At 32.1% G+C, this 144,179-nt stretch overlaps 2 protein-coding genes across 5 annotated transcripts; one reads left to right on the top strand and one right to left on the bottom strand.

Moving 5' to 3' along the window:
- Window positions 1-63,714: 63,714 nt before the first annotated feature.
- On the top strand, window positions 63,715-99,952 carry LOC132742651 (uncharacterized). Of its 4 annotated transcripts, none has more exons than XM_060731120.1 (14): window positions 63,725-63,845; window positions 72,055-72,235; window positions 73,551-74,380; window positions 75,218-75,610; window positions 76,205-76,323; window positions 76,996-77,100; window positions 80,350-80,564; window positions 82,924-83,059; window positions 84,039-84,329; window positions 85,121-85,349; window positions 87,350-87,511; window positions 91,675-91,888; window positions 92,441-92,564; window positions 98,745-99,952. In XM_060731120.1, exons 3-14 carry the CDS (start codon window positions 73,558-73,560, stop codon window positions 99,546-99,548), a joined length of 3,615 nt encoding a protein of 1,204 aa, XP_060587103.1. In that variant the 5' UTR covers window positions 63,725-63,845; window positions 72,055-72,235; window positions 73,551-73,557; the 3' UTR covers window positions 99,549-99,952. The 4 variants fall into 4 exon arrangements, with proteins under 4 accessions (XP_060587101.1, XP_060587103.1, XP_060587100.1 ...); XM_060731117.1 differs by lacking the exon at window positions 72,055-72,235 and adding an exon at window positions 70,661-70,702; XM_060731118.1 differs by lacking the exon at window positions 72,055-72,235 and having other exon boundaries at window positions 63,715-63,845.
- A 1,615-nt stretch (window positions 99,953-101,567) lies between these two features.
- On the bottom strand, window positions 101,568-129,588 carry LOC132742654 (carbohydrate sulfotransferase 15-like). The gene is made up of 9 exons (XM_060731123.1): window positions 129,483-129,588; window positions 111,211-111,353; window positions 110,625-110,745; window positions 109,526-109,651; window positions 108,433-108,558; window positions 107,651-107,825; window positions 104,958-105,135; window positions 104,414-104,582; window positions 101,568-102,623 (listed from the first exon to the last, which is right to left on the bottom strand). The coding sequence occupies exons 1-9, from the start codon at window positions 129,586-129,588 to the stop codon at window positions 102,439-102,441; spliced, it is 1,329 nt and encodes a 442-aa protein (XP_060587106.1). The 3' UTR covers window positions 101,568-102,438.
- Window positions 129,589-144,179: the final 14,591 nt, after the last annotated feature.

Genomic DNA, 144,179 nt, shown 5'->3' with positions numbered 1-144,179 from the left:
AGCTATTTTGACCTAAATTTCGATTCCGTGAAAGTGATATAACTTCGTTCTATTTTATAGTTTATTTTTTTTAAATATGTTTTTCTTACTCGCATCATAAATATGTCAACCCAAATAATAAATTATGATAATAAAAAAAATTTTACTTCTTGGTAAAATAAACGGAACTTTCTTCAAATTTAAAAATTTCCAAAAACCATAAATTTTTAGTGACTCTTTTATATGATAAACTAGTGGGGAAAATATCAAGCTTATATATGAAGTCTCATTTCTTTTAAAATTCTAACGTCGCTTTTTAATGGATTAAAAAAAACCGAACCGGACAAGAAAGCAGCACATTATAATAAAAATTAACCCCTTATACGGGGGAAAAAAAGATCATTGATAACCCCGCATATTTTTTAAAAATTCTATTTTGTTTATTAATGCAAAAATATATATTATTGCAAAGGAAAAGAAGAGCATATTTAAATTAATTTTAAAAAAAAAAATATTTTTTTCTTGTGGTTTTTTTAGTTTCAACTTTTTTGGGATTTTTTAGTTGGGTGTTCCAAAATTCCTACTTGAAAAATGTTTTAATCACCCTTAGGATAGTTTTCTGCTTTTTAAATTTGTCTTTACCTTATCTGTGATACCACTTTTAAATCCAAACCCTATCAAAATTCCATTTTTTTAGTTTTTTGCCTATTGTTTTCTTTTTAGGGCACACGCTTTTTTTTATTTGGGGCCCCATACGCGTTTTCAGGGAAATGGCAGGGAAGTGTACTTGAAGGTTCCATGAAAACCGCCGATAAACACATCTGCGGATTTTTAAATTAAAATTTTTTACTTTTTCATGTTTAAATGTTAAATTCTCCTTAAGCCGGTGCTGGGGGGCCGGGGAGGTAAATTTGCACTTTCCATAGTCCATAAACAGGTAAATAAAACCCAAAACCCTGAAACTTTTAAAATTTTTGGGCCGTTTTGGGGGGCTTTTTTTTAGGGTTTCCCTGTATTTATCTTTTTTAATTAAACTGAAACCCAAAGAATAAAACACAGAACAGTTTACAATATTTTTCAATCAAAAAAATAAATGAACTTTTTAAAGGGAAAAACACGGGCAAAGGATACATGAAACATACGCTGAATGAAACAATATCGGGAAAAAAAATAAAAATTTATATCTAAAATGGGGATTATAAGCTGTTTTTTTTTAATGCGGGGTTTTTTTAAAAACCAACAAAAAAAAATATTCTGGAAAACAGGGGCATACCATAAATTAAATTTCCCTAAAAAAAATTTTTTTTAATTTTTTAAAAAACCTTTAGTTATTAAGATTATTTTTTACAGTTTAAAAAAGGTTTATCGAAATCAAACCTGCACCATTTGTTTTGTGCTTTTTTACAATAAAAATAATAAATTTATTCTGGAAAAAAACAGATAAAATCCCAATAAAGGTGCATTTTTTCCAAAAGGGTTTTTTTTCTTACATTTTCCTTTTTTTTTCTTTAGAGGGTTTTTGCAAATAGGTTTAAAAAAAAAAGAATTATGGGCAATTTACCTTAACATATTTTTTTGTGTTGCTTTTTAGCAATAAGTAAAAGTTTTATATTGATTAAGTTTTTGTATAAAAGTAAAAAATACTGTTTTTTTTAAAATTTTTCTTTTTTTCGGGGGAAAAAATTTTTTAAATATTTCCCGGCTCCCTTTTTTAGAAGAGAATAATCAAATTTGCTCCAAAACCGTTATTATTCTTAATAATTGAAACAAAAAGTTTTTTAACCCATTTTAAAATAAAAAAAACCCCAAACCTAAACCCTTTGATAAATGACATAGATTTGGGCTCATCCAAAAAAAAACCCAATCAAAGTACAGAGAAAAAATGAATTTGATGGAGTTTAAAAATTTAAAATGAAAAAGTTGAAGGAAAAAAACAGAAAAACAATTTCAGTTAAAAATAAAATAATCTATTTAAAAACAAGGGTAGAAAAAAAAATAGTTTGAAGAAAGATGAAACAACACAAAAAAAAAAAGGAAATGAAACAAAGGGCTAAAATATTGAAAAAAAAATGAAACTGTAAAAAAAAATGGGAATCTAGGCAAATTATTGTAAAATTTTGTTTAAAGGATGAAAAGAGTTTTATTTTAAAGGAATAAAAAAACTTTTAAAAGGGACCCAAAATATTTTGTGAGTGAAGACCTTACACTTTAAATATGCATTAGGTAATGGTAAAAAAAAAAAAGAAACCCCAATGGGGGTCCAATAAAGTTTGGACAAAAAGGGAAAAAATATTCTTAAAAATAGATAGGGAAAAATTGTTTTATTTTCCCTTATCAAGATTAAAAAGGGTTTCAACTTTCATGGAAAAAAATATTGATAAAATATGTATATGAAAACTAAACCCCAAAAATATAAAACAGAAAAAACCCTAAACAAACAGAAAGTTCAAGAACCTGTGGGAATTTTGAAATTTTAAAAACGATTATAACAGTTAAGGGGATTTGATGGTGAAATTTTTAAAAAACTGTCAATACAGTTAAGATACACAGCTTCATTTTTGATTACAAAATAGTTTATAATTAATAAAAATTTTTATGTATGCATGAAAATCTTTTGTTTTTTTAAAAAAAAAAACAAAAAAAAATGTAAAAATACCCTAAATCTCAAATATTTTTAAAAGTTAAAAATATTTTGGAAAAAAAAAATGAAAAAAGTTTTTAAAAGATATGTTTGTATGCCTTTATCAACCCTTAAACATTATGTTTTTTTAATAAATAAGCTGTCGGGTAACAAAAATGGTTAATTTGAAATTTAAATACGTTTCAGAAAACAACGTTATTTTTTTGTTCATGTTTTGGTGTTTTAAATTTATAAGGTTAAATACATGCTTTTATTATGTTTGTTTTAGTTTATCAAAATGAAACAAATAATTTAAAACACGTTTAAAAATGGTCATACTATATGTAACTTTGGAAGATTCTTTATTGTTTTTTTTTATCATATTTAACTTTGGTGAAAAATTTTGATTTTAAATAATTTAACCTTTTTCAGATTTTTTTTTTTTTATGAAAAAAAAGGAAACATAGAAAAAAATATCCCAAACTGTTTACAACCCATGTTTGTATTTTTCTTTTATATTTTTTTCATTTTTTAAAATTTTTTTTTAAAAGGCAAAAAAGGGCAAGTGAATTGGGTGTTTTTACTAATAAAGGTTAGTTTTTTACTCTAACTTTCTCAAAAGGGTTTAAATTGTTACTTTATTCGTATTTAATATTGATGATAAATAAATTTGATACTTTTTTTAATCTTTTTCAGATTTTTTTATGGGAAGAAATAAGTGAATAGATAGTAAATTCAAATGCCATTTAGTTTTTTTAAACAATCCATGTTGTATGTTTTTTATATTCTTTTCGACTTTTCATTTTTTCTTTCAAAGGCATAAATAAGCAAGAAGTTTGGGTTTTTTTGTGTTTTTTTTTTGTTGTTTGTTTTTTTTATATATTTTTTTTTTTCTATTTATTGATAGAACACATTCAAAAGGTTATTTTTTCTTCAAACTTATAGTTGTTTCTTCAATTACAACTTTCGAAAATTTTTGCGGTACAAATTTAAACCCCAAGAGCAAAAAAAAAAAGTTCATACTTTAACCTAATATACATGGAAAATTGTATGTATACTTTAAAGTATAAGAAAAACTTTAATAATTTTGGGATAACTTATAAAATAGATAACAATTAGCATGAGTTTTTACATTTAAATGTAATCCCAATTAAGAATATTTTGTTTTTAATTTGTGGAAGCATTATTTACTGAAGTTTATTCTATTGAAGTAACTAAAAAACATACTATATAAAGTTAAAAAAAATAAGAGTAAGCAAAAGAGCACATATATTGATTGCTTTTAATAAAATTGCATTTATAAATTCTGTTCAACTTTTTAAAAGTCTACTTTGTATATTTTTTTAGGTTAGCATATATGGATCACATTACATGTAAATGAAAAACAAACCAACAGTTTGTTTTCGTAATTGTTTTTTTTTTTCAGTTTAATAGGTGAGCTGGTTTTTTTTTTTGTGTATTATGGTTTTATACCCTTTTAAGTATGAGGTTGGTTTGTGCTTTTTCATGGAAACTTACAATAAATTACTTTAAATGGGTTAGAGGTTTTAGGAAATAGTCAAAAACGAAAACAAATTAATTTAATTGGGCTGGATTCACAACCATATTCTATTTATATGTTCAAGAAACCACTTAAAAATCAATATGAAACCTTTTGAAAAATGAATTTGGAATGGCACAACCTTTTTTTTCAGTGGAAATAAATCTAAAAAAGCAGGCGTTGCAATTTTTGATTAAAAACGATTGTAATAAATTAAAAATTTTAAATTAAAAAGAATTGATTATAGAAAAATTAAATAATGATTGAAGTAAAAAATAAAGACAAGGATTTCAAACAATGATTAATATTTATGGGACCAAATTGATGATAACATATCATATTTTTGCGATGATAACTTGAAAAGTTTATTCTTTAAAATGACGACAAAAAACATTTTTAATCGGTGGCGATTTCAATACAGTAATTAAATACATCTTTGGATAAAAAAGAATGGAAAATCTTCATACAAGTAGAAATGTAGAGATAAGATAAAAAACAATAATTGAAACATGTAAATCTAATTGACATTTGGCGTTTTTAAAAATGGCACCCTGAAAAGAGAGCAAATATACCATGGCACTCTAATGGAAAACCCAGTCATATACTGCTTTAGAGAACTTGATTACTTTTCTTATATCCGATTCGCTTAGAAACATCATTTCAAAAAGTAATATTTCACATGGCTCTTAAAAAAGATATCATTCTCTAAGTTACTTTTGACATTTAATGATAATGCAATGCAAAAAAGGGCCTGGAACTTATAAAATGAAACTCCAGTGCTTTATTATTAGATGAACGTTTATCAAAGTCAATATTAAAAGAAATTATTCAAACAATAGCAGAAATAAAATAAAACATCAAATCCAAATTACTTTGTGGGGGAAATAATAAAAAGGTGCAATAAGAAATGAAACAATACGTTATGCAAGTTTTTAAGAAAAAGAAAAAGAAAAAGAACAAGAGTTACCAATTTGATCGATGAACTAATAAACAATTAGAAGAAAAAATACTAACCAATTGATTCCTATAAAGAAAGTGAAGATGGAAATAAAGTTAAAAAATAAATTTTAATTAAAAAAACAAAAACTTGATGAAATTTATGAAATATCGTTGTAAATGGCTCAATTTTAAAGAGCAAGAGCTATTCATGTAAGAAACATAACCGAAAAAAAATAGTAAAATATTTTGCAAACTTAGAAAAAAGACAAGCTGAGAAAAAAGTAATACATAAATTAAAAGTAGAAAATAAAAGAAATAAAAAATAATAAGAAATATTAAAGAAGAAAAAACCTTTTATGAATGTTTGTATAGATATAGAACTTCTTCAAAACTCAAATATTAATTTTTTTTGATAACAGATATAAAATTATTAAATGAAGAAGAAAAAGATCACAACTGTGAAGGGAAAAATTAATGAATATGAATGTAAAATAGCTTTTATCAGAAATGAAAAATAAGAAAAGTCCAGGATTTTGATGGTTTTTTGGGGGAAACAGTTTGAATTTTATTTAAATTATTTTTGGGAATAGCATAAAAGACTATTATCTAGCTTCCCATTAATTACTCTTTTGGATACTTCAAAATTAACAACACTTCAAAAGACAAGGAATAATAATCCCTTATTCCTAAACCGGATAAAGATCTTACAGATATTTAAAATTGGAAGACCAATAAGCTTGCCTCAATTGTTGATTTATAAACTTGCAACAAAACAATTTCAAATAGAATAAAAAAAGTTCTGCCGTCTATAATAAGTTTTAATCAAACTGGTTTTATGAAAAATAGATATATTTGGTGAAAATGTAAGGCTGATTTTTGAAATTATTTGAAGCATCTGCAAAGAAAGAAAATAAACCGGCGGTTTATTATTCTTTGCTGATTATGAAAAAGCATTCGGACAGTCTAAGCCATCAATTTATTTTGATACACTGAATAAATTTAATTTTTGGCAAAGATCTTATAAAATGGGTTAAAATCTTTTATACTGATATATCAAGTATAGTTTATCAATAATGGACATTTTTTCAGAGTCTTTTTTAATATAGAAAGGGGGAGTACGTCAGGGATGTCCATTATCATCCCTTCATTATTTATTTTATGTATAGAAATATTTATCAAATTTCATAGAAAAAGATAGTGAAATTAAAGAAATAGAAATCGCGAACAAAACAATTAAAGCAATCCTTTTTTTTTTTTTTTTTTGGGGGGGCAGATGATCGCAACCATTTTGTTAATGATGCGATCAGTGAAGTCTTTTGAAAAACTTTGTATATGTCATACGGATCTCTGGTTTTAAAACTGTAATACAAAAAAATCCACAGTTCTACGAGTGGGATCGCTCAACAAAAAAGTTGATATAGAACATTGTAATATAAAAAATTTCAATTGGGACATCTTGATTCAGCAAAAACTCTAGGTAATTCTTTTTCTCGTCTTAATTACAAAAATAAAATACAGATATAAATTTAGAACCCAAAACTAAGAAACTTTTTTTTTGCTCTTAAAACCCAATGGCAACACAGAAAACTGCACCCTTATGGGTAAAGTGATGGGTAATTAAAAACATTTGCCTTACCTAAACTGTTGTATCCATTTTCAGTTTTAGAAAACCCATCAAGTAATAAGATAAAAGAAAATAATTAAAGCAATGTTTTTGTTTCTTTGGGATGGCAAGCCAGAAAAAATCAAAACGTAAAAACAATTAAACACTTAATGTTAAAAATAGGTGGTTTAAAAATGATCGATATTAATTAATTTTTTTTAAATGCAGTAAAGGCAAATTGGGTCAAACGATTATATAAATGAGGACAATAGAGGATTATGGAAACTTTTTTATAAATCAAAAGAAATAAAACATTAAATGGAAATGACCCTTTGATATTTGACTGTTTAATCTTTTCGAAATTCAGATATCAACTAAGCTTTTTTCCTCATAATTCATTTGTAAACAATGTGCCCTTTTCGTCATGGTTTCATATTCAACAAGAACACAATAATAAAAAAGATAACCTTAAAACATATAATATGGAACCATTCGAATATTAAAATTGATAATAAATTGGTTGTACTATAAAACATGGCAATCAAAAAGGTATTCTATATTTAGAAACATCTATATGATTATAGGAAAAATGAACTCTACAAATTTGAAGACCTTAAAAAATATCTATGGTATGGAAAATGCTGAGTTTTTAAAAATATTACACGCTTGTGAATAATATACCAAAAGGACATCTTAATAGTCTGAAATCTACAAGAAATTATAACGAAGTACAAGATACACTCCTAAATAAAGTTAAAAAATCAAAATCTACAAATAAGCTTTTATATAATATTTGCAACTTGAAAATGATGAAAGGTTCAAAAATACAAATGATAGAAATGGGAAAAAAGAAATAGAAACTGAGTTGGATTGGCAAAAAAATATATATGGTTCATTTAAAAGTACTACAGACGTGTCATTGAGAAATTTTCAATACAAATTTATTCATAGACTTATTCCAACTAATACAATGTTATTTAAGTATAGCCTTTGTAATTCAAATCTATGTGATTTTTGTGGTAGCAATTTAGAAACGCTTTACCATCTTTTTTGGGAATGTACTATTGTACAAAATTTATGGTCAAAATTACATTCTTTTCTTTTATCAATCAATATTGTTTTCTCATATAATTTAGAAACAGTGTTTTTTGGAGAACTGAAAAACAATATTAATAGTATTTTAGTAAATTATATCATCATACTTATGAAATATTTTATCCTTAAAATGAAATACCAAAAGCATGAACCAACTTTTGATATTTTCAAAAACTTTTTGCTATTGAGAATACAAATTGAAGAGGAAATTGCTTTTCTAAATGATAACGTTGAATCACACAAACAAAAATGGGGTAACTTGTTTAACGCTCTAACATACAAACCAACAGTAAGAGAAAGTTAAAAATATTTTCAAAACCATAAAACGTAAGAAAATTAATTGAAATTAGCTCGCTTGTTCCTTTTTTTTTGTCTCTTTTTTTTTGCGATTGTATGTATGTTTTGTATGTATGTAGGAAAAAAGTATCTTTTTGAATGTCTGTGTGTATGTTTGTGTATGTATATTTTCTCTGACATTTTCTTTGTTGTTATTTTTCTCTCTCTTTCCTTATTTTTACACCAAATAATGTTAAATATTTTTGAATATACTTCAAAAATCCTTCTTTTTTTCATTCTCCCTTTCTCCAAATAATATTAAAAAGGTCTTTGAATATACATGTACTTTAAATTTTCAGTCCCTTTATCTGAAAAACTCTTTCTATTATTCGAAATGAATAAATATATAGTAGAAATATGGAGTAAATGGATGTTTTTCATACTTATGTAGTTTTTTTTATTTTTGAAATTATAGGTATGAGTCTATGAATTGTATGTTAATATGTATGTTTGTATTGTTATACTTCAAATATCAAATAAATGAAAAAAAAAATAATTGCATGTTCGCCTTTTCTAAATTAAGTCCCGAGGCAAAATTTGCAAGATTGTGTTTGTCATTTAATTTGACCCAACCAAAAGTGAATACACTCCATTTAAATAAAGTTAGAAATCAAAACAGTAAAATAATTGACCAAGTGCAACATATTTCCGAAAAAAGTTGTGCTTGAATTGTTCTATTAAACATGTAGTGTATGCGATTTGTTTTTGTTTAAATTTATTTTACAATAAATTCAACTTTCTATTATATTGATAAGAATAAAACTTAAAGAGATTGCACTTCTTTTGGCATTTTAAGCCTTGTTGGTTACAGAGTAAATTGTTTAAGTTCATGATGTTGTCATTGCGACATTAACCAGGATTATTTGTTATACAACGCATAGACCAGCATCTGGTATTATTATCTGTTTTGATCATGCGTTTTTGGTAAATTACATTTTCCTGTTACTGTTCCTTTTGTATTCTACAATGTATAGAATACACACAGAAAAAAGACAGCAAGCAAACAATATAAACAGAAACGTTTCTGAGAAATTAATTGTGTTACCTTATAATGCTGTATTTATGTAACAGAAAGAGTATCGAAACACAAGGAATGTTTGAATTGTGTTGTGCAGTGTTTTTTCTCTTTTGCATCACAGGAAAAAGTAAAAGCATGACAAGCCAAAGGATTAGGTGTCTTTAGGACAGTTTTATATGTTAATTTATATCTACGGTTTTATTATAATTCTAATGTCAACGATAGCAGTAGGGGAGAAATGAGAGTTTTCAGGTTCAGCGGCAACGGCGTAGAGACGTTGACGTAATCAATTAGTGTATTGCGTCATGTGTATTGCATCAGCCGTGTATTATTACATCCTTGGGCAGAGAACGCGCGAAAGTAGATGCTTATCTTACACGATTAATTAGTGTCATTTATGAATAATATTTATATTTAGAAAATGTGTATTGGTCAAAGAAAAAGATGCTTATCAGTGTCAATAAATCGGAAAAGATATTTATTTTTGCGCTTATGGATCATTAGTATCATTTAACTGATAGATAAAGATTGTAGGCAAGTTTTTACTGGCAATTTTTATGAAAGATACGGAGTGATTTTACCGAATTCATTTAAATCAAGTGTGCAATAGACTGAAAGAAATGAATACTGTAGATTACGAATGTGTGGTACAAGCGGGATTTTTTTGATAATTAAATTGAACAACAATGAGATTTTTTAAGAAGAAAAACACCAATCGAGCATTGCAAAATGAAAATTATAGACAGTAGTAGCGTCAGTATTTCACTAGTGATTAATGAAAGATACTGGGCGATTTTATCAATTTCTTTTAAAAAGGCACATTATGCCTTAGATATCCATATCAAATTTTATTAAACCCTTTAGAAATGTGAAACATACTTTTAATTATGTTTTAAATATGGTTTAAGAGCATGTTAGATGTTTAACAGCTGTATAAATGTAGCAAATAGATCTGAATGTACAGCAATGTTTCGTAAAGGTAACATAATGCAATTAAGTGGTATTTTCACTTCAATACAAAATACGAATTAACTATAATAATTAAACCAATTACTAACAAAGCAAAATACGTTTAAATCAACATATACATCTTAATGGCAAACTAGTATTCTTTGGAAACTGAAGCAATATGTCAATTTTTTTTCTAAATAAAATGAAGCATTCCTGAGACATACTGGGCCTAAGAATCAGGCGCGCAATTGATTGAAAGAAATCAATGCTGTAGAAATATAAATGATTATCAGTATCAAAGGTATAAAGCTACATCTGATGATATATTTGAATAGCCGATTCTCGAAAGAGCTTTTTTTAATTAGAACATCTCTGTTGTTTAGCACTCGCATACAAAGAGAACAAAACATTATGTCGTTTTTACAAATAGGGATTCAACCATTAATCAAGTGCCATTCGCCATTAAGGACATTATGACTTTCATATAAGCTTTTTCGAACTAATCTTTTTCAAAATTCATTCCAACATTCAACACAGATATATAGTTTTACAAACTTAATTGGAAAGGAAAGATCATTCATATCATTAAATAATTAGTTTTTTTTAGTCGAAGAATTGTGAATAATTATTTCTCATTAATGTACAAGATTATGTGTGTTTCATACAAAATTACCCTCCTACTTACATATACACTGCTGAATGTTCAGCGCACCATTGAATCAAGACATCATTTTAAATAAATGAGTAGCAACACAAATTTAGCGATGAATAAAATAGAAGAAAATTTGGGCGCTTGTTGTAATTACTAGCTATCTATGCAAATTATGTTACAGATAAATTTGAGGAGAAGCCTTGGTCGGCATGTTACGGATGGAACATGGAAATGTATCGCGGTCTGCGTAATGCTAAATCAGGGAGAAAATTTAAATTATCACTTCGATAGAATACTACTCAACATCAACGAAAATCATATTTCTTACAATCGGACAACAAAATGCGACTCATCACAGAGCCGACACTTTCGCAAACATGAACTTTTTTAATTTTCTATGTCGTAACTACAGATAAACTGTAACGAAAAAAAAGGTATTGGATTCATTTTTTTCTTGCTTAGTAGCGCATACTCGAATTGTTATAATCATAAGTTGTATTGTCTATCATGTAGTCACTCAAATGTGAACAAACCGGAATCCAAACAATATAAGAAAAGATAGTCTATGTACAAAACTTCTGAAACTGATTTTTGTCCTGCGACTGGTGAGTTAAAAGCCCATTATGCCCCACAATTGCTTTTCGATTTTTTTTCCCAAACCCTTAAAGGGCTTTTTTGTATCCTCTATATTTTTAAAAGTTACAAATTAAACTTTTGGGCCGACTACCTGAACCATTTTTTTGTTTCTTTTCCCCTTTTTCCCAAACAAAACACTATACTAATGGGATTAATTTTTTGTAGAAGAAACCCCCAAATACAACTTTTTACATTGACCCCTTATGTAACAAACGTATTAGAAAAAATTTTATTTTTCCTTAGGAAAGAAATCAACTCCCAAAAAAACCATAAAAAAACTTAAAAAAACTCGTGTTTCCTTTATTTTTCCCAATTTTTAAAAAAATTTATTATTTTCCCTTGGGGCAAAAAATGTGCCCCCTTTTTAAAATTTAAATCATGGGGTTATTTTTTGTCAAACCTTATCGGTCACGGTTAAGGGGTACAACATATTATAATTTCAAAAATACACAAAAACAATGACCAAGGCAAAAACCACTGTCTACCAGTAAACGATTGTCATGCAGGGCTGAACAATTCAGCCCTTATCATTGATTTAAGATAACAAGGTAAGATGAAACGTGTTATCTATTTTACCAGCTCCTATATAGTCCAGTCAAATTAGCCCGAAAATCAAGCTAACCTAGAACTAATTGCAAAAGTTTTTGTTTTGATATTTTATGATGGTACCATATCTGCTTAATATAAGGAAAAAAGTTGCACTCTTTTGCTGAAGGGGAAGTGTGATATTTTTAGCTTTCAAAGTTTGACACCTATAAATTTCAGTTATGGGAAATCCGGGTTTAAAACTTATTATTTTCCGATGATATTAAAAAAAAACTCTTCCATATATAAGTTAAACATATTTATTACATGCAAACTTCATACAAACAAATTTCTGTCCATGTTAATTCAAAAATATACATATAATTTACATTAAAAACATTTTTCATAGGGGCAATTTTATGATTTAAAGTGGGTCAAATTACCCCACCCACTTTTATGTTAAAAATTTCAAACCATTCAAATTTCGATATATAAGCAGCAAAATCCATCCATTTCATGCATATATAAAGTAAAAACAATACATAATAACATATTTATGCATGAAGAAATACTTGTAAATTATGTCAACTGTATTCATATGAAATTAAAAAGGGGGACATACATACATTTATGTATTGTAAGTTTTGTTTTAGATAAACGTTGAATAATTCAGTAAACTTTTTTAGCTAACATTCTGAACATCTAACGCAATTTGAATTTTGATTTGTTTGTTTTTCAAGTAAAAAATAGAACAAACAAACAAGTAGGTATTAATTTAGAGCGAGTAACAATTACCAAAAACACCATGGAGAAATTGTAAGTATATACATTTTAAGTGTCAATTTGTTTGAAATTTGTACATTACACACGGGAATAAAACTATATTTCTAATGTCTCGAAGAGCTACCTATTTGGGCAAGCAACAATGCATTTAATATTAAAGAACATGTATATACAGGCTAGCTCATTCACAAGAACTACGTGTTTGTCACCATCCCGATAAGTACTCTTAATCACTTTGAGTATAGGTAGGGTTATTGTCATTGCTTGTAACCAAACATTCAAATGTACTATATTCTATAAATTTTGAAATTATCGTTCTATTTCAGAACAATATAGTTATACATTTTTTTTACAGTTAGATAAACTTTGACATTGGGACCAATTAGAGGAAAATACATTTTGAAGCAACACAAGCTAAGATAAGAAAACCCATTGATAAACGTGCATTGTACATTTTAGAGTTTACTACATTTAGGTTATTAGCGCATAATTTTTTCCGGTGAATAGCACAAGTGATAAACACCAATGTAAAGTATTTGTGTTACAAATTTTTAGTATAAACTTGACACTGGATAAAAGAGTATAATTACCATACAAATAACTTACTTCATATGGCAACAAACAGTGTATTATAATAAATCCTTTTGTTTTATTTACAAGTTACATTATTTACTTCACTTAGGAATATGAGACTTTTCAATATACAAGGAACATATTTGTCTGCAAAGTTTTATATGAATAATTTAAAGTTAGGAACCCCTATTGCTTAGTACAAACAAGATGCCAGATGCATAAATGTACAATACTAATAAAACACAAACTATGAATTTAACAAAGGTACAATGATAACTATTTTCAAAATTTTGTGTCGAAACCAAAATCAAACCCTTCCAGTCTGCAAAATCAATATCTGAAAGGGGCCCGACAGTTTAAACAACAATAAAGACTTTCTCCACACCCAAACAAAAATTTTTCAGATCATTTTTGGACGGGTACATCTTTTAGAGTCGCAATTTTTTTTGAAATTTGCACGGGAAAATTTAAAAAAAACGGGAAACAGGGGGTTTGGAATTTTTGGTAACCCAAGACGTTTTTCAAGGAATTTCCCACCCCCATTCATTTGGATAAAAATTTTCTTTTTCCAACCATGTTTTTTTTGGAAATGGGAAACCGCATAGAGTGTTGCCCCGCACATCAGATGTAGGTGGAAAAGGTTTTGGGAATTGAATAACAGATGAACTTAAATTTGGTTTTTACTTAAAAAATTTTGAAAAATTTCTCATTTCTGTTAAAATTTTTATCCCCTACCCCCAACCCAATAAAAAACTTCAGGGCTTTTTAAACCCAGCTTAAAAATTTTTTCTTTTTTGTTGAAGAAAAAATTTATTGCAGCATTGCCGGAAAAACCCCTTTTTCCCACTTTAATTAAAAAACCCATCCTTTGCAAATTTTGAAATTTTTCGTGAAAACGCAAAACCAAGAAAGCGTGCAGGAAGGGTAGGGAGTTTTAAAAAAATCTTATTCCAACAAAATTTTGTTTTTTGAATACCCCACCCCTTTTTACAGTTTTTGGTGCAAAATTTTGGCCGGAATTGTTCGAAATTATTTAAAAATTCCCTTCAAAAATCGCGGAAAGGGTTTATACTGTTGTTTCCCTTTCTCTCTGAGAGGAAAAATTTTGGGCCCCTTTCGGGATACCTTTTGCCCCAAAATTACACACGCCTATACTGAAAGAAAATTTTTAAATCAAACATATCGCAAATTTTATTTTTTGGGTAAAAGGCATTTTTTTAGCTGTTACAATAAAAGTATCAAAAAAATAACGGATAAAATTTATAAAAAATTTTTTTTATATGTTTTGCATTTTTTTTCTTAGTATTCAGCCCATTTTTTTGCAATTTTTCGGAAAAATAAAAAAATTTAAAGGGTAAAAAACCACATTTGAAAAAAAATATCCTTTTGGATTTTGCCATGTTGATATCTAATTAAGATGCCGGAAATTTCAAAGAAAGCACAACGGGTTTTTTCTGAAAAAACGAAATATCAGTATAAAATTTGTATTTTTTAAATTTACCTTAAAAAAACCCCTATTCTTTTTCCCGGGGGTTTAAAAAAACATTGAATTTTTGCCCAAAAACAAAGGGCCACCATGTGAAATATTAAATCTTTTACAGAAGAAAATGTCATTTATTTTTTAAATTTAATAAACCGTAGCCCGATAAAAAACCCGAAAATAACGCCCTTCATATCATTTTTTCGCCGGCATTTTTTGGAAGGGCTTGTATCATCTATAAAAAAAAAGACATATTTTGCGAGAAACCCATGAAAATTTTACCCAATATTTTTTATATCAAAATTTTTAACCCTTGAAATTTTTAAAAGAAACAAAGTATATTTTTTGGGGCATGAACTGATACTAAAAATGACCGTAATTGCTTTTCTTTTTTTCGATTTTGATTGCTAAAGCGTGACGCCTTTTGGGCCAATGGTAAAAACGTTTCGAATTTTTGGCTTTATTTTCCAAAATTCCAAAGGTGTTAAATAAGGGCAAAAAAAAAAAACCCGTGCTAAGTTAATTTTGCTTTTTTAAAAAATTTTAAAAATCAATAAGAAAAACACAACAGAAAAAAGGTTAACAAAAAAGGAATGAAATTATAGTGTTCCGGGCAATTTCACGTAGTATGAAAGCTCGGGGGACATTTGGCAAAATTTCCTAAGAAGAGCTTGCTGGTGTTCAGGTTCATTTCACATAAAGACAATATTTAAAAAAAGAACAAGTTAAAAAGAAAAACATTGTACATATAATTAAAGATAGAAATTGTGCATAGATAATACTTAAAGAAGGAACTCACCTTGATAAAAAGTTTTATGTACATTTACATGTTAAGTTATTGCAAAATATATATCTAAATATAAATTTATATATAAATCTGAATTTTGTTTTATATACAATAAAAATACCCTTGTATAATAAAAAAAATGCATAATTCACGACGTAAATTATGTCCCGTTTTGTCTTCCCCGTAAGATTTTAAAAAAATCGTGAAAATCTGTTCATTTCAAAGTAACAATTATAATGTCCGAAAAATACAAGTTTTCATATTAAATATGTCTTATTAAAACATCGTCTTCTTAAAAATATATATTTTTCGTTTTTTTGGGAAAGAAAAAATTTCAATTCCAAAAATTTAACGGTGATTTTGGGTTTTGCTTTTTAATTCCCAAAAAATATTAGCAAAAACGAAAGGTTATATTTAATAGGCCTTTTTGTGAAAGAAAAAAGGCAAAAAAATGAAAAAGAAAAATTAAAATTCAAAAAACAAACTTCCCTTTTGCCACCCAAAGCTATTTTTAAAGGAAAAATGATATTTTTTTTTCGAGGGAATTTTCACGAAACATATGAAAAATTTTTTCAATGACCCGTCCCTAGTAATATTGTTACGTAAAGGGAAAAAACGCGTAAATGGGTAAAAATTGGGGAAAAAAAAATTTTAAATTTAAAATTTTGTGAATTTTGAAGGGCTTGTAAAAAAAATTTGCCAGAGTTATATTGGAAAATTTTTTTTTGACATATACATATACCAAACCTATTCGGATAACAAAGATTCAAAACTTTTGACACTAAAAATAATAGAGTGGTAAATATAAAAAAATCTTTCTGATAGATAAAAAAAAACCAGCAAGCTTTAAACATTACCGTACTTTACTTCTAAGGGGGGTAAAAGATATAACATTTTTAGAAGTGTATTATTTTTCCAGTGACAAGAGCTTTTTAAAATGTCACATTTTTTTTTTTTTTTTTTTTTTTCAAAAGTAATTTTTTATAAAGGGGAAATTTACAACAAAATTACAAATACAGAAAAAAATAAAAAAAAAATATTGACAACAGCGTTTTCATTTTCTCGAACTTTTTTGTACCATCAACGGGCCCCCTAAAAACCACGGCATTTTTATGTAAAACAAACTTTAAAAAACCAAAAATTTCATAACCTTTAACAAACTGCAAAAAAGTTTTAATTACAAAACCCAGTAAAAGCACGAAAAGGATTTTTTAAAGAACACTTTTATAAAAGGGCGCTTTCATTTTTCCCTTACCCCGGGGAACAACAAAAAAAACACGGGGTTTTTTAACCCATTGATAAGGGAAAAAGGGGAAACCAGTTTTTCAGAAAAAAAGAGAGAAATGAAAAATGTAATGTATTTTTAAAAAAGAAAAAGTAGCAAAAACCCTGGTGGAATAAAATGAAAAATGATAATTTGAAAAAATTTGGATTTCATGCAATAAATTTACAATTTTAAAGTAGTTTAAAAAAACAGAAACCACGACCCCCCCAAACGCCCCTTGCCCATCAGTGTACAGTGTCCCGGCAAAAGACTTTTCAAGTTTCCCCGAAGAACAGGGGTCAAAAACTAAACTTCGTTTAAAATTTTTTTCTGTACAAATTGCGAACACAGAAAGAATTTTTTCTATCTAAATTTTCCTGTTACGGAAGGTTTTTTTTAAATTTTTTTGGCAAGTCTTTTTTTGAAAACTAAGAATAGGGTTTTAAAAATGTGTTTGGGAACTACTTTAAAGTGGGCCGCATCGCTGGAAAACTTATAATTAGGGACGCTTTACTATTTTAGTTGAGTCTATTGATTTGTTTGTTGGATGGTTTTTGTCTTGTAGAATGTTTTATTTGACGCTATTTTTATTATAGTGGTTATTTTCAAAGTGGTTATTCTTATCATCCAAAGTCCGTGAAAGCAAGCTAACATGTCTTCCATTAAATGTAAGAAAATAATGTGCATGTTTAATATGTATATATATATCACGTGACGGTTTAAACAAATAAGAAAATAATTGTCCTATTTCAATTTAAAATTCATAGATCCCTTCATGGCAATACTCTTTTATAGTAGATTGCAATAAGAAATTTACCACTAAATATTTCATAAAAATTGAACACGTGTCACTGTTTTGAGATCAAATGTATTGTAATTCAAATAAAAGGCCGCAGTAGGGATCTATCAAATTGATATGCTGCCACCAACTTTTACAATTTTGATAATTCCATATCGTGAAATATCTCTATTTACATGTTTGTTTCTTTTATATATCACCTCTGCTACATAACCACAAAATAGTTTTACCACAAAATTGACTTCATTTATTACAAAAACTTGTATGCAATCTCAGCATCATTGCAGCCGAACGTTTTTGATATTTTTCTTGTTATATGTAAAATATTTAACACAGCAACGTGTCATCTCTTAAACATTATTTTTGAAACATGAGCCTGAGTAAAAAATAAAGCTCGTGTCGTAGTTCTTTCGAGAAGCCTTGAAACCATATACCGTTTTCACTGAATAGCATTTCGGACATAAAGACACAATTAACAACTTTCATCTCTATGTTATCCCTTTTCTTTGGACCATTCTATGTCTGTGGCCTACCGCTATTTGTGAGAAATCGCATTAGTGTACCGCTCTGAAAGACTATTTCGCTTAAATGAATATACTTTCAGTTTAAACAATTCTAAGAAAAAGACTGTCCCAGAATCTTGATTCTTTTGCTTAATTAATATACTTTCTGTTTTAACAGTTCTAAGGTTATCGAATACAAGGCCATGTACCTGTACCGAGGTCAGATACTTATTGGATACACTGATACATAGAGACGTATCTATTAACCCTAACGGCACTGGAAGAAGCCTTTTCCTGACGGAGAGACTTAAATTATTCATTTTTAAAATTAAATAATATTTCTCTCTTACATTTCTTAAAGCTTTTAAATAAATTCAAGTACATTTCGCTTTGTTTTTTGTTATTTTTCTTTCCAAATTCTTATTTATTTTGCTGAAATTAGCACACATACCAGATAGGGATTGCTTATGTCCTATGTTTTTCCAAAGCTTTGTGTGTGTGTGTGTGTGTTTTGGTGTGTGGGAGGGGGTGACGTGAAGATTTTATTAAGAGCAGCGCTTCATAAAACAGGCTAAGGCCATGTTAAATGTACAACTGTAAGGGTTTGTAGTGTAAAGTGTATTTTTTTCCTTTTAAATCCTCACCACAAGACTTTGTAATTGCTCAGGTATTCTTTTGAGACATAAACGTATTTCAGTGCTATGAGAATATCTATTGCGGAAAATTCCAATTCTTTTTTATTTTGCTGAAATTAGGCACACCATACCAGGATAGGGATTGCTATGTCCTATAGTTTTTCCCAAAGCTTTGTGTGTGTGTGTGTGTGTGTGTTTTGGTGTGTGGGAGGGGGTGACGTGAAGATTTTGTTAAGAGCAGCGCTTCATAAAACAGGCTAAGGCCATGTTAAATGTACAACTGTAAGGGTTTGTAGTGTAAAGTGTATTTTTTTCCTTTTAAATCCTCACCACAAGACTTTGTAATTGCTCAGGTATCCGGTGAATGTTCTTCTTTTGAGACATAAACGTATTTCAGTGCTAGGAGAATATCTATTGGAAAAAATGATGAACATTTTTAGTTAAATTCGATAAACTTTTTAAGCAAAAATACAAACAAACAAAACTCGATGGGCAAAATAAAAACGTTGCTACTTTACATGCCTTTATATCATATTCAATATTGCTAAGTAACTTCGATGTTTTAAAGCCAGCCATTTCAGTTTATATCCGGTAACACGAAATGATTGTTCTTAGACATATTTACAGTAATAACTTAGCAAGCGTATTCGTTGGAAAGCATTGTATAATATGGTAACATTTTGACATTTCAGTTATGAGGAAGCACGTGGAATTTTGACGAACTTTTTTGATGTTGTTTGAATTTCATTGATCACTTAACATCATGAAGTTCGTGAAGTCCTTTGACGTAGGTCAAATCTACTTCAATCATTAATCCTTTGTCTACGTCTTTCGGTAAAGACTAGACAGAAAGCGAAACAAATATGTTAGGACACGGAAGTCAATTTTGCTTTCTTCTCACTCGTCAGTTTTCATGCTCTCACGTTATCATTACTTCTTGTTAAATGAAAACTGCATTATAGTTTGAAATCATTAATTCAACAGTAACGGGCGAAGAACTATTGATCTCTTATGGAAAGTTTCATAAAGATTGGTATAGTTTGTCACATGTTTATCACAGTGTAATTGCAAATTTTCGCTGTTAACTATTCGGTCGTGCTTGTAAAGTCATTATTACACACGGAAAAAAGAACATTGTAGCTTATAAAGTTCCACAATAAAAATGTTTTACTGTTTAATTATAATAAGTAAAAAATACGTAGTCAACTGCAAACTCTGAAATTCCCTCTAATATACCAACGTTTTGGTTTGGATATCATAAGTTTAAATTCGTTTTAGGAGTCAGGGCGTGACGGTAATTCATTATATCAAATAAGCAAACTTTCACAAGGAGTTCCTCAAAAGCCTTTGGTTTAGGTCGAAGAATAGACTCATAAAATTATGTCAGAATCAATCTAAATCAAATTCATCGTAGATATAACATATACATAGAATACATATAATAGATCGTCCGAATCGTCCTTAGTATTGTTTTTTCAAAACAACAACAAAACACTGTTTTATGTTTAAAGTCTTTAATTGTTTGTGAGAGAAACTTACTGTTTAAATACATATGCACGTGCATATATGACACAAATGTTTTACATTTGATACATTCAACATTTAAACATTCTTCCAAAGAAATAAAACGTAATTCAATTTTGAATGCATTCCGTAGGATAAAGACATCTTGGAATATATTCGAACATGCTAATCTGTACATAACAATATGACCAAAGTTAACACTACAAAATATTCTTTGAATTTGATATCGCTACCAAGAAAATTTTGCGAGAACTGCTTTTATTGATAAATACCAGGCAAATTTAAACTCATACGATATATTACACATTTGTTTTGTTATATGACCTTAAAAATTGGATTTCTCAACTACTCAAAATGACATAACTATACGATTTAGATATGATTGAAACCTATAATGCAAATATAAAATCACTATACGATGTAAAAATCAAATAACTATACGATGCAAAGATGTCTTAACTTTATGATATAGAGATGAAAAAATACATTTATTTTAAAAACCACATTAAATTACATTATGTATATTGAAGAACAAGATCAACATATAATCAAAGTACCCAACAACAAAACCTTGTATCATAGGGCCACGGGTAAGGAGTCTAGCAGACTTCTAGACAGGGCAGAATACACGACATACATAATTATATAAAGATCAAATGACTGAAGGAATACAAGACAATTAAAGTTGAAGTAAACAAAATGGTAACCAACCAAAGGACTGAAAATCATATAAATGTTTGCATGACAATTTTACAGCTACTTTTCAAACAGATAAATTTTAAATTATTCAGCTGATTATTGCAGATAGAAATAACGGTCTCAAATTAGATTATAGACCGTTCTTGATTGGTATTTATAATTGCTCTATATGCATCTCATATTTCACGATGATATTTACAAATAGTTTATGTTTAATTTGGTGTATTTCCAGAATGACGTCGTTTGTCGATAAATATTCTGAACAAGTAATCTATCTTTTTCAACAGATCGATCATGTTTTAAAGAAACATTATTTTCTGAAATATTTATCCTTGATCAACAAGTTAAAAGATCTTTAAAGAACATCAAGTTGTTAGAATTTTCATATTTGTTCTTGTATTTAATTTTCGCTCGTTTGTTTAACAGCTATATTAAATAAGATAGTATAATATACCAAGTTACCGAACATTGGTTTTAATTGTAGCTTTTGAATAGCGGTTTCCAAGACCGTTCAATTCGAAAGACCAGTGTTCTAATCGTCCTAAGAGCTTTCTAAAGAAACAACTAGCAAAAAACACAAAAAAATAAGAGAGAAAAGAAAAAAAAACAAATAAACAACGACACTGACCGGAAATTGTATAGAGAGAAATTACATACCTTCCTTGTTTTATATTAAAAGCTTGTTCCGAACAAATTTATGAAAACAAACTCCATTATTTTAACAAAATCGATCTTAAATTCGTTCTAGGAATGAGAGCTTCTAACGAACAGCCTAACCTACACAGCATGGAACATGTTTCCATAACATGCGTGTTGAAATAAACCCAAATGTAACTTTGAATTCATCCCTCAGGATAAAATATTCGAGGAGTATATCCGAACATGCTTAAATGTACATCACAATATGACTAAAATTGATACACATCTTATGAATGGTATTTCATAATACAAAACGAGAAACAATATCACATAATTATAGTCATGAGTGAAACAACAACATATAAAAATACAAAATTAAAAAAATAATCATGACAATAAATAAACCTTAAGACTAGTGATAAAAGACAGTAAGGTAAACACAGTAAAATGATAATCATTTTTTAAAACTTTATTTAAAAGATTTCAAATACCTCAAAGTTATAAATAAGATGAAAAGATGTACAAAGACATGTATCCATGTCCCCAGCCTGACACAAAATAGTGTGTTTCCATTGTCGTCTGGATGTATAATGACATGTCCTAGCAAGGCAAAAGAACTTCGTATTACATTTTGATTCACAAAGGAGACAAGATTTAAGTTTATATATGCAACCTAAAACATAACCAAGATATCACAGCATAAAATAAAATCTACACTCTAGTTAACAGATTATTTTTAAAGAAACCTTGAACTGTTTGTTCAAATTCTTTGTATCGTGTTGTAGTTTATTCGACAAGGAGCAACCATGTTAGAATAAACTTTTTACCTAACCCTTCAACTGAATCAAGACTTTACGTATCTTTGTATTATGATAATGTCCAGAGCTAGCTGGAATTAGAAGTTTTTTCATGGAAAAGGGACAGAATATGTATGTATTTAATAACAGCCAGACAGTGTCTTAAAAACAAAGTTTGCAAGAACTGATTTTAATAATAAATATCCGACAAAATAAACTTGTACGAACCATTACAATTTGGTTTTTAACAAAATGAATTGAGAACATTCATTTTAACTAAAGAATTAAAACATGACTCGCAAATGACATAACTATACGATATTAAGATGACTTAATACGATGTAAAGATGGCTAACCAAACGATATAAAGATGACTTTACTATACGATGTAAATATGACTTAATTTTGCATAGTGCACATCACTATGCGATTTGAAGAAACTTAACTATACGATGCAAAGATGACTTAATTTCACATCACTATGCGATGTGAAGAAACTGTACGATATAAAATGAGTTCCGAAATTTCTTTTAGCAATTTTCAAAGAAGTACGAAGAACTTGTAAGATAATTATTCTCTGATAAACATCATGTACATGCCAGATTCCAAGAGAATGTTTAAATAAATTGGTTTTATGTATGTGTCTTTGTCTGAATTTATCTAAAGACTTGGTACATGCTTATTAGAATTAGCGATCACAGAACTGAAACTTTATGGGCGTTTTTTGAAGAAGAATGTTCTATTGGAATGCTGTCAATTTTGAAAATTTCAATAGTGCCATGCATTGTACACAGCGTTTTAAACACTACATTAGATATAAATGCATGTGTTAGACAGGAGCGCATTAAACATATTGTCCAGCCAGGGTAGATAATGATGAAACTGACAAATGTCTTAGTAACAAACTTTGAGATGAAAAAAAATTCTTGATTGATTTACTCAGGATATTATTTCAACAATTCCATTCAGGAAAATAAAAGAATCAAACTTCTTCGGAAAACATTTAAACACCTCGCTTCTGAAACGACAACTAGTTACTCGATTCCCAAAACAAATGTTCTTTAATGGTATGCTCACAGATTGCATCATATCAATACTTAATGATAAAAGACTTTGTTACAAGTATAACAAGCAAAATGATTACTCAAAATAATATTGAACAATATAATCTTATTTATTGAAAAATTTCAAATTGATAATACTAGTATATTCAGTGTTTCACCTTATGAAGATATTTTAAGGACGGCTTAATATTACCACATCAACAGGTCTATGTGACAGTGCCTCGAATTCTTAAAGCAGCACGCCTCCAGATTCAAGTTAATTTTCATGAAAATTTTGGAAATGTATTTGAAAGTAAAATATTTTGAGGTGAAAAAAGTAATTTACATAATGCAATCGGCACCTACAAACTACGAAAATTAAAAAAGTGGTCAAGATGTGCAAAACATCGCTTACTGCGTTTGTGACGCAGTAGAAATATAATAGTATAATACTGCAAAATCAGTCTTAAACCGCACATATCATGAAAAATATAACTTGGATATTGAATGATTTTATCTTTATTAAAAGTTTAGTGCATATTTCTCAATATTGATTTTCTTAAAATATATTGGCTCATCTGGAGGTGGATTTAAAGCCTGTTATATGTTATGGTGATTCAAATAATGTTATGGTATACGGTATAGTATACGGACTTGCATATTTCCGTATGAGTTAAAACTTACGCGTGTTACACTTATTTTCAAATACGTTCAAAATGCAATCATAATATTGTTTTACTACTACTTTATCCGAGGTAATTGAGAACAAAATATTTTGTCCAGCAAATAGATACAATAAACCAAAGTCAGGTTTACGTAAACAATACTCTTGTCGAACAGTGATTGTTCGTTTAATTAATTGATTACTGGTGTTCAGGACTTCAATCTTGACAATAGTCTGCATTAGATATGGTCGATCATCAAATACTAATTTGTAACCGAAAACAGTATCATTTTTCTGACATAATGACATTACTTGTAAATGATTTGAAGCATGTCTTTCTATTAGACAAAATATAATAATAGTTGAACATAAAGCCATTATTTTGGTGTCTCTCAAGGGTCTACACTTTTTGTTTTTGCTTTATATGAATCACTTACAGCTTGAAATTAACAATTGTAACACCGATTTTTATGCAGACAAAACTATATGCAAACTACTTATATGCGAGTGACTTTCCGTCAACAATAAACAGCAAATGCTTCTGCCTGCTTTAGGAAGAAGTGGGTAGAAGTGTCAACTTAATGATGGGGCATTAAGTCTTAAGAAATCAAATTGTAAGCTCACTGGCTCTCGCTATTTAAGCACAAATAAGCAAACAGTGCGTAACAATAATTTGATTAACGCCAAATTGATCGTGTCAAATATCATTTACATCAAGCATTTTCATTGACCAATATCCTTAATTGACATAGTAAATTAGTAGTAAACTAAGTACATTCGGATTGCTTTTGTAATTTATTTCGGCAGTATGTCCTTTTGAGTGCTTGATTTATAATTTTAATGTATATTAAATTATGGATTTAATGTTATGATCAAAATGTTTCAAACAGTTTGAAAATTATATATGCAATCTAAAAAATATATTAAGGTATAGTATGTCATAAATCATATCATTTTCCATCTTGGGTTATTAATTTGATTTTAATTCATTTTTTTCTAATCGGTTGAATAGTTATAATTTTGAATATACACATGAAAGGTTCAAAAACAACAAATATTGATCAATAGAGAGAAATAAGAATCCCTAAAGAAAGCCCAACACTACAAAATTGAAAATGTTGCAATGAGCCTGTTCATGAACGGTACTGTCAAGTGCAAACTACCGTCGACGCCCCCTGGCACCGGCTTAAGCAGAATTCAACATTTAACATGAACTGGTAAAATTTAGAATTTTAAAACATCCGCAGATGTGTTCACTGTAGTAATTAAGCTAGTGTGCTATGTGTTTATTTCTTTGTGCATTGCTTTTCAGGCATGTCCGTTATTATATCATTAATTACTGATTTGATTTCATCTGTTACTATATGTTAAATAAAGTACATTTTATGGGTATAAAGGTTATAAAGGTACTAGTTGTTTTTTAAAGCGAGATGTTTAAATACATTTCAAAGAAATTTAATGTTTTATGTTTTCAAATTGATTTATTTAATTATCATGAGTAAATCCATCCAACTTTTAACTCATGTAAAGTTTTTACTCAGACAATTATCGCTCGTTTTATTCAGTTATTTACCCTAGGTAGACAATATGTTAAATGAGCTTCTGTTTAATACATTCATTAAATGTATGTAGTGTTAAAGCATTGTAAAACAAAGCTCATGGCACTATTGGCTTTTTTTAATTGACTGCATTTCAATTACGGTTCCTAATAGACCAATCGTAGGCTTATGCTCACCAAATTTCGCTTCATGTAGATGGATTTGTGATAGCTAATTCTTATATAACAACTTTTGAGATAAATTCAAGAAAAAAGACAAATACATAATAATGAATTAAAATACACATAGGATTGGATATTCTAGTAGGCTTAGCGATTTAGAAGTGACTGCTGCATTGTCTGAAAGTATAAATGTCATCATAATCATCATCTGATTTATATGTGTCTGTACATAATATTTGTCATAGTTATCCATCTATGAATGAGGGGATTTCAATGGACTGCATACAAATCGGCTTGAACATATTATTTTAACTTATTAATTTATGAGTAGCATGCTATCTCTGGTGAAGCCTTCATAACCATCTCCGCAAATTGATCGCCTGACATTTGTGTTCAAAATTACGAGCTATTTAAACCGTTTTTTATTCCTATTTGCCAAATAGGAATCTTTCAACAAAATCCTCATGGAAGCGAATATTGCTGTTAGAGAGTTTCAAATGTACTGATACCTTTCAAGGACTATGACATAAGCTTAATGCAAACTGGCTTTGTGTAGGATATATATAAGAAAATTATTATTTAACATGAGAAAAATGACAAATTACTAGTAAGATACACATAGAACAATTAAAAATACCAATCAAGTACGGTCTATTATCTTATTTGAGACCGTAATTAATATCTTCAATAATCAGCTCAATTATTAAAAAATCATCTGTTTCAGAAGTAGCTGTAAATTTGACATGCAAACATTTATATGATTTACATTTCTTTGGTCGGTTACCAGTTTGTTTACTTTCACATTAGATATACTGTATTCTTTCAGTCACTTTATCTTTATATAAAAATTTATATTGCCATCTCACTTGTTGATATGTCATTTATCCTGTCCTACCTGTTATTCTTCTAGACTCCTTACCCGTAGCCCTGTGATGCAAGGTTTTGTTGTGGGGTACATAAATTATAGGCCGCTCTTTCTTGTTAATCTTGTTCTTCACTATGCGATTTGTAATTTAATGTATTTTCTTTTGTAATTTTTTTCATATTTGAGTTATAGAGCTCAATCATATTTTAATCGTATAGTTATGTCATTTGGAATCGTATACATGTAGTTTAGAAATCCAATGCTTAAGGTCATATAACAAAAACAAATGTACACACACATAGTTCGTAGGAATTTTTATTTGACTGGTATTTATCATTTAAAGCAGTTCTCGCAAAATTTCCTACGTAGCGATATCAACTTCAAAGAATGTTTTTAAAGTGTTAACTTTGGTCATATTGTTATGTACAAATGAGCATGTTCGAATATATTCTATGATTTCTTTATCCTAAGGAATGCATTCAAAATTACATTACGTTAACATGCATACTGTGGAAACATGTTTCCTCCGCTGAATGTATAAAATGTAAAACATTTGTGTAATATATGCACGTGCATATATGTATTCAAACAGTAAGTTTCTCGCACAATCACTAAAAGACTTTTCTGTCAAACATAAAAGAGTGATTCTGTTGTTGCTTTACAAGAACGATATTAAGGACGATTCGGACGATCTATTATATATATTCCTATGTATATGTTATACCTACGATGAATTTAATTTAGGTCGATTCAAACATATTTTTATGAGTCTATGTTTCGACCTAAACCAAAGGCTGTTAAGGAACTCACTTGTGAAAGTTTGCCTCATGATATTCGTGCAAGATTGGATGATATTATATCTAAGCAATATAGTAACAAACTGGTCCTGTTAATGACAATTACGCCAAACTCGTTGTTAAGTTTTGAGGTCGTCGCTATTGACGTCATGTGACGCTGACACAATTTCCGGTTTTTAGTTAATTACTTATTTATGTACCCCGAAAAAGATTGTTCGGCCAAATAACTTGGTATATTAGACGGAATTTCAAACTTTGAGTTGACTACACATTTTCTACTTATTATAATTAAACAGTATAAAGACATTTTTATTGTGGAACTTTATAAGTTAAAATGTTCTTTTTTTCCGTGGGTAATAATGATTTTTTACACACCCGAATTGTTAACAGCAAAAATGTGCAATTATATTGTGATAAACCCGTGACAAAGTATACCAATTGTATGAATCTTTGCATATAAGATCAATATTCCTTCGCCCGTTACAATTGAAATGCTGATTTTAAACTTTAATACAGTTTTCATTTTACTAAGGAGTAACGATAACGTGAGGACATGAGAACCAACGAGTGAGAAGAAAGCAAATGAACTTCCTTGTCCTAATATATGGGTTTCGCTTTTTGTCTAGTCTGCACCGGAAGACGTACACGAAGGAGTAATAATTGAAATAGATTTGACCTACGTGAAAGGACTTCACGAACTTCATGATGTTAAGTTATTAATGAAAAACAAACAACAACAACAAGACAGTTCGTCAAAATTTCACTTGCTCCCTCTTAACTGAAATGTCAAAATGTTACTATATTATACAATGCTTTCAAACGATTACACCTGCTACGTTATTACTGTAAATATGTCACAGAAAATATTATTCCGTATTACCGGATTTTAAGTGAAATGGCTGGTTTTAAGACATCGAAGTTACTTAGCATTATTGTATATGATACGCAGGCATATAAAGTAGGAACGTTTTTGTTTAGCCCATCCAGTTTTGTTTGCTTGTATTTTTGCTAAAAAAAGTTTATCGATTTTTACTAAAAATGTTTATCGATTTTAATTGTTTTCAATAGATATTCTCCCAGCACTAAAATACACTTATGTCTCGAAAGAAGATCATTCACCGGATACGTGAGCAACTACAAAGTCATGTGGTGGGGATTTTGAAGAAGAAAAAAAAAGACAAACAAAAGTACACTTTACACTACAAACCCTTACAGTTGTACATTAAACATGGCACTAACTTGACGAAAATTTGTGTTTACCTGGATACTTTTATGAAGCGCTGCTCGTAACAAAATCTGCACGTCACCCCCTCCCACTCCCAAAATACACATACAAAGCTGTGTAATAAAATAGGACTTACACAGTCCCTATCTGGTATATGTGCCTAATTAGTTACAGTTAAACAAATAAGAAGTTGGTAAATAGATATGGGGGAAAATAACAAAATAGATAAATACAGAATCCATAAAGAAAGCCCAACACGGCAAAATTGAAAATGTTGCAGGCTCGGTTTGATTGAGCCTGTTCATGGACGGTACACAACGAAACACAAAGAAATGTACTTACATGTATTAAAAAGCATCAAGTTATCTAAAGAAAGAAACATAATAAAATATAAAAATGAATAATTTAAGTCTTTCCGTCAGGAAAAGTCTTCTTCCAGTGCCGTAAGCGTTAAGAGATACGTCGGATCCAATAAGTATATGACCTCGGTATAGGTACTTGGCCTTGTGTTCGATTACCTTAGAACTGTTAATTAATTAATCGAAAGAATCTTTGAGATTCTGGAACAGTCTTTTTCTTAGAAATGTTAAAAGTGAAAGTATATGCATTTAAGCCAAATAGTCTTTGAGAGCTGTACACTAATACACTAATGCGATTTCTCTAATTTACCGGAAGGCCAAACCTTAAAATGACAGAAATAGAATGGTTAAAATAAAAGGGATAACATAGACATGTAAGTTGTTAATTTGTGTCTTTAAGTCCGAAATGCTATTCAATGAAAACGGCCAAGGATTTAAAGGCTTTTCGAAAGAACTACGTTACGAGTTAAATTTTTTACTCAGGCTCATGTTGCAAATATATTGTTTTAGAGATGAGACATTGCGGTGTTTAAAGCTTGCTGGCTTTTATCTGTCGGACAGATTTTTTATTTTACCACAGTGACTCTAATATTTTTAGCAACATGTTTTACAAAAAAAGTAATAATACGAAAAATACAACAACAAAAAACAGACACGCACCAAAAACGCACGCGCGAGACCAATTATGCACGCATACACACAATTTATTTGATTTAAGACGCTCAACATAAAATCAAAAAGTACATATAGGTGAGATATTTAGAATAAAATGTTCATCCTATATCATCTCGTTTTCCTACTGTTCACTGATTTGAATTACATTTGTGTGTGTAAAACCATACTTCTGTATCGGTAGTATACATGTTTTTTCAAATTCAAACAAAACTGTTTGCATCAGATATATAGGTTTATACACTTTAAGTGTATGAGTCATTTAGCATTCTCAAGTGTTCTTGATACATGGAATACATGGAAAATCTGCTGGTTACATTTCCATACTGTCGGTATAATAACGTAATAACTTTCTTCAATTAATGTACCGTGTATTAAACACCTGCTCATTCGGTCGGTAACGAAACATGATAATTTGTACCTTAAAGAGGTAAAGAACCAGTCCCTTAGCCCGTTAGCTTGTTGTAAAAATTTATGCGCGTGCAGTGTCTTAATCGTCTGATTGATGTAAATGAGCATTCAAGTTTCACACGTTACTGCAGTATATTTACTTACGGTGCACGAGGCAAAACTATTCGAGCTGGTAAAAATATATTGTTGTGATAGGTAGCACGTTTGATCTATCCTTGTAATCTTAGATCAATGATAAGGGCTGAACTGTTAAGCCTCCATGACAGAATCGTTTACTGGAAGACAGTGTTTTGCTTGGTCATTGTATTTGTGTTTTTAGAATTCAAACATATGTTGTGACCGCTTATAACCAGTGAACACGATAAGGTTGTGACATAAAATAACTCTTGATAATTTAAAAAGAGACACATTATGCCTCAGAATATAATATTTCTTTACTTGTTTAGATAAGGCAAACACGAGTTTTATAACGTTTAAACTACGGTTCTACAGTACGTTAGAGGCTTATCACCTAAAGAAAGTAAATTATGTGTCATAAAATTTGTTACATATGTAGTAAAATGTATACAAAGTTGTATTTGTGCTTGCTTTCATACAAAATACTTAATCAACATTAAGTACTAGTATACTGTTGGTAAAAGGCAACAGAAGCAAAAGATGGTTCAGGTAGTCGGCCAATGAGTAGCTGAATAACTAATTAAAATCTATAGCAGGACTACAAAAGAGCTTTGAGAAATTGGACCTTTAAATCGGTTTCATAAATTGTGTATTGAGATCCCTTTTTCTTATATTGTTTGGATTTCGTTTTGTTCATTTAATGTACATGCATTTGAGTGAATACTTGATAGACAAAATAACTTATGATTATAACAATTAGAGTATGCGCTACTAAGCAAACAGAAAAAAAACTTTGCAATTTCCAATACATTTCTATACAGTTTAAAGCCTTTCATCACAGTTTCCCTGTAGTCACAACAAAGAAATTTAAAATAGTTCATGTTTGCGAAAGTGTCGGCTCTGTGATGAGTCGCATTTCGTGCCCGATCACAGGCAATATGGTCTTCGTTGATGTTATGCAATATTCTATCGAAGTGATAATTTAATTTTACTACCTGATCTAGCATTACGCAGACGGTCGGTCCGTTATACATTTCCATGTTCGCATCCGTAACATGCCGACCAAGGCGTCTCCCCAATATTATTTTCAATATCATTGCATACCTATCTTGTAATGACAACAAGCACGCAAAATTTCTTGTACTTTATTTTCGCTATATTTATGTTGCTACTCATATTTATTTAAATTGATGTCTTGATTGAATGGTGAGCTAAACATTCAGCAGCTTATATGTAGGTAGGAGGAAAGTTTTGTTTGAAACACACATGATTTTAACGCCCAGTATGTCTCAGGAATGCTTCATTTTAATTAGAAAAAAAAATATTTGATATAATGCCTCACTTTCTGAAGAATACTAGTTTGCCATTTAGATGTATATGTAGATTTATACGTATTTTGCTTTGTTAGTAATTGGTATTATTATTATAGTTAATTCGTATTTTGTATTGAAGTAAAAATACCACTTCGTTTTCAACTTGTTACCCATACGAGACATTGCTATACATTCAGGTCTATTTGCTACATTCATACAGCTGTTCAACATCTAACATGCTCTTAACCCATTATTAAAACATAATTAAACGTATGTTGAGTTTAATAAAATTTGATATGGATATCTGAGGCATAATGTGACTTATTAAAAGAATTTGATGAAATCGCCCAGTATCATTCATTAAAACACTAATGAAATTTTTCCTACAATTTTTATTTTACAATGATCGATCAGCGTTTTTTTTCGTAAAAATTCTCATTGTTGTTCAAATGAATTATCAAAAAATCCCGCTTGTAACACACATTCGTAATCGTCAATTGCGCACTTGATTTAAATAAAATCGGTAAAATCACCTCGTATCTTTCATAAAAATTTGCCAGTAAAAGATTTGCCTACCATTTACATCTAACAAATAAATGATACTAATGATCGATAAGCGTCTTTCTTTTCCGATTTATTGACACTGACCAATACACATTTTCTAAATATAAATATTATTCATAAATGACACTAATTAATCGTGTAAGATAAGCATCTACTTTCGCGCGTTCTCTGCTTCAGGGTGTAATAATACACGGCTGATGCAATACACATGACGCAATACACTAATTGATTACGTCAAACGCCTCTACGCCGTTGCCTCTGAACCTGAAAACTCTTATAACTCCCCTACTCACATGAAATACATTAAAGAAACATATTATTGTTCAAAGAACACACTTTAATTTCAGATAATTACATTTTTCTGAAATGTTAGGATGCATATTGACAGTTGCGATACAATTAAGACAAAAAGAAGCTTAATTTAAAATAATTCTACCAAATTTAATTCTTTTATTTGGCTTATCAAATGAAAACGATTTTTTTTTCACGAAAAGCTCCTAACTTTTCAATCATTGTAATTCAATTTGTTTGACGTGTCGCAATCCTTTTTCAGACATTGAATTATCATTTAACGTATCTAAGGTGCAATTCACATTTTGTTGATAGTGAAATACTTTAGGTCCTGATTTCATTATGTCACAATTTTCATTACAATCATTATGAATTATTATTATTATTATCATTTTATATTTGTAAATACTTATATATGCAAGACGGGTGTCTGCAAAAAAAACCTTAAAGCCATAGAACATTTGGACGATCAAAATTACATTGTTGTTTTCCCCTCAAAGTTATGTATCTATAAACAGGTGAGGGAGTAATACATGTTTAACATATGCCTCAAGAATATTGGTATATAATCAGCCTTTTGAGGAAGATCTTAATGTCCTGGTTTCTTTTTTTCTGATGCATAATATTTTATTATTTTTTAATAAATAAAAGCTTCAATGGACTTGCAAAGTTTGTTTTATCTTTTACCACCACACACAACCTTTTCTAAACTAATAGTGATGATAAACAGGAAAGATCTTGATTTGTTCAATGTTCTGAGATGCAACACTCTATTGTGTTTTATTTTCTGAATAGATAGATTTGCTTTGTTTGTATACCTGTCGAGGATTATGTCACATTATTTTCATCAGAACATAATCTGTTGTATTTTTGCCTTATATGAAGCATGAAGCCATATATTCCTAAACTGTATGTCAATTTGTTGAATATTTCTTTCATATTAGATGTTATAAGGACATATTTGAGCATTTTGGTTGTATAGATGGTATAAGAACCAGATTGAGTACACTTTACATTGGGAATACTTTCTTATTCTACATGTACTGAAAAAGGCTTGCCAAGGGCTGAAAATGGGATGAACAGCATAGTTCATTGAAGGCATAGATAATGAAAAACAAACAATTCCCAGCAAAAATTTTCATTTTATTTTTTGAAATATGCATGAATTTGTAGAAAAAGTCCATATAAAGGTCAACAATCAATGTTATGATGCCCCTTAAGGTAGCACACCACAGTAATGTAAGCCACTGCTTCGAATGGCCAGGGAGGATTTCTTGGATATAGTGAATATTCTGGATTTAAATGACTGGTTGTCTTGAAAATGCATTTTCAGCATAAAATTTGTTTTTGTGACATCTAATATGATCACTTGCAAATTCGAAAACATGGCCAGAAATCACATGCTGTTGATTATGTATGTCAAAGCCGCCATTTTTTGTAAGAAAGACATTAAGTAAGAAAATAGTAGAAGTTGCATTAAAATTTAAAACCGCAGGTTAAAATGAATAAGGTTAGGTATTATATGATTACATGTAATAGTATGCTAAGTTTCAGAACAGTTTGATGACTTAATTTTCACTTTTAACAAAAATTTCAAAATCATCATACAAAGATGAAACCCACCCCATTACCTTTGTAGATATAAACAAGCAATAAAACAACTTGTCTTAAGCTGCGGATTTTATTGTTAAACTAAAAACAGCAAATTTCACATTGGATATCTGTAAATTTATGGATTGAAAAATCTTTAAATTTTGAGACTGTCTATAAATTTACGGACAGTCCATAAATATTATGAAATCCTAGACCTGATAAGATCTAGTTCATGTGTAGTTTCTTAAGTGATAGCCGACCATCGTAAAAAACTGATAGCCGACAATCGTAATTAAATATATTGCTTATTTTATTGTTTTGGCCTTTGAATTAATTTATTTAGTAAAGTTACTGATTTTATGAATAAATACACAGTACAAGTGAAAGATGATCAGATCCATTATAATTTTTAATAATGTGAATAAAATCAAAATAGAATCAAAGTCAAACTGTGAAACAAAACATAGAATTAGAATCTATTAGTAATTTTGATAACATGTATGATTTTAATATATAATTTTACAGTGCTTAAATCATGGAGCGAAAAAAAATGAAAATGAAAAAAAAAAACCAAAACCATTCTTTCTTGTCAGCAAGATAGTGCATCATGCAGATCAGTATCTTTATAAAAAATCAGGCACAAAGGTAAGTTGTCAGGTTAACTTCATGAAACAATATACTCAAGGCTCTACAAATCCTACAGTCTGACTTCCGGGACAACTCTAAAACCACTTGGGACAACTGACAATAAGCAGAAAGTTAGTCCCGGACAAGTCAAATTTTGACAGATGCTAATCTTGGACAACAGTAAAATTATGTTTATAAAACGACCCTTCACAGCATGGTGCACCGGTAATCTTCACCTGAGGCAATCAATCTCAGCAGTTGCTAGCTGATTAATTTTACATTGCCACAGGCAATAAAAATAGATAAGACACTAAATATTTGATAAAAATCTTAAAGACAAAGTCCAACATTATTATGGACATGTCCAAAACACTATTAAGTCACAGACTTGGTCTTTGAAGTTGATATATTGACACAAGCAGACAGTAATTTGTGCCGTGAATTGAAAATTTGGAATTTTTTGTTTTAGGCTTTTTGATGAATTCCTATGACGTGGAGTGCTGGCACGTACGACTCAACTGACGCACCAAGAGAGAAAAAACAACTAGCCTTCTATCTGTTAGTGGAACTGTTGTTCCGGTAAGCCAGAGATCCCTATGTAAACTTTTGAGAGAGGGGAAATTGTGCCGTTATCAACGACGTGAGGCTCGTTAGACGCAGTGGAAATTGTTGAAGCTTTAGACCGAGTATTCAGCCAATGACAGATATGCCAGTAGTTTATTGAAGGCATGTTCCAAACTATACGGACGATTGTAAGTATCTACTGTACGTCATCGTTTGGGGATTGTTCATGGTCGTATGTTGTTGTATTGTCTTTGTATTGTAAATGTTTCGTAAATGTGATTTTTTATATCTTATGTGTCATTAAAATATTTTGTCCCTATGTTTTGTCAAGGTCAATTAAGGTAAATGTATGCATTCATATATCTATGTATTTATGTGTAAGATAATGTATGAATTGTTTTATTAGAATAATGTGCCAATAACCTTCTTCGTCATTTCTTTTTGAATATACTCCATGTTTTCATGCAGAGGCTATTTAGTGATCGTATGTTGATGTACTGTGTTTTTATCGTAAATGTATGTAACTATATTAATGTTGTAAATAATATATTTCGTCGAAATTTGTATATACTTAATAATAAATTGTTTGAAAACGTTGCTTGTTTGTTCTCTTTTAATTTTCTGCATTTATACTGCAAACAACAAAATCGGGATAGGTGTAAAATCGTTCCATGGTGTCTAATATATACTTAAGTTACTCTGTAGTTTATATGTCCAGAAATGTGGTCTGCAATTTCCCTAAATATGGTCCAAAGTGTCAAAAAATCTGGTCTGAAATGTCCATGGTCCGAAATGTCCTATAACCGATTTGGCTTATCTCGGGTGTTACAATATTATAGCAAAAACAGAGGTCAAAACAACACCACCTGCTGGAGTAAGAAGATGCATGGACTCCAATAATTTGAACCCATTAAGTCCTCACTTATGATCACGCAAGATGAGTCACCATGTTCACACTAAAGAAATCATATAAACCCATTGTGTATAGACTAAAACATTAAATTTTGTATTTTCAAAGATTACTTTGTGCTTTTTACACAAAAATAGTAAAAGTTTCCTGCTAAGGACAGAACTCGGAAGCCCCAGTGCGTTTTGTTATTATTGTTTCACGTTTTTCCATCATATAGGAGGCAAAAAAAATATTTAATCCGGCGGTGTATGTTTCTGATTTGAATGGCAAATTTGTTGGTTCCAATTTTATAAATGTAGAACGATCTTGGAAATGTTGTGCACGATAGATAAACTGAATTATTATAATGCTTAAATTCCAATACGTAAAAGTAAGTTTTATTTACTCAGTAAAATATTTTAGTGTGTAATCAAAATACGGGGAGTAAAACACCGAGTCAAGTCTGATTTTGTTTCAAGTTACATTTGTAAAAACATATATGTTTAATACAGATTCTATTGTCATGTCGACGACAAGTCGGGGCGTCCGTGGCCGAGTGGTAAGGGTCGTTGACTTCAAACCACTTGCCCCTCACCGCTGTGGGGTTCGAATCTAAACAGGGACTTTGGATTCTTTCATGTGAGGAAGCTATCCAGCTAGCTTACGGAACGTCGGTGGTTCTACTCAGGCGCCCGTTCGTGCCTGAAATAATGCACGGAAGGGCACATGAGATCGTCCTCAACCAGTAAAGCTGGAATGTCGCGATATGACCTATACTGTGTCGATGTGACGTAAAACCCAAAACAAACGACGACAAGTCCAACATCATTTAGCAGCTTAACGACAAAGGACAACCAAAATCAAAACTTTATTTTGTAACACAAACAAATTAATAAACAACAAATAAACACTAAATAAACTATATAAGAACAAACTACTATATATTACACACGTTTAACACAATATTTCTTCTTCAGTGTCTTTACATTCATTCTGAAAAAACCTGTTTTTTTTAGTTTAGGTTCAGACGTAAAACAATGGTTGTCGTGGACTTCAAGGCACTCGCCCCTTACCGCTCTGATCTACTTAAGAAAGCAATGAATTATTTTTACCTATTGATATTCAAATAAATTGATTTCATAGAACTGTAAAACCAATATTTAATACGGCTGCGTGATATGGGTATACGGTAATATTGATATAATTAAACTTGTCCAACTTAAGTTTTTCAAACATATTTTAAATGTAAAACCCGGTACACCAAATAATATTGTATCTTGTGAAACAGGTGTTTTACCTATAGCGATTGATATTAAAACCAGAACAAATTCCTTCTAGGCAAAATTGGTGATACCATATGAAAATAAACTGTCGTCTGATGTGTATGTTTTATTGTAAAGCCATTTTAAACATTGTGTAAATAATTTGAGAACACTTCTTCGAATAAAAAATGTTAGGCAAATTTAAATTACCTGTTGAATGAATAATATTTTTTATACAAATATTTTTCCGAAATGGCTCGTTGAATCTGTAAGACAAAAACTGAATGATCTATTTATTAATGACTGGCATTCATACTTAGAAATAAAAAGAATAAAGATCAACATGGCAAAGGCAACGTTCACAGGACGCCGCCCCCGGACACACCCAAGCAGGACACCCAGAAGGCACCAAACAAGTACCTGGAGTGGACACAACCAGTCTATCTGTAGAATGTATAGATTTTGTAAACATAAATTTGGTTTTGAAGAATATTTAACATGTACCCTTCCCTAAATATCTTAAATATATTGTAACATTTAGAACAAAAATATCATCGCCTTCCGGTAGAAACCGGAAGTTTGAACATGACAGAATATGTACATATATATAAATATATGTGATGAATTCCATTACATACTTGAATGCCCTGTGTTAAATGGGTTGAGAAACAAGCTTCTTATTCTAATTTCAACTTGTGAATTTACAGTCAAAATGTTCTGTAATATCAGGTATCCGCGGACTGGGAAGCATCTCCTGCATTGTACCTATTTGTTTTGTATATGCTCTATTAATTTGCATGTCGTATTAATATTTACCTCATTATGTCATGTAAACATGAAATGAGTGAGATAAATATTTGAAAGATTGAAAGGTGTGACGTAAAACCAAGACAAACACACAAGCATAAAACGTTAGATAATGTTTAAGACTTTACATGATAAATTCCATGTAATGTATTTTGTTTGTTTGTTTGTTTGTTTGTTTGTTTGTTTTGGGTTTTACGTCACATCAACACAGTATAGGCTAATATATAAGTTTTTAATATATAAGTGTTTTAGAGCAACAATATTTAAAGAAATAAGCTGTAAATAGGAAATAAAGTTATTGCGTCATTATTTTATCATGTCAAGACTTATTCGAACCCGAAGGTCCAGAAAAAGTACATCACTGAAATGACGTACTAGGCAAATATTTACAGTGTCAGCACGACACCTGATGTTGTAAATTGAAATAAATATGAAAAGAGAGATCTCTCGGAAGCAATGAAGACCACAAACTTATATTAAAATTGCAGATTATAACAAACAAAAATCTGAAAACAAAGGCAACGTATTCACACAGGATATTCAAGTTTCCTCATTTTTCTCCATGATTCATAAGAATAACGAGCTTTGGTTTGTCAATTCTCTGTATGTTGCACATTGTAGTGACGTCAAAACTAACTTTTTAATTATATTGAAACAGATAAAGTATTGAAATCAAATATAAACCAGTTACATGAGTAATTTGAATTGAATCTGTAAGAGTTATTTGTAATCTAATCATTTGACGAAAATAATATTCACATGAAAGTGAAAGGATTAATACAATTTTGAAAAGTTTTTTTTTCTTTCTAGATATATTTGTTCTCTCGATTTGAAATCTAATAAACGATCTCATTACCGTTTCTTGAATCTGTTTAATTGCATATTTCAGCATTTATTCAGTAGAAATGGTGCCTTTTTGCGAAGATTAAAAAAGAAAATGGCATAAATATTTTGATTTTCTTAAGACTCGGAGGATAACAGATGATATATTTATAATTGAATTATTTGGGGTCTCTCTCGCATTAAAGATGTAACTTTAATTTTATCGAATGTAAAAAGCAGTAAGAAGCCGTGCTATATAGGCATTGTCTGTAAAACTTGTTTTAGGGAATGTCTATCATTTACAGATTGTTAATACAATACATGTCTTTATTTACATGAAAACAGTGGCTGGGTTATAAACGACCACAGTATTTTCAGTATTCATTCTGTTTTTGTCAAATGTCTTATACAGTAAGAAGACACGCTATTTAGGTATTTTTTGAAAACTTGTTTTGAGGAATGAGTAGAAACAGGTTACTAGCACAACACATGTCTTTATTTACACGAAAACAGTTGGTGGGTTCTAAACAACCCCAGCATCCGAGTTTGAAGAGTTATCCTAGAATCCCGAGTGTAACCAATTATGTTAAAATTTGCGTGCCACCACAAATATTTTCAAATTTCATTGACATCTGGCTTTGAAACTGTACACTTGATAACTATCATACCTCTAGCCTGTATACCGTAGTTTTGGTTCAGAATTGATTAATATATAACACACAAAGCATTATATCATTTTAATTTTCTTTACAAACATCTCTATCTAGATTTTCGACATTTTACGTTTAAACGAGATTTGTTTTCTCAAAGGAAATACGTTAAAGAAACATATTTTTGTTCAGAGAACACACTTTAATTTCAGATAATTACATTTTTGTACAATGTTAGGATGCATTTTGACAGATGCGATAACATTAAGACAAAATCAAGAAGCTTGATTTTAAATAATTCAACCAAAATTTACTTTGTTATTTTGCTTATCAAATGAAAACGATGTTTTCACGTCTTAACTTTTTAATCATTGTAATTCAATTTGTTTGACGTTCAGACATTAATATCAATTCAGGCATCTAAGGTACAGACAATTTTAAAGAATCCGCATTTTGCTGATAGTGAAACACTTTATGGTCCGATTTCATTATGTCACAATTCTAATTACATTATGAATACGTTATAATATAATGAACGTAAATACTTATACATGTATATGCAAGACGGGTGTTCCTGCAAAAACTTATAACTATAGAACATCACTACTTATGGACAGTTAAACATCCGGGCGATCAACATAGTTTTTTCAATTTATGTATCTATCAACAGATGAAGATGTAATAAATGTTTAACATATGCTTCAAGAATATTGGTATAGAGGAAGATCTTATTGTCCTGGTTACTTTTTCTGATGCCTAAGCTTAATATTTATTAATATTAAATAAATAAAGCTTCAATGGACTTGGAAATTTTTATCTTTAACAGCCATACACTATATAAGCTTATAGAAAGGATCTTGGTTTTACAACGCTTAGTGTTCAATGCTCTGCTAAAAAATACAACATTCTGTTGTCTTTGAATTTCTCAATAGATAGATTTGCTTGATTTTAACTACAATTCAAATAAAAAGGAACTGTGAACATGTTCTTTTTCCAAATTCTCTTTATCAAAAGTTAGAATAAACCAAACATGAATAAATGATATTCTGTATATGAAATGATAAAATCATTATTATCATGTTTTCTGAGTACTTTTTTTCGAAATAAGAATTGCCAGATTAAATTGTTTGGTTTTACGGCGCAACAACACCGTTTGTCATATGTCGCCGAAAATGTTCAGATGATTTTAGCAAACTCCAGTTGAAATTTTCTTCAAAGCAACACCAGGGCTCGAAACCTTCTAGCTAGGATACCGGTATATATTAAGCCCATTCATTCGCCTCTTACAATATCGCTGAAATTATGAAAGCTTCAACAAGTACAGGCATCCTCAGCCACAATTGGATTGTCATTTTAAATGTAGCTATTAAGAATACTTAGTTTTATATCCCCTGGGACTTCCAAACTGTTAGAAAAAAAAATGCAATTTGTTTGGTCTGACGGCGCCTGAACAAAGTAAAGTTATGAACAGTGTCATAAAATCCTATATCTTACAATTATATTTTGCAATATTCAATACAATAATTTTTATATTATCATCATTTAGATATCATTGATGCTTTTTAAAACGTGTACATGTGTATGTCCTATTTGCTGTTCTTGGCGATATAACGTCGTCTTTATTCAAATAACATTTATCAAGATATACCTTAAAAATATGGTAACATCCTTCGTAAGCATTAATCACAACAAAATTACTTGAAAATTGCAGGCTCGGTTTGAATGAGTGTGTACATGAGGGATAATGAATAAATTCAACACCCCTCACGCTCCATAGCACCGGCTTGAGCGTTGCCCAATTTTCATCGCTTAATAGTGCTGGCATCAGTGATCCCGAATAACAGCACTTGACACCTGCTGATGTGAAGTATAAAATCTGAACAGATATATGCTAATTTATCATATTTAGAAAAATTTTAAAACGCATTAAACGTTACAACTAAAATGTAACAAAACCAGACACCAAAACACAGGCCTTAATCATACAGAACAAGCTACATACTAATGAGCATCAAGCCCGAAACTAATTTAAAACAATAGTGCATTTGAGAAAAATGCTATGCCACCGCATTAATACAACACTAAATAGTAGTGTAGGAACAGATTTTTTTGTTTCTATACAATTGAAGATTGTCATAATGCATATCTAATTCTTATTATCAGATTAGTGGTTAAATCTATTGTTAACTCAATAGAAGATCAGAGTAGGAATATATCAATGCACTTGAATCTAGTGAATCTGGTGGTGAAGGTCAAATTTCACACAGCCTAAAATTTCATGACTGCATCAAAGGACAACATGTAATACACTTTGTCAAAATCTAGGTCGGCTGATATCAAATAATATAGATAAATACAGAATCCCTAAAGAAAGCCCAACACGGCAAAATTGAAAATGTTGCAGGCCTGCAGGCTCGGTTTGATTGAGCCTGTTCATGGCAAATAAGAAGAAGAAAGCGTTTTCCTTTCAATGTTGACACAGTCTCACTATAGATGATTTCACAACGATGTCTTAATATTGCATTAGAACTGTTTCATCAAGTATTTTTGAAATATTATGAACATCAAACAAGCTATTGCAGAGTCAAGAGATGGTGCAAAACGGTTTCAACAGGAATATGCTTATAACAGTAAGAAAAAAACAACAACACGTACTATTGCAAAAAACATATTGAGTAACCCTCGACACTTCCTTGCCGTTTGTTTGTTTGAGGGATTGTATCGTTTAGTTTTACGACGCCTGAACACAATTCAAAGTCATATTGTTATGATTTGGCTAACCTTGGGTGTTAAATTATTATAGCAAACACAGGTGTCAAAACAGCATCACCTGCTCTAAGACATTAACAATGTGAACCAATTCAGTCCTCACTTACGATCACGAAAGATGAGTCACCATGTTAAGCCTAAAGAAATCCTATAAACTCATTGTGTATGTATACACTAAATACTTTGTAATTTCAAAGAAATTTATTACATTTCATCATTATTGGTTTACGTTTCCCCATTCCATAGGAGGCAAAGAAAATATTTAATCGGGCGGTGTGTGTTTGTGCTTTTGAATGGCAAATTTATTGGTTCCAATTTTATAAATGTAGAAGGATCTTGGAAATGTTATCCACGATAAATAAACTGAATTATTATTGTAACAATGCTTGGTCTGTCGGTTAGTTTGGGATCTAGAAAATAATGGACTTATTACTAATTTTCAGTCAGGTTTTCGTAAACAGCGAAGTGCAAACGATCATCTTGTACGACTTGAAACTTTTATTAGAGAAGCCTTTGTAAATAAACAACACCTGGTATCAATTATTTTCTTTGATCTTGAGAAGGTTTACGGTACTTTTTGGAAATATGGTATCCTAAAAGATCTAAAGGATGCTGGACTTAAAGGCAGATATCCTCTTTTCATTTTTGGATTTTTGATCGATAGGCACTTTAAAGTAAGACTTGGTTCATTTTTTTCTGAGGATCACCAACAAAAACAACGTGTTCCTCAAGGATGCATACTTTCTGTTAAACTTTTTGGCTTTAAAATAAACAATATTGCTAGCACTCTTACACCAGGCATAGATTGTTCTCTATATGTAGATGATTTTCTTATCTGCTATCGATCGAAAAGTATGAGAACAATTGAAAGGCAACCTCAACAAAATTAAGATTAAATCCAAAAGTGGGCAATATAAAATGGTTTTAAATTTTTAAAGTTAAAAACTCATTGTGTTAATTTTTTGTCGACTGCAGAAACACCATAATGACCCTAAACTTTACATATCTGGTTCTAAAATTCCAGTAGTTGATGAAGTTAGATTTTTGTCAAATATAATTCCTAAAAACTTTTCTTTTATACCACATATTAAACATTTGAAAACTAAATGCCTTAAAGCTTTAAATTTACTAAAGGTTTTATCAAGTACAAATTGGGGATCAAATTCTTCCTCATTACCGATATTATACAGAAGTCTTATCCGATCAAAATTAGATTATGGTTCTGTTGTATATGGGTCTGCAAGAAAATCATATCTTCAAATGCTAGATACCATACATCACCAGGGTTTACGGTTAGCTTTAGGTGCTTTTCGCCTCTCACCTGTAGAAAGTGTTTATGCGGAAGCTGGGGAACCGTCGCTTCAACTTCGTCGAAAAAAGCTATCACTTCAATACGCAACTAAAATGTCATTAAATAGCAAAAATCCAGCCAAAATATTATTCTCAAAATAGATAAACACAGAATCCCTAATGAAAGCCCAACACGGCAAAATTGAAAATGTTGCAGACTCTGTTTGATTGAGCCTGTTCATGAACGGTACTGGAAAGTGCAAGTTACCGTCCATGCCCCCTAGCACCGGCTTAAGCAGAATTCAACATTTAAACATGAAATAGTAAAGTTTTGAATTTAGAAACATCCGCAGATGTCTTCATACGGCGGTTATCATGGAACCTTCAATGTGACACAGTAGTGCCATTCCATGAAAAGCGGCGTATGGTCCCCAAGTAATAAAAAGCGTGTGCCCTAAACGAGAAAACAATGGGCGGAACTAATTAATAAAATGGAATTTTGAAAGGGGATCAGAGGTTATGAAGCCTGCACATCACAGATAAGACATCAAAAGACAAATTTAAAAAGCAGGCAACATATCCTAAGGGTGATTCAACATTATTCAAGTAGGAATATTGGGACCACCCAACTAGAAAATGCCGAAAAGTTGAAACTAAAAATACCACAAGCACAACAATAATGTCGTGCTGAACGATCTTCAAGGATCGAAAATATAACATCATTGATTAAATGTACGGGGAGACATTTTACAGCCGCCACACGGCACAAATAACACTGATGTGATCTTAAAATAGATAAACACAGAATCCCTAAAAACAGCCCAACACGGCAAAATTGAAAATGTTGCCAAGTTATATTGAAAAAATTGTTAACAAACCAAAGGAAATTATACCATTAGGCCCTCGTTTAAAAGATGATTCAGATAAACTGAAAATTAATCCAGACAGTATCCTTCAAAATGACGATGAGGATGTTCCCCTGAAATAAATATTAACCTTTCAAATATAAAAAAGTCATCAAATTCACATGAACATAGAGAAGTTTCTAGCAATTAAGGATGAACATGAAGATTTTATACATATTTATAAGGACGGTTCAAAGGAAGGTTGCAAAGTAGGTGCGGCTGTGTATGAAAATGATTTTACATCTATTATGAGGTTACCAGATAACGCATCAATTTTTACTGCTGAAGCAAAAGCTATAGATTTAGCATTGTCATACATAGAACAGCATAACCATGATAAATTTGTGATATTTCTGACACGCTTTCTGTTTTAATTTCCATTAAAAATATAAACAAGAGCGATCAGTAATCACATGTGTCGCCTCATGATGGCCAATTTCATGTTGGGACAAATTTTGTGACAAACAGACAGACAGACGGACAGTGCACAACTAGACTTGGTACTGAACATTCCTGTAAAGTTTGGATAAAATTGCACCAGTAGTTTATGAGGAGTAGTCCAGACAAGCTTTTGCGTATCTGGCAACACACAGAAAAAAAGACTTTTTTATCAAAGGGCCATAACTCGGCCAAAAATCATTCAACCGGAAAACCCGTGCAATATGCGCAAGGACTTGAGCTACAGATCAATCCTGTAAAGTTTCATTGAAATTGCATTAGTGGTATAAGAGAAGTAGTCCGGACAAACTTTACAAATAAAAATTATTAAAGGGCCATAACTCTGACAAAAATCATTGAACCGGAAAATGCTGACAATATGCACAACTAGACTTGGTACTGATAATTCCTGTAAAGTTTGGATGAAATTGCACCAGTAGTTTATGAGGAGTAGTCCGGACAAGCTTTTGGGTATCTGGCAACGACAGAAAAAAACACCTTTTTGTCAAAGGGCCATAACTCGGTCAAAAATCATTCAACCGGAAAACCCGTGCAATATGCGCAAGGACTTGAGCTACAGATCAATCCTGTAAAGTTTCATTGAAATTGCATTAGTGGTATAAGAGAAGTAGTCCGGACAAACTTTAAAATTAAAAATTATTAAAGGGCCATAACTCTGACAAAAATCACTGAACCGGAAAATGCTGACAATATGCACAACTAGACTTGGTACTGATCATTCCTGTAAAGTTTGGATGAAATTGCACCAGTAGTTTATGAGCAGTAGTCCGGACAAGTTTTGTGACGGACGGACGGACGGACAGACAGACAGACGGACAGACAGACGACGGAGAAGTGATCCCTATATGTCGCCACTACTCCGTAGAGGCGACACAAAAAATCTGACAATATCATGATAAAGAAACTTCTTTTGCGATTTCATGATATTCTTAAAACAAAATCTGTTAAATTATATTGGAATCCAACACATGTAGTTAAACGAGGAAATGTAAAAAGTAGATGCCTTAGCTAAACAATTATTAAATTTTCCAAAAAACTGACTTATTGTTACCTGCTAGTGATTTTAGAACGGCTATAAATAAATTCGTTTCATCTCAATGGAAAGCAAATTGGGACAATGCCGTCTTTAATAAACTTCATGATATAAACCCATCTCTTGATGTGGCACCATCTCTGTCTTTGTCAAACCGCCATGATCGAACAGTTCCTCTTCGATGCCGAATTGGACACTCTAAAGTCACCAATTCTTATCTTGTCACGGGTGACAATGCACCTTTCTGTGTAGCCTGCAATGGAAATTTTACTGTCAAGCATTTTCTTCTGGAATGTCATGATTTTTTACAGGCCCGTAATAGATTTTATAATGTAAATTCACTCAAAGAACTCTTTAATACAATTCCATCAAAAATCATCATCGATTATTTGAAAGAGATAAACTTGTATTCAAGGATCTAATTGGCTCATTTTTATTATCATTTACAAAGTTTTACATAATATTTTAAGCCTATTATAGCATTCGGCACGATATGGCCATTTATGTGTTGACGGGCCGTAAAGCCACAACAAACAAACAGTAAAAGTAGGTTTTATTCATTCAGTACATTATTGTAAGGTGAAATCAAAAAGTGATCCATGGGAAGCATTTAACCCACAGAATAATATCAAAATTGCAGACTCGGTTTGATTGAGTCTGTAAATGAGGGATAATGAAAACGTGAAACATCCCTGACACCCCTAGCGCCGGCTTAAGCTCAATTCTCGACACTTTAAAGTGCTGGACTCGATAATCTTGAAGGAACAAAAATATAAAGATATTAAAATGAAATACGTAGCAACTTTTACGGCTTTCACACAGCAATTGACACTTGCTGTTGTGATGTACAAATATCTGGAAAATTTTGTTTCAAGTTACATTTGATACAGATGTTATTGTCACACCGATGAGAAGTCTGAAATGGCATCATTTAGCAGTTTTACGACACGACTATTTGACGTCGAAAAACAAAAAGTGGTTAAAAAAGAAAACGAACTAAAAGCTAAATACGTTTATATACATGTATATATTTATACTTATAGAATAACCGTTAATCACAATATTGTACTTTAATGTCTTTCTTGTCCTTCGGGATCATTGATGCAAACACTATAAAGTGTTGAGAATTGAGTACCGCTCAAGCCGGTGCTAGGGGGCGTGAGGGATGTTGCACTTATTCATTATCCCTCATGTACAAACTCAATCAAACCGAGTCTGCAATTCTTATGTTATTTGTTGTGATTAATGCTTCCGAGGGATCACTTTGTTTCCAGAATTTTTTTTATATACGTTCTGAAAATAGAATTGATGTTAACAGAGATGTTGTAAATAAGTTGCAAATATAGAACGTTAGTTGTCGTTGCCTTCAAACCATCCTACTACTGTTGGTTTGAATCCCGACAGGGACTTTGGATTTTGGTCATGTGTACAAGCCATCCAGCTAGTAAACGGATCGTCGATGCCTGAAATAATGTACGGAAGGGGACCTGATGCAGCTGGAAAGACGCCATTTGACCAATACTGTGACGATGTGACGTATAACTCAATCAAATAACACAAACAAGCATTCATCAAAACGTTAATGTTTAAGAATATACTGATTTTGTGCTATTTTACTTATGGTATCGTGAAGATACTAGTTTGGATTACGTAATTCTGTGTTGAAGTGTTTTTCTATAAGTTGTTTAGTATTCTAGATTGTTCAATGATAGTATATATATATGATGAATGTTTGTACTTCGATGTGTGTGCTAATTTGTGGTATTGTTTGATGTTGATTTTGTGCTATTTTACTTATGGTATCGTGAAGATACTAGTTTGGATTACGTAATTCTGTGTTGAAGTGTTTTGAACAGATTGTGAAATTCTGCTGTGGACATTGGACATTGATTACATTTGAGTTGTGGACATTGATTTTCAAACTGTGAATTAAACTTTAGGACATTTGTTAAATTTTAATCGTAAATAATTGCGAGTTAAACTTTACTTCATATTTTTATAATACTGTAAATAACAGTTTTCCTTAATTAAAAATGGTAAAATTTGTTGCTGCGTTATCTTCTCTGTTGCGTTTAGCTCGTAATATTATATAGCACAACAAGACGTAAGGAAGACAGGGCAACTATTTATAGTAGAAACACGGCACTTAACACCTGCTGTTGTTAAGTACAGACATTCTGGAAAAGAGGCAAAGAATACAACAAACATATTAATTAAAATTACAGATTGGGTTACACTAGGTTACAGTTTTGATTTTTTTCTAAATCATTTTACTATAGCATTCGGCACGATATGGCCATTTATGTGTTGACGTGCCGTAAAATCCAAACAAACAAACATAAATCATTTTACAGTTTGATCTCCACTTTTTCCAGTTTCTTCTGAAATGCCATGAAACACAGCCACACGACTATTTGATATTCTATCTTGACTCAGTATAACTCAGTATAATGTTAATTAAAGATGATCATTTTTTTAGTTTCAAGACAAACAGGTCACAAAGGATATTCAAATTTCTAAAAGTTCCGTTTTAATTTTCGTTTTAATTTTTTTTGTAACATATGGTAAACAAAATCAACAAGGAAAGGTGGCGTTCAATGAAATGTCGATTTACTAGATTGATTAAATTTAGCCGATTTTCAAATTAAATGTGTTGTGATTCATTTGTTAAACAGAAATTGTATTAGATAAAGTAATTGCAAACACTTATTCTGATTTGTGGCTTTAATATGTTGCAAATTGTTAAATATATGCAAAGTGGCGTCAACAAATATTTAAACAGACCTGTTAATGATAGTGAAGTAGTGAAAAACAGAAGTCCTAAACTTTTAATGATAGTGAAGTAGTGAAAAACAGAATCCCTAAACTTTTAATGATAGTGAAATAGTGAAAAACAGAATCCCTAAACAAATCCCAACACGGCAAAATTGTAAAATATTTCAGGCTCGGTTTGATTGAGCCTGTTCATGGACGGTACTGGAAAGTGCAAATTACCGTCCACGCCCCCTAGCACCGGCTTAAGCAGAATTCAACATTTAAACACAAAAATGGTGAATTTTGAAACATCCGCAGATGTGTTCATACGGCGGTTATCACTGAACCTTCAATGTGACACAGTAATGACATTCCATGAAAAGCGGCGTATGGTCCCCAAGTAAAAGAATGCGTGTGCCCTAAACGAGAAAACAATAGGCGGAACTGAATAAAATGGAATTTTGAAGTTATGAAGCCTGCATATCACAGACAAGACGTCAAAAGACAAATTTTAAAAAGCAGTCACGTAAAGTATCGAAATAAGATATAAACCAGCTGCAGGAGTAATTTGAATTAAATCTGTAAGCGATATTTGTAATCTAATTATTTGACGAAAAATGGTTAACAAGAAGAGATAAATAAAATTTTGATTTTGGTTGCTGGAAAAAATGTATTTTCTAGATGTATTTGTTTCCTCAGTTTGAAATCCAATAAACGAACTCATTACCGTTTCTTAAACCTGTTTTAATTGCATATTTCAGCATTAATTCGGTAGGAAGAATGTCTTTTTGACAGATTAATTGAATTAAGAAAGACTTCGGGAAAATTAAACTAGAAAATCTAAATGAGATTTACCATTTACGTTTGATTTCCTAAAGAATCAGAGGAGGAATAGAGAATATAACTTAATTGAAATTCGGTAACGACTCCTTAAGTATTGTTCAGAATTTATTTTTAACATTGATGGTTGTATGTTAATATCTAATAAATTTACATATTTGGGAAATGTTCATGTTTTCTAAGTCATTGTAACGCAAATTATATAAAATTCAGTTAACATCGTTAAATTCTATTCAAGCTAGAGAACATGTACGTACACCCAATCATTTTTATTGTTCTTTCTTACCTAAAATCAGTTTTTAAAGCCAAGTACTATATATGTGTGAGTTTTGTTACTTCAATCTAACTGATAGTCATTCTTGTAAAATGTTTTTGTAACTTATTGCATCAGGGAAGACCCGTTGCTAATGTTGAGAGAACTTGTGGGTCAACCCTTTTGCCAAATATGTCATGTCATTGTATTGTAACTGTCTACATGTGAATATATGTCTTATTTTGGCAATAAAATATGTTTAAATCAAATCCAAAAATATATTTTAAGTTTGGAAGTTAGTACAGTTTAAAAATATATATATTTGTGTTTTCAATAACAACATGTTTTCGTACTTTTGATGTATTGATGTGTTGTGCTTTCTTTAGGGGCTCTTATTTTGTCTATTTAAATTTTAAAAAGAAATCAACAAAACTTTGCTTTATTATTTTGCTTATCAAATGAAAAAAAAAACATTTTACACGAAACAATAAGCTCCTAACATTTCAATCATTGCAATTTAATTTGTTTTTCGTTTTGCATTCCTTCTTCAGACAGTACAATTTTTCATGAATATAATTTAAAGGAATTTGCCTTAAGCTCAAATGAAGAATACAAAAACTGACGTTTGACAACGAATGTAAGATGAAGGTGATTTCAAAGGATTCGCATTTTGTTAATTGTGAAATATTTCAGGTCCTGATTCCACTATGTCACAATTTTTATTATATGATATTTAAAAATTACGTGTATATGCGTAATTGGTGTTTAAGAAAAAACTTAAATCCATAGAACATCACTAGTCAAGAGCATTTTAAAGTTCGGGAAATACTTTGTTTTGTCTATAATCTATGTATCTATCAACAGGTTAAGATGAACAAAAGTTTAACATATCCTTTAAGAATATTGGTCTATATTCAGCCTATTTAGGAAAATCTAATTGGACTTGTAAATTAATATATTCAACAGCCATTCACATACAATATAAACTAAGAGTGATGATTAAAGGGAATGTGCTTGATTTTACTATGCTTAATGTTCACTGTTCAGATGTTTCTCGTGATTCAACTGATTCTGCATTTGTATTTTTCAAAGAATGATACGAAATGCTAAGATTGTATACTTGAGGAGGATTTCAATGGACTTAAATTCCTTTAAAATTGTATTGTGTACTTGTTTTCCTTTTCAAAATCTCTTCATCAAAATTAATAATAAACCTCATTTCAGAGGCGCGTAGGACGCGCGTCGTTAAACCTCTTATGATGTATGAATTACATAAGGTTTTACATAATGGTATTTTTTTCTTTTGACTTCAGAAAAAGCATCAGGCATTTCCATGCAAGAGGTTGTTGCTGAAGTTTTAAACTTCCTTGGATAAACACCTCACTGAGATGAAACTTCCGCCGTGTGTACATGTGGGTATTTTTGTAAATTCCACATTTCACCATAGTCATTGATAGATGTAGAAAACTCAGTCGGTATCAGGTGGTGTGGATGGAAGCTGGCATTTACCGCTTCCATCTATGAACAGGTGTGATAAAACCTTGTTGCAACAGTTTCATGTTGAAGGTTTTGATGCGCTTTCAGTGACGTATTGTTTAAAGTTAATACAAGTCCCTTTGTGAGAAATATACGTAACATTTAATGTATATTTGCCGTTCAGTAGATTTGGAATTTAATTTGGGAACATGATTTAAATTCTAGGTGTAATGAATTTGAATGACAAGTCTTGGCAATTTGCATTATTTATTAAGAGAAATATCGGTACAGGGTTAAATTCAACAATTAAGTACGGTTCAATAATTTTCATTATACTTATTCTGTCACAAATTGCATAAGTCCTTGCAAATAATGTTTTAAAAAATTATAAAAAGTAAAATAGTAAAGACTAAATCCTGAACATTTTATTACTTCTATGTTAGTTCTGTTAGGAAGATACTATATTGGACTGAGACATTGAACATAATTTAATAATACATTTATCAAGTCGTTTGTAAAAATAGATCAACAAACACCCAAAATAAATGATAAATATCTAATGGTAATAAACACATGCAATAATTCATTACAAGCTGATGCTGCTTTTAATAAAAATGTATTTATTCTTCTTAATAATTTCACGGTTTTTTTTTCCGCGATCTTGTTCATGTTTATAAGTTTGCTTTTTAAAAATTTACAAGTACTGTAACAAGATATTATCTACTATTTCCTAAAATATCTATATATGGAGCATTCTTTTTATGCATAATAGCACGAGCGAGAGTCGGGTCTTAATATTTAGTGACAGAATTTCTTTCTGATAGAACAACCTAGTTCAATCTTATAAGCAAAGCTGTTGAGGATTATTACTAATATATTGAACTAACTATTACGGTAAAGAATTCCCCTGATTAAATAGCAAAGTTCGTACTTGTACCATTCTAGTATATTTACTTGTTTTACGGATCAAGAATATATAGTTTGTAATGAAGATATATGGCTAAAATGTTACTGCCATAAGGCAAAATCGCTATCAATTTTAAATATTATTAAATTTCGCTTTGTTGATTTTATTGATGGTATTGTTTTAGTTTGGTTTTTAATTGTGTGTTGGTTTGTTTTTGTGTGTGTGTTTTTTTGTTTGTTTTGCTTTGTGTGTCTTTTATTTTTTGGAAATATATTTTTTTTGTTCGTAGAAAATACTTTTACAGTATACTTTTGTATATTTTAACTTGGCATTTTGCCACTGTTTTCTTTTAAAAATCGATCATTACATTGAATAATAGTTGATGGCAACTACATTAGATATTAACAGTATTTCATCAACTTTCTATTTTCAGCTTTGTTACAGTTTTAAGTTAGAGACATTTTTCTTTATTACAATGCTTTTGTTTTATTATATTGTTAGAATACATTTCTGGACCAGTGGGATCATTGGTTCTAGCACATTTAGTGTTGAAGATAAAACACCGCTTAAGACATAAAAATATATTTTTGACATTGGTGACATTGGTGACCTTGGTATGACTTTTATAAACATGAAAGACATTAACTTAAAAATAAAGGCTGTATGAGCAGAAATGTTTAGATTTATTTTTTTACACAAGTGACCTTGACCTAGAGACGCCTAACGCCACAAAAGATTAGAGGACCGTTAAAGGTATCCACCTACCAAATACGAAATATATCATTAAATCAATTAAGTAATTATGTGAAATGTTTTGATAAATCCAACTTGGCGGAATAGGTTAACCATACAAGGCCCTATTTTCAAAGTGATAAAAAGGGAAATTACTGGGAAAATGGATGGCACATTTATATAACTTGGCAATATCATGAACATTGTATTGATAAGTAAGTGTGAAAATTATTAAGCCATTAGTTCAGATAGAACATAAGATATTTCCAGCTTGCCGGTTTAGGAAAACCATTATTCATTTTCTAAGTGCTGAAAAGGGCCATAACTTAGTGCAAATGGAAGCCATAGTTATGTAACTTGCCCAGATCATATACTTTGTATGGATTAGTAAGTGTGTAAATTATGAAGCCATTGGTACAGGTAGAACTTACAAAAATCCAACTTGCCGTTCTAGGTTAACCTCGTACGGACAGACGGACGGACGGTTCAATTACTATATGCCCGGGGGGGCATAAAAATCCATTATGATATATATTTCTAAATAAGTATCTAGAAAGCACTAAAATGTTCTGTATTTTTGCACCATATAATATGGCTGTAACCATGTCAATAAAAGTTAAACAAACATTTCTATGCACTTATAGAAATAACAACTTGAAATCTGAGAATAATACAGTTACAAAATTATGAGCTAAAAGTATTAAAGGTATATAAAGTAAATTAAAAAAGTTCATAGAGGACATCTTTCTTGAACAGATGCTAGAGTTATGAATCTTGTCAAACATGATGTACGAAATGACAAAGAACAATTATTTTAAAGGCACATTATGTCCCAGAAACAAATAAATTTGAAAGGTCAATTCTGAATTTTACAATCTTATAATTAAGTTAAAGTTAAAGGGAATGCCATATGTGTATTTCCTGAAGAATGTAGTGATTAATGAGATTATTTGTAATAAATAAGTAGCAAAATGTTATCAAATACTATAACTGTATTCATTATCATAAAGCAAAGGATAAAAAGATGGTACAGGTATGTGAATGAGTAACTTCTTTGATACTATAAAAGAATACAACAATTTCAAAAAAACTTTCAAGAAATAAAAGTAAAAAGTATTTTGAGGCATAATGGGCCTTAAAGTCTATAGAAGATATAATTTATATAAAAAGATAATTCTTAAAAAAAACTAACTATTTACAAATAGATTAATATAAATGTTCAAAACATAATACAGGAGAATACAAAAGCTAGCATTATAAATCTTGTCACCTGTAATAAAGATGATAATAGTAAACATATTACTGTAGCCTGAATGGGCTCAACATTGTACAGAAACAGAAGTTGACACTAAAAGTCTTTTCATTAACCTGTATTTTTATGCTCGTTCAAGTATTTAAAGAACAGGAAATACTTAAGTCTTTCATATCATCGCATTTCCATAACAGGACATACAGGTATGTGGCCTAACGAAGACTTGCACGGTGGATTTGGCATCGACTGGCAAAATATGACAGGCGTGTGTTACCTGCATGTGCAGTCACAGCAATAAGAGCACATTTTTCTTCAGAACAATACACTGGATACAAATATGCCCGGGATTTTTGATGACATCTAGTGTCATGAATACCTAGATTTGAAAGCAGAAATAGCTTCTGACTTCGAGACATGATTTGCTCCTGATGACAGGGGTGGGTGCAACATAAAGTTGATATGCAGCTTACTGTCCTTTCTTGTGAGAGCTGAATTTCATCCTTAGTCGAATTAGCTCTGAATTTAGCTTGTCAATGTAATCTGTAACAAGTAAACAAAACATCAGTCATTGATACTTGTAACTTTGTATATATTATAACTGGTTAGGAGTGTTTAAGAAATTAAAGTTGTATATGATTGACTCTTGCTTAGAATTGAGTGCAATAAAAGATAAACAAAACAACTTGTAGAAATCTTTTAAATCATTCCTATTAGTATATTGGTTATTCCAGAGACATAGATAACAGAGATAGGTAACTTCCTTACCCAGTTAAAATATCACGCGTGCCTGCTTAACTTAAAACTTGTAGCAATTTAATTTCCCTAAATTTTAAGACTGTTCTAGCATTTTTGTATGAAGAAACATACTTTATCAGGCTTGAAATTAGTCTATGCTGAGAATTTTTAGCTTCTTTAATATGTCCGAGACATAGATAACATCTATGTTATCTATGTCTCAGAAAATGTTAATGAATTTGAGTATTTATTATGATTTTCTTTGCAGCTCAAATTTGGGGGCTAAATATTGCAGGTTATAATGTTTAGGTGGGATTTATGAAAGTGATCATACATATAAGGCCTAGGCAAGCATAGTCGGAATGCCCCACACCAACACGATCAACATTTATTTTACCAACCTAGCAGGATTTGACCCTCGGCTCATTTCCTCACCTTTCTAAAAATAAAAGCTTGGGAGCTTCCAAGACTCCAGGGATGCCTCTGTCCCATACCACAATAGCCCAACAAATTAAGCACAATGGTATTTTATTATGAAGATTATGATCCCCTTCGACCGACATCTTCCTAATATCAGTTTCTAAAATCGGTCCGTCTTGCAGTAAATATATTGATAATAATAACACAGTACTGAGTATACAAAAACTATTGAATTAGTATACTGTAGCCTAATATATTTGCAACAGATTACAGTAATTTTGGAACTTGTACAAATGCTTAGCTCTTACCGATTTTCTATTCCTTTTCTCAAAGCCTCCATAAGATGTTCCTTTCCTCTTTGGTGGCCCTAGCCGGTGGCTTACTAATGAAGGTTTGTTGCTGTCTTTAAACGCTTCAATTTCAGGGAAAATTGTAGGAACAGCGCCTTTTACTAGATGAAGTTTAAAAGTCAAACCAACTGAGTTCATTATACTTAGTGGATGAACAAATGACTCGTCACTGAAATGTCTAGAACACAAACGTGATGTTTTCGTCGGCACAAATGGCTTTAACATTCCGTTAACATTATTTTCTCAATGATCTAACGGCATTTGTCCACTTCTTCCTCAAAGCATCATCTTTAGGAAATAGAAACCATTTGCTCCACTGTCACTTTTGTTAAGGCATCCAAATGCCACACAATGCACCATGTTTTCGTTACGAACTCAAATTACTGTGATAAATTATCAAATAAAACAGTAGTAAATCCTTTAAATGCACATTCCTATATTACAAAAACTTCCAAAACACACAATATAATACAATATACACAGCTGACACTTCGCTTTTTTGATGTATACACGGGAAATGTTTACATACGAATGACTGTCACGCAGTTTAACACGGATCGAAAGGGATATTCGTACGTCATCACCAAAAATGGCGGCGGAAATTACCGATCGCGTTACGGAAAAAAACGACTTACTTAATCACATTTTTTTACAAAAGGAGTATACAAAACATTTTTTCAAAACGATTTTTGAAATCTACGTATTAAATTTCTTAAAAATGTGTAAAATATAGGCAATTTTGCTAATTTACCTTTAATGTTTAAAGTATCTTAATTTGTCATAAATTTGTTATTTATCTATGATTTCATTCATTCTTGGATAAAAGAAAAAAACTGAAATTATTCAACTATGACCTTGACTTAAATTTCATTGACAGCCAAGGATAAATATTAAATTTAATTTTACTTTAAACATTTAAATCATGTTACTAGGAGAACTCAATATCCTCCTGCTGATGTGTTTGACTTTAGAAATAAGAAAACGTCGAGCATGGAACCAGCTAGGAGGTGGCTCTTGTTTTAAATGCCGCTATATTTTAACATTAATCCATTCCAATTAACGTTCTCACATGTATTATGCTAGAAAAGTTTCTACAAAAATGAGTTTGTTAACATGGTTTTATTTTATAAATAATTTGTTGATGGTTAAACTTTTCTAAGCATATAATCATTTCTTCGAATAAATACAGTAAATACACTGATTTATGTGTTGTATACACTTAGACCTATTCACATATGGAAGTCCTTAAATTGCATGAAAATTGGTTGAAAGAAAAACTGAAACAAACTTGACCGAATATCATTTTCTTACAGGTGACTTATTCTGCTTTGAAAGAATGAATGATTTATAACAGTATCCTGATGTCTAGATTTTGTGGTTTCATCACTCACTGTGACAGTGGCAAACGGGTTCCATCAGTCACTTAATTTTAATGAATATCACAAAAAAGATCCGGCCTGCAGCCATGCGACCTTACCACTGCCTCTGGAACTTCTCGTGTATTTACAATTGATTATTTCCATTACAACGCTATTCCTCTTTTTATCAAAACAACGCTGTTAGTGTCGTCTGGAAATATTTTATTTTCTCTGTTATCTTACCTTATATTTTTCTTATTAAATAATTGCTCATTGTACTTTCAAACTTATCGATCCATATACATACATATACACCCCGCCAATTATATCAATTATTTGTTTTCTTTAATTTCCTTGTCGGTCACTTTTTCTTTTTGAGTATCATTTATTAAGTGATTATCCTATCCGTGCTATGGCCTGCGCGCTGTCCTGATTTTCTTTGGGTACCTCCTGGGCCCCTTGCCGCTGGTTCTTCTTGCTGGGTCGTGTTGGGGTTGCGGTCATTGAGCGCCGCCTTTCGTTGTTGATGTTGTCTATCATATACATGTAAATTATATATCATATTGACATTAATTAATGTTTGGGCCACTTTTAAAATCTTATCAAAACATGAATAGAAACAAAGTATATTAGCGTAATTAATAATTATACTATTTTAAAAGGGTATAAAATTATATTGGTTCCATTATTATATGGTTGATTCCCGAAAATAGTTGTAACATAGACCGTCTTTGCTAGTTAACACACGTGAATATTGTACGTTGACAGAATAAAATGTTTCGGAACAAAATATTATTTGCTATTTTTTAAGTAGGGTTTTTGAAAAAATATTCGTTTCGCAATGATTTTTGCAGGCGTCATTCGCCTCCTGGCTACAAAATGAAACATGTCCCGCGTGTTGGTAGGCGAGGTGATGGTGTAGCTATCATCCATAAAGCTTCTATACAAGTCACCACTGAGTCGTCAAGTCAAAGCAAGGAATTCTCACAATTTGAGTTCATGGACTGTAATGTAGTTATTGGGCGGTACTCTATGAGGCTAGCGGTAATATACAGACCACCTCCTTCTAAACAGAACGGGTTGAATACAAACACTTTCCTTGATCATGAGTGGCCCCTTTTCTTAACTAAGTACGCTACAGTTGACAATTCTGCAATCATAGTAGGCGATCTGAACCTTCATCTAGATATACCAGACAACAACGATACGAGAAAATTTACAAGTAACCTTGATGCATGTGGTATGCATCAGCATGTACAAGAACCAACCCATGTTGCAGGTCATACATTGGACGTAGTGATATCAAGGGAAACAGACAACATTGTATCAAACATAGAGGTCGTAGATCCTGGACTCTCTGATTCTAGTGGAAATATCTTACGTGACCATTTTGCTGTTACATTTGATGTCAAAGCCTCAAAACCTGCACCGGTACGGAAATTGGTTTCTTACAGAAAACTTCGCGCAATTGACATTGATTCTTTTCGAGATGACATACGGAAAATGGAATTCTTCAACAAAGAGTGTATCCCTTCTGACATAGATGGTTTTATGATGGAGTATTCAGACAGTCTAACCTCTATTTTGGATAAACATGCTCCGATCATTAACAAGACTATTACATTGAGACCTGCTTGTCCGTGGTATACAGAGCAACTCCACGAAGCCAAACATGAAGAACGTAAACTGGAACGGAAATGGCGTGAAACTAAACTTACAATAGACCATCAGATCTACAGAACACACTGTTCTAGTGTGAACAAGATGTTAAAACAAGCTCGTGTAGAATACTATACAAGTAAAATATAGTCTTGTGGCAATGATCATAAAAGTCTATCTAAGATTACCAAAGGTCTACTTGGAGATACAAATGAAGTGATTCTACCATTTGATTCATCTTCAGAGCGCCTTGCCCAAAAATTCAGTGACTTCTTTATCGGAAAGATTGAAACAATAAGGAATAACATACGTTCTCAAACACAATCGGTACCGGATAATGTAGATATGGAATCTGAATATACGGGTGTCAAATATACTGTGTTTGCTCCAACCACAGAGCAAGAAGTGAAAGCATTGATTAAAAAATCAGCCACCAAATCCTGTGAGTTAGATCCCATTCCAACATGGTTGGTTAAAAGAATGCCTATATGAACTAACACCAATGATAACCAGTTTTATAAACGTGTCCTTGGATGCTGCTTATGTACCAAAAATGTTCAAACACTCACGAATAAGACCACTTCTAAAGAAACCAAATTTAGATCCTAACGAACTGAAAAACTATAGGCCTGTGTCTAACTTGCCATTCCTGTCTAAAATCTTGGAAAAGGTCGTTGACGTACGACTTGAGAGCCATCTGAAGACAAATAATCTACACGAGGTCAACCAATCTGCTTATCGCAAGTTCCATTCGCCCGAGACTGCATTGTTTAAAGTTCAAAATGACATTCTACGGTCTTTGGATAATAACAATGTGACTATTCTTGTGATGCTTGATTTGTCTGCTGCTTTTGATACAATTGATCACGAAACGCTCCTTCGCCGCCTTGAACGACACTTTGGAATTACAGGCAAGCCACTCGCATGGATGACGTCATACCTGACCGACCGATACCAGACTGTATGCATAAACAACAAACTATCACAGCCGGTCCACATAGAGTACAGTGTACCTCAAGGGTCTGTCCTGGGACCCAAGAGCTATGTGATGTATACGAAACCTGTCGGAGAAATCTGCCGTAAACATAATCTAAACAACCATTTCTTCGCAGATGACTCACAACTCTATCTATCCTTCAAACCAGTGACTAATATTTCAATTCAAGAGAATATAAACCGTATTGAAAGATGTCTTGAAGATATTGTAAGTTGGATGAATGCCAACATGCTGAAGCTAAACGGCGATAAAACAGAGTTGATCATCTGAACATAACGCACAACCTGTTTCAGATGTTACAGGAACAGTCGACGGTTCGAAAATAAGCCAATCATCTAGTGTGCGCAATCTTGGTGCATTTCTTGACTCGAACATGAGGATGGAACAACATGTAAATAATGTATGTAGGAACTGTTATGCACAATTAAGACAAATCGGTCACATCAGACCCTATCTTACTGTTAAAGCAACCAAATTTCTAGTAAATTCACTTGTTACTTCTAGGTTAGACTACTGTAATGCACTGTTATATGGAGTCTCTAAGCAGTCAATGACCAAGTTACAACATGTTCAAAATACAGCAGCTAGAATTGTGACCAAAACACTCAAATATGACCACATAACACCTATCTTACGTGAACTTCACTGGCTTCCGGTAGAGTATCGGGTCGAATATAAAATTTTGACTTATACATATAAATCCCTCATCGATCAATCACCAGCCTATATAAAAGACATGATAGACGTGTACATCCCAGTCAGAAATCTGAGGTCCCAGAATAACTCAATGACATTAGTTGTGCCTAAATCTCGGACAGTACGATATGGTGACAGGTGCTTCCAGACAGCCGCAGCGAAATTATGGAACGCGTTACCACCTGACATTAGAGACTGTAATACCTTGCCATGTTTTAAGAGAGCTCTCAAAACACATTATTTCATAAAGTTCTATGGACGTTAGTTCATAAATCATGTACTACTTTTGCTATATTATCAGTGTTAATTTTAATTGTGCCTTGATTTTAAACTAAATGTGTCTGTATTTCTTACCATCCTTTTCTGGTTTTAGATTATCATTTTTGTTTAATAGGTTTACTTAATTTATGTTGAACATTATGTCTTATATATATATGATTATGTTTTATCGGATTTATGTAAAGCACTCTTGAACATTTATTATTTATGAAAAGAGTGCTATAGAAATGTGGTATATAATAATAATAATAATAATTTTTAAAAAGCTATTATCTACCATGTTTTTTATACAAACATTCTGGAAGTATTATTTTTGAAGCAGATATAGCTTTTTATACACTGTTATAAAAAGTGACTGCCGCATATAAATACGCATAATTCCACTAGCACCCCCCCCCCCCCGCATTTAATTGTCTTAAATCTGTTTTAAAATTAAAATTATGTTAAATAATGACAGATTAAAAAAAGTGCACTTTGCAAGACATCCGAAAGGACTGTGCCGATTAAATCATTTCTATTTATTCGTTAATACTTTAGAGAGGTGTTGTACAAAATTCGATAGTAATAGAGAACTACTATTTAGACAAATTGAAATATTAAATAAGAACTTTTGTATGTTGAATAATAAGCAGAAATTTGTTTGGTTAATGTCCTCGGAAGACCCTAGAGTCTTGAATGTCTTTTCGAAATACCGACTCGAAATTTATAATAAAAGAAATCTTATGTTAGGTAGTACTAGTAGTAATAAAAATTTGTCAGACCATTGAATGTATATTATTGTACTTGAATATCGAATGAGTAATTACTAATTAGTGTTTATTTTTTTTTTAATACTGTTTTATTTATTTAATTCTTATTTTGATATTACTATGCCAGTGTTATTTGTTTTTCCAATAATACGAATTAAGCTTTAGTTATTTTATTGTCTTCATTTCTACCATACAATACACAATTTGTTGGTTGATATATTTTGTTACATGCCATATGCTTTATGCTTGTGATTATATATGTCATATAGTATGACCCTTGATTGGTGAAATAAAATTATTCTATTATATTCTATTCTATTCTATCTATCTATCTCTGGATACTGCCAACCCCTCTTACGAGTGTTAAAGGCAGGAATTTAGTGCACGCCGGATTGTTAGTAAAAGCTAGGTGAAAAGAAAAGCTAAAAAAAAAGAAAAGTCCAAACATTGACATGCTTGGAAGGTGAGACTGAAAATGTATTCTAGTCATGGTTAAAATGTTAATAGTGAAACAAGATGATAAGAGATAAAATAGTTTAAAAACACTGGGAGTAAGACTAGTACTGCAAACCCACCACTGCCTGTTTGAACTGACTCAAGTTGGGCAGGGTGACAATGTTACTAGGAAGTTTATTCCATAGTACAATGTATAATGCTATGAGGGAAGAAAGAGTACTTATGATAGTCGGAAGATACCTGTATTTGGCGTAGGGATAAGGCGTGCATATGTCTGGTTAATCTATGTGGGGTTTGAACATATGTTGGGAGATTAATTGCAACTAGGTTATGGTATATCTTATAAAACATTATCAGTCTACAGTCCAATCTGCGATGTTCAAGGGATCGCCAGCCCAGTTCTTCACGCATAGCTGTGACACTAGAGTGAGGGGAGTAATCCCTTTTAACCCATCTTATTGCACGTCTCTGGATCATCTTAACTTTGTCAATATTGGGTTTAGTGTAAGGAGACCAGATAGTTGAGGCATATTCAACCTGTGGCCGGACCAGGGACTTGTATGCTAGTTCTTTCACTTTCTCATTTTTAGTAATAACATTTCTTTTAATATTTTTAAAGCCAAGGGATATGTTTGCACTGGAAGTTATTCGAGATATATGTGTATTAAATTTAAGGTCAGCAGATAGATCTAGTCCGAGATATTTAGCATTTGTAACAGACTCTAAGACTTGGCCATGGAGCATATATTTGTGTTTAATTATGGTTTTATTTTTGGTAATATGAATGACTTGGCATTTTGAAGGGTTAAACTCCATGTCCCACTGCTTCTCCCACAGAACCATATTGTCTAGATCATGTTGGAGAGTTGGGGGTCTGAGGAGGAATTAATGGTTAGGTATACAGCAGTGTCGTCTGCAAATAATCTGACTTGGGATTTAAGGACAGAAGATAGTAGCTTGTTGATATAGAAGGAAACAAAGGGGCCCTAGGACAGAGCCTTGGGGCACACCAGACGTAACTGGAACTTCAGATGAGCAGTCACTATCCACAACTACTGTCTGTCTACGGCCAATAAGGAAGGACTGTATCCAGTTTAGAATTTGAGGACAAACACCATGTTCTTGAAGGGTATCTAAGAGTTTAAGATGGTTTACTTTATCGAAAGCTTTGGAGAAGTCAAGAAGTATGAGATCTGTTTGTTTGCCATTTGAAAGATTGTCAACAAGGTAATCAGTTAGTTCAATGAGTTGTGTCTCAAATGATCGTCTTTCTCTGAATCCATGCTGAATATCAATAAAGAGTATGTTGTGGGTGGTATTCTATTCTACTTTAGAGAGGGTACCACTAAAATACGCAACGGAGATATTTTTTTTAGAAAAACCGGCACAACGCCTTTTTTAAAGTCAATGTACTATATTTAAACATCTAAAATGATTGTTTAGCACTATTAAGTAAGTATGTTTTAAAATGTTTCATAAATTGTATATATTTAATTGCATTGTTCAAAGGGTTATATGCCTGGCAAAATGGAAATTTAATGGCGCAACGGAGATATTTTTTTTAGAAAAACAGGCACAACGCCCTTTTTTAAAAAAAAGTCAATATGCTATATTTGAGCATCTAAAATGATTGTTTAGCACTATAAAGTAAGTATGTTTTAAAATGTTGCACCCGTTGCGCCAAAAAATTTCCGTTGCGTATTTTAGTGGTACCGCTTTAGAGACGCCGACAACAACAACAACACGTAACAAAAAAAGAACGATATAAAATCAAGAATATCAAGATTATTGTGACATATTCAGCAGCATATGTACATTTTTTGATGTAACAAAACGGAATTAAGGTTATGCTTATTTGAGGTTCACTGTGGAGAACTTCTGATGCGTTAAATCTGATAGTTTCTAATTTTACTAATTCTTTAATTTCGGATAGGCCAGAAATTTCGGATGATATTTCATACAAGGGTAAATTAAAGGTCTGGGGAAAAAATAAGGATGTGTTTCATAAACAAATCACTTTTGTTGTAGCATAAGGTGTCATTTCAGTTATTGAATTATATGTACATCAGGGCTCGAATTTAACTTTTTTGGGGATCACCTTAAACCCGTGACAATATCTAATTCCATGACGACATAAATCCGTGACATGTACCTAAAATCTGTGACACACTAAATTTACTGTGATATATAATGCAACGCACTAAATACCGTGACAAACTGTACACTTTGCCTATAACTATATTCAACTGGACTGCAAAATTTATATCATTATATCGGAATATAAACTGAGAATCAGATACATAAATTTACAAATTATAACTTTTTGTTAACTTAATTGTTTCAACTGGACCGCAAAATTTATATCATTATATCGGAATATAAACTGAGAATCAGATACATTTACAAATTATTCGTCTGTCATGAAGGGTAGCTAAAACCCGTGACGATGCAACTAATCCTAATGATAATGATTCTTTTTTTCTTTTTTTTCTTCATTTAATGAAAACATAACATTATGACATGTGATAAATTAAGGGAAATGAGTAAAACAAGTGACGATAAAGAACAGTATTAAATTTATTTTAAATTTAAACTAAAGTTTTAAAGTATATATTATACAAATTGTACATTACATGCGTTTTTTTCGTCATATGTTTCTCTTTTGGGGGTGTGTACATTTTGTACCAGGAATGTCATCTTTTTGTAGACCCTCACATTCTGGATGGTACCATATTTTGCATTTATTGCAAACAACATACAAACCATCTTCTGGCATTCGGCAAGAACAAAACACCTTAAGAAATGCCGTGTATCTGACACCATTCGGGTGCTCGAGCTACCGGGTGCCAGTGGGAAATGGCACAAGCTTACCCTTTTCCAAACATTGAATCAGGTGACCACGAAGCAGTTCTACGTCATCTGAATGAAATTTCCAAAAGCACGAGTAAACGTTAGAGTTGCTGCATTTAGGCAACTGTCCAGCCCCCATATATGTGGGAACTGTGTCTTTAGAAGAGACATCGCCGCATCAATCAACCGATCATTTAACCACTCTGTTGGTGAATACAGGATACTTTTTTCTTTGTCCTTAAGTTTAATCTGCCCAATATCTAGCCATTCTGGTCCACTTACCGATGTGTTGGACTGTACTGGCTCTCCTGGTTCAATATCCTGTTCAATATATATAGTATACGATGGTTCTTCCGGCGGCTGAGTCATCACGGATTTTTCCTCATAGTCCCGAGTTGGTACTGTCACGGGTGAATCTAATTTCCGTGACGACTGAATCATCACAGGTTTTTCGACTTCATCGGTCACGGGTGACTGTAATTTCCGCGATGGCTGTATTGTCAAGGGTTTTTCAATTCTCCGTGAATTTTTATCAGGGGAAATTATGTAATCAAAATCATCTTGTCTAGGTCGTTTTCTTCCTGCTTTTTTCTTTGCATCTAAACCTCTTAGTGTTGTTAGGTTGGGTTTTGTTTTCAAGTTCACTTCCATACCTATAGATTTCTTAACAGCTATTAAATGATAGCAATGCGTGTTTCCACACGAACATGACTCGGGGAATAGTGTTACAACCCGAGCCTTGTCATCTTGTCCTAATATCGTAAATGTACCTAGCCTTGGAGCGAAAACGATTCTATCATTTTTCATAAGTTCATCGGCGCGTGAGAAGTTAATATCAATCTTTGGGATATTTGGTTCTGGATGTGCGTCATTTTCTGCATTAGAGACAAATTGGTTTTCACGAATGCCATTTACAATATCTTCTGGTTGTGAAAACTATAAATTGGATAATTTCTGAGAGATCAATTTTAGCTGAAATGTATTTAGTTTTTAAAGTGTACATACCAATGCCTGCGCGACCACGAGAAATTTCTTTAAGATAATATTGATGAAGACGTAGAAATGACAATACTACCACATCTGCTGGGGCTTCTTTCCATTTATTGAGTTGTTTAAATACTTTGTTCATACTTTCGCTCTGATTTTGAGTTATGCCACTGTATGGGTCATACTTTGTAATTTTTTCTATTGCCCATTTTGAAACCTTCCCAAGTTGAGGTAATATTCTTTCTTCAAAATACTTTGGAAATTGTTCATCCCAGGCTGTATTTAATTCGGCAAATGCAGCCATACCGTCATCTCTGGAATCTGTTCCAAATATAAATCGAATATGATCCTTATATGCTAGAACTTCTGAGTTGGAAAATCCATGTTCAGTCAGCCATCTTCCAATATCATTTAATATGTGGTTCCAACATCTCACATCAACAAGTGTTGGAACACAAGACATAGCATTCATGATCCCCTGTTCACCGTCTGTGACACAAGGAAACAGCGTTTTTGGAAGTCTTACATTTTCTTTGAAAAAATTGAACAATAATTCGTGGTGTTTTTGGAATTTGTGCTCTGATGCAGCATAAATATTGCTGGCATGCATGGCATTTCCTTAAAAAGAATGTGTCTAAATATCAGCGTAGATACGTAGAAATCCCCAAGTTGAAAATTTGTGTCATAGCTGAGGCACTGACTTTCATTGTCAAGGTAAAGAACTCTTTCCAGTTCATCGAACATAAGTTTATGTCGGCATATAACAACTAAATTTGGGAAAGTATTGATTACCTGAATAAACTGATTGCTTGTGTCTCTAGCTAAAGCATGCAGATTGTATAAGGCATCACGAGATATTCTAAGTTCTGTGTTTCCTTTATGTCGCAGATTTTGGATTTGTTTTAAGTCCCTTGGCTGTTCGTCGTTGTCATGAATTTCTTTCTTATAAACTAAATTCGGATCCTCCGATTTTGTTTTATTTAGCCATTTTTCTAGACTGCTTGGCTTTGATCTTAAAAAAGGGCGTTCCTGGTTTTTTTAATTACCATGGGACATCAGCTGTGAGATTTGTTCATTGACGATGTACTGAAAAACAAAAGGACCGTTAATGCATTCAGGTTCATGGTAAACAAATTTAACAAATTCTTTCTATGCCCCATTCTCGGTATGAATATAAAAATATTTTTTCTTTAACCGCGGATTTTTGCGTGGAAGACCCACAGTACCTTGGTTTATCCAACGATGTCTGTCAGCTCGCCAATCCTGTGCTTTAAGACCGTCCCCTTTTAAAATCCACGTTTCGCCACCTCTTGGTCTAAAAGGAAGCTCCGATATCGGCGGTTCGGACCGCATAAGACGTAGAATTTGATCTGCACTCAATGACATTTAATTCTATGTTTCTACCATCTTAACTGACGTCGTTACTAAGTCAATCACGTGACGTTATTGTAATATAAAGTTGTGATCGCAACGTGATAGTAATGTAAATTAAAAGATAAAACTAAAATAATCATTCATAAAATCAAATAAAATCTTTAGTAACTTATATTTAAATAAATAATCTAACTTAACAAAATAACAAAACCCGTGACATAACCCGTGACAGTAAATTATATTCTCCGTGATGATGCTGTCACGGACGTCACAGGTGTCACGGGTTTTAGTATATCTGACTTTTTTGGCCACTAGCAATTTTTTGCTAGTGGACAAATTTTTAACTAGCAAAAACTGAATTCAACTAGCATTTTTACGACAATGAATTTTTAATACCAAAATTGTTTAAACTTTTGGGTTCATTCAGTGATTTGTTCCCCTGTATTTTACAGCCGAATAAAGGCTGTTTCCCCTAGCTAAAAATAGGTATATTTTCCCCTAAAAAAGCTAATATTTTCCCCTGTAATGCCCTGTGCACTTCACCAGAACCATTACTTAACAGCATCTGACTTATTATATCAGCTAGAATCCCTATAGCCTCTGCTATGTACCATGCATGATAAATTGAATTGAAATTAAAAATTTTATAAAATGTGTGGGTAAATTCCACTCTCAGTTGTTGGAATTTGATTTCCCCCTTTTCTGATTTATCGCGCTATATTTTCCCCTTCAGAAAGCCACAGGTTGTTTTGAAAATTGGAAAAAAAATCACTGACATTCATTAATTGTTTAAATTATCATGTACCATAATAATTAATTCATTGTTGTGACAATTATGTATCATAATTATGAATTTTATTGAAAATGTTTTTATTAATAAATGTTGTAGTGCAACACATAAATTTACAGTATTTAGTTCAAAAGAAAGACAAAGTTGTTGCTGGATATAGAGAATAACAAAATTAAAATTGTAAAAGGTTTAAACATATTTTGTGACAGCTGACTTAATCATGAAATTGGGCATGAAAAAAATTATAACACTTCAATTCTAAGTTTAATCTGTAAATCATATTTGATGTGCTGAAAGACAAAGCTGTTGCTAGATATACTCATCATATAGAGAATAACAAAATTAAAATTGTTATTTATTTGGACGAGTTCGAACTGCCCGGGGTACGAATCAGCAACGTAACTTTCTACTCAAAAACTTGATTTAGGGGACAGGGATTCTTATCAAATGTCATTCTACATGTAAAAAAATAATAATGCAATATTGTCGCCATACCAACGATGTCTGGTCTGGATTATGCGCACAACAATCGGGGCAAAATATTTTGGCAACATTTCCACCGTCATCGTGTTCGTACGTAAGACTGACATGCAGTTTTTTCTCCCAATTTTTAACCGTTTTAACTGAAGGTCTGATTGTCTTTCTTCTGATAGACTGTGAATCATCTTCTGTACTCAGAGTATTGTTATCGGAAGACACATTTGCTTCAGTAAGTGGGAAGAAGTTCGTTATTTTTCGTTTAGACATTTTATTCCGATCACGCTTGATTTACACGGACAAAATGACATTTGGACTGGTTTAAATTTGTGTACTTTTTTAAGCGAGGTTAAGGTATAGATAATGTAAACCAGACAGCAAGTGCGCGCATAGTGGTTTATAACTCGGCTACCTGCGAATATTACACCCCATTTATATTTCGGATTTTCTTAATGAGGGTATTCCTTTTTTTCTTCAACTCGCAAAAAATTGCAAATAGTCATAAATCTAACTCGCAAAATCATTTTTCAACTAGTATTTTGCGAGTTTGCAAGTGTTAAATTTGAGCCCTGTACAGTACAGCTATACCATTTTTTTTATAAATTTATTCCTATTTTATAATTCTAAAAAGTTGAAATCATGTAGTCGGTGTAAAAAGCTCATCAGAGCTTATGTCTATTGTTGATGTATCCGACTTATAAATAAAATTTACTTGACTTGACTTGATGTGTTGAAAGATGCCATGTTTAATTAAGTGTATTTTCAAAATGGTGTCATTTGTCAGCAAATATACTTAACAAGCAATGTATTTTTTTCAACAGATCATGGTTTTAAAACCAAATATTTTCAGCAATATTATTTTTACGCAAGTTTAAAGATCTTACTTTAAAAGAACATAATGTTAGAATTTTCATTTTGGAAGTTGCTAATCGGACGGGCCCATACAGCTAGCCAAAAATTCTAGCCATATGTGAGTCACGTACAGCTAGATAGGACACACTGTATTGGCTTGCTGTACTGCACTTTTCAAAATTAAATTTGAAAGTCGAAAATGCATGTTTGTTATTTTATGACTTGAAGGGAGGAGAAACAGCAAAATTTTTTCTTCGTATGTTAGCTTTTTAGAGATTTATCACCATGTTGGCTAAGGTAAAGAAAGTACGAATATCTATCTTTGTCATCTCCAGATGGCGAGAAAAAACAGTGTTTGATTGCAGTTGAGTAACAGTTTTTATTCTATGTGCCTAATTAATAACAAAAATAATGTAATAATTAATCTTTCATACAAATAAAACAACAAATAATAAGTATGAAAAACAACATTATAACTTATAACATCACTATTTATTGCTTAATCATAAATATAATTTTGCATACACATATACTTTGTATAAATGTCATGCAACTATGACACTTTTTATGAAGATTACAACGCTTGCTTTACCTTTGTATTTATTTTTTTTTGGGCAAAATGGTGGAGCTTCTTTATTTAAGTGAACACAGAAGACAAAATATACTTAGTTAATATCCTCGTTTAAAGACATTAAATATTTTCGGCTTTAATATAATTTTGAAAAGTGCAGCACAGATAGACATTATACAGTGTGTCCTGGCTAGTTGTACATGACTGTCAGGCACAGCTAGAACTTTTGGCTAGCCGTGCGAGCCCGTATGGCTAGCCACTTCCTTTCATTTTTGCTCCTGTATTTAATTTTCGTACTTTTTTTTGAGCACTTACATAATTTGGGTATAGCAAACTACAGCAAGTTATACTGAGACATGTTAATTTGTAGCGAGAAGGGTTTATATAGCGTGTTTTCAGACCATTCTATTTGAAAGACCCTGGCAACAATTTGGCCAAGTCAAGTGTCAAGCTGATTATGTAATCAACAGGCTAACAAAACACGTTTATTTTGATAAAAACTTTAACATACTGTGATGAGAATATGAAAAAGTCTTTGCGAAATATTAAGAGTACAATTTGGTACAATTTGGCGTACATGTGAAATGTTGATATGATGGTCAGTCAGATTACCAAGTTGTCAGCATGTATATTAGATAATGTACATAGTGGTACTTTGGTTATTTCTGAACTTTAGTAAAAATAACATGTTCATTATTAAATGTTGTATAATGTCATTTGATAAATGTTCACAATTATTTTCTTTTTCTTATTTGTAGGTAAGTGTGAAATTGAAAACTGTTGGAGAAGCAACAAGAAAGGTATATATCTGGTAGGACTACTTGCTCCAACAGGCATCTGAGAATTATCAATAATTTTCAGAGTCAGTGGAGCAGTGTTACAAATCAGATGTTGTGAATGGTAGTTTTTAAATGGTGTTGTTTTGATTTGCTATATGCATCATATGTTAACACAGTTATCTGAGCTTTGGCTTTTATTTTGCTAACTGGTAAAACATATGCTACAATTAGCATATAAACAGTTAGGTTTCATTTTTGAAAATTATTTCTGTTTATGCTTAAAAAGAAGAGTTATGTATAGTTTTAGATTGGAAAAGAGCTCCGTGATCCAGTAGTTAAGGTTGCTGACTTAAAGCATTTTGCTCCTCACCGCTGTGGGTTTGACACCGATCAGGGTCTTTAGATCTCTTTCATGTGAGGGAGCTACATTTATCTAGCTAGTTTATAGAAGGTAGGATGGTGGTTTAACTCAGGTGCCCACTTGTGCCTGAAGTAATGCACAAAGGGGCATATGAGGTCTTCCTCTACCATTAAAGCTTGAAAGTCATCATATAATTTACAGTATTGGCGTGACTGAATATGAAAACATGATCAGATAAAATTAGTTATATCAAAGATAGATGCAAACATACAAAGTGCAGCATTGTAGTAACTTATTATAATCATAACTTGATTTATGCTAATGTTGCTTTCAGTTGTGTCTAGCATCATGTTTTTGTTACAGTTAACATGATAATTTGTTTTTAAGCTAAGATTCTAGTTATAAGCAATTTTTAAAATGTTAACTGTTAACAAAAATGAATTTTATCTGAAAAATGTAGTTTATCAGCAGACATTTTCATTTAGGTTATTATATGAGTAAGTAAACCAGTCAAATAGACTGTTTAATATATGAGAGTTTGTAAACCAGTCAAAAAAGATCATGGCAAAATTTATTATGTGAGTTAATAAACCAGTCAAATAAACTTTGTCAATGTTTATTATGACAGTTTGTAAACCAGTCAAAAAAGATCATGGCAAAATGTATTATGTGAGTTAATAAACCAGTCAAATAAACTGTCAAAGTTTATTATGAGAGTTTGTTAACCAGTTAACCAGTTATATAAACCATGGCAAAGGTTATAGTGTGTGTTTGTATACAAATTTGATAGAGAAAATTGTTTGTATTAGCACTCTGAGATCTAGCAATGATAGTGACATACAGCAGATTTTGCTATAAGTATTGAGCCAGGCTAATCTGAACATATTCTATACACAAACAGGTTTAAAACATCTTAAATTCAACAGGGTTAAGGGTTAATTATGAATTAAAAAAAATTGAATTGACTCTTTTACAAGTGTCACATTGAGACTTTACCATCCAAAATTATTAGAAAAGCAGAATAGGGTGAAATAAGAATCCCTAAAGAAACAGAAGAAACATTTGTTAATGAGTTTAACATTTGATCCCTGACTGACATTTGTAAGAGGGGGAAAAAATTAGTAAAATCATGGGATCAAAAAAGACAGATGTACAGGCAGGCTGGAATTCCAACTGTGATAAAATTGTCAAAGGTGAGTTGAAGTGAAGCTGTTATTTTGTCCTTATACCAGCATTTAGATTTCAGATTAAAGTTTTGTGGAGTAAAATATTTGTTCTTATAACTTCCTTATTTCTAAAGGTATCAACTTCAATCTTCAAATGTATGTTCCCAATCATCAACCACATCTTTGATGATAAGATTCGGAACTCTCTAGAAGCAATATTTCCAGAATGATCTCTTTTGAACTTGGAATTTTCTTTAAAAAGTTTAATTTCTTACGCAACTTCTTTAAGGAATCTGTTTTAAACTTCCTTATCAGTACTCACATAATTATGTGGCAAGGTTCATAACTCTAGCACCAAAATTATCAGAATTACCCCCCTTGAACTTTTCATGAAAAAATGTTTTGTTTTTTTCTATAGCTTCTTTATTTCTTTAAACTTCAAATATATGTTTCTTATCATAACTCAAGTAATATGTGTGAGAAGATTCAACTCTAGCTTGTCTATTTCCGGAATTATATCCTGCTTGAACATCAATTTTTGTTCTAGAATTTTTTACTCTTACTAGTTTCTACTCTTTATTTCTTAAAACAAACACATCATAGTAATATGACAAGTAGAAAATCTAGCAACAATATTTCCAGAATAATCCCCCACTTACACTTAGAATTTTCTTTATTTATTTTATTACTATCTTATTTCTCCAGGGATTTACTTCAAATTTTAAATGTATGTTCATTTATCAACACCTGCATCATAATAATATAAGAGGTGTATAAATCTAGTGCCTGGGTCTTGAGAAAATTATCTCCATTTTGTATTATTTTTCTTCTTTGCTACTATAAATGTTATCTACTTTAGATTTAAGATAATTGTTCTTTGTAATCATTCAAATTATATATGACATGGTTCATAACCCTAGCATCTTTAATTTTAGAGTTACCTCCTCTTTGGTCTAAGAATTTGCTTCTATAAATGTTTTATTCAGGTGAGTACCTGAGTTTGCCTTCTGGCCTTCTGTTTGTCAGTCCACCTGCCTGTCGCTTAAAACTCAGTATCCTGAAATCACTTTTAAAGTTCTTGGAATTTAAAAAAAAGCAAAGCTGAAACATTAGTTATACATATCCAATTATCCATGTTTTATAAATAAATGGAAACTAATCACATTACAGTTATACACACAAACTAAAAATCAGAAGTTTATTCTTCTCTTCTACAATGGCATAATTGAATGGTCATGACCCTTCAGAATGTTGCAGACACTTGACTTTTGTATTGCTTGCAATACTTTTATAATTTGCTAGTTAATTCTATATTGATATTACATTGCCTTTTCATTTTTAGTCATAAAATGGCATATGCTCCACCACCACCACCGCCACCAACAGGACCTAATAAGAGACCATACCCTGAACAGTGGGCACAACCTGGATACCTAGCAACACAAGATGAATGGGCTCCACCAAGAAAAGAGTCAAGGCCTCAAGGATGGGAAGGATATGATTTTAAACCTGCAAGATTTGAAGAATCACTTATGGGTTATCCAGTCCCTAATAGTATGAATCCTCAAGGACCTCCCTTAAAACATGAGCACCCAGCAACATCTACAACAAATACTAGTTATAATGCATGGGCTGCAGGAAAAGGATATCAACAAGGGTCTGCAGGTGAAGGCTATTTACCAAACATGCCATCATGGGATAATTACCCTCCATATTACCCACCAAGGCCACCAGCAACTGAAGGCTACCCTCAAAGGCCTCCTGAGGGTTATCCTGTTAGGCCTCCTGACAGCTATCCTCAAAGACCTCCTGAGGGCTATCCTCAAAGACCTCCTGCAAATGAGGACTATTCACGATGGCCACCTGCAGGTGAGGGATATCCACCAAGACCTTATCCTCAGGGAGAGTATCCATTTAGACCCCCCACAAGGGAGGATTTTCCACCAATGGCCCCTCCAAGAGGTGATTATATGCCAAGGCCACCTCCGGGGGAGGATTATGCCCCAAGAGCACCTCAAAGGGAGGATTATCCACAAAGGGCTCCTCCACATGATTATCCACCAAGGGCCCCTCCAAGAGAGGATTTTCCACCTGTGGGCCCTCCAAGAGAGGATAACACACAAAGGCCTTCATGGGATGAATATGCAGACCCTAGGTCAAGGAGGGAACAGGGTAAGAGTTTTTTGACAAAGGAGTATATCGTGTATCAGGATTTTATTGCATGTATCTAATTTTCATTTTTTTCCGCATGGACTGAGTATTGCAAAAATTAAATTTTACTAAAATTAACTTCATTTTAATACAGGGATTTGTGAGTTTAAATGTAACTTGATTTCAAACAGTATAATTATTTAATATTTAATTTTAAGTTTAGGTGTTTAGTTTAATTATATTACATGTTGTGATTATGCTTAGATATCAATTTTCAAATACCAATATTTGATATCCATTTTTAGTTTATCCATTATTAAATATTGTTGAAATACATAAATTAAATATGTTCAGTGACAAAGTGAGCAATCTGGTATTTTAGATTCTTTAACGGATTGCCCAATATAATGAGATAATTCACACCTTGCATATACATGCAAGCTTAATAATTACATGATTTCAGTCAGGAGAGACATGATCATAAATGTGAAATACTGAATTCTTATCTGTAAACGATATACCAACAGTAAAATTGAAAACAAAGTTTAACCCATGAAAACAATAAAACTTGGACAAGTAGGATAGTGTTTCTGTGTCAGCATAAAAAGTGAACAAAAGAAACATATACGAGAAATTCGCTGAAATTATATTGTATTTAGATTGTTTTCTATTTGCAACTGTAATGTAAAGCGAAATGGTAAAAAAATGCAAATTTGGAATACAAAGTCTAGATAAAGATAATGAAAAAGTAACTGCATGATTTAGTATTACTATTTTATTATCATTTATGTTATTATTAGTGTACTGTGTACAGTAAATTTACTGTTCAAAACAAATATCTGGTCTTTATGAAAATAGATCAAAGAAGGAACAATGAGGCAAGTCGTGATTGGGAACAGTTTGAAAATGGATCTGAGATGCCCAGAGGAGATGGTGATAGTGGTGGTCGAGGTCGAGGAACCCGGGGGAGAGGGCATGGGGACCGTGGTAGAGGGCATGGGGACTGGGGTAGAGGGCACGGAGACCGGGGAAGAGGTCATTTTAGTGACAGAAGGGGTGAAGGAAGGCATATGAGAGGGAGAGGAAGTGTGGATCATGACCGATTCAGCTCTAGCAGAGATGATGATAGAAGACCTTTAAAGAAAGACTGGGATGATGATAAACATTATAGAGGGCGGGGTCGTGGAGGAAGGGGCGGAGATAGAAGGGGCGGAGATAGAGGGTCATTCAGAGAGCGTGGATCACCAAGAGGTATATTTTATGTATTGATGTCATATATATTTAGTAAAGTATTAAGTTAATGTTATTATTCAAAATTCTTACTTGTTGTTTGAAATATGCTGCCAGACAAATGTTTACTATAAGAATGAGGGAGGTTCATGGCCAAGTGGTTATGGTCTTTGACTTTGAACCGCTTTCCTCTCAACATTGTTGGTTCAAGCTATGTATGCATTGTCTTATTCTACACCAGAACGCTATCCAGCTAGCTTACAGAACATTGGTGCATGCTTGTGCCTGAAATAAAGTGGAGATTTCACCTGAGGTATTCCTCCACCAGTAAAGCTGGAAAGTTACCATATAGCCTATACTTTGTTGATGGGACATAACACCCCTTTCCCCAGTACAAATGAAAACAAAAAACTAAAAAAAAAAAAAAAAACAAATTAGTCCAACACCAAAAATAATTGATTTGAAACATTTAAAACAAAAAGGTCAAACTAATTTTGTTTCAATCAATCAGATGGCAGAGTAAAATTTCATAATTATACAATAAAACTTATTCATTTCTTTAGCAGAATTCAGTACAATACATTACTATTATTATTATTAATATTAATATTACAGGTTCAGTATCAGGTTCTTCTGTAGACGAGTTTGGTAGAGATGTTAGAGGAAGGGAACGATATTGTAAGGAGGATATAAAGGAAGATTTGGATATTAAAGATATGTCTATGTCTGATAAGGTAAACTTGTCTTAATGCTTATTAGCTTGACCTTTTTTTTAAGAAAAAATAAGAGAGATTATTACAGTTAGGGCAATGTTCCCATTGCTGTTGCTGTCACAAAACTTTAATGTTGATCATAGCTTTTTAAGTTCTTGATGTATAGTGTATACTTGGCCACAACAACCCTTGGTACATGGCCTTCAAGTAGACCAGACTAAACTTGACCTTCATTCATAAATGACCACGACCTTTAGTGTTAAAAGTCTAAAATTTTTCTTTATCTGTGGTTGTAACATTGTTATTTTTAAATGGATTGTTCTCAAACTTGAACACAACAGTCTTTCAGGATACACCTTAAAGGTATGACACCCCCTAGTGGGCACTATAAGGAATTGTAAATTTGACAACATAGGCCAGTTATATATCTTAAATGACACCTGTATGCATCAATTTGAAAACAAAAAGTTTATATTGTAAAGAAACAAATTATAGCATTCATCTAACAAGTCACACAAACAAAATTATTGTTTCTACTTGTTTTTATTTAAAATGTGTAAAAAAATTTTACCAAACCAAGGGCAATTATGGCCCTTTTGTTAAGCTAGTAAGTCTTCTATTGATATATAAAAAAGTCACTCCCATTGATATGTAGGCAAGTCATAGCCATTAATTGATATATTTTATTGTCAGGTCCAGAGACTATGTGCATATTTGAAAAGTGACAAACCATCTGTAGAAAAAAATCCAGTTTCTATCATTAAGAATGCTATAGGGCACACAAGAATTGGTCTTGAGGTAAGAAGTGTCTATTTTTACTTTCAGTTAGTGTTATTTTGTCATGTATTCAGAGACATTCAGTGTTCTTGGAATCCATGTATGCCTGTTTTTATTCCTCACCTTTTGTATAAATTTTTGATCATACTATGTTCATCACAAATATCTTATAGACACAATTTGAGGAAGCACCTAGATTGCCCTTGTTAGTCTGTCCTGTGTGCTTACATATTTGGATACATCGTGTTATAGCAGATTTTGTAATTGTAAATTATTTTCAGTGATTGAAATATCACAAAAAGTTACCATTGTATGTACAGGTACATTGTTAGTGTGTTATGGAGAATTTTTACCTGTCAACAGTCTGCTCTCTTGATGAACATTGCCATTATATATCAGAACCCTACTATAATGTGTTTTGATATCTCAATAGAACCCAACATGGGTGTTATAACTGTATTACAGTGTACTTTACGTAGCTACAGGAACATTAGGAAACTACTGTTTCTTTGATGTCATTCATTATGTAAGCTGTTACATGCCTATGTTTTTTCTTAATGTGGCAGAAAGAACAATAGTGAAAATAAAATGTAAGTATTTAAGTATAATCCACCACTTTGTCCATACATGTACTAAGAATACAGTGAAATATGGAGGTATCTCTGTCCTATATATTGACACATTACTAAATTGATTTGAGACGCGTCACGACAAAACCAACATAGTGCGTTTGGGACCAGCATGGATCCAGACCAGCCTGCACAGGTTGGTCTGGATCCATGCTGGTCACACACCCATTATGTTGGTTTTGTCGTGACGCGTCTCAAATCAATTTAGTAATGAAGCTATTGGAATTAAAAAATTTACACATATCAAAAGCTGACAATAAGGTCTTGAGCTTTGTTTGTATTACGCAAATGACTTCTGAGATAAATTCTTGGGGTTTTTATAACCAGGTTTTCCGAAGGAAAAAACTGGTTATTAGATTGAGGTATGTCGGCGGGCGGGCGGGCGGATGGGCGGACGGGCGGGCGTAAACAATTTCTTCTGTGCGCAACTCCTCCTACATTTCTCAACGGATTTTGACCCAAAACTTTCACAGAAGCTTTGTTCATCAAGTGCCCTGGCGCATATTGTCGGGGTTTTGCGATTTAGATAATATTTGACCTAATTATGGCCCTTTGTTTTTTTTTTACTTTATATAAAATATATAGTGAACAAAATTTTTCTGTGCGCAACTCCTCCTAACATTTCTCAACGGATTTTTGACAAAACTGTCTCAGAAGCTTTGTCATCAAGTGCCCTGTCACATATTGCCAGGGTTTTTGCAATTGGTTGTATATTTGACCTAAAATTATGGCCCTTTGTTTTTTTTGACCTTATTATAGAATATATTAGTGAACAATTTCATTCTGTGCGCAACTTCTTACATTTCTCAACGGATTTTGAAAACCAAACTTTCTTAGAAGCTTTGTTATCAAGTGCCTGGCACATATTGTCGGGGTTTTGTGATTGGATAATATTTGACCAAATTATGGCCCTTTGTATATTTTTGTGTCGCCTATGACAGAATATATAGTGTGCTCAACATATTTTCAAAGCAGAGGGCTTTGCTATCAAAGTGCCTGGCACAAATACTTATGGCCCTTTGTCGGCAGGGGTTACTTTTGTCGGCAGCGTCTGTGTCATTGTCGGCGTCCCCTAAAGCTTGTCCGGAGCATAACTCAGGCACTATAAGTCTGATTGACTTCAAACTTGGTATGCATGCTTCTTTCAATAACCCGAAGTGCAGTGCACAAGGACCGGTACTCTTCAGTTCTTATTTTTTGAGTTATTGCCCTTTGTTAATTTTCATACTTTAATTTTGTCCGGGCCATTTCTCTTCAACTAAAAAAGCTATGGACTTGAAACTTCATAGGATGATAGATCTCATTATTAAGAAGTGCAGTGCACAAGAAACAGTACTCTGCACTTCCTTATTTTTGAGTTATTGCCCTTTGTTAATTTTCATACTTTATTTTTGTCCGGGCCATTTCTCCTAATGTATAAAAGCCATGGACTTGAAACTTCATAGGATAATAGGTCTCATTAAGAAGAAGTGCAGTGCACAAGAACTGGTACTATGCATTTCTTATTTTTTGAGTTATTGCCCTTTGTTTATTTTCATACTTTAATTTTGTCCGGGCCATTTCTCCTTAAGTATAAAAGCTATGGACTTGAAACTTCATAGGATGATAGATCTCATTATTAAGAAGTGCAGTGCACAAGAATCTGTACTCTGCATTTCTTAATTTTTGAGTTATGGCCCTTTGTTAATTTTCATACTTAATTTTTGTCCAGGCCATTTCTCCGAAAGTATAAAAGTTATGGACTTGAAACTTCATAGGATGATAGATCTCATTAAAAAGAAGTGCAGTGCATAAGAACTGATACTCTGCATTTCTTATTTTTGAGTTATTGCCCTTTGTTGATTTTCTTACTTAATTTTTGTCCTCATGGTCATTTCTCCTCAAGTATGAAAGCTATGGACTTGAAACATCATAGAATGATAGATCTTATTGATAAGAAGTGCAGTGTACAGAAACTGCTGCTCTGCACTTATTATTTTTTTAGTTATTGCCCTTTTTTATTTTTCATATTTCATTTTTGTCCTGGCCATTTCCCCTAAACTACATTGTTCACAAGGCGACACATCCGACTCGCGGAGTTCTAGTTTCCTTATACAGAATATATAGTGAACAATTTCTACAGTGCGTAACTTCTCCTACATTTCTCAATGGATTTTGACCAAACTTTCACAGAAGCTTTGTCATCAAGTGCCCTGGCGCTCACTAAATTCCCATGTTTCTTCCAAGACATCATTCAAGTATTTTTTTAAAATTGTGAACATACTTTTCTTGATATCGCACAAAACACCACACGCCAATATTGTTGACAAAAGAAAATGACAAGAGACGCAAAAATGCAAAAATTAAGCAAAAATAAAGTACTGTTTACCTTTCTAAAATATTTGGGGAAAAAAGGCGAATAGACAACATAAAATTTCTCAATCATTTTTGTTTGAGAATATTAAAAAAGCCATAATTCCTCCTAAAAGTTCAATTAAAAACAAATGCCCCTTCATGACAAAGCTTCTGTGAAATATTTTGCTGAAAACCTGGTTGCATCGCATTGCGATGTTCCTTGTTTGTAATGTATAATTGAATTTTATCATTTTATGTCTAACAAATTTTAACATAAGGTATTCTACTCCCAACATTGTTATTTTAGACAACATTTGAATCAGTGAACATAGGCATTTCGAAATCAACAACCCCGATGTATACAGGCGTGTTGAAGGTTGGACCATTATTTTTGGCCCGAGGATTGAAGCCCAGTAATAAAGAATTGAAGAGAGAAGTTTTTGAGAAAGCCGTTGTTGTACTGAAGACTAAGACTATACCAGAACTATTCTGTTTAAAAGATCCTGGAGTAGAATCTGCAAAGTAAGTATAAATGAGCCGCATCACGACAAAACCAACATAGTGTGTTTGCGACCAGCATGGATCCAGACCAGCCTGCGCATCCGCGCAGTCTGTTCAGGATCCATGCTGTTCGCTATCAGTTTCTCTACTTGTTATAGGGTTTGTAAGCGAACAGCAGGGATCCTGATCAGACTGCGCAGGCTGGTCTGGATCCATGCTGGTCGTAAACGCCTTATTGGTTTTGTCGTGACGCGGCTCAAATCAGTGACATGAACATACATTTTGAAAAGAGCATGGTATTGATCTATTGAAGTATTATATAACCTGATTCCCGGACATTTGTGCTCTCAGACATTTGCCCCCTTAATTTGCAGTGGCAGACAATTGCCCCCTCATATGTTTTGAAAGGGTACACAATTGCTTGCCTCAATTTTTTTAAGGGCAGACATTTGCTATCTAATTGATTTCTTTGAAGTTTGTTCTTATTTCTTTAGAAGGTGAAACTGCTTCACTGGTCTAGCCATGCTAAAATAAGAACAACCAAATAGATTAAGGTTGATTACACCCTATGACATGTACATATGATTTAAGTTATTGTCTGGCCTCAGTTATTGTACACTTTGCCACCCCTATAATTGCCTTATAGCTAGCTTGTAAAACAAGCATTACAGTAACAGAGGATCATCAAAGTAGTGTTTTGAAATTTTTGCTGTGAGTTACAGTAAAGATAAAGGTACTCAGTATGCACCTTCATTGGAGGTTATTTTGGTCTCATGCTGTATTTTTTAGCTCATCTGTCACAAAGTGACAGGGTGAGCTTTTGTGATTGCTTTTCGTCCGGCGTCCGTTCTTCCGTAAAATTTAATTCCATGCAGAACTCTGGTTGCCATGGCAACCAAAAGAAAAAACTTTAAATATCTTCTTTAAAAAACCCGAGGAGCTAGAGCTTAGATATTTGGCATGAAACATCTTCTAGTGAGTGTCTACCAAGTTTGTTCAAATAAAAGCCCTGGGGTCAAAATTGGCCCCGCCCCAGGGGTTCATTGATTTTCCACATATGCATATAGTAAAATCTTAAAAAACCTTCTTTTAAAGAACCTAAAGAGCTAGAGCTAAGATATTTAGCATGAAACATCTTCTAATGAGTGTCTACCAAGTTTGTTCAAATAAAAGCCCTGGGGTCAAAATTGCCCCGCCCCAGGGGGTCATTGATTTTCCCTTTATGCATATAGTAAAATCTTTAAAAATCTTCTTTTAAAGAACTCAAAGAGCTAGAGCTAAGATATTTAGCATGAAACATGTTCTAATGGGTTTCTACCAAGTTTGTTCAAATAAAAGCCCTGGGGTCAAAATTGGCCCCGCCCCAGGGGTCATTGATTTTCCTTATATGTGTATAGCAAAAACTTAAAAATCTTCTTTAAAAATAATTAAATAACTAGAATTTAGATATTAAGCATCTAGTAAGTGTCTACAAAGTTTGTTTAAATAAAAGCCCTGCAGTCAAAACTGGCCCCGCCCCAGGGGTGTCATTGTTTTTAACTATATGTGTATAGTAAAAAACTTAAAAAATCTTCTTTTAAAAAACCCAATGAGCTAGAGCTTAGATGTTTAGCATGAAACATCTTCTTATGGGTGTCTACCAAGTTTGTTGGAATAAGCCCTTGGATTAAAATTGGCCCTGCCGGGGTGTGGGGGGAAGGGGGGGGGCGTCATTGTTTTTCATTATATGTGTGTAGTAAAAACTTACCATCATGAAACATCTTCTAATGGGTGTCTTCAAAGTTTGTTCAAATAAAAGCCCTGGGGTTTAAACTGGCCCCGCTCCGGTTGGGCTAAACACAGGTGAGTGACCTCAGGGCCATCATGGCCCTCTTGTTTTATTAGCTCACCTGTCACAAAGTGACATGGTTAGCTTTTGTGATCGCTTTTTTTTTCGGCGTCCCTAGGTTAAAATTGGCCCTGCCCCAGGAGTCATTGATATTCCTTATATGTGTATAGTAAAAACTTTAAAAAGATCTTCTTATAAAAACCCCAAACGGCTAGAGCTTAGATATTTATCATGAAACATCTTCATATGGTTGTCTACCAAGTTTTTTCAAATAAAAGCCCCTTGTTTAAAATTGGCCTTGGCCAATGTGCCTATATACAGGTGAGCAATTTCATGGCCATAATGGCCCTCTTGTCTATGTCCTAAGGACTTATTTCTAGTTTTATTTTAACCTTTACACTAGTGGGACTGAAGAAGTGATAAGCCATTGCCACCAGTATAGAGCTTGGCTTCATTTACAAACATGTATAACCGAGCTACATCAACTTTTAAATTTCCAATTTGATAAACCCAGATTTGAGTTAAATATATGAAATTGTAACAATATTTTAGACAACAGTTGGAGCAGCAACTTCAAACAGAATTACAGAAGTTTGATGAAGATTTAATAAAGAAAGAAAAAAGTCAGGCCGGTAAACATGATCCAGAGATGCATAGTGTGTTAACCAGGATTGTTAATGCTCTTCTAGTAAGTATCAGAAATATGAAGGAACAAAGCTGTAGATTCAGTAAAACTTATTTGAAGTTCATATTACAGATACTTTATGAGTGTGTCATACCGGTATATCCTATTTTTCACATACATTGTACCCGTGCCGTTTATGCGACTCTGTAAAAATGGTACTGCACAGCCGTGCATATATTTTCATGTGACGTCATTTGCATTATACCAATATAGGGTCAAGACGTACTAAATGTTAGTGCTATACTATAGTCGCGTCAATGAAAAATTATTCTTTTTCACTTTAAACACTTTTTATTTTGGATGTGTGATAAACAGTCTTTTGAATTTGTGTAATTTCAATACAGAATTTATTGAACTTGTTGTATGAAATAAGCTCGCAAAATATAATTTTATTCAACTCATTCAATAAATTCAGTATTGAATTTGCACTCATTCAATATCCCCAGTATACAATAAAACAAAAAAAAGAACAACTAAACACATAATGATCAGTACATTCATATTTAAACAAAGATAGTAGTGCACATATAGTCTGTAACTATGTTGTCATGTCATTAGTGTTGAAACACAGACAAATAGATAAATAAAAGTTACAGAAGAAAGTAAGGCAGGCCAAAAATGATGGATAATATGAGCCGCGTCATGACAAAACCAACATAGTGTGTTTGCGACCAGCATGGATCCAGACCAGCCTGCGCATTAGCTTGTCTAGCACCTAACCTGCTGGAATTAATGCAATCTGACCAGGCAGGCTCTTCTGCTGGTTGTTTAATTTTTGTATTTTGATAATGAAATGCTTTAAATGGCATATTCATTACAAAAGTTCAGCATGATAAGAGTTTTAATGACTAGTAAGCATCAATTTTTGATAAAGATATTATTACAGAGTTTGTTTGTTTAAAAGAAGCCATAAAGTTGCAATTGAAGTTTTTGCTGTAATTGTAAATTTTATGGGTTTTTTTTTTGTTTTTTGTTTTTTCAGACAATGAAAAATGTACCACAAAGTCCTGTTGCAGTCATAGAGCAAGCAGTGTCCCAATCTTGTGTGCTTATTTCACATGAATTCCAAGCAGATGTTGCAAAAATGTCAAACGGTCTCTGTTTCTTCCGAGGTAAACTAAGTATAGGGTCTGTAGTGATTGGTCGAGGAGGGGATATAACCAAGAGGAAATGCAAGCTGGAGGCGTACACAAATGCACTTGAGCGTCTGAAATCTCTGTCAGTGGATGAATTGATGGAATCTGTTGTAGAAATCAAAGCAGTACCGGATATTGTGAGTGTTATAATGTTGATAGCTTCCACTATATATACAAAAACACAAATTGTTTTATTTTGTGTGAAGCTATTTTAAATTGAACAGTTTGTTATTGTGGCGTGTGTAGATAACAATGAAACAAATAGGATACAATTTTGTACCTAGCCCAATGAACCTTTAAAATAATAATAGCATTTACTTTTACAACTACTAGAAGTTAGAACATTTAAAGATCCTGTATGATTTGTGATTGATATTGTTACTGTGTGGATACCACGTTTGCCAAAAAAAATATATATTGTATATAATTATGCAAAAAAAAAACAATTTTCAAACATTGAAGAATATGTAAAATGTGTACTACAAATATTTGTGCACATTATATTTAATTGATAAATTATATGCATTCATTTCTAATTGGAAAATTTGACTTAGAATTTATAGGAAATAAATTTCTTATTTCCTCCCTTTATTTACATGAAATGTTAAATTCGTTAATATCAGTTATTCTTTATAATAATGCCTATTGGAACTTATAATATTGACAGATTTAAATTGAGCATCATATTTATGAAATAAAACCATGAAAAAAATGTGTTACAGGATCTTTAAGTAATTAATAATAAGAAGTAAGCAAATATGATATGATGATTATATTACTGCATGTCAGAAGATTAGTAAATGATAATCATTACCACATAGATGCTTTGTTCCATAACATTCAACATTTGGTGTTTCACTTTTATTTTGATATTAATAATTGCTGTTTATATCTTAATATAATGTGTATTCTTATGTTTTTCTTACAGAGATGTATAGGGGAATCTGCCGAAAACCCAACATTGTCACGTATGAAAGCACTGAGTCATGCTCTCAAACATCAGAGGTGTAAAGAAGATATAATTGTTCAGCTAGATGTGGCAGTTCTGGTGAAAGGACTGACTCCTATTATTGTATACAAACAAGTAGAAGACAAGGGAGAAAAAAGTGATCAGATGATTTGTGAATATTACCTTAATCAGATATTCATTGTGTCCTGTAAGTATACAAACAAAACAAATACATATACTTTTTTACTTTTTACCTTGACTATACAAAGTATATGGCGAGCTGTCCTACTCCCCCAGGCGTCAGTGTTTCAGATTAAAGTTTGATGCAGTAAAATATATTTTAGAATAACCTTTTTATTTATTAAGGTATCAGCTTTAAACTTCAAATGTATGTTCCTTATTAATTAAACACATAAAGTGTGAACATTTTCAGAACTCTAGAAGCAATATTTTCAGAATTATCTCTCCATAAACGTAGAATTTTCCTTAAAAAATATTATTTTATTTACTCTTTCTTTATTTCTAAAGGTATCTACTCGAAACGAAAAATTATGTTCGTTATGATCAACCACATGATGTGTGACAAGAATCATAACTCTAGCACAAATTTCAGAATTATCCCCCTTACTTAGAATTTCTGTAAAAAATGTTTTTACTATAACTTGTTCATGTCTTATGGTATCTACTTAAAACTTCAAATGTTTGTTACTTATTACCACCCACAATATGTGTGACAACAGAGTTCCAGATAACGTGCGTATCGGCATATAAAAGCAGCTAAATACGCACACTATTTCAAATTTGTTGCGTTCATTTACGCACGCTATAAATAAAATACGCAAAGAATGAAAAATCGAAGTGTATTTGGTGTGTACTTTCATTTTCGAAACAGCTTATTCCATTTCTGTTTAACAGTTGACTGTGTATCTTTTTCCGTTTAATACCCACCAAAATACTTCCAACTACTTTTCATTCTGTAAACCAGTCAAATTATGTTTTTATCGCGTAGACGCTTGGTAAAACGTGTGGCTTGATTTCCATTTATAATTGCTAGTGTTTGTTAATAAAGACGTAAATCATGGCTGCTTCCGAACCAAAGCAGAGGAAAATTAACATTTTTTTAACGCAACTCAGTTATGCACACACTGAAACAATTGTGAATCCTATTGTTGAAGACATTTTAGATCATGTATTTAAAATGAAAAGGGCGCACATAATTGTGAATCGCAACACAACACTTGAAAATTGGCAAAAATGTTATCCGTGGCTTCAAATTTCAGAAACTCAGTACTGAAGTACGAATGAAATATCTGACTTGTCATAAATTTAAAGCTGGCAATGTATGGGCTAATGAAGGTGCAATAAACATGCAGAAATCGGCAATTTATTGATGATTATTTGTAATGTTACTGTTTATGTATTGTCACCAATTTTTGTTGTAAAAAATATAAGATAAAATAAGAATATGGTAAAGGCCTTTCGATTGAAGTGAATTCACGCTGAATATCTGCTAAATTAATACAAAATAAATATCTTTAATGTATTTTCATTAAAAAAATATTCTATTTTCAAAGGATCATATTATTTTTATACAAAAAAGTAAGTCATTTAATTGTACCCTTTAGATTTACGATATATCTAGATTTACCCCCACATTCTGAAAAGTGGAGGTAATTACCCCCAGTGTAAAAAAAATTATCTGGAACTCTGGACAAGATTCATAACTCTAGAATATTTCTAGAATTATTCCTCGTATTGAACTTGGACTTTTATTTATAAAAATTGATAGTTTTTGCACTAACTTATTTATTTTTCAAAGGTTTACATTAAACTTTAAGGACATGATTATAAGAATACGGTTCATTAAAAACTGCCTCAATGTGATGTCATTTTAGAGCATTAGGCTTATTGGAATCATTAGGTGTCCCCCATGTCAAATGTGATGTCATTTTAGAGCATTAGGCTTATTGGAATCATTAGGTGTCCCCCATGTCAAATGAATTTCTAGCATGGGTAAAACTAACAGAAACACCTGTCTGATTTGTCTGATATGCAAGAAAGTGTTGTATGTTAACATGCCTGAAAAACAACAACATCAAGAGCTCTTCTTGATGGTGTAAAGCATAATAGTTATTACATGTCCTTGCAGTGTAGAAATATCTTCAGTTTAAGCAGTGGAAAAAAAACAACTTTGTTTAATATTTGAAGGTGAAGGCACGGAGAAGCAAGAATGTACGGTGAGGTTACACAAAGAAGCATGGAAGGTGTTAATGGATGCTAATATTGAAGACATTGTTTCAAATAATAAACGTATAACAGACGAGGAAATAAAAGACCCACGGCACCTTGATGTTGTAATCAAAGGAAAAGGTATTGTTCTTGTATTATACTTATAACATATATCAGGTTCAGTAATCACTAAAATAAATAAAAAGTGGCTATAGTTTGCTATTGTTAATATTACACTGTGAAATCATTATTATTCGTGGGGCACAAATTTGTGTGGTTTTCGTTGTTAGGTCAAACCACAAATTTAAGACCCAACGAAATTTTATCTCAACAAAAACTTCTAACCGTGTCTCTGTTGCATTTATCACAACATGCCTGGGCGCTTTTCCGGCCGATTTTAGTGGTATGAATTTATTCTAATAATCAGGTCAATGACAAATTTAATCCATAAATAGTTTAGTTTTGCAATATTTAAGAGAAAAAAAAATCAATTGTATGTCTTTAGTTTGCTGTCACAAATGTTCGTCGCGTATAAACATCAGGGGGGAACTTCATGATCATTGTAGGCAAGTAGATTGTGTTTGTCAGAATACGTGACATAATCAAGTAAATATAGGACCGAGTGCATTAATAAGCGGCGATAAAACATTACACAACTAGTGTTTATATGATCCATTTAAATAAATTTCAATCCGTATTTGTGTAACTGCTATTCCAAAAATATCAAAGAAGCCACCAGTTTTTTACTAGATGTACACATACATATGCTTTGAGTAGGGGTGTGGATCGTCGGATAAGTGTCGATCCGATCCGAACCACGATTCAGCACTTACGATTCACAAATCGAACCACAAATCTTTTGTTATCAAGACACCCATAAAAACATGCACATTTAAGTTACAAAAACATGTTTATTTAAAAAAAAAAACAATACTACACATTAAACATATAAAATAGAAACTAGGTTTATGTTTTTATTCTTTGGATGAGTATTTTTTTAAACCAATTACTTCCTAGCTAAGCATCATGGTACATAGTCTTTAACCGGCAAGTTGTATTTAGGTAAACTTTATATAATTTACACTCAAATCGTAATTTTCTCGATTTTATGAGTGTGAGAAACAGTGAATGTATTTAAAAAAAAATTAGATCGCGATCCACGATCTCTGGGCTTCCGAATATTCAAACTCAATTTTTTACTTTGATTTGTGATTGTCTGAGTACTCTGATACTCGCACCAGCCCTAGTTTTGAGCCACTTACTCTTTTTAACTTATATGCATATAAATTTTCACAGTCAATGTGATGTAGTGTGTAGTTCTAGCTGGTTAAAAAGTGGCAGATGTCTATAATTTATGGGATGTTTACATTGGCAAATTATTGGGGCAGTGTTAGCAATGGAGCTGCATATTATGTCACATAACCGTGTTAATTGCAGTTAGTTATCGGAAGTAACTGTGTTACTATCAGAGGCAAGGATTTAATTTATTGACAAGAGCTGTGTTATATACACACAGTAAAGTAAAACAGGGTTGTGATTAAGTGAAAGATTACTTTCCATTTTTAGCTCACCTGTCACAAAGTGACAGGGTGAGCTTTTGTGATCGCTTTTCGTCCGGCGTCCGTCCGTCCGTCGTCCGTCCGTCCGTAAACTTTTACTTTAAATGACATCTCCTCATAAACCACTAAGCCAATTTCATCCAAACTTCACAGGAATGTTCCTTTGGTGGTCACCTTTAAAAATTGTTCAAAGAATTTAATTCCATGCATAACTCTGGTTGCCATGGCAACCGAAAGAAAAAACTTTAAATATCTTCTTTTAAAAAACCATAAGAGCTAGAGCTTAGATATTTGGCATGAAACATCTTCTAGTGAGTGTTTACCAATTTTGTTCAAATAAAAGCCCTGGGGTCAAAATTGGCCCCGCCCCTGGGGGGTCATTGATTTTCCCTATATGCATATAGTAAAAACTTAAAAAATCTTCTGTTAAAGAACCCAAAGAGCTAGAGCTAAGATATTTAGCATGAAACATGTTCTAATGGGTGTCTACCAAGTTTGTTCAAATAAAAGCCCTGGGGTGAAAATTGGCCCTGCCCGGGGGGTCATTGATTTTCCCTATATGCATATAGTAAAAACGTAAAAAAATCTTCTTTTAAAGAACTCAAAGAGCTAGAGCTTAGATATTTGGCATGAAACATCTTCTAGAGAGTGTCTATCAAGTTTGTTCAAATTATAGCCCTGGGGTCAAAATTGGCCCCGCCTGGGGGGTCATTGATTTTCTTTATATGCATATAGTAAAAACTTAAAAAATCTTCTTTTAAAGAACTGAAAGAGCTAGAGCTTAGATATTTGGCATGAAACATCTTCTAGTGAGTGTCTACCAAGTTTGTTCAAATAAAAGCCCTGGGGTCAAAATTGGCCCTGCACCGGGGGTCATTGATTTTCCCTATATGCATATAGTAAAAACTTAAAATATCTTCTTTTAAAGAACCCAAAGAGCTAGAGCTAAGATATTTAGCATGAAACATGTTCTAATGGGTGTCTACCAAGTTTGTTCAAATAAAAGCCCTGGGGTCAAAATTGGCCCCGCCCCGGGGGGTCATTGATTTTCCCTATATGCATATAGTAAAGACTTAAAAAATCTTCTTTTAAAGAACTCAAAGAGCTAGAGCTTAGATATTTGGCATGAAACATCTTCTAGTGAGTGTCTACCAAGTTTGTTCAAATAAAAGCCCTGGGGTCAAAATTGGCCCCGCCCCAGGGGGTCATTGATTTTCCCTATATGCATATAGTAAAAACTTAAAAAATCTTCTTTTAAAGAACCCAAAGAGCTAGAGCTAAGATATTTAGCATGAAACATGTTCTAATGGGTGTCTACCAAGTTTGTTCAAATAAAAGCCCTGGGGTGAAAATTGGCCCCGCCCCGGGGGTCATTGATTTTCCCTATATGCATATAGTAAAAAACTTAAAAATCTTCTTTTAAAGAACTCAAAGAGCTAGAGCTTACATATTTGGCATGAAGCATCTTCTAGTGTGTGTCTACCAAGTTTGTTCAAATAAAATCCCTGGGGTCAAAATTGGCCCCGCCCGGGGTCATTGATTTTCCCTATATGCATATATTAAAAACTTAAAAAATCTTCTTTTAAAGAACCCAAAGAGCTAGAGCTAAGATATTTAGCATGAAACATGTTCTAATAGGTGTCTACCAAGTTTGTTCAAATAAAAGCCCTGGGGTCAAAATTGGCCCCGCCCCAGGGGGTCATTGATTTTCCCTATATGCATATAGTAAAAACTTAAAAAAAATCTTCTTTTAAAGAACTCAAAGAGCTATGGCTAAGATATTGAGCATCAAACATGTTTCTAAATAGGTGTCTACCAAGTTTGTTCAAATTCAAGCCCAGGGGTCAAAATTGGCCCCGCCCCGGGGGTCATTGATTTTCTTTATATGTGTTTAGCAAAAACTTTAAATCTTCTTTGAAAAAAACCCAAATAGCTAGAGTTTAGATATTAAGCATGAAACATTTTCTAGTAAGTGTCTACAAAGTTTGTTCAAATAAAAGCCCTGGGGTCAAAACTGGCCCGGCCCCAGGGGTGTCATTGTTTTTAACTATATGTGTATAGTAAAAACTTAAAAAAAATCTTCTTTTAAAAAGCCCAATGAGCTAGAGCTAAGATGTTTAGCATGAAACATCTTCTTATGGGTGTCTACCAAGTTTTTTGCAAATAAAAGCCCTTGGGTTAAATTGGCTCTGCAACGTTTGGGGGGGGGGGTGGGGGTTGGGGGGGGGGGCTATATACAGGTGAGCGACCTCAGGGCCATCATGGCCCTCTTGTTTTACAAGAAAATGAAAATCCACAAATTTAAGAACCTTTGAACATGCCAGTTTTGATAAAACCATAAAATTTAATGCCCATGAATACAAATAACTTCACAGTAATTAATGAATGGCAATATGTATTTTACCACAAATGATTCTACAATGGCAAGTTCAAAATAGATTAAGACATTTTGTTATAAATGGGAATAGAAATGCTTTACTTTGTAATTATTGGAACTTGAAATGCTTTCCTGTCTCATAGATGGGACTTAAAATGCTTTACTTTGTAATAAATGGGACTTGATAATTTTTACTGTGTATCAATGAGACTCGTAATGGTTTACTGTGTAATAAATGGGACTTGAAATGGTTTACTGTGTAATAAATGGGACTTGAAATGCTTTACTGTGTAATAAATGGGACTTGAAATGCTTTGCTTTGTAATAAATTGGATTTGAAATGGTTTAACATGTGTTTTATCTTTCAGAGAGATCTTTGGAATCAAATATCAACCATCTGAGAAATTTTGGATATAAGATAAGTGAATGTGAGAAACTGGACTTAAAGGACTTGGTTATAATTGAACACAAAACTTGGTCAAATGATCGTAAAAGGAGGGCATTCAGTATACTTAACTACAGTTGTTATCAAAATGGCCTAATATTACAGTGGGAATGGTTTGCTGTAGGAAAATTCCACAGGTAATTCTTTATGTACCCTAACCACACTACATATAAATGTGAAAAAAATGTTTTGTCTGTCTTTCTTACTAGATAAAACCATACATGATGGAGAAAAACTTCAAAATGAGAACTGATTGAATGTCAGACAGTACAGACCATGATCAGATGTCACTGGTTTCTGGGGTAGATATAGTCACCACAAGCTTACTAAAAATTCCAATATTATTATAATATAATTGTAGTAATAATAAAAGGCATTTTATCATTGGGCTGTATTTCAAAAAAAGGTTCTTGATTTACTGTTCAATTTGCCAAATGGAATTTACTGTACATGTTATTTGAAATGATGTAAAGCCAGTTTTTAGTTTATCTGTCAAAGTATTATGATGTTGGGCTTTGTTGTTGTCATTGTCATCATGCAAAAACCTTTAATGTAACTTGGTTACGATTGGCTTAGAAAATGTTACAGCAGCATTTTATACACATACAAACAACAGGATTGTCCAATAAAAACTAACTTTACATATGTGCAATACTATAAATTAATTATAAACATTGTATATGTTTTAGGTACATATTTTCTGTACAGAAGCAAGTCTTAGGAGACAGTTACGGTCCAAGAAGAAATGCTACAAAAAATTTGGCAGCGATAGATGCTCTCTTTAAACTGTATGAAACCCAGGATGTACTCAAGGTATTATATTGTCTTTATGATCATACTGTTTGATTTTGCATTTGTTTGACAGATTTGTCTTATATACAAATATTTACATTATTGAATTTGATTTGTTTGTTATTCAGATTTTTATTGCCAATTTTAAGTTGTTTTTTTTTTTTTGGGGGGGGGGGGGGGGTTATTTATCATAATGTCAATCAATCAAACTTGTTTTGCAGAATAACTAGTCAGTATTTAAATTTCTTTAAACTTTTATCCCATGTTATTTCCAACATGAAACAAGAGATAATTTACCATTAGACACAACTTCCAGGATCAGTTGTCACAGTGATATTTTTATCTTGCCCTAAGATCAAGGAGAAAATCAATTAACCAATGCTTACTCTATAAATCTTAACTGGCAGACCTCTGTCTGAAAAATTAAATTACATAGTCAGCAGTATATATTGTAGTCTGGTTATTTTGTAAGTTCAGGTTTACTTGGCTATTGTCATCAGTATAGACTGTAGTCTGGTCATTTTGTAAGCTCAGGTAAACCTATCTAAAGTCAGCATTATAGAGTGTAGTCTGGTTATTTTGTAAGTTAAGGTTAACCTGATTACAGTCAGCAGTATAGAGTGTAGTCTGGTTATTTTGTAAGCTAAGGTGAACCTGGCGGTAGTCAGCAGTATAGAGTGTAGTCTGGTTATTTTGTAAGTTAAGGTTAATCTGATTACAGTCAGCAGTATAGAGTGTAGTCTGGTTATTTTGTAAGCTAAGGTGAACCTGGCGGTAGTCAGCAGTATAAAGTGTAGTCTGGTTATTTTGTAAGTTAAGATTAACCTGGCTATAGTCAGCAGCTAAGAGTGTAGTCTGGTTATTTCATAAGTTCATGTTAACCTGATTACAGTCAGCAGTAGAGTGTAGTCTGGTTATTTTGTAAGCTAAGGTGAACCTGGCGGTAGTCAGCAGTATAGAGTGTAGTCTAGTTATTTTGTAAGTTAAGGTTAATCTGATTACAGTCAGCAGTATAGAGTGTAGTCTGGTTATTTTGTAAGCTAAGGTGAACCTGGCGGTAGTCAGCAGTATAGAGTGTAGTCTGGTTATTGTGTAAGTTAAGGTTAATCTGATTACAGTCAGCAGTAGAGTGTAGTCCGGTTATTTTGTAAGTTAAGGTTAACCTGGCTATAGTCAGCAGTATAGAGTGTAGTCTGGTTATTTTGTAAGTTCATGTAAACCTGATTACAGTCAGCAGTAGAGTGTAGTCTGGTTATTTTGTAAGTTAAGGTTAACCTGGCTATAGTCAGCAGTATAGAGTGTAGTCTGGTTATTTTGAAAGTTCATGTTAACCTGATTACAGTCAGCAGTAGAGTGTAGTCTGGTTATTTTGTAAGTTAAGGTTAACCTGGCTATAGTCAGCAGTATAGAGTGTAGTCTGGTTATTTTGTAAGTTCATGTTAACCTGATTACAGTCAGCAGAAGAGTGTAGTCTGGTTATTTTGTTAGGTAAGGTGAACCTGGCTGTAGTCAGCAGTAAAGAGGGTAGTCTGGTTATTTTGTAAGTTCATGTTAACCTGATTACAGTCAGCAGAAGAGTGTTGTCTGGTTATTTTGTAAGCTAAGGTGAACCTGGCTGTAGTCAGCAGTAAAGAGTGTAGTCTGGTTATTATGCCCCCACTTAGAAGAAGTGGGGGTATATTGCTTTGCACTTGTCCGTCCGTCCGGTCTGTCGGTCCGTAGACCAAATGGTTTCCAAGTGATATCTAAAGAACCCTTAGGCCTAGGAACTTCAAACTTGGTATGGTGATTGGTCATGACCAGTAGAATACCCCTATTGATATTGGGGTCAAGGGGTCAAAGGTCAAGGTCACATTGACCTTGTATGTTAAAACGGTTTCCGATCAATAACTAAAGAATGCTTAGGCCTAGGATCTTCAAACTTGGTATGGTGATTGATCATGACCAGCAGATGACCCCTATTGATTTTGGGGTCAAGGGGTCAAAGGTCAAGGTCACATTGACCTTGTAGCTAAAAACGGTTTCCGATCAATAACTAAAGAACCCTCAGGCTTAGGAACTTCAAACTTGGTTTGATGATAGGTCATGACCAGTAGATGACCCCTATTGATTTAGGGGTCAAAGGTCAAGGTCACATTGACATTGTATGTTAAAACGGTTTCCGATCAATAACTTAAGAATGCTTAGGCCTAGGATCTTCAAACTTGATATGGTGATTGTTCATGACCAGCAGATGACCCCTATTGATTTAGGGGTCAAAGGTCAAGGTCACATTGACCTTGTATGTTAAAACGGTTTCCAATCAATAACTAAAGAACCCTCAGGCCTAGGAACTTCAAACTAGATATGGTGATTAGTCATAACCAGCAGATGACCCCTATTGATTTTGGGGTCAAGGGGTCAAAGGTCAAGGTCACAATGACCTTGTAGGTAAAAACGGTTTCCGATCAATAACTAAAAATAGGCTAAGGCCTATCACTTCAAACTTGGTATGATGATTGGTCATGACCAGTAGATGACCCCTATTGATTTATGGGTCAAAGGTCAAGGTCACATTGACCTTGTATGTTAAAAAGGTTTCCGATCAATAACTAAAGAATGCTTAGGCCTAGGATCTTCAAACTTGGTAAGATAATTGGTCATGACCAGCAGATGACCCCTATTGATATTGGGGTCAAGGGGTCAAAGGTCAAAGACACATTGACCTTGTAGGTAAAAATGGTTTCTGATCAATAACTATAGAACGCTTAGGCCTGGGAAGTTCAAACTTGGTATGATGATTGGTCATGCCCAGCATATGACCCCTATTGATTTTGGGGTCAAAATTCAAGGTCACATTGACCTTCTAAATTAAAACGCTTTCGGATCAATAACTAAAAAAGGCTAAGGCCTAGGCACTTCAAACTTGGTATGATAATTGGTCATGACCAGCAGATGACCCCTATTTATTTTGGGGTCAAGGGGTCAAAGGTCAAGGTCACATTGACCTTGTAGGTAAAAACGGTTTCGGATCAATAACTAAAGAACCCTTAGGCCTTGGAACTTCAAACTTGGTATGATGATTGGTCATGACCAGTATATGACCCCTATTGATTTTGGGGTCAAAGGGTCAATGTCATAGTGACCTTGTACTTAATGACCGTTTCTGAACAATAACTTAACAACTCAAGTTGCCTTTGTTGATATTTTTATGTGCTTTTGGTATACACATTTGAAGGTCTTATGTAATATAACAACTTGGCTGTCATTAATGAGGCCTATGTGATTCATAAATTTATGTATATATTATTTGGTAAGATTTTTGTGTCGCCTCTACGGAGTAGTGGCGACATATAGGGATCACTTCTCCGTCGTCTGTCCGTCCGTCCGTCCGTCACAAAACTTGTCCGGACTACCCCTCATAAACTACTGGTGCAATTTCATCCAAACTTTACAGGAATGATCAGTATCAAGTCTAGATGTGCATATTGTCAGCATTTTCCGGTTCAATGATTTTTGTCAGAGTTATGGCCCTTTAATAATTTTTAATTTTAAAGTTTGTCCGGACTACTTCTCTTATACCACTAATGCAATTTCAATGAAACTTTACAGGATTGATCTGTAGCTCAAGTCCTTGCGCATATTGCAAGGGTTTTTTGGTTGAATGATTTTTGGCCGAGTTATGGCCCTTTGATAAAAAGGTGTTTTTTTCTGTGTGTTGCCAGATACACAATAGCTTGTCCGGACTACTCCTCATAAACTACTGGTGCAATTTCATCCAAACTTTACAGGAATGATCAGTACCAAGTCTTGTTGTGCATATTGTCAGCATTTTCCGGTTCAATGATTTTTGTCAGAGTTATGGCCCTTTAATAATTTTTATTTTTAAAGTTTGTCCGGATTAGTTCTCTTATACCACTTATGCAATTTCAATGAAACTTTACAGGATTGATCTGTAGCTCAAGTCCTTGCGCATATTGCACGGGTTTTCCGGTTGAATGATTTTTGATGAGTTATGGCCCTTTGATAAAAATGTGTTTTTTCTGTGTGTTGCCAGATACGCAAAAGCTTGTCCCGACTACTCCTCATAAGCTACTGGTGCAATTTTATCCAAACTTTACATGATTGATCAGTACCAAGTCTAGTTGTGCACTGTCCGTCTGTCTGTCTGTCACAAAATTTGTCCCAACATGAAATTGGCCATTATGAGGCAACACATGTGATTACTGATCGCTCTTGTTCATATCTTTAATTGCTGCACACAAACTATGGGGTCACAATAATTATTACCTTGTGACTAGTCATGACCAGTAGATACTAGATAACCCTTATTAATTGTTTGTTCACTGGGTCAAAAGTCATGCATAATAACCTGATCACATGACAAATTGGCTGCCGTTAGGGGGCATACATGTTTTACAAACATATCTTGTTTTGAAAGTTCAATTGAACCTGATAACAGTCAGCAGTAGTGTGTTGTCTGGTTATTTTGTAAGCTAAGGTGAACCTGGCTGTAGTCAGCAGTAAAGAGTGTAGTCTGGTTATTTTGTAAGTTCAGGTAAACCTAACTAAAGTCAGCATTATAGAGTGTACTTGGTTATTTTGTAAGTTCAGGTGAACCTGTCTATAGTTAGCATCTAAAAATGTCTTGTTGTTTCATAAGTTCAGGTGAACCTGATTACAGTCAGCAGTAGAGTGTAGTCTGGTTATTTTGTAAGCTAAGGTTAAAAGGTTAATCTGGCTGTAGTCAGCAGTATATAGTATAGTCTGGTTATTTTGTAAGTTAAGGTAAACCTGATTACAGTCAGCAGTAGAGTGTAGTCTGGCTATTTTGTAAGTTAAGGTTAACCTGGCTATAGTCAGCAGTATAGAGTGTAGTCTGGTTATTCTGTAAGTTCATGTTAACCTGAATACAGTCAGCAGTAGAGTGTAGTTTGGTTATTTTGTAAGCCCAGGTTAACCTGTGTATAGTCAGCAGTATAGAGTGTAGTCTGGTTATTTTGAAAGTAAAGGTTAACCTAGCTATTGTGAGCAGTATAGAGTGTAGTCTGGTTATTTTGTAGGTTCATGTTAACCTGTGTATAGTCAGCACTAAAGAGTGTAGTCTTGTTATTGTGTAAGTTCATGTTAACCTGATTACATTCAGCAGTAGAGTGTAGTCTGGTTATTTTGTAAGTTAAGGTTAACCTGATTAAATTCAGCAGTAGAGTGTAGTCTGGTTACTTTGTAAGTTAAGGTTAACCTGGCTATAGTCAGCAGTAAAGGGTGTAATATGGTTATTTTGAAAGTTCATGTTAACCTGATTACAGTCAGCAGTAGAGTGTAGTCTAGTTATTTTGTAAGTTAAGGTTAACCTGGCTTTAGTCAGCAGTATAGAGTGTAGTCTGGTTATTTTGTAAGTTCATGTTAACCTGATTACAGTCAGCAGTATAGTGTAGTCTAGTTATTTTGTAAGTTAAGGTTAACCTGGCTTTAGTCAGCAGTATAGAGTGTAGTCTGGTTATTTTGTAAGTTCATGTTAACCTGATTACAGTCAGCAGTAGAGTGTAGTCTGGTTATTTTGAAAGTTAAGGTTAACCTAGCTATTGTCAGCAGTATAGAGTGTAGTCTGGTTATTTTGTAAGTGAAGGTTAACCTGGCTATAGTCAGCAGTATAGAGTGTAGTCTGGTTATTGTGTAAGTTCATGTTAACCTGATTACATTCAGCAGTAGAGTGTTGTCTGGTTATTTTGTAAGTTAAGGTTAACCTGGCTATAATCAGCAGTATAGAGTGTAATATGGTTATGTTAACCTGGCTATAGTCAGCAGTATTGAGTGTAGTCTTGTTATTGTGTAAGTTCATGTTAACCTGATTACATTCAGCAGTAGAGTGTAGTCTGGTTATTTTTTTTGTAAGTTAAGGTTAACCTGGCTATAGTCAGCAGTAAAGAGTGTAGTCTGGTTATTTTGTAAGTTCAGGTAAGCCTAGCTAAAGTCTGCAGTATAGAGTGTAGTCTGGTTATTTTGTAAGTTAAGGTTAACCTGGCTATAGTCAGTAGTATAGAGTGTAGTCTTGTTATTTTTTGCACCGTATTTTAAGTTAATATTTTGGAAGTAGTTAGTTATAGTGGGTATGTAAATTTGTGACCAACCAACACAACATATAAGTTACTTTACAATTATGCAATGTATTATATTATTATTTATTATAAGCTAAAAATATATTCATTATGTAAATTACAGATAGTCTCTCGACCAGATGATGCCCAAAAATGGATTCCTTGGTCGTCTATACAAGATGTTGCTGATTCTTTAAGGGACACATATGCAGATGAAGAGCCCCCAATCGCTGAAGACCAGGATGGCAACCCTATACCTGACAAGTTTCTGTTGACAGTTTTAAGAGACAAATTAGAACAATTTAAGAAGAGAATAGATAAAGGAGAAGATGAGCTGATCATTGGACCTGGTATTCGTGCAGTAGACCTGCAGAAACTTAAACCTATAGCAGAAAGTCTTAAATTAAAATGTGAAACTCTCAGTCATGATGGCAAGGTTTACTTGTTGATTTATGAGAAAATACCATGGAAAGAAATTGTAGAACTTTTGAAAAACAGGGGCCGACCATTTGGGCGGTTTGATTTGGTGGACAGAAAAGAATTGCCTAAGCACGAAGACATTGCTATTAATATCATGAAGAAATTGCCAAAAGATGAAGAAAATGCAGATTCCTGTAAGTGTTCAGAGGATCCTGAAAAGTTGGATGAGGACCCTGAAAAGTTAGATGAGGATTCTGAAAAAATTGATGAGGATTCTGAAAAGTTAGATGATAACCCGGAAAACTTAGCTGATGAAAAGTTGGATGAGGATTCTGAAAAGTTAGATGATAACCCGGAAAACTTAGCTGATGAAAAGTTGGATGAGGATTCTGAAAAGTTAGATGATAACCCGGAAAACTTAGCTGATGAAAAGTTGGATGTGGATCCTGAAAAGTTAGATGAGAATCCTGAAAAAATTGATGATAACCCGGAAAAGTTAGCTGATTAAAAGTTAAATGATAAAAAAAATACATGTTGAAAAGTTAGATGATGAAAAGTTAGATGATGTAAAATAAGATGTTGAAAAGTTAGATGAACTGGAGAGTTCAAAATGAAAAAAGAAATTAATAAAATAATATTGAAACTAGTTTGGATTAGTGAAAATTTCATTTAGGATTTGTTAAAAAACAGAGTGATTTAATTTCAGAAGTAAATGAAGTTTTGATTTTCTTACCTTAAAAATGTATTACATGATAAAATATTTTTACTGACTGAGAAACTATGAGAAGGATCTGTCCTCTCAGGTATGATAATTTTCATTGTTGTATTAGATAGTTGATGTTTCACCAAGTTTTAATCATTGTATGTACATGCCTATGTAGATGAACAAAATAAAATTCGAAAAAACGTAAATTTTCTTTTAAAAAGATACACAAATGTTTGATTATTTGTACCATTAAAAGTGAAATAATGTTGGGAAAAGGGTTGTTGCTTTAAAGTTATGAAGAAAGGAAATAAAAGTTGCATTACAGTATAGAAAATATGAATATGTTACCACCATTATAACATGTATAAAGCACAAGATTTGGTCAATATTGAATTTGAAGTAAATCTGCTAGGATCAGTCTCTTGTCCTTTACCTGTTGTCTATAATTGACTGCTACACACATAATGTGGCTCACCGGTTAGAGTGGATCTTAAAACTGTTTTAAGAAAACTTGTCCGCTCATCCTAATTTAAACTTGACCCTATAAACTTACGATCAAGCAGAAAGATGTACACATGGATGGGATGACATTTCATCATCATTGTTGACCTTGGCATCTGACCCAGTGACCTGGTTCATGTGCGTGACACAAAGTTATGTGCACGCACACACAAACACTGAATAGCCATTTTAACTATGTCGAAATCAGCGCAACCGTCAACTATTTAAAAATCCTCTGACCATAAAGCATAATACTTCAATGCATAAGCAAGTTACAGTGCGGACAAATAAGTTTTGATATTTTTTTTTTGACCTTTTGTGACAAAACTCAAGTCACCAATGAGAACATTTGTTTTAAGATACCTAAGTTTGCCACAGACACCTGAATGTTTCATCGACACTCCGCCTCAATACCTCAAGTTATATTAAAATCCCGCCACGCATGTAGAAGTTATGTTCCAGATTCGGGTTTTGCGACGACCCGCCAAGTTTGACCTTGACTTTTGAGCGGCGGACCTGGGTTTAGCGTGTGACACATCGTTCGGTTTGTGTCAAACTATTTTGTAATCTTTCAAAGAGTAAGCAAGATATAAACCTGACAAATCTAGACGGACTTACGGACGCGTATACACCAAACCGTCAAAAGTGAAAAGTGGCGACTAAGTCGACCTCGCCACAACTGCACAAGCGAGTTCAAAAAATTAAAAAAAAATCTCTCACCACTAAGCATTATACTTCAAAGCATAAACAAGATACAGCGTCAACAAACATTTTAATATTTTTCATTTGACCTCTTGTGACAGTGACCTTTGGGCGGCGAACCTGGGTTTTTCGTGTGACATTACATCTAGTATCATGGTGAGCATCTGTATCAAATTATTTCGTAATCTTATATAGAATCAGCAAGACACACGGTGGGACGGACATACACCGAACTTTAAGTGATGACTAAGTCAAGTCACATCAATCATGAACTGCATGGTTTTACACTTCTTCTATTTAGTAATTATACCAATTATATTTAGTAAGGGGACAACATACTAGGTATTATTGTACAATTTTAGGTATTGATTTCATAAATACTTGTTTAAGCCTCAGATGTTATTGATAAAAAAGGTGAAAATATTTAAGGGACGTAATTAACTGACGGGTCGTGTTAGACGAACTGTAAAATTAAAGACTCGGTTTCAAATGAAAGTTAAAAAAAGTAAATTTTTCAATTAAATAGATTTCACATTTAATTGAATTGTTCAATTTTAAACTAGTTTAAAATATTAAACCTAGTGCACTTTGCAGTATTTTTATATATGAAATATCATAGTTGCACAACCACGACAGTTCCATAATTGAAGTTTTTTATGCAAAAGTAATGACGATTACATCATTTTTCGCGCATGAAATGCTTACAATTATTATTGATTGTAATCGACGTTTCAAAAGTCATTGAATACATTCGATTACATGGACAAATTATAATTAACTGCAATCGATTACGATTACACAATAACGTTACCTACACCGTCTTGTTTTTAAAACGAGGTCACTGGCTTAGGTCAACAATTACTAGCTTATAGGCTAGAAGTCATATCTGTCTTTGATGGATTCTAAGTCACAGCGACATAATGAAAATCATATGACGATTTTCCAACTTTACTGAATAGATGCATTATCTTTCGTGCATCATTTCACTTACGAGTACCTGTTGAAGAGCCACAGACCATTCAATTTAACTAAAAGTTGGAATTATTCTGTTCATATTAAATCAGATTGTCTCAATTTTGTATTCATGAAAGGCTTTATTGCCAAACACAGAAATATTACACAATCATATTTGTTTTTCTTGGTCGGTATTTTTGCAGGAAGTGAAACCGCGTATTATAAAACATAAGACATTCACTTGGGTTCCATGTATTGGCTCCTCACTAGATCTTTACAGAAATGAAATATTAAAAAAGTTATGAAAGAACATGCGTATGCATTCGTACAACCGAAAAGTATACATAATCATCGCCTGTATTTAATAAAGTTTTAGCATAAACAACGCAAGAATTGTTCTTATGTTGTTGTTGATGATGAAGCTATAAATTGTGATGATAATGTTGGTGATAACAATAATGATGTTAATGACAACAACAACAATGATACACTGTCGAAGCTGCTGCTCATAATGACTGATTAAGATGAAGGTTATTTAAGATGAAGGTTGTTTAAATAGATAAGAATTATCTTGTAGAAGCGTCGCTAATTGTTTATTATACGGTTTATAAAACCGGTACAGCATATCTTTTGTTGTTTTCAACATTGTGATGTCTCGGCTGGATTGATGCACTGGTTGTATGGCAGCAATGTTTGTCATATCAATTGAGGATAAAGGACCTGCAAGTAAGCAAAAACTATATTAAATTGGTTGTGGAACAAAATTAGATTAATGCATGGTTTTAGGGGGCGTGAGTGATGTTGCACTTATTCATTATCACTCATGTACAGACTCAATCAAACCGAGTCTGCAATTCTTATGTTATTTTGTTGTGATCAATGCTTCCGAGGGATCACTTTGTTTCCAGAATTTTGTACTTCACAACAGCAGGTGTCAAGTGCCGTGTGGCAGCCGTAAAAAGTTGCCCCGTACTTCACTTCAGTGTTGTTATATTTTCTGGTCCTTCGGGATCATTGATGCCAACACTATAAAGTGTTGAGAATTGAGTACCGCTCAAGCCGGTGCTAGGGGGCGTGAGTGATGTTGCACTTATTCATTATCACTCATGTACAGACTCAATCAAACCGAGTCTGCAATTCTTATGTTATTTTGTTGTGATCAATGCTTCCGAGGGATCACTTTGTTTCCAGAATTTTGAACTTCACAACAGCGGGTGTCAAGTGCCGTGTGGCAGCCGTAAAAAGTTGCCCCGTACTTCACTTCAGTGTTGTTATATTTTCTGGTCCTTCGGGATCATTGATGCCAACACTATAAAGTGTTGAGAATTGAGTACCGCTCAAGCCGGTGCTAGGGGGCGTGAGTGATGTTGCACTTATTCATTATTACTCATGTACAGACTCAATCAAACCGAGTCTGCAATTCTTATGTTATTTTGTTGTGATCAATGCTTCCGAGGGATCACTTTGTTTCCAGAATTTTGTACTTCACAACAGCAGGTGTCAAGTGCCGTGTGGCAGCCGTAAAAAGTTGCCCCGTACTTCACTTCAGTGTTGTTATATTTTCTGGTCCTTCGGGATCATTGATGCCAACACTGTAAAGTGTTGAGAATTGAGTACCGCTCAAGCCGGTGCTAGGGGGCGTGAGTGATGTTGCACTTATTCATTATCACTCATGTACAGACTCAATCAAACCGAGTCTGCAATTCTTATGTTATTTTGTTGTGATCAATGCTTCCGAGGGATCACTTTGTTTCCAGAATTTTAAACCTTTATTTATTAAATATCTACTTAAAGTTGCACACTAAATGAGGTAACTTCATGTAACATTTAATATGATGATGCCGGGACATGCAACAGCGACCTGCCACATTCAAGTGAAACCAGATGTATAATTTATTCGTAGAATGGAGGCTTTTAAAAATGTAAACATATTAGGTTTAAGATCCTGTAGCACAATATTTTCATGGTTTTATTTCATTAATATAATGCTGGAATTATGATTTGTCAATATTGTAAGTTTCAATAAGCATTATCTATAAAAATATTTAATTACCCAATTTATCATTTCATGTAAATAAAGGGAGGTAATTAGAAATTTACTTTCTATAAATTCTAAGTCAAATTTTCCAATAAGAAGTAAATGCTTGTAATCTATTGATTAAATATAATGTGCACAAATATTTGCAGTTCACAATTTACATATTCTTCGATGTTTTACAATTGTTTTTGTTTTTTTTGCATAATTATATACATAATTATATAATTTTTTAAAAAATGTGGTATACACACAGTAACAATATCAATCTCAAAACATATAGGTTAAAGCAAAAACGGATGATTAAAATGAGATATTAAAACATTTTTGTGTTTAAAGTCAAATAAACAATCGTGTGTGTTGAAGCCATTCATTTTGGTCATATACACAAGATATACGTGTACATCTATATTAACCCATTACTAAGAAAACGAATGTATAGGGTACATTCATCGAGTATAACTTGCGTACTTACTCATTTTAAGAAACTTGAATATTTGTTGTAGGGTTCTCTCTTTGTAAGTGATGTAAGCGTTCATGTTAACTGTCATTACTTGATTTCTACGGAAGACAGAAAATATCTCCTTCATAAAGAAAGCGTAAAACCCAGCCGAGAAACTTTTCCCGAGCATTGACCTCTCATTCTGAAGTAAAAATGGGCATCGTGAGTGAAATGTACTGCTATATGTTTAATAAACTGTATAGATATTAACATATTTAAATGTTCTACATGAATACTGTGTAGATATTACGTAATCATTCATATTCTACATAATAACTGTATAGATAATACATATTCATAAATATTCTACATGAATACTTTAATGTTCTACATGAAAACTGTATAGATATTTACATGTTTAAATGTTCTACATGAATACTGTATAGATATTTACGTATTCATAAATGTTCTACATGAAAACTGTATAGATATTTACATATTTAAACTGTCTTCATGAATACTGTATAGATATTAGAATATTATTAATAAGTATTTTAGGTGATTTCTGTGCAATTACCTTTGGTATGTGGCTTAAAATGGTCTGATTATAAATACATCTTCTCATTGTAAACATTTTGAAACATGTTTTGTATGCTTTGATTATAGTTCTAGATTGAGAATCGAACTTTTTTTGAAGTTGTAGATTTGTATATAAATCACGGTCTCGTGTCTCATGTATAAAATCAGAGAAAAGTCTGGAAACAGAAGATACATTTATCACATAAACATTCTTTACATGTATTTACAGATATATCATAGATTGACAGTAATGGGAAGAGATGGGTAACAAACTCTTAAATTTCGTTTCATTTCACTCAAGTTCCAAAACTCATAAAAAATACAAGAAAATGTAATTTCTCAGTGGCGTATTTTTACATTTTGTTGACAGAAACATACATTATCTATAGCCCAACATTTACTATGATGAAGTTAAGAGAAAAAGTGTTAGGTTGATGGTCCTTGACTATAGCATAGTTTTTACTACCTGCCTTCTGGCAATATTGTAACATTACATTTGGTGTAAGGTAATACTTGTTCAATATCGAATAATTAAACAACCGCCAAAAAAAAAAAAAAAAAAAAAAAAAACTCGCTGAGATATAAGTGCGATATACATAAAGCTTAATATATAACAACATCATAGCATTGTTATTGTTTTAATTATAGGTCATTGACAGGTTTGTTATTCGTATCGTTAAATAGTAACTTGTTTGTTTTTTGTTTTTTTGGGGGGTTTTTGTTTTTTGGGTTTTTGTTTTGTTTTTTGTTTGCTTGTTTGTTTTTTTATATTTTTTTTTTTCGATTTTACCATCTTCTACAAAAGGTTGTAAATAAAGGAAACTTAAAGTACCAAAAATCAACAGTCAGTAACAACAATCTGGAACAAAGGAGATCCCTCAAAGCAATGAAAACCAAGTTAAAAAGTATTGCAAACTCAGTTTGAATTAAACCGTTTAATGTGCTCGTGAAAGATAACAGAAAACTCTCATGCTCACTATATACCACTGACTTTATCAGCGTTTAAAGGCCTCAACAGACGGTAGGATTTTGAAGTACAACACCAAATAACTGCAAATCGGCTCTTACTCGGCAGTAATTAGTGTAGCCGCTATTTCATGAAGAAACATGTGCTGATATTGAAAATTGTGATTGGCGTACATGTATTTTAATTAGCCAGGTCAGGTGTTTCTAAATAGGCTGATAACACTGTAGCAATGTGAGGATACATTCAAATTTATTACATAGATAATGCACGTGGAGCTCAGCTCGCAGAGACAAATGTGAACACAGTATACATTTTGATATCCTTTAAACTCTATGAAAAATGTCAATTATTAATTGCTGACTGTTTTATATTTTCTAGAAAAAGTAAGCAAAACATTATTTTGTTTCATATGACAGGAATGAATTGCATTAACAAACCTTGATATTGTTGAAAACTCATTGTTTTACATGCCAGATTAAGTAATTGGACCCCATCCTTGTTTGTACGTGACTGCTGGGGAAAAATAATGTTATGCTTAATTAAAGAGGTGACACTTTCTATATTTTTATCTGATATCGAGCTGTAAGAGCCGATTTGCAGTTATATGGGTAAGAGTTCGATAAGACTCCCTACGGTCTTCTTAATACGAACTCTTACCCATACTTAAAACTAAGATGTACAGACAAATCTTAATGTGTGAAGGGTATTATTTCTTAATTTCCGAAACCTTATGTCAAGATGTAAGGGATAGGACATGTTCTATTTTGAAAATCTTGTCGTACCGATTTTTATAGACCTCCCACAATGACAAGTAACAGATAACCAAATTATCTCCTGATAATGGGTGTAATGAATGAAATTCCAGAACAATTAGGGCTAAAATGTAAACATAGTAGTTGAAAAACTCTTCAGGAGATCCAAAGTTGTGTTATGTTCGAATCCCAAATTATTCCGAAAATGATTATGTCACGGTATTGAATTGTTCTCTAATAAGGGGAGGGGAAGTAGTTTGTAGGCGACCAGATAGCCTAGACAGCAGAGCCGCAGTACGGTATTCCGAGGGTCCTAGGTTTGAGTCTCGGTCAGGCTTCACATTAAAAAAAAATATATATATATTTTTTTTTTAAATGGAGGTTTTTCAATCATTACTCATGGCGAAAAAAGTATTTAGTGAGTAAAGTATGTAAAGGATCAATGTAAAGGGATCCTTTTTAGTGAAACCTCAGATGATTCTTACAGTGTAGAATTACCGTCTGAATGCAAGTGTTGTATAGCTTTGAAAATTGTACATCTTATCTCTAATTAGTGCTGTACAGCTAAATCCTACCGTCTGTTGAGGCCTTTACACTCGTCGCAAGAGTATTGGAATCAATAGCCCCAGAAAACGGACCAGAAAAATATAACAATGGGACTATTTTCACAGTCTAAACTACAACATACCTGGTTGAGTGTGATCGGAGCTTGAGTTTTTTTTAGAGCTGCCACGCGACGCAGTTAATTCAATTCAAACGTTTATTGCAATTAAGTAAAAACATACTTATAGCAAATTACGAATGATAGAAAAATACACGTAAATGCAAATGTGCAATTATTTTTTAGATATATTTAAGTTACTTCATTAAGTTATAAACGATAAAAACGGTGTAAATTTACCTGTCTTTCATTAATTTGACTGTTATAAGTATTTAACTGGTATGGGCAATGTACGGGAAAAAAAATCAAACCTTGTGACAGGATCTCTGAATATAACAATTATTTTCGCATCTGGAGTTAGATGTTTAATATAGTGAAAATTGGTATAACGCGGTTCTGTCAACCCCTCGTTGCCTGGCAACAAGTCCCAACCGGTGTGCATGTGAAAATTCGCTGGTGTAGCATCAGCTGACAGACAAAATAAAACTTTTGATATAAAACATTTATCAATGACAAACGTATGCATGATTTATTTCGATATTTTAAATTAATACATTGAATGCACAGAAGCACTGATGCTGACATATCAAATGCATGTTGTACCCGATCTGGGAAATATTTTGGACTCTGGACATGAAAACGAGGCTTTATCTGATCAGACCAGATATAGCCTCGTTTTCATGTTCAGAGTCCAAAATATTTCAGATGATATCAAATGCATATCGTACTCTAAATCTAATACAATTAAATTAATGTAAAATAACAACATAAGTACAATATATCTCCTCTGAGTGTTTTTATTCTGATTATGAATTAAGGCACATGACATGTATCTGGCTCTAACTTTTTCCGGATAGCAAAAAGATGGGAAGTTCATAGACAACACATTTTAGAATTTGTCAATGAAATTATATAAATGTTCTGATTTTCTTCATTGATAATGAACACGCGTTCAATAAATGATCTAAATAGCTTTAGGCCTAATGTTAATGAAAAATTGACATGATTTCATACAAACTTCTATTTTACCTGTGTTCATAAAAAACAAACTTCTATTTTACCTGTGATCATAAAATTCAAATTTCTATTTTACCTGTGATACAAGGATTTTTGTTTCTATTTCCATTATGTTTTGATGGACATTTCTGTATTCTTTCAACAGCTTTGTCAAACATTGAGATGTAGAACTTTACACTACGGTTGTCGACAGTTGTTCGCACTGAAATGTTTATGTTATTTATAATTGAATTCAAGAATTAGCATATGATTTAACATATTTTTTATGTATGCATAAACGTTTAATTATATCGCATTTTTACATTTTCAGTTTAAAATATTTCCTTTGATGCTTGTATATTTAAGTCGTTTGAAGTATATCTGTGGAGTTTTTGTTTTAAAAATGTTCAAGCGGCTTCAAATTATTTCATGTAATTAAACCACCCAGCTGAACTACCGGAATGTCAATGCTCTGTATGTTTCAGGAAAATTTTGCAAGGAAACACAACAACTAACTAACAAAATGTTGATATGTGATTTATACACACGTGTCAGTGACGACTGTGATTTATACTTTCCAGTTCCGTCCATGAACAGGCTCAATCTGAGACTGTACATAACATTTTCAACATTGTCGTTTTGAGCGTTCTGTAGGGAGTCCGTTTTTCTCTATTTTATACTGATCTTTATACTATTATAAAACCGATCATTATTAATTACACTTTATTACAGTTTATTAATAATATCTGTCATATTTTGCGGTTCGCATCTAAATATCCACCCCGCGGTGACCCGCCCATTGGGGGTAACGAGGCTTGCAAACGCAAACATATGTCAGCTATTTTTTCTTGCATATTCTACCATATTCCAATATATTTTAAATTCTTTATCTTTAATTTCAAAGACAATTTATAAAATTACAACCCTAACTACTTTGTTACAACAGCGTATGATTACAACTTCATTCAGAGCGGTTAAATGACGTCATCCTTTAGAAGCGTGCCATTTTACAGCACGCGACTCATCTGGCACCCCAATGCCAGATGAAATTTCCGGCATGGGTAAGACTCAAGGAAACGTCAGTCTGATATGCAAGAAACTATTATAAAACCTTACACCGCCGTAGCCATTTCGTCTTGGATTTTATTTCTATACATGTATATCTTTAATTCTTTTAAAGTTTGTCTTACCTTTTTTGTTACTTCCGCCAAATCGTATCCTAGGAAACCATTGACTTTCTTTGTATCTCGGTACCTGGAACTCTCTGTGTGCCATAAGTCTAGTATATAGGTCAGACGTGCCACTTTTTTTAACACCTAAATATATATGCATGTAAATGCTAAGATTCCGTTACAAGTGCGTCTTTATCTTAAACGTTTAATGAAAGCCAGGAGAAAGTAGCAGTTTTTCAAAAATAAACAAATAGATGAATAAAAAATGACAAAATATGTCCTCCAATGATAACAGTTTGTCATATAATTTTCTCTCAGTGACGATGGCAGTTACGAAAATAAGATAAACATTGGTGGAGGAATCGCAAGCTGGTATACTGTTAAGAATTCATCTGACAAATAATATATCATCATTCATTTTTAGTTTCCTTATATGCCTATTATCAGACGACATAATGCCGATGTGCGATAGATTAATTGTCGTAACTGATACATGAAAAGTGTGAAATTGCACAATTAAAACCTATGGTCGGTCTCTAACGCTCGCCTTCCTTATACTATTGAAATTGCCTATAACTGACTGGACAATTTAACCTTGAAATAGACTACAGTACACTATGCTATGCAAATTATCACTATGAAAAAACAGAAAAGTAAGAAATAATTAAACAAAGGCGAATGGCATTTATATCAGAGTTGCAAGTATGCAGTTTTCTTACTAAACTTTACTTAGTTCGTTCTATAATCATAAATAACTGTTTTCTTTCGTCTGCTAGATGTTGCTTTGTTTACCTTTAAACTCAAAGTAAAACTTCCTAATACAAAGATGGATGCGTCCATACATATTCTGAATGCTTCGGACTTCTTAGTAAAGTTTATTTCTCAATGAGTTTCAACAAACATAATAATACTTATTCCTTCTTATGAGAGTGACGAATAAGATTTCTACTTAGGAAAATATATATTATGTAAAACGATGTACAAAGACAAAACAAAATGAAAATCTCTCTATCAAATTTTATATATATATCAATTTGTTCCATATCTTCTTAAAGTTATGTTAGGCCAGATCGTTTAATGAATATCAATCATTTGATGTGATAGGATAGTAACTTACCTAATATATAAAAGTAAGGAAGACAGTGTAGTTCTCCATCTTTAAACATTGGGTTCGATGTGTTTGATTTACCACCTTTGAAACAAGGGTTCTTGTACCGCTTATCAAACTTTAATGGTGGCTAAAACAAAAACTCTTAATATATAAACGATAAAAATGATTGTAAGCAAGGTTTTAGTTATTTTCTTTCCCCCGATATATCAAGGAAAGAACATTATTAACTTATTGTCAATTCTTACGAGTCATGTTAATAGTAGAAGAAATTGATGCAATTTTAAGATACAACAATTCATTTTCAAAAAGTATAGAATAATATTAGAATAGATTGTAGTATACATGCCGATAAAGATGTAATGTCTACTCCTTGTCATATTGCCCAAATTTATTTTGGAAATAATTAAAGAAATAAACATGTTAGGATGAAAAATTATAAATGTTACATATGTAAGGAAGACTTTTAACCATAAATATTTGGTTTATACAGAATTTATTTTAGTTCGATTGTGTAGGAAACTATAAGCTTATAGACACACTTACGACAACCAAAAAAAAAACGATTTTAATTATCAACAGAACGCATACATACTAGTCCCATTATATCAGTAATGTCTTTTGGCGTGTTTTCTGTTATTTCCAAAAATGGCAAATTCTTCGCATTTCTAGCAGTTTGTCTTTTTCTAGTGATCCTTTTCTCCTTTTCTTGCTTCTTTTGCTGTACCCTTTGAATCTCTGAGGAACGAAATAAAGAAAGTTTTAGAAAAACTAGAAATGGAATTTAAGTATTTTATAAAGTTTCATAATTTCTATCAAGCTTAAATCATAAATCCAGATACTGAATGACTTTGATGTGTAATACTAACCACCTTAAGCATTTGACATGTTAAACTGGACTGCTTTAGTTTTTAATGTGCTAGTCTGGACCACCTTAAGTCTTATTGTGCTAGAATGACACCCTTTATCCTTTGATGTGCTACCTTGACCACCTTAAGTTTTTGATATGCGATATGCTACATAAACCACCTTTAGCCTTTGATCTGCTACATTGACCTCCTTTAGCCTTTGGTATGTAAGACTGACCACATTTAGCCTTTGATATGCTACATTGACAACCTTAAGCCTTTGATATGCTACATTGACAACCTTTAGCCTTTGATATGCTACATTGATTGATATGCTACATTGACAACATTTAGCCTTTGATATGCTACATTGACGGCCTTTAGCCTTTGTTATGCTACAATGATCACCTTTAGCCTTTGATATGCTACATTGACAACCTTTAGCCTTTGATATGCTACATTGACAACCTTTAGTCCTTGATATGCTACATTGACAACATTTAGCCTTTGATATGCTACATTGACAGCCTTTAGCCCTTGTTATGCTACATTGACCACCTTTAGTCTTTGATATGCTACATTGACCACATTTAGCCTTGCTTCTTTTGCTGTACCCTTTGAATCTCTGAGGAACGAAATAAAGAAAGTTTTAGAAAAACTAGAAATGGAATTTAAGTATTTTATAAAGTTTCATAATTTCTATCAAGCTTAAATCATAAATCCAGATACTGAATGACTTTGATGTGTAATACTAACCACCTTAAGCATTTGACATGTTAAACTGGACTGCTTTAGTTTTTAATGTGCTAGTCTGGACCACCTTAAGTCTTATTGTGCTAGAATGACACCCTTTATCCTTTGATGTGCTACCTTGACCACCTTAAGTTTTTGATATGCTACATAAACCACCTTTAGCCTTTGATCTGCTACATTGACCTCCTTTAGCCTTTGGTATGTAAGACTGACCACATTTAGCCTTTGATATGCTACATTGACAACCTTAAGCCTTTGATATGCTACATTGACAACCTTTAGCCTTTGATATGCTACATTGATTGATATGCTACATTGACAACATTTAGCCTTTGATATGCTACATTGACGGCCTTCAGCCTTTGTTATGCTACAATGATCACCTTTAGCCTTTGATATGCTACATTGACAACCTTTAGCCTTTGATATGCTACATTGACAACCTTTAGTCCTTGATATGCTACATTGACAACCTTTAGCCTTTGATATGCTACATGGATTGATATGCTACATTGACAACCTTTAGCCTTTGATATGCTACATTGACAACCTTTAGTCCTTGATATGCTACATTGACAACCTTTAGCCTTTGATATGCTACATGGATTGATATGCTACATTGACAACATTTAGCCTTTGATATGCTACATTGACAGCCTTTAGCCCTTGTTATGCTACATTGACAACCTTTAGCCTTTGATATGCTACATGGATTGATATGCTACATTGACAACATTTAGCCTTTGATATGCTACATTGACAGCCTTTAGCCCTTGTTATGCTACATTGACCACCTTTAGCCCTTGTTATGCTACATTGACCACATTTAGCCTTTGTTATGCTACAATGATCACCTTTAGCCTTTGATATGCTACATTGACAACTTTTAGCCTTTGATATGCTACATTGACAACTTTTAGCCTTTGATATGCTACATTGACAACCTTTAGCCTTTGATATGCTACATGGATTGATATGCTACATTGACAACATTTAGCCTTTGATATGCTACATTGACAGCCTTTAGCCCTTGTTATGCTACATTGACCACCTTTAGTCTTTGATATGCTACATTGACCACATTTAGCCTTTGTTATGCTACACTGACAACTTTTAGCCTTTGATATGCTAGACTGGCCACCTTTTGCTTTTGATATGCTAGACTGGCCACCTTTTGCTTTTGATATGCTAGACTGGCCACCTTTTGCTTTTGATATGCTAGACTGGCCACCTTTTGCCTTTGATATGCTAGACTGATCACATTTATCCTTTTATTTAAGTAATTATGATATAACTTGGAATTTTGATATAAAACGAAGTATAGAATTATTGCATGTATTTTTAAGGCAACTTAAATTGTTATTAGATTTTGATGACCAAAAATCTCTGCAAATACCGACATGAGTTAAAGTAAGATTTCTGGACGTTAATCAGCGTATGAAAGCGTGACACTGGATGAATATTCAAAACAGTTAATATTCTTATTTTTTACGAGTTTGCGAAACAAATTAAAAGTACGAGTTTGCAAAACAAATTAAAAGAACCACACAATTTAGACTGGTTGTATAAAAATGGGAAATTGTGAAAAAGTGATGAGAAGTATAGATAGTATGTATAGTTTAGATATCAAAAATTTCACATCTGAAAATAGAACTATTCTGAATGTGCGAACAATGTCTTTTGTTAAATAAGCATCACCGTATTTCTTCCACCCTCAACCGCTTCCCCACCCTCAACAACACACAACGTATTCATGTACCTGTCTCCCTTTCCGTCCTCAAAGCGTCATTTTCTCTTTCAAATTCGTTTTCGTAAGACGTTACAGTCGGCGCTGTTACATGCACTTCTGTATAAGAAGTGAAACTCCATAGAAACACAAACATTAAAGTTAATTGTAATAATATGAACAGTACATTTATAGGTTGTATAGGCATGGTAAAACAATTATTTGATAATCTCTAATTTATGAAAAACACTTGATTTAATTTAGACACGTGCTGCATCCGTAATGGCATTTAGACACATTCTATCATGTTTAGCCTATTATTCTTATATTAATTAAATAAGCCAATATCTAGTGTATTTATATTAAAACACTTTAAATTTAATGTATAGTACGACACCTTTGTTATATTAAGATAATTTCTACAGTGTTTACATTTCGGCACTCCCAACTATGTTAATATGATGAAACTTTCTATTAAATATAGCCACTTTCCGAAAAAAACTAAACTAAGTTAATGGCATTTTCTATTAAATTAGCCACTCTCTTCTGTCCATATGTTTAGGCACATTCAAGTAAGTCTATTTTAGCCTTTTCCTACTAGGGGTTCTATATTTAAAATTAGGCACTTTTAATGCAATTTATTTTAGCCACTTTCTAGTATATATAGAATTAGTCACTTTCTATTCCATCAATATTTCAATATTTTTGCTGTTATTTTATAACGTTCCTCTACTCATATTTTACTGACAGTACTAATACGCGAAAATGTCCGTTATAGTTGAAGTTATCCGTATAGTAAGTATACAACGTTATTTCACGGTATCTTGGATATTTCTTATTGTTACAATACTATAAATGTTTCACTTGTTTAAGACATTAGTTTAGTTACTCAGTCGTTAATTGAATTAATTAACTTTTCTTTTATAGAGGGTGCCGTATTGTAGTTAATATACTTCTTTCCAAAAAGTTTCTCGCCACATGTTTTACATCATGAATAAAAATGTTACCGACATTGTCCTTTTTTTCTTTTTTAATTTAACAAATTTGGTACCTATAGAAACAACTGTAATTAAATGATCATTCTTTCGTTTTGTTGTACAAATTGTTTGTAAGCTTTGAACGAAAACATTTCATTACATATAATTATATATAAAAAAAGAAAGTAGTTAAATAATTAGATAAAGAAACTTTTTTAGAGAAGTGTAGTTTTTTATAACGCAATTGTAACACATAAAAATATTTATACCCTCTGGGTACAAGACATTTATTGCATTTTATCAATTTATTTTTTATCAGTCTTCAAATATACCTTAGAGGAAAAACAAATAATAACATTAAACAACCGATATCATTTATTTGGTATTTTCTAGAAGTTATAAAGTTTATTCAAAAATAAAAGATAAAAACAGGTTAATCAATAAATAAATAAATAAATAAATAAATAAATAAATGAATAAATGAAATGAATGAATGAATAAATAAATAAATAAATAAATTAATAAATAAATAAATAAATAAATAAATAAATAAATAAATAAATAAATAAATAAATAAAAATAATGAATGAATGAATGAATGAATGAATATTAAATAAATAAATTGAATGAATGAATGAATGAATGAATGAATGAATGAATGAATGAACAGATAAATAAATGTGTAAATCTCCAAATCAACTAACTAATGGCGTCATTTTTGTCAAGAACGTCATGTTCGGTTCGGGCGTAAATGCATCTTTAAGCGGAAGTAAACATCTGAGAAAAAATATTTTATCGCTGACTCATTCGAATTATATTGTCATTTAAAGATCTTCTCCTAAACGAACATCATCTTGTACTGCCGTATCAGCATTTTCACGCGCTCCGACAAAGTTGATTAATTCCAAATACGATACAGAAAGTCTTAAGCCGGAAAATTTTGACGCGCTCTGTTGTTAAAGAGAAACAAATTGTTGGTGTTAAGGGTGACTCATCGGTCGCGAGTCATTTGAGAGAAAAAAATGGTCAAAATATTATCATCTACAGTCCGTTAATAATATATTTTAATTAATATTTACGTATATTTGTATCCTTTTATTAGTAATGTTTTTAAAAATGTACAAATTAGATTTTTTTTGAAACACATTTTGAATAAATTCTAATACTAAAGGGGCAATTCTTTTTTTAAGTCAATATACATATTTGTTTAATATATTGTTTATTCTTCATCTATTTCGGTAGATACTTGTATAATTCATATAAATAATTTAAATGACATGTAAATCTTGGTGAAATAAATACATTATATTTCTTGAGAAATCTGTAGTTGAACTTCAATATATTTTTCTATTGTTTGCTGAATAAACCTCTAAAAACAATTGACATTGATATTAATATATTTGTAAAATTCGTGTTATTTCATTGAAAACATACAATTCATGTGACAACAAATAATGAAAAGAAGGTCATTCCAACAACTCTACAAATACTTCTAGTTTCTGTGTCTAATTCATAATAATGTTTTCAAGTTTTTGATATTCAATGCACGTAATTTTCGTGTTTGTTTAGGAACACTTGTATGAGTAAAATTAACTAAATGTTTCTTATCGTGTATGGGAATTGTATTCTAATATAATTAATAATGAATAACTATGGCAGACACCGTACGGTATGAATGATGGATCATTGAAATATTTAGTCATAATTTTAAAAAAAGCGTTATCTTATTATTTTCTAAAATCACATTTTCCATAAAAGTGATTTTCCCCCAATATAATGTCAACAATTTATTCATTTATTTTCAATCGACATTAGCGGAATTTGCTCATAAAATACATTATTCACAATAAAGAAATGAATATTTGGCTATTTCAATTATCAAAGAGTGACTCATTCTCCGCGACACATTCCTTTGTGTCGTCCGCTATTGTAATGTATTTTATTCTATCCGTTTATTGGACAGCAGATAATTAATTTTGTCCGGCAAGGATCAGTTGTGTCAAAGGAAGTAAAAATTTATAGAACATGTCAGTTATCTTTTTTTCATTTGTAATTGTACTGGCCATTCTCTCGGAATAGTCATTTGTTTATTTGAATGTATTCTGGAATTAAGTTGTCGACAGTTTATGAGCTGCATACACTACATAATTTCTTACTGCTATAAGCCTATGTCAACTGAATGTTATCATTGCAAATTTACTTCATCATGTTTAATCTACATCAACACCATTTCCATACAAATATATTAAAATGTTGGAGTTCAAAATATAGTACATATACATATGATATATGTCCTAAAACATAAGGCATACTTAAGTTTAAAATGTGCTTTCACTTAAGTCGGTATTAATTAACGTAACCATTTATACTTATAACATGTGTACTGTCCTAAAAACGTGCTAAGAAATACAATGGCACAATGATGTATCGCAATACATGTATGTTAAATTCATCAGTTAATCGGATATAAAAATATACGAGTCAAAAGTTAGGACTGTTATTAATATATATTTTTTTGAAACGTAAAATTATCTTAGATTTTATCTTGTGGCTGATTTCAAATCGAGATTTCTATCTGTATCCTTTTTTTCTCTTTTTTTTGGCTCTCCAGGGTTTTATATTTACACGTATATGCTTTATCAACACAACGACAAACATATTTGACAAAATAACATTTTGTTACATTCAGCACGTGGTTTTTAAAAAGCAGCTTTTCAAATAACGTTAACAAAACAAAATTATAGAAAACATAAATATTATGACGTAGGAACCTTCGCATGTCATGAAAAGATCCTTTATCAAAAACTGCCTCACTTTTTCCGGTCATGGAATTTAAACTTTCAATTTAAAAGTCAATAAAAATGTAACACTTAGAAGTATGCACTCGTAAAAGAAGTTTATTTATCTAATAACAGGAACTCTTTTGAGACAAAACACATTATTACCTCCCTGAACGAGGCACTATTTTCTCATTTAGAAAATTAAAATGTCACATTCCTGAACAGATTATGACCTTTACTTTTCCTATCATCCAAATGTGAAATGAGTTTTTTTTCCCAAATAGGATTAGATTAATCTGACCAAACGCAATTCAACGTTTAATTATATATCGGTATAACAGGAAAGAAAGCATTTGTCCGAACATTCTAATTAGTGAAATCATTGCTTTAAAAGCAATCTTAATACACTGCCTACCGTTCGTGACTAAAGGAATAACAAAATTTAAATGTGAATATCAAACGAGCCTTTTATTATTACGTCATACTCAAGCAAAATATACATGTATATTCGGATGAGAGCTGCATGTTAACGCATTGACAAGTTCATGTAACTATGTCATTTACCAATAGAGAGCATTGAAATTTAGGCCAACATTTCAATTAAAAATGAAATATCTTTTTAACAGGTCATCTTGTTGTGTATGAAGATATCATGCTTAAGCTTGTTTGATAACTGTAGAATATAGTCTTGCTTGATCTGTCCGTTTAGGCTGCATCGGTTATTTCTTGGATCAAAAACTTAATTCAGCTTTTAAATTCTAATCAATTTATTTTTTAAAGAATTTATTTAACACAGAAATTCATTTAGATTTCACATCTGCCATTTTACAGCATAACCAATTTCCAGGAGAAACGCGCTAAATGGATATCGTCTGACTATTGTCTAAGACATCTGATAAATCACAAAGACAAACCAATAATCATGGAAATTTTGATGCATTAAAAGTCCATTATCGTACGTCATTGTACGTGACAGTTCCCTAGTCGAGTAAAACAATCGCTGTGTAAGCAAAATATATTTGAGATAAATTGTGTCTACCGTAAGCAATCATTTAAATAGATGAAAGTGTTGTGTAATACTTTTAAGTTTATTTACAAATGTTTCATCCATCCTTTCTGATGCTTTGTCGGATTACCAAATTATGTAAAACTTTGTGCCAACGACTGAGCCACGAAATCACTTTGCGTTACCGGATAAAAATGTCGTGATTTCGCGCATTGTTTGAAAAGGCACAAAATGTATTTATACAACATGCTGGGGTTAAGTTGCCAAATTTAAAGGCTTTCTACAGAACGTCAAAGTGGTAAACAAGGAAGTAACGTCATACCTTCAAAATGAGTAATAATCATACTTTAATCTTGACAAGTCTTTTCGTGTAATGTAGCTAACAATGGTAGTTGCATCAGAGATTACTTTAAGCATGGATTTTGTAACATCGCTTCCGCATATTCTCCAATGGGAGAAACGTTACAACATCATTGACTGATTATGCTAAACATCCTTTATCTTCAACAACACTAATCAACAGATGTCTTTGTGTCTGTGACGTTCCCTGGACATTTGTATGGTTCACCAGCCATCGGATGGTTTCTATTTTCCGTCATCTATTGTTTTATTTATACTGACTAGAGCCACACGTCTTACATTGTTTAATTTGATAAAATTGTTTGGATTTTATGACAAAGACTATATAGCAGAACAGTTTAAAGGTTTTAAATTAATGACGTGGCGCAATCACTTTCTAGCAAAATATCATAAATCTAGACCGTGTTTTCATTGTATTGCTTTGAGAAAATAAATGGCTTACACAGAGAACCTATGCTTTAATTTCAATAATCATATGATTAATTATATATCTACATTACTGCTAGATTGCAATTGTATAGAAACAAAATCTCTTGCTATATTGTTGTAATAAATCGTCGATAATATCATTTTAATAATAACAGCAGGGAGTGACATATCAAGTCCGAAAACTACATAGAATTTATCAAGTTTTATTACAACACAAGAGTGGTAATATTTTACAATATATTCTTTATCTGAATGAACAGATCATGTTATTCTAGTCTGAGTAACTCACTATAGATTACAATTGAAGAATAAAAAATAGAGCCCTCTCTAGAAAGCATATTGACAGGAATATGTATTTATAAGCGGTCAACCCTTTTAAATACACTTCAAGTGTGGCAAACTTTCAATGTGTATACTCTAAATGATTTTTATCAAAATGAGTTCCTAGAGTTTTGAAACATTAAAATGTCCTTAGTAATTTAAAGTAATTTGTAATTAATATAATGTTTTGTCGGTTTAAAATTTAATGAAATACTTCAATGCAAAGTGTTTGTTTTGAGTAAAACAGACTTTTATTATAATAAATTAATACTATTATAGATAAGTCCCTGTAAATCGGGCGCACTATAACAGAAGACGTTTATAAATGCATGTTGTACTTTAAACCGTTTCGTGTTGTTTAAAGATTATTTCAAGAAATACGTAAATCATGTCTGCATGTTCTGGAGAAAATATTTCCAATTCTGTTATGTAAAAAAAAGAAAAAAGAAAGAAAACTAACAAAGCACAAAATTGCTGTGACCGAGACTTATTAACCAATTAGCCATAAACTATCATCATTATATAGACAGGCCATCATGCACATTCATGTAGGAGTCTTATTAGACTATAATTATAAGAGCCGCGCCATAACAAAACCAAAATAATGCATCCGCGCAGTCTGATCAGGATCCATGCTGTTCGCTATCAGTGTCTCTACTTGTTATAGGGTTTATAAGCGAACAGCATAGATCCTGATAAAACTGCGCGGATGTGCGCGGTTTCATGATGGTCCCAAACGCATTATGTTGGTTTTGTTATGGAGCGGCTCATTATCTTGTTTGCTGACTTAATTTAAATTATCATCTTGTTAAATTGTTAGTTTCAAACATGGAAGCTGTACAATGCCATTTAACAAATTCACAAGGGAGAAAATCAGCTTTAAAATATTCCATAATTGTTTTGGCATAGTTAATTATTTTACATATTAAATTAATAAGAGTAACTTTATATGTGAAGAATTACAGAACATGTCTCAGAAAAATATGCATAAGTGGAAATCTAGAACTGAACATAAAAATGACAAAAAGAAAAGAAAAGAAGAAGACTTAGTTTGATTTTCTAACGGCTTTCTTCCCCAGACAGTCTAATAATTAAATAGACTGGTACATGATGCAATAATATGAGTAATTTAGAACCATTAAATGTATTGAAATTGGGAGTGTTTTCTTGATATAAACTGGCACAGCTCAAATCTTGTACATAGTGTTTGACTCCCGTTCTCTAGACCATATTACTGATTCATAAATTAACTTTTTGTTATAAAATTAAATGTATCTGACAGTGAACAGACAGAAAATAAAACTGTTAGTTTTAGAAATAATATTTTATGAAGCCTGTGTCAGGTACAGAATTTCCGCAAGGAGACATACATAACATTTGTTCTCAACATGACATAAACATTATGATAAAAAAAGCAGGGAGATAAATGATTTTTATGTACAAACAAAATCTTTATCCCCAATTATAACAGTTATGTTGATTTTTAATTATTTATACACCTTTCACCTATTTGCGTTAATAGTTTGCTAGTTTGAAAGGGAACTTGGAAGTTCAAAGTTCAAAGGGAAAGTTCAATAAATGGTAAAATCGTCGTCAGTACAATGTATTATGTAATAGGGGTCTGAATTTAAGTTACAACATGTCAATTTTGCTTTAGTTAGACAACGTCGGTTAAGTAATTAATTAAATATTGTTGAGGAGACGCTTGTATATACATATGTCTCACATAGATATTTTACTGCAACAATAATTGTCTTAATGCCACTTTTACTACATGAACAATTAACTCGAGAAATACCTGACATTAACTATAACATTGTTTAGATTTCGTCTAGCATGAAAATGTGCAATAGTTAAGCCACAAACTTTATAACGATTATGAAGGGTAATAATGTCGAGACAATTATTTAGAGGTGTATCACCGTGCTATGTGAAGTTTATATAATGACTTCTTATTTCCTAACTCATAAACATGCAAAAAGTCCAAGCAAGTGCAGTGTTTAAAGTATCTGCTGCATGAACAGCAAACATAAAAAACGGTTACGGAATTTAGAATACGAGCCCAATAATATCTAGAAATACCGTCAATATGTATGACAAAAATTACAAACTCGTCCGACATTTACCATAGATTTATGGTTTGAAACAAGGTGATTGCAACTAAATTTTAGAACTGGTAGAATATATATCTACATCACCACCACTATATCGTTTGTACACATATAAACAAATATATTTTATTGTAAATACTCAGGAAACATAATGATATAGGATTTTATACACCTGTGGAATACTTAAATTGATTTTCTGTCCAAATGTTTCCCAAGACATATAAAATATCATAGACATTAAAATCTAATAGTCTGGGAAAATATTATAAATTTAAGTTTGCCATTTGTGCTCAGTCAGCATTAATTTGCTACAAATATGTTTTAGTTTTATATCGATGGTTGTTACTATTTTCGGGAATCATTATTGCACGAACTTTTTATTAAAGTCCTTGATTTTAAGACGAATTTTCTTTTATAATTGTTTTACAAAGTTCGATTCCTTGTGTGGATCTCATGTATAAAAAAGAAGGTTTTTGAAAATGCAGAAGATAAAGATAGTTAAATTTTTATACGTTTATTTCTGTTAGCGCTTTCAATGCTTGTACATATCTTCAGACAGTAAGGTATAATATAATCATAAAAATATAACAATGACGTAACGTTATAAAAGTGCGGGAAACGTAAAAATACGACGTTGCGCGGCAAATAAAATATTATTTTACATTTTACTCTTTTATATTAGAAGTATTGAATTGTTAAAAAAACATACATAGAGTAAATATTTTATAAAGGGAGGTAATAAATACGTAAAAGTATGTATATTTATTCCCTTTTGAAATAAACAACATATTTATCAATACCAAATTGTGTGACAAGAATTTTGCACTTGCATTCATAATTGAACCAGAAAGTTCACGAGTTGTTTTAGACAAGTAGAATAACTGAAGCGTACAAATTATTTGTTGAGAATATATATGACATTTCTCAGGATCAACAAATCTTAGTTGAAAACTTGTCAACACACGTTTTCACAAAAGTCAAGTGATTGAAGATACCTTACTTCTTCCTTTTCTTTTACCTTGAAAGGCTCAGCGTCTGTTTGTAATTCGTATCTAGCTAAGATATTCTCTTACGCATTTACGTCTTCTTATTACTCTAATAGACACCAACACTAAAACAATGCATTGTATGGTGCTCTATTATACCTCTTATATTCTACTACCGCCTGTCTTTCACATACCTCTTGTTAAATGTTTAAGAAGAGCAGATGCAAACTGGGATGATTTCTTATTAGGAAGTCCGGGATATTAAAGGAACAATAATGCCTATATATTTATCTTCGTAGCCGGCTAAACAGGAATTTAACAGCCCATTGTGACTTCCGCGGATGGCCGATCATCATTGGAAGTAAAAGAAAGCTAATTGACCCGGATAACTAATACAAAAGTCCACCAATCATACTGAAAAGCAGGTGAAAATGGCATTAAAGATACTTTATCTATATAATTTATCATTTGACATAATTTTCTTTTATAAGAAGTGACTGAAATTGATTTGCCGTCAGCTCTGTCTCCAAAAGCAGACGCCTAATCAAATAAAGAAGATAATTCAATAATCTAGGTTATTTAGACCCATTACATGTCTATTTCCACATAAAACTGTAGGCCACTTAGACATGAAAATTTTTCATAGTTTAGTTCCTTATAATCGGTAAGATTTATACATGAAACGTATCTTGAAATAAGATGTGCACAGTAAACCCATTATATCAGTATTTTTATATATGTTTGGTTTAAACATATTTATTTAAGCTCGAATGCGAAACAAGTTCTTGCAACTTAAAATTATTCACTTTCGAGTCCGCTTCTTGGAACCAACCAGTACTGGTGTCATATGGAGAAACATGGTCGTGACCCGAGTAGGGCTCGAACCCATGATCTCTTGGTTGAGAGGCAGACACCTTAACCACTTGTCCACCGCTCCCCTTTATATATATGTTTCGTACCTGTTTAGAAATGAGATATTATGGAAGGCTTACTATAATTAGAGACAAGGTTAGATTTAAAAAATTATATCTAGAAACGGCCCTCTTTGTCATTTCTATTTCAATGGGTGAGTTTTATTGTCAAATTGACAGCTCTTTCTTAGTTTTACAATAACCTGAATAATTGTAAAATTAACACAGAAGAATATTACATCATTATAAGGGGGCAATTGACACTAACGCAGTCACCTGAGGACTAGATATATCAAGATATATCTACACAGAACGAATCAAATAAATTCCCTATGTTTACACACTTTCCCTTTATGGCCAGTTGAATTTTTGATATATCAAGTCCTAATGACCTTAGCCCTGTGTCATCAAGGTGTCTCCGAATATGAATGTTAATTGTTATTGGAAAGAGTGTCAAGTCCTATACAAGTCTATATAAATCAAGTAACCCATTGGGTAGGCCAAAAGTATAGGGTTCCCTATAAAGATTATCATGTAAACTTCCATATGCCTGGTTTCTTTGTATAAAATGCATATGTGAAGCAACGTTATCCTCTAAAATAGTGTTATTAGTGCTATCTTCAGTTGCAGACTGCCGTAAACAACTTGTTTACAACTATTGCATGGAAGCAATGTAGAATGTTTGAGGTAAAATCCTCTTTGGAGTCATTCTGAAAAGATCATTGGTTGGCTACCCCTATATAACAAGACCATTTTTATGTGTCAACCATTTTATTCATAGAAAAATCACCTCTTTAGTATGATAACTCAATTTTAAGGTAGAATAACGGACCATTTCCCATAATGTAAGTCTATAGGGAAATCAATTCTTAATTTAGAGAAGGTGAAATAAAGTAAATTAAACGTCAGCGTAAATATGATTGATTAAAAACAAATCATGATAAACTAACACGTTTTATTTTTACATGATTTAAAACAAGTCTTGCTGCATTTTAAAAAATGGTGTCAAAATTGAAGGTATTAAGCTGCTATGTAAAATAGAATTTGATTGGCCAAATAAATTTTTGAGTCACGCTCAGACAGGTTAATCATGTAAAAAGCTGGAAACCAAGTCTCGATTAAAATTCGGATAGATTTGGTGTTTTAGGTTGTTTTCTATTGCTTACTTAGTAAAATGCTAACGTAAAACCGGCTCGCATGAACATTGTGCATTTTCAGATGTCCACTACATGTATCTTTGGAAATATCTTTAATGGTTTTCGAAATGTTTCACTTTGAATAAACAGGTCACAGTGAGTATTATAGTTGTTATATTATTCAATAGTAATTATTCAAAACATAACTTTATGAAATGAAAATGACAGCAAATACTATACTATGAAAAATACGTGTAATAACCAGTATAAAATATCATTCATTTTGCACTAACTGTAATCTTTCTAAACACTGTAATTATATTAAGTAGAAGATGAAGAAGAACGTTTATGACATTTTTGCTACTTAAACAATACAATTTTAGACAGCTGTTCATTAACAAAACATTCTTTAGACATTTTGTTGCAAGGCAAATGTGCAATGGTTGTATTTTATAATATAAAACGCAGATAAAAGTTATTGTGGTTAGCTATAATAATTTTATAGGAAAAGTATTATTATAATTCAACGTTTATTTATATATCGGTATAACAGGAAAGAAAGTATTTGACCGAACATTCTAATAAGTGAAATCATTGCTGTAAAGGCATTTTCAATACGCTGCCTACCGTTCGTGACTAAAGGAATAACAAAATGTAAATGTGAATATCAAATGTTACGTCATACGCAAGCAAAATGTACATGTATATTCGGATGAGAGCTGCATGTTAACGCATTGAAGAACCAGCAACTATGTCATTTACCAATAGAGAACATTGAAATTTAGGCCTACATCTCAATTAAAATCATTTTTAACAGGTCATCTTGTTGTGTATGAAGATATGCTTAGGCTTGTTTGATAACTGTAGAATATAGTTTTGCTTGATCTGTCCGTTTATGCTGCATCGGTTATTTCTTGGATCAAAAACTTTATTCAGCTTTTAAACTCTAATCAATTTAATTTTTAAAGAAGTTATTTAACACAGAAATTCATTTAGATTTCACATCTGTCATTTTACAGCATGAACAATTTCCAGGAGAAACGCGCTAAATGGATATCGTCTGCCTATTGTCTAAGACATCTGATAAATCACAAAGACAAACCAATAATCATGGAAATTTTGATGCATTAAAAGTCCATAATCGTACGTGACAGTTCGCTAGTTGAGTAAAACAATCGCTGTGTAAGCAAAATATATTTGAGATAAATTTGTCTACAGTAACACAATCATTTAAATAGATGAAAGTGTTTCGTAATACTTTTTTAGTTTATTTACAAATGTTTCATCCATCCTTTCTGATGCTTTGTCGGATTACCAAATTATGTAAAACTTTGTTCCAACGACTGAGCTTCGAAATCACATTGCGTTACCGGATAAAACTGTCGTTACTTTTGCGCCTTTTTGAAAAAGGACAAAACGTATTTATACGACATGCTGGGGTTAAGATATGAATAGAAATTACCAAATTTTAAGGCTTTCTACAGAACGTCAAAGTTGTAAGTAAGGAAGTAACGTCATACCTTCAAAATGAGAAATAATCATATTTTAATTTTGACAAATCTTTTAGTGTTATGTAACTAACAATGGTATTAGTTTAAGCATGGGTTTTGTAACATCGCTTCCGCATATTCTTCAACAACATCATTGACTGATTATGCTAAACAGCCTTTATCTTCAACAACACTAATCAACAATAATCAACAGATGTCTGTGTGTCTTGCCGTTCCCTAGACATTTGTATGGTTCATCATCCATCGGAATGAATAGTTTATATTTTCCGTCATCTATTGTTTTATACTGACTAGAGCCACAAGTCTTACATTAGTTTATACAAATTTATTTTTAGTTCGATTGTGATGGAAGCTATAAGCTTATTGAAACACTCTCGAATCCGTTCCTGGAACCAAACAGTACTAAGCAATGAATGTAAAGTTTCAAGGAAACAACAGCTTGCCCCTGACAGGGTTTGAGCCCACGCGGTCAGCAATCCTTAGATTACTAATCCGACGCGTAAACCAATCGGCCACAACGCCACATTGTTTAATTGAAAAGAAGTATTTGATAAAATTGTTTGGATTTTTTGACAAAGAAGTATAGCAGAAAAGTAGTTGTAAAATGTTTTAAATTAATAACTTAGCGCAATCACTTTCTAACATAATATCATAAATCTTGACCGTTTTTAAAGAAAATAAATGGCTTAATTACACAGAGAGCCTTTGTTTTAATTTCAATAATTATTTGATTAATTATATATCCACATTACTACTAGATTGCAAATGAATCAAACCAAAACCTCTTACTATATTGTTGTAATATCATTTTAATAATAACAGCAGGGAGTGACATATCAAGTCAGAAACTAAATAGAACATAAGCGTATAACCCTCTTTCATACACTCCAAGTGTGGCAAATTTTCATTGTGTATTCTTGGTCGAAACTATCTGTGTGTAACTGATTTTAACAAAATGAGTTCCTAGAGTTTTGAAACAAGTAATTAAGAGTAATTGGTAATTAATATTATGTTTTGGTCGGTTTATAATTTAATGATATACTTCAATGCAAAATTATTCTTTTGGAGTAAAAAGAAGATAAATGTTTTTAATGTACAAACAAAATCTTTATCCCCAGTTATAACAGTTATGTTGACTCTTAATTATTTATACACCTTTTTACATATTGGCGTTAATAATTTGCTGGTTTGAAAGGGAACTTGGAAGTTTAAAGTTCAAAGGGAAAATCTAATAAATGGTAAAATCGTCGTCAGTACAATGTATTATGTAATAGGGGTCTGAATTTAAGTTACAACTTGTCAATGTTGCATGAGTGAGACAACGTCGGTTATGGAACTAATAAAATATTGTTGAGGAACCGCTTGTATATACATATGTCTTTCATAGATATTTCACTGCAACAATAATTGACTTAATGCCACATTTACAACATGTACAATAAACTCGAGAAATACCTGACATTAACTATAACATTGTTTAGATTTCGTCTAGCATGAAAATGTGCAATAGTTAAGCCACAAACTATATAAAGATTACTAAGGGCAATAATGTCGAAACAATTATTTAGAGGTGTATCATATTTGCTATGTGCATTTTATATAAAACTTCTTACTTTCTAACTCATAAACATGCAATAAGTCCAAGCAAGTGCATTGTTTAAAGTATCTGCTGTCTAAACAGCTAACATAAAAACGGTTACGGAAATTAGAATACGAGCCCATAAATATAACATCTAGAAATACCGTCAATATGTATGACAAAAATTGCAAACTCTTCCGACATTTACCATAGATTTATATTTTGAAACATGGTGATTGCAACTAAATTTTATAACTGGTAGAATATATATCTACATTACCACCACTATATCGTTTGTACACATATAAACAAATTTATTTTATTGTAAATACTCAGGAAACATATTTATATAGGATTTTTTACACCTGTGGAATATTTAAATTGATTTTCTGTCCAAATGTTTCCCAAGACATATAAAATATCATAGACATTAAAATCTAATAGTCTGGGAAAATATTATAAATCTATGTTTGCCATTTGTGCACAGTCAGCATTAATTTGCTACAAATATTTTCTTTTTATATCGGTCCTTGCAACTATTTTCGGGAATCATTATTGCACGGACTTTAATTAAAGTCCATGATCATAAGAAGACATTTCTTTATAATTGTTTTACAAAGTTCAAGAACAGGAAAAAGTAAAAAAGTAAAACGTAGCTGGTAACGTAACTGGTAAAAAGGCATATATAGTTCGATTCCTTGTGTGGATCTCATGTATTAAAAAGTAGGTTTTGGGAAATGCAGAATAAAAATTATATTTAATTTTTATACGTTTATTTCTGTTAGCGCTTTCAATGCTTGTACATATGTTCAGACAGTAAAATATAATATAATCATAACAAATATAACAATAACGTAACGTTATAAAAGTGCTGGAAACGTAAAAATACGACGTTGCGCGGCAAATAAAATATTTTTTTACTCTTTTTATATTAGAAGTATTGAATTGTAAAAAAAACACACATAGAGTTAATATTTTATAAAGGGAGGTAATAAATACGTGTATATATATATTTATTCCCTTTTGAAAAACAACAACATATTTATCAATACCAAACTGTGTAACATGATTTTTGCACTTGTATTCTTAATTGAATCAGAAAGTACACGAGCTGTTTTAGACAAGTAGAAAAGCTGAACCGTACTAATTATTTGTTGAGAATATATGACATTACTCCGGATCAACAAAACTTAGTTGCAAACTTGTTCTTACACCTTTTTTAATAAAAGTCAAGTGATTGAAGATACCTTATTTCATCTTTTTTTCTATTACCTTGGAAGGCTCAGCGTCTGTTTGTGCTTCGTATCTAACATAGATATTCTCTTACGCATTTACGTCTTCGTATTGCCCTAGTAGACACCAACACTAAAACAATTCATTGTATGATGCTCTATCATACCTCTTATAGGCTACTACGCCTGTGGTGCACATACCTCCTGTTAAATGTTTAACAAGAGCAGTTGCAAACTGGAATGATTTCTGATTTAGCGCATAACCATCAGGAAGTCCGTGATATAAAAGGAACAAAAATGCATACATATTAACTTCGTAGCCGGCTGAATAGGTATTTAATAGCCCATTGTGACTTCCTCGTATGGCCGATCATCATTGAAAAGTAAAAGAAAGCTACTTGATCCGGATTACTAATAGAAATGACCACCAATCATACTGAAAGGCAGGTGAAAATGACATTAAACATACTTTATCTATGTAATTTATCAGTTGACATAACTTTCTTTTATAAGAAGTGACTGAAATTGATTTGCCGTCAGCTCTGTCTCCAAAAGCAGACGCCTAATCACATAAAAAAGATAATTCAATAATCTAGGTTATTTAGACCCATTACTTGTCTATTTCCACATAAAACTGTTGGCCACTTAGACATGAGCATTTGCGGCTGATTTCAAATCATGGCTTCTATCTGTATTCTTTTCTTTTTTTGGCTCTCCGGGGTTTCATAATTACACGTAAATGCTTCATTAACAAAACGACAAACATATTTGACAAAATAACATTTTGTTACATTCAGCAAGTGGTCTTTAAAAGCAGTTTATCAAATAACGTTAACAAAACAAAATAATATGAAACATAAATATTATGACGTAGAAACCTTCACATGTCATGAAAAGATCCTTTATCAAAAACTGCAACACTTTTTCCGGTCATGAAATTTAAACTGCCAATTTAAAAGTCAATAAAAATGTAGCACTTAGAAGTATGCACTCGTAAAAGAAGTTTATTAATCTAATAACAGGAACTCTTTTGAGACAAAACACATTATTACCTCCCTTAACGAGACACTATTTTCTCATTTAGAAAATTAAAATGTCACATTCCTGAACAGATAATGCCCTTTTCTTTTCCTATCATCCAAATGTGAAATGAGTTTTTTCCCCAAACAGGATTAGATTAATCTCATCAAAGGTTCTCTTCTACTTCAATTCAACGTTTAATTATATATCGGTATAACAGGAAAGAAAGTATTTTAACATTCTAATAAGTGAAATCATTGCTTTAAAAGCATTCTCAATACGCTGCCTACCGTTCGTGACTAAAGGAATAACAATATATAAATGTGTATATCAAACGAGATCTTAATTGTTACGTCATACTCAAGCAAAATATACATGTATATTCGGACGAGAACAGTTCATGTAACTATGTCATCTACCAATAGAGCGCATTGAAATTTAGGCCAACATTTCAATTAGAAATGAAATATTTTTTTAACAGGTCATCTTGTTGTGTATGAAGATATCATGCTTAAGCTTGTTTGATAACTGTAGAATATAGTCTTGCTTGATCTGTCCGTTTAGGCTGCTTCGGTTTTTTCTTGGATCAAAAACTTTATACAGCTTTTAAATTCTAATCAATTCAAATTTTAAATAAGTTATTTATCACAGAAATTTATTTAGATTTTACATCTGTCATTTTACAGCATAAACAATTTCCAGGAGAAACGCGCTAAATGGATATCGTCTGACTATTGTCTAAGACATCTGATAAATCACAAAGACAAACCAATAATCATGGAAATTTTGATGCATTAAAAGTCCATTATCGTACGTGACAGTTCGCTAGTCGAGTAAAACAATTGCTGTGTAAGCAAAATATATTTGAGATATATTGTGTCTACTGTAATGCAATCATTTAAATAGATGAAAGTGTTTCGTAATACTTTTTAGTTTATTTACAAATGTTTCATCCATCCTTTCTGATGTTTTGTCGGATTACCAAATTATGTTAAACTTTGTGCCAACGACTGAGCCTCGAAATCACATTGCGTTACCGGATAAAAATGTCGTTACTTTCGCGCTTTTTTGAAAAGAGACAAACCGTATTTATACGACATGCTGGGGTTAAGATATGAATAGAAATTACTAAATTTAAAGGCTTTCTACAGAACGTCAAAGTTGAAAATAAGGAAGTAACGTCATACCTTCAAAACGAGTAATAATCATACTTTAATCTTAACAAGTATTTTCGTGTTAAGTAGGTAACAATGGTAGTTGCATCAGGGATTACTTTAAGCATGGATTTTGTAACATCGCTTCGGCATATTCTCCAATGGGAGAAACGTTACAGCATCATTGACTGATTATGCTAAACATCCACTTTCTTTAACAATAATAATCAACAATAATCAACAACTGTCTTTGTGTCTTTGCCGTTCCCTGGACATTTGTATTGTTCATCGTCATCTATTGTTTTACTTACACTGACATGAGTCACAAGTCTTACATTGCTTAATTGAAAAGTAGTCTTTGATAAAATTGTTTGGATATTTTGACAAAGAATATATAGTAGAACAATAGTTATTAAATGTTTTAAATTAATGACTTAGCGCAATCACTTTCTAACATAATATCATAAATCTAAACCTGTTTTCATTGTATTTCTTAAAGAAAATAAACGGCTAACACAGAGATTTCGTCAATGATTTATCGTCAATGTTTCTGTAGCGGTGTTGGTTTTTCCAGGATGGGGGTGCTAACCCCATGCCCAACCCTCCTCCTTTCTCATCCGGGCTTAGGACCGGCCATGGCGGAGTTCTAACACAGAGAACCTATGTTTTAATTTCAATAATTATTTGATTAATTATATATCCACATTACTACTAGATTGCAATTGAATATAACCAAAATCTCTTGCTATATTGTTGTAATAAATTGTCGATCATATAATTTTAATAATAACAGCAGGGAGTGACATGACAAGTCAGAAACTAAATAGAATTTTACCGAGTTTTTTACAACATAGGAATGGTAATATTTTACAATATATTCTTTATCTGAATGAACAGATCATGTAATTATAGTCTGGGAAACTCACTATAGACTATGATTGAAGAAAAATAAAACCACGGCCTGTCAACCTCTCAAGAAAGCATATTGACAGGAATATGTATTCATAAGCGTTCAATCCTCTTTTTTACACTTCTAGTGTGGCAAAATTTCAATGTGTATACATGTTTGAAGTGATCTTTGTTTAATGTAACTGATTTTAACAAGCTGAGTTCCTAGAGTTTTGAAACATTAAAATTGTACTTAGTAATTTAAAGTAATCAATAGAATGTTTGGGTCGGTTTAAAATTAAATGATTTCCTTAAATGCAAAATTGGTTATTTGGAGTAAAATTATAACAGTCTATTATTATAATATTATGTCCCTATAAATCGGGAGCACTTTTAACAGAAGAAGTTTATAAATGCATGTTGAACTTTAAACGGTTTCGTGTTGTTTAAAGATTATTCCAAGAAATATTTCTATCATGTCTGACTGTTCTATTAGAGAACCAATTAATGGTATTTACAATTGACAATAAAAGAACTAGTATAGATATCAGAAGTATTTGATTGATTTCATACAGTATGCCATTTTACAGACTTTTGTAGATCATTGTTAAAATTTGTTACAGCATTAAAAGAAACTCAACTGAGATCGAAAAGCCTTAAAACATAAGATTTTTATTTCTTATAAAGATCAACTGAGGTACGTTAAACAGTAAGATATACAAAAGATAATTAAGGAAAAACTCTTAGCCCGATTTGAGTCAAAAGTGTTGCAACGTTTGGTCATTTTTTCACAATAAGAATAATCATTCTGGAAAAACGGAGTCAACGAATTATCTGAAATTATGCACACGTTATTGGTCTAGACCAATATCAAATAGAGCATTAATCTGGAGAAAATATTTCTAATTCTGTTATGTAAAAAAAGAAAACAAACAAACAAAGAAAAAATAAAATAAAAACAAACTTTCTTTGCTCTGCTGTGACCGAGACTAACTGGCCAATTAGCCATAAGATATCATCATTATATAGACATGCCAGTTTGTACATTTATGTAGTACTCTTACTAGACTATAATTATATTGTTTGCTGACAATATTTAAATTGTCATCTTGTTAAATTGACAGTATCAAACATGGAAGCTGTACACTGCCATTTTAACAGATTCAAAAACAAGGGTGAAAATTAGCTTTAAAATATCCCATAATTGTTTTGGCATAGTTAGCTCTTTTAATTAAGTATTAAATTGATAAGAATTACCTTGTATGTGCAGAATTACAGAACATGTTTGAAAAAATATGCATAAGTAGAAACCTAGAACTGAAAATAAAAATGACAAAAAGAAGTAAAAATAAGAGTCAGTTGGATTTCCTATTAGAATTCTTCCCTAGACAGTCTAATAATTAAATAGACTGGTACATGATGCAATAATCGGGATAATTTAGAAGCATTAATGTATGGAAATTGAGAGGTTTTCTTGATATAAACTAGCACAGCTCAAATCTGGTACATACTTTTTGACTCCTTTTCTGTAGACAATATAACTGATTCATAAATTAACTTTTTTGTTATATAATTAAATGTTTCTAATTGTGAACAGACAGAAAATGAAACTGTTAGTTTAGGATCCCCTTTCAAGATTCCATTTTATTAATTAGTTCCGCCCATTGTTTTCTCGTTTAAGGGCACACGCTTTTTATTACTTGGGGACCATACGCCGCTTTTCATGGAATGGCACGGAAGTGTCACATTGAAGGTTCCATGATAACCGCCGTATGAACACATCTGCGGATGTTTCTAAATTCAAAATTTTACTATTTCATGTTTAAATGTTGAATTCTGCTTAAGCCGGTGCTAGGGGGCGTTGACGGTAACTTGCACTTTCCAGTACCGTCCATGAACAGGCTCAATCAAACCGAGCCTGCAACATTTTCAATTTTGCCGTGTTGGGCTTTCTTTAGATTCTATAATTATCTATTTTAGGAAGTTTGTATCAGGAACAAAATTTCGCAAGGAGACATACATATATTTTCCAGCATTACATAAACATTATAATGAATAATGCAGGGAGATAAATGTTTTATGTACAAACAAAATCTTTATCCCCAGTTATAACAGTTTGCATTCATAATTGGCTGGTTTTAAAGGGAACTTGGAAGTTCACAGTTCAAAGGGAAAGTCCAAGAAATGGTAAAATCGTGGTCAGTACAATGTATTTATGTAATAGGTGTCTGGATTTAAGTTACAACTTTTCAATGTTGCATGAGTGAGACAACGTCGGTTATGGAACTAATAAAATATTGTTGAGGAACCGCTTGTATATACATATGTCTTTCATAGATATTTCACTGCAACAATAATTGACTTAATGCCACTTTTACAACATGAACAATAAACTCGAGAAATACCTGACATTAACTATAACATTCTTTAGATTTCATCTAGCAGGAAAATGTGCAATAGTTAATCCACAAACTTTATATAACGATTATTAAGGGTAATTATGTCGAGACAATAATTTATAGGTGTATCACCGTGCTATGTGAACTTTATATAAAACTTCTTATTTCCTTACTCATAAACATGCAATAAGTCAAGGCAAGTGCATTGTTTAAAGTATCTGCTGTCTAAACAGCTAACATAAAAATGGTTACGGAATTTAGAATATGAGCCCATAAATATAACATCTAGAAATACCGTCAATATGTATGACAAAAATTGCAAACTCGTCCGACATTTACCATAGATTTATGTTTTGAAACAAGGTGATTACAACCTTATTTTAGAACTTGTAGAATATATATCTACATCACCACCACTATATCGTTTGTACACATATAAACAAATATATTTTATTGTAAATACTCAGGAAACATAATTATATAGGATTTTTTTTACATCTGTGGAATACTTAAATTGATTTTCTGTCCAACTGTCTCTTATATAAAATATCATAGGAAAGGCATTAAAATCTAATAGTCTGGGAAAATATTATATATAAATCAGAAATTTGCTATTTGTGCTCAGTCAGCATTAATTTGCTACAAATATGTTTGAGATTTATATCGATGGTTGTTACTATTTTCGGGAATCAATATTGCACGGACGTTAATTAATACCCATGATTTTAGGAAGAATTTTCTTTGTTGCAAGTGCAAGAACCGGAACAAGTAAAAAAGTAAAACGTAACTGGTAAAAAGGCATATAATATTATATGGATCTCATGTACAAAAAGAGTAGGTTTGGGAAATGCAGAATATAAAGTTCCTCAATTTTTTATACGTTTTATTTCTATTAGCGCTTTCAGAGCTTATACATTTCTTCAGACAGTAACACATATTAAAACAATGAGGTAACGTTATAAAAATGCGGGAAACGTAAAAATACGACGTTGTGTGGCAAATAAAATTTTATTTTACTCTTTAATATTAGAAGTATTGAATTGTTAAAAAAAAAACAATAAAAAAAACATACATAGAGTAAATATTTAATAAAGGGAGGTACATATGTATATTTATTCCCTTTTGAAAAACAACATATTTATCAATACCAAACTATGTGATATGAACTTGCACTTGCATTCATAATAGAACCAGAAAGTACACGAGTTGTTTTAGATGAAGCGTACAAATTATTTGTTGAGAATATATGGCATTTTTCCGGATCAACAAATCTTAGTTGCAAACTTGTCAGCACACGTTTTCACAAAAGTCAAGTGATTGAAGATACCTTATTTCATCTTTTATTCTATTACCTTGGACGGTTCAGCGTCTGTTTGCGATTCGTATCTAGCTTAGATAATCTCTTACGCATTTACGTTTTCGTATTACCCTAGTAGACCCCAACTCTAAAATAATGCATTGTATGTTGCTCTATTATACCTCTTATAGGCTACTATCCCCATGTCGTGCACAGACCGTTTGTTAAATTTTAACAAGAGCAGTTGCAAACAGGGATGACTTGTAATTTAACGCATTACCACAAGGAAGTCCGTGATATTAATGATATTAATTAAAGGACAAAAAATGCCTACGTATTAATCTTCGTAGTATCTTCGTAGTGGGATAAACATGTATTTAACAGCCCATTGTGACTCTCGCGGATGGCCGATCATCATTGGAAAGTAAAGAAAGCTACTTGACCCAGATTACTAATAGAAATGTCTACCAATCATACAGAAAGGCAGGTAAAAATGACATTAAACATATTTTATCTATGTTATTTATCAGTTGACATTACTTTCTTTTATAAGAAGTGACTGAAATTGATTTGCCGTCAGCTCTGTCTCCAAAAGCAGACGCCTAATCAAATAAAGAAGATAATTCAATAATCTAGGTTATTTAGACCCATTACTTGTCTTTTTCCACATAAAACTGTAAGCCAAGTGCAAATGTTGCTGCAATGTGAAGCAATTGAGAAGTTCTGTGCAAAAAATGCGCTCATTATAGATACCTTACCAATTCATGGCTATGCACATGTCATTTTCTATTTCGATTAAGTACTATTGTACATTATTCTGAATGTTTTGTAAATCATTTAAATTTGCATAATCATACTCATCGTATGCACCTTCAGAGAGGGATCAGATATTAAATTTATAAAATGCTTTCCCTGATGCCTACCTGGTATGGAAAGTAATTCCAATACAAACAAAACTTACAAGATTTGTAATGTGAAATGATTGTAATACAAAATTGTTCTGATTTTGTCACTACTGTAGTCAGAAATATTAGATTATAAAAAATATCAAAGCATGTACATTTTCTGTTTTACTTATAATGCTACTCATTTTCTGCAAATATCAACAACTAATCATGGTAAGAAATATTCATGTGTAAATAAGCCACAGCAAAAACTTTCATCGACTTTTTCTTTCAAAATGTGCGTTACATGTTTCCCGGTAAATGGTTTATCGTGATATAACAAGAAAAGCATTGATGCAAAGCATCAAAGGGCGATTTTGGTGAAATGCTTCAAAAACCTTGCCTGACCCTCCGGTGTATTTACATTCCTATGAATAAACCTATAACAACTTATGTTCAAACTGCAGACGAAAGGTTTTTCTGTTGTTAAAATGTGGCAAACCAACATTCCACTCAAACTACCATAAAAGCGATTGCCTTCAAAACAAAATATAGAACAGCAAAAAATCGGGAAATTAGGGTCGACTTCAAACATCGAATAGCTTTTATAGACATGAAAAATTTTCATAGTTTAGTTCCTTATAATAGGTAACATTAAAATTATCTTGAAATAATACATACACAGGGAACCCATTATATCAGTATTTTTTATAGATATTTAGTACCTGTTTAGAAATGAGATATTATGGAAGGCTTGCTATAAGTAGAGACAATGTTAGCATTAAAAAATTAAATCTAGAAACGGCCATCTTTGTCATTTCTATTTCATTTTGTGAGTTTAATTGTCAAATTGACAGCTCTTTCTCAGTTTAATTGTAAAATTAACACAGAGGAATATTACATCATTATTAGGGGGAAATTGGCACTAAAGCAGTCACCTGAGGACTAAGATATATCCAGATGTGACCACATAGAACGAATCAAATCAAGTCCCTATGTATACACACTTTCCCTTTATGGCCAGGTGATTTTTTGATGTATCAAGTCCTTATGACCTTAGCCCTGTGACCTGAAAATGTGGTAGGTAAAAATCATCAAGGTGTCTCCGAATATAAAGTTGAATTGTTATTGGAAAGATTGTCAAGTCCTATACAAGTCTATATAAATCAAATAACCCATTGGGTAGGCCAAAAGTATAGGGTTCCCTATAAAGTACATCATGTAAACTTCCATATGCCTGGTTTGTTTGTATTAAATGCATATATGAAGCAACATTTTCCTCCAAAATAGTGTTATAAGTGCTATCTTCACTTGCAGACTGCCGTAAACAACTTGTTTACAACTATTGCATGGAAGCAATGTAGAATGTTTGAGGTAAAATCCTCTTTGGAGTCATTTTGAAAAGATCATTGGTTGGCTACACCTATATAACAAGACCATTTTTATGTGTCAACCATTTTATTCATAGAAAAATCACCTCTTTAGTATGATAACTCAATTTTAAGGTAGAATAACGGACCATTTCCCATAATGTAAGTCTATAGGGAAATCAATTCTTAATTTAGAGAAGGTGAAATAAAGTAAATTAAACGTCAGCGTAAATATGATTGATTAAAAACAAATCATGATAAACTAACACGTTTTATTTTTACATGATTTAAAACAAGTCTTGCTGCATTTTAAAAAATGGTGTCAAAATTGAAGGTATTAAGCCGCTATGTAAGATTAAATTTGATTGGTCAAATAAACTCTTGAGTCCAGCTCAGACAGGTTAATAATGTAAAAAGCTGGAAGCCAAGTCTCGATTAAAATTCGGATAGATTTGGAGTTTTAGGTTGTTTTCTATTGCTTACTCAGTAAAATGCTAACGTAAAACCGGCTCGCATAAATATTGTGCATTTTCAGATTTCTACTACATGTTTCTGTGGAAATATCTTTAATGGTTTTCAAATGTTTCAATTTGAATAAACAGGCCACAGTGAGTATTATTATTTTTAAATCATACAATATTAAAACTTTAATTAAGTATTCAAAACATAACTTTATCAAATGAAAATGACAGCTAATACTATACTATGAATAATAACCAGTATAAAATATCATTCATTTTGCACTAAGTGTAATCTTTCTAAACACTGTAATTATATTAAGTAGAATATGAAGAAGAACGTTTATGACATTTTTGCTACTTAAACAATACAATTTGACATAGCTGTTCATTAACAAAACATTCTTTAGACATTTTGTCGGAAGACAAATGTGCAATGGTTGTATTGTATAATGTAAAACTCAGATAAAAGTATTGTGGTAAGCTATAATAATTGTATAGGAAAAGTATTATTATAAAAGCTTGCAACATAACTGTTACATCATAACAGTAGTTTCCTAAAATACAGATACTGGTTTAATTATTTTCCATGTCTTTTTAATACATGTAATTGAATAAATAAACGTTTAAACTTTGCTCCAAATGTTACTCTTATTTTATTCTCTAAAGCGTATTAATGATTTTCATCAATCCAATATTATACAATTATTGACTAGTGAGCCATAGAATATGATGTGATATTCACCGGGAGATGACATATTGACCGAGGCGATAGCCGAGGTCAATATGGCTTTCTGCCAGTGAATATCACATCATATTTAATGACACACTAGTCAATAATTGTTTTATTATATGATATGAATAGGCTATAACAAATTTAAAAAATCACAGAAAGTACAACCTTATGCATGTACAACTTTTGTCTATTTCGTTGAACGCGGGAAAAAAGACGCACGTGGAAGGTAACGTTGCGCATACAAAAGTAATTCAAGTTTATACTCATCATTGCAGTGTAACGTTTAACTATAATAGTAAAGTCGAGAAATATAACATAAAGAACAAAACGCAACAATTTTTTTTTTGATAATCACGCGTAATTAACAGGCCATTGAATATGAGTCTCAATCTATTTTTAGACTGTGGAAATCCAATTTAGCCAGTGAATATGATACACACCCAGTGAATATGATTGTATAAAAATGTTCTGTTGACAACTGTTTGGACCAATGAGATTGCAGCTATATTTAGATCATATAATAATGAAGAATAACAACCATATAATAATAACAAAGGACGAATTTCAATTCAGTGGGGTTAACGGTATTAACATGTTCACTAATTAGGGGAGATACTAGTAGTGTGTAAGCGGTCGGTAGAGCCGCGGGACGCTTTTTCGAAGGTCCAGAGTTCAGGGCACGGTCAGGCTGCACGTTCTTCTCATCCTGCGATATGTCTAAAATGAATAAAAATAAGATTTTAAGACAGTGGCGACATTTTAATGTGTGTATTTATAAATCATACTCGCATGTGCACAAATGTATATAAATTACAAAAGCAATATATGTACATATAAACGGTCAAAATATTCTTTAATAAAAAACGCCTGATGTTGAGATGCATTCGCAAATTTCTCTAGAAAGTGTTTTTCTTTTATTTTTTTGTTCATTTTATTTCTGAATCAACATAAAATCTTTTTTTTTAGATTTTTTTTAATTGTGGAGCAAAGTGCAGCAAAGTGGAGAAGTTGAAGAAACTTTGGCTTAAACTACTTTTTTTATGTAAATAACCATAATTTAACATTAACATTTTTTTCTGCAGAGCGATCTCTCTAATAGGGTTCCGATTGTGAAAAGACTATTGTTTCTGCAAATAAATTCCCTAAAGTAGTTATTGACTAAAAACCTTTTCAACTTTCTTTTCAGGGAATAACTTAAAATTCCATACGATGAGTCACATAGTTTAATTCAATTTTGTTTGGATTACTACCAACAGTTGCATACACCAAGAAAAAAGGGTCTCTGTGATGGTGGGCCCAATGTAACACGAGCCTGTCATTAAATAGGGGAATCTTTAGTTGTTGAATCAATATTATGACTTCGCTGGAAGCAAGTTAATAATTTCGGCATTAATTTTGACAAAATTGTAACGATGTATGAATCACCAGGATCAAGCATTTAAAGAACAATAGTTGATAATATATTCAACTGTACAGAATGAGCTGTCAAATTTGTGCATTGGGAATACAAAAATGTGAATATCTAAAAATCCCCGTATCACTAACAGTACTATTTGCATATTGTATGTCAGAGTTTTTTTTTCAAGACTGATAATGTATAGTTTTTATTACACTAATGTCAGAATTTAAATAAGTTGATCATGTCATATAAAAGTGGATTGGTCTACATGTCACACATTTTCCATGTGTGTTTCAAATATTGATATAAATAATCTGAATATTCTTATAAAATATTATTGAAAAAAAGAAAGAAATGTGATGTACATGATAATGGCGTTCTAGTCTGGTTTGATAATGTTAACACCGTAACACCGTTGAGTAAAATGGTTTCTGTTTACAATTAGCTATTAAGAAGTGACTGTTTCGGAAAGAATCGACTATTTGCCCAATGGTCTCTTGAGTGCGTTTTTAAATACAGCTCCTTATTCCACGTGATGATGTAGAGTCAAAAATACGCAGAAGTTCATACTCTTGCACCAGAAATCTGTTTTCCCAATCGTCAAACGTAAAAGCAGAAGACGAAAGCGTTGACTTTCGGAATTAATAAATCAATAAGCTTTGCCAATTTGTATAATTAGGTTTGACGTTTTAACGAAGTCATTGGCCCGAGAACCATGCTGTATGTATACATAGATATTCCTTTGTCTTCCTTCTTTCATATTTACGGTTTTTCATACAAAGAGCGTAACAAAATAAATCTTGATATTTAATATTTATTAGTATTGCTATTTACAACAAAATTATTACAATGTTAATATCAGACAAAATAGAATATAAAAATGTCACTGTGGTTGTGGTACTTGTGTTTTGTATGAATTGTTTGTTGGCATTTCAAACACATAGTTATAGTTTATTCAATGTTCTAATTTGGTATAACATAAATGAATGTACAAAACTAACGTATCATATCGACACATCAACAATCATCAAAGTGGAAGAGAAATTACGGAACACAGATCATTCTTTAGATTTCAGCAGTTCCCTAATTTTAGAAGTTTCGGAGTTAAGAAGTAACAGTGTATTATATTTCGTACACGTTGCTGTAATAAATTAGATAGAAAAATGATAGTAGGAATTCAGAAGGCATAGCTGACCAAATGACGTTATCATTCATTAAACCAAATTTATGATGTCCTTTTTTTATTTATGCAATATATTTGTAAACTAAGACGCAGTAGATTAAAACAAATAACAAAAATAAAAACATGTATAAACGGTCAATCTGGTAACGCATGTGTGTATATTACGCGACATCGGATATTAACAGATAAAAGTTTTTGTTCAGCAGGCAGGGTTTATTTAGAAATTTTTAACTGTTCTACACATCGATTTATCAGTTATCATTATTATATGGTATACATGTATAGTGATTTAACATTGTTTTAACTTAACGAAACTACACATTATTATGGACGAATACACTCCACGTACGGGAAACTCTATTCTTTGATTTTCTGTCATATATATTATATCATTGTACGTATTAAACGTTTTGTTCTAGACGGCTTGGTGGGAAAAACAGATCCAGCAATGTTTAGTTGTTCATCATTTAATGCGTAAATTCACAGGAGCTTGAAATTCTATCAATAATTGCCCTAAAGTCAAATTCCCAAAAAAAATCCATACCCTATATATATAGGGTATGGATTTTTTTTGGGAATTTGACTTTAGGGCAATTATTGATAGAATTTCAAGCTCCTGTGGTAAATTATAAGGATAGCAAAATTACAGAAATAACAATAAAATGTTAATTATGCAAGATAAATTAGTTTGTGGATGAATTTCCAGTTAAAGCATTATTTCTGTAATCCGTTCATTACTGTCTATTATACCATATATATAAGCCAAGTATTTACACAATTTATTACATGTTTTGCAGTAGATTACTGAATTATAACGGTTAATTATATTCTGATAATTTCACAGTAATGATTACCAAATATAATTTCACAGTAGCCGAACTATATTTGGCGTAAAAATAAAATATTTATCATTAATGAATGTTTTTTTCAGCGGAAATGTAGTCAATCATAATAACAAATGTACGTGATAACTGTAGTTCGTAAATATTTACGAACGTTGTGCTGAAAAACATCTAAAATCTAAAAATAATCATGGAATTATATTTTGCTTCAACATTGTGACGTCATTATTTGATGACGTCATGAAGATAAGAGCATGACGTTACGCGGCAAAAATCAGTAAAATGGTGTAAAAATCGTTAAAAAATCATGAAATAAACAGAAAATTTGTTTGTTTTACATGTAAGATCAAATAATATTTCACTCGTGAACCCCAGCTATTATATTTTCACTCGTGGCTACGCCACTCGTGGAAAATATTGCATCTGGTGTTCACTCGGTGAAATATTTTTCGATCTTACACTGAAACAAACAAATATCCTCTATATATCACTGAATGACAAAGATATGAACAGGACATAACTATCATATCATGTCTTTTGACATTCAAATATGAACAATTTGACCATTTATGCTGCTGAACATCACTAAATATTGTTCACTTAATGCCATCCTAAGCAGCATATTTATGCATATTTATTTTAAAGTCCATTCATAAAAAAACAAAGTTATACACAAAATAAGACCTTGACCTTTTACGGACAAGTGTTAACTGGAGACCTGACTCCTTTGCGAACTCGCAATCATGTACTGCACATGTTTTGGCCAAGTTACTTTAAAACCAAACATTAGTGCACTTAATTCATATAATTCATATAATTCATATCATGGCTTCACAAGTAAACAAAAACATTAATTAGTCAGTTTTTTATAGTCTCGCGTATTGTGTAACATTAGCGGGTCTTTAAGTTATGTTTGTGTGAGAATTTGAGTAGTATCATGATAAATGAAATCATAAATTAAATGCTAGCAATATCAAGTTGATGATATTCAAGATATTGTTTAAAAACAATACTTTTATCTAGTATCTCCTTTGATGTAAAAGACCAAAATACAGGAACACAATACGAGAAATACGTCGTACTATGAAGTTATGAAATAAAAATATCAGCTCGAGATTAATTTAAATGGGTGTTTCTTGTACTCATTATAAAATGAGTGAATTGTTTCCGTCTTTGTAAAAGTCACGAGATTTCGCACTAATACTTCAGTAGCAATCGGTAAACTTCGAGTAAAAATAACCAAACAAAAGTTCATGATTAAAAACAAG

The sequence above is a fragment of the Ruditapes philippinarum genome, unplaced genomic scaffold (assembly GCF_026571515.1).
Source record: "Ruditapes philippinarum isolate M1 unplaced genomic scaffold, ASM2657151v2 ctg1478_1_1_1_1, whole genome shotgun sequence".
Taxonomy (NCBI): domain Eukaryota; kingdom Metazoa; phylum Mollusca; class Bivalvia; order Venerida; family Veneridae; genus Ruditapes; species Ruditapes philippinarum.
This window is presented reverse-complemented; position numbering and strand designations above follow the sequence as displayed.

Excerpts from the sequence above, each read along its gene's own strand:
- LOC132742651 (XM_060731118.1), top strand. The coding sequence starts at position 73,558 with ATGGCATATGCTCCACCACCACCACCGCCACCAACAGGACCTAATAAG. Across the intron at positions 75,611-76,204 it reads AGAGCGTGGATCACCAAGAG|GTTCAGTATCAGGTTCTTCT; the intron begins GTATATTTTATG and ends TTAATATTACAG. Across the intron at positions 92,565-98,744 it reads AAACCCAGGATGTACTCAAG|ATAGTCTCTCGACCAGATGA; the intron begins GTATTATATTGT and ends TGTAAATTACAG.
- LOC132742654 (XM_060731123.1), bottom strand. The coding sequence starts at position 129,588 with ATGTATGCATTTTTGTTCCTTTTATATCACGGACTTCCTGATGGTTAT. Across the intron at positions 109,652-110,624 it reads TCCTTACTTTTATATATTAG|GTGTTAAAAAAAGTGGCACG; the intron begins GTAAGTTACTAT and ends ATATATATTTAG. Across the intron at positions 108,559-109,525 it reads TGGCGGAAGTAACAAAAAAG|TGCGAACAACTGTCGACAAC; the intron begins GTAAGACAAACT and ends TAAACATTTCAG.